Raw genomic sequence first — 144,179 nt, 5'->3', positions numbered from 1 at the left:
CAGAACAGTCAAATTTATAGAGATAGAAAGTAGAATGGTTCTTACCAAGGGCTGGGAAGAGTAAGAATTGGGGAGTTTAATGTTTCATGAGCACAATGTTTGAGTTTGGGTGATGAAAGTGTAGTTTTGAGATGAAGTGTAGTTTCACAACAATGACAATGTACTTAATACCACTATATTGTAAATTTAAAACTGCTGCTTCTTCCTGCTTCTTAAAGTTCCAATAAGAATCTTGGACAATCAGAAATCTTGAGGATAGAAGACAAGTGTTAAGTGTAAAATGGCAGGCACAGAATTAAAGCCTGGGATTTTGGATACTATGGGACCAGATCAGCTGCTAATCATTTAAGCATGTTTACAACACTGTTACAAATCTTCTGTTATATAGTGCTGAATCTAATCATAACTGATATAAAGGTAACAACAGGAAAAGAGGGTATGGATCACCATAAATTATGTCAAAACTCAATTTCCACTCTTTGGAGCTGTCAAGGACAAGGAAAATCAAAACTACCACATTTCAAGGAGACTACAGAGACATGGCAGCTAAGGAAATGTGACATTCTGGTTTGGACCCTGCAAGAAAAGGACATTTTGTGGCAAAACTAGTGAAATCCAAATAAAGTCTAGTTAGTAACACCCAGTTAACAATACAGTACTAATGTTAATGTCTTAATTTTGACAACTGTGCCATGATTCTGTAAGATGCTAACATTGGGAAAGTTGGGGGCAGTGTTTACAGGAGCTTTCTCTATCTCTGCAACTTTTCTGTACATCTAAAATTATCCAAAGTATTTTTTAAAACACAAAAAGTGGTTAAAATAATACCTTTTGTGTTATATTATTTTATCATAGTAAATAAAACCCCCAAAAGTGACAGACAGTTTTGGAATTACTGGAGTATAGACAAAATCTACATAGTACATATGGCAATCAGAATGTGTTTCAAGATACCTAATGATGCAGGAGTTCTTCACTTTCAGATAGGGAATTTCCTAAATACTAGACCTGCACAGCACTAAGTCAGTGGTTTTCCCAAAGGTTTTTTGGACCAGATAAGTTGTTCTTTGTTCGGACACAGAAACATCAATTCCAAAGAGCACCTGCACCCCTATGTTTATAGCAGCACTGTTTACAATAGCTAAGCTTTGGAAACAACCCAAATGCCCAAAAATAGATGACTGGATCAAGAAGATGTGGTACATATATACCATGGAATATTACTCAGCATTCAAAAAAGATAAACACATGCAATTTGCAGCAACATGGATGGCGCTGGAAGGGATCATGCTCAGCGAAATAAGCCAAAAAGAAAAAGAAAAATACCAGATGGTCTCACTCATAGCAGGAATCTAGAAAACTTAAATAAGGGACCAGGAAAATGAATAACTATAAGAAAGTGAAAATCAAAATCAACAAAAAACTATGAACCAGAGACACTTTTAGGGGGGCGGGGGCGGGAGGGGAGGGATTGGGGTCAGAATGGGGGGGCTGCAATTGTATGGGGAATATAACAATAAAATTTATTAAAAAAAAAAAGTTGTTCTTTGTTCACCAGCGTAGTCTCTGAAGTCTAAATTTTCAGTTCTTTTTTTTTTTATTTTAAAGATTTTCTTATTTATGCATAGAAAAGCTGGAGTACAGGCCAGAGGTGTGAGGGTGAGAGTATTCACCAGAGACAGAGTGGGAAGCAGAACAATCAGATCTACTGAAATATACTGCTGAGGGGAGCAGCGGGCAAGTCAGGAGAGGTCTGCTGCACTATGTGGGTGGCTCCCTGGCCAGGGATCGAACTCAAGCTGCAATGGCTGGTGATAGCTTCATAGGTTGCATCTTAACCCCTTGCGCCACCAGGGAGGCCCTAAATTTTCAGTTCTTATTTCCTATCAGAAGCTAACCTTAGGAACAAACTCAAGAACCACATAATCAAGCTTGCCTAGGAAAGGCTCTAAGAGATCAGAATTGGCTCGGATAGTCCTATGTCAAATCACAGAAGGGAATTTAATCATAATCATGGGAGCTCTATTGGGGCTGTGTTCAATGATTGTGACCATAACACAGGGCAGTAATTTTGGAACCAAGGCTGGAACTTCCCAGAGAAAATATAGGTGCATGGGTTTAACTGATCCTTTATACCTAAAACATTGCTGAAGCATCTTGTTGTTAGACAATTAACAAACTTCGAATCATCTGCTATGTATTAGTTTGTGTCTGAACATAGTTCAAGGTCAATATAGCAATTTTATAATGGTCAGGACCTAAGTTTTCTATTTTATTTTTCTGCTGTCCTGAAATGTGGTTCTCATCATTACAGACCAAGATGACTATTTTGGTCAGCAAAATAAAAGCACAAATCCAAACTTGCATACATCCCTCTACACCCATTATGGTACACTTACATGTAAGGTAGGGTGGGTGATGGAATCAATTCCAAGTGGTCCATATGCTTAGATAAAATTCAGGGGTTGTTTTATTGCAGGAAAAAGTTGTAACTCCCTCCTTGGAACATTCCATCCAATTGAAGTATTGGTGATTGTTTGCACTCTCCTTAATGGGTGGTTGCTCTGTATCTTGACTGTAAAATCTGGTAGGCTCTCTTTGTCTAAGACTGATCTTTTGGTTATAGATCTGTCTCATGCACTTACATCCTTGTGTGTTCACTCTTTGAATCAGATTGGTTATGCTTTGTGATTCTCAGTTATTGCCTAACCCTGTAAATCTGTCTTTATTCCTGAGCCTGACAGGACATAATATGGCTCATTTCATTGTCACACATGTTTCCCTGGAGATTAGTAGAATTAAGTACAATTTATGAACTATGCTATGTGTTTCACAATACCCTAAGTTGAATATTTTCTATATATCTGTTTAATAAGAAAATTATTACCCTTACTTTACCATGAGGTAGTAGAGACTGGAGAGATGTTAAGTAACTTTATCAAGGTAATTCATCAGCAAAAGTGGAATAGCATACTTCATGGGGCAGCTATTATAAATACAAAGCACTGCAATGGGAAAAAGGATGTTTGAAGAATTCATGGAATCCATGAAAAAATAAACTACCTCTGGTTGGAGTAGCCACAGATTAGGAAGTTATGGGACAAGAGAGACAGCAAAGAGTCTGATAGGTCTTGATAGGACTAGTGTATTAAGATTTTTTCCAGAGAACAGAACCAAGAGGATGTGGAGCGAGAGGGAGGTGGGGGGAGGTTGTTTTAAGAAGTGGTCTCACAGGATTGTGGTGACTGGGAAGTCAGAATTCTGCAGAACAGGCCAGCAGACTTGAGATTCAAGAAGTATTGATATTGCAGCACAAATTTGAAGGCAGCCTCAAGGCAGAATTCCCTCTTCCTAGAGGGGAAGCTCGGTCTTTTTCTCTTAGGTCTTTAACTGATTTGATAGGTCCACTCACATTATGGGGGGCCATCTGCTTTACTTAGAGACTGCTGATTTAAATAATAATCTGATGTAGGCATCTCTCCTGCCTGCCTGTGACTATGCAGTGCCTCTCTTTTTCTTTCTCCTTTTCCTAATAATCCTGTCCTTTTAAAATGTTAAAAAAAAATACCCAAAACTAATGTGATCTAAAAAAATGCCTTCACAGAGACTTCTAGACTGTTGCTTACCAAATATCTGGGTCTGTGGTCTAGCCATGTTGTTAAAATAAATTTGAATAGCTGGAAAGAGGACAGAGTTGGGTGAACTTTTAATGCTAGATGAATGGTTTGGCTTTATTAAATTATATAATATATATAGAGTATCTGAGACATGGCAGACACTCAAATTGTAATTTCCTTTATTTGCAGGGAGATTTGAAAGTTGTCGAGTAATTGAGTGGCGTGATTAAAACAATACTTACAGTTTTTTTAATGGTAATGGTATGATGTATTAAAAAGGAATAAGGGATATGAAATTAGGTATCTATAGCAATGGATCAGCCATTAGGGAATAGATTGATTATTGTGTGTCAGGTTTAAGTAAATGCTTTAGATACATGATTTCATTTAATACTCATACCCCCTGTATAGTGGGTACCATTTGATCAATCTTCACTGAGTCCTTCTCCACCCCCTACCACATCCATTCCATATGAACTTCCCCAAGATATTATAGTTGGTAAGTGGTAGAGCTAGAACTCAAACCCAAGTTTGATTCAAACCTGTCATTAATGAGTGTGGTAATAGGTGAAATAAAGAGAAAAGAATAGACTCCAATAACACTGTGGAACTAAAATATTTGATAAATAATTAGATGTCCTAGTGACAGAGACAAAGGTAGCTGCACAATTTTGAGTCCAGATGGGTTTTTAATGGGAGAAACCCTTGGACTTTCAAGAAAAATAAAGGGTAGTCAATATTAGCATCTGGTTTTAGAAGAGTCACAGATTTTTTTTTTGATTAATTGAATAAATATTTCATCTAATGATGTATTTGTGGCAGGTCTGGTTCTAGGCACTGGAGATCCATCAGTGCACAAAACAGGCTAGCACACTGTACCCACCATTTACAGTAAAGATGTAAATGTCAGTTTATGTTGATACTAAGTATTGTGGAGAAAAATTAACTGGGGATTAGAAATAGACCACTTAGGGTGGTCAGAAATAGACCACTTAGGGTGGTCAGAAAAGACTTCAAATGTCTTGTGATGATGTGAGATGTATGAGGGAAATGTGTGAATTTTAAGGTAGAATGTTTGTATGTAAGCAGTAATAAATAGCTAGTAGCTCTTGAGACCATTAAGACTAGAAGAGCTGGGCCTTCCTGGTAGCAAAGGGGTTTAACTTTTAGCACTATGAAGCTATTGGCAGCCGTTGTAGCACCGAGTTCAATCCCCAGCCAGAGAGCCCACCCACATGGTGCAGCAGACTTCTCCTGTATCTCCCACTACTAGCTCAGCTATGTATTTCAGTAGATATACCTGCTCTGCTCTCCACTCTGTCTCCTCTCACCCTCCGCACCTCTGGCCTGTACCCCAGTTCTTCTACATTAAAATAAATTAAAAAAAGGACAGGGAGGGCTGATGCTGCAGAGATTTGAGAAACATTTACAATAATGCCAATAAGGCAACTTTAAGAGAGTCTCTGGTGTGTGTGTGGGGTGTGGGAGTGTGTGTGTGTGCATGTGCACACCTCGCATAAATGTATATCCAGAGAATATTGAATCTTTAGCAAGATGAAGGTTCAGAGGGCAGGAAGAACTGAGAGAAAGGGGTATAGGATAGTTTTGTTATCAATTCCACTTCACTGGATTTTGTACCTTGATTCAGTCTTTGAAAGAGAATGAATCGACATAGTACTATTACTGTTATTTTTGGAAGTCTCCTACTAATTGTGGTATAACTCAGTTCTATTCATCATTAGTGTATTTGATCATTCGAATCACCACATAAAACATCTGACAGTTGACAGAACTTTGATTTGAAAAATCAGAAGGGCAATTGGTATTCTTTATTTTTTTTAGTTTCTTTTGTTTCAGGCTGCTTAACTAGTACTTATGAAAAAGGTGTTATAGACACTGTGATGAGCTATTCTATTCTTCCCATGAACACTAACCTCATTCTTGCTTAGATTCAGTACTTTTTTTTATGTATAAAACACTGGAATTAATTCTGTTTACTTTCAAGCCTCTAAATTCTTTTTTTTAAATTAACTTATTTATATATTTTGCATCATTCTTTATTTTTATATAATGTATGCTTTCTCCTCTCAGATGTGGGCCTCATAAAATTCCCATCACCAATTCACTTGTGCACCATCACCATAGTCCCTTGTGCTCTTCCCTCCCCTGTTTTGATTCCTCTCCCTCCTCTTCCCCTGCAGAATGTCTCTGATTTATAGTTGCATGTTAATTTTTTTTTATCATTTACTATAAATATTTTTTTCCTGATCTCTTATTTGGTCCCCATATATTCCTCCTGTAAGTGAAACAATCCACTATTTTTTCTTTTTCCTTCTGGCTTATTTCACTGAGCATAATCCCTTCCGGCTCTATCCATGTTGCTGCAAAGGGCCTCTAAATTCTTAATAGAAGTAAAGCTACCTTCCACTGGCTTTTCCACAGATTCTGAATTATAGTTAAAAGTGAGAGTCACATAAATGGGCCCTCTGTATGCAAATAACATATCCAAGATTTAGCTGCAGATATCTCCAGTTTTGCAGAGAAACATTTAACTATTCTAAATGCTTCAAGTCTGCACTGATGGGCTCAGCTTTACAGAACTCAAGGAAGTCAGAATGCCCCACAAATGTACTCCAGCTTGACGGTGATCTGGATTTGATTTTTCCTCATGTTCCAAGGTCAGCAACTCTCTCTTTTGGGTGCATCTCATCAACTATGATCACCCTTGTGCAAACTAACAGTTATAATTTGGTCAGCCCTCCTCTGCATCTCTTCACCCTATAAAGCACCCACCTTACACTCTTTCTTTTTTACAGCCCACACAAATTTTCTTTGACCGGAGAATGCTCCCCACTCCCACTCTTAACCTTCCCTTATGCTTACTCTGAATACATTTAGTGACTGAGAACATGCTTGCATATGACTGTCATCATCAGGAAATATCATCCTACATAATGGATTCCAATCTAAGATTTTTAAATGTAGAAGCTTCTGGTATCAAAAATATATTTGAACATCCTCTCTTCAATTATAATTACCTAAAATGAAAGGCATGAGTGAACTTACAATAGTAATAGCCACCACCGAGAGCTTATCATTTGCCAAGCACTAAATGTATTTTAACTTGGTTAATCCTTACAGATTCTATGGGGTAGGTGTTACTAGTATGGAGCAACTGAGTCTTAGACCATTAAATTAACGTACCTAAGGTCACAGAGCAGAAATTGGATTTAAATGTGTTTTATGTTTCCCCAGTACACATCAAGTCCCTACACTCCTCTACCTCTGCACCCCTTCACAACAAATACTTCATTTACATATAATAGCTCAGTCTCTTGTGTTTCCCTAAGGTGTGACAGCACCATTAGCATTTGGGTGGGGTAATTCAAGGCTTTATAGGGCAGTCTCACACTTTGTAGGATGTTTCATATCTTAGCTTCTGGCACTGAATGTAAGTGTTTCACTCTCAGGGATCCCCTCCACCACTGAGAAATCAAAAGTGACCTCATACATTTTCAAGGAGTTCCAAGTTAAATGTCTCTAATTGAAAATCACCGGGAGAAGAAAGATCTGTATAAAAGTACATACATACATACATACATACATACATATATACATACACACATAATCTATCTCACAACTTTTCTAAATGCTTCATAAGTTTTTATGAATTTATAATTTTTACAACTTTTATAACCTTGAAAACACAGAAATACAACTAGTAGGTAAAGAAAAGGATAAGGTTATAGGAATGAGGTAATTTTTTAGGGGTGTTTATAATACTCTTCTTTATTACCTGTGAATAAACAATTTTGAGCCTGAAAGATCTTGGATAGCTTGACATTCATTACTAAGCAAGATAAACTCTTATTTATTTACCCATCTGCCTAGCAAACTTTTTTCATAGTGCAAAGGTAAACTTGAGTTCAACCTGGGCCAAATCTCAAAGTCATGCATTTGGAAGTCATGATTTCCCCACTATGCTTACTTTATCAAACTTCAGACCATTAGCAAATGCCTGCTGTCCTTTTATAACCCTTCCTGAAGGAAACCATACAAGTAAAAATATTTACTGGAGCAAAAGTGAATTTTGGAGTTTTGTATTTTCTAAACCATAGTAAGTCCACTTTACTAGGCTTTGCACAATTGGAGATAAATCTCCAAGGTCATAACATAACTCAACCACCTTACAAGACTGATATGTAAACTTTTAACCCCATTTTTAAATGACTGCTTCCCAAAGGATATTATAAAAATTCTCTCAGCTATGTACTTCAGGAAAAATGTTAATTAATTATAAGATATATGTATCTTCTGTATAAAATAGATATGTTTGAATACATCACCCCCACTCTTTCTGACTCACTTATTCAAATAACTTTCTGGTCTTAAACAAAGTATTTTATAATCTTTTGCATTATCTTAGACATTGTCAATAACCACACAATTTTTACCCTCTATTCCCTATTATACTTACCCTCTATTACTTACTACATACCAGTTTTGCAACAAGCTGCCCGAACTTAAACAAAACAGTAGTAAGATACCTTGCTGTCAATGAGAACTTAAAATTTAGAACTTTTATTATTAGAACTATTTAACAATAGTGTAGAGATTCAAAATCAGAATTTCCCTTTGACAGCTGTGAAATGACAGACAAACCTACATACTCTGGTATGGCAAAGTGTTGAAATACATTTTATAATTTAGACAAAATGAAAGAACTCACAAAAATTTTTTTAGTAGTTTCTGAAAGTTCACTTTATTGAAATTGCCTTGAAGTACTTTTATACCTGAGAAAATAAGGCAGGGCATACTCTGAAAAATAGTTTATCCATAACATGAGTATACATTTACATTTTATTTAAAGAATTTACCATGCCAAACATTTTATTTGCCCTTTCCCCTTTCCTTGAGTAAGGGTTAGAGAAGGTTAAGAGTAATAGGGCTTGCTTGAACCTTCTGGGCCCAATTTATGAAGGATTACAGCAGCCCTCTGCAAATGGGATTTCTGGTGGCAAACTGCCAGGGGCGTTTGCTTAGCATGATCCACAGAAAGGAGCAAACTATTGGATCTGAGTAACTAATAGTTTTCAGAATTCTTTATGAAAGTGAAAATAGTACTTGTTAAAGTATAAAAAGGTCTTCTTGGATGCATTAGTGAGAAAAATGAAGAGCAACTTGAACTTAAATTTTTTAAAATCCACAACAGATTGATGGATTAAAGGGAGCTATGCATTTTATTACAGTTATTTTTGACAGATATTGAAAATATCTTTCCAATGTTGATATTCTTATATCTAAGCAATTCTCCTTCACAATTGAACCTGACTTTCAGCAGTGAAAATGTTGCCAATGAAATGATAATGCTGACAAAAGTACTATAGGTAAGAGAGGGATATATGGGGCCTCCCCGGTGGCGCAGCGGTTGAGCACTGGGTTGCGAAGCAGCCCGCAGCCTCTGCAGCGCCGGTCCAATCCCGGCCCCTGGGTGAGGGTCCCACATGGCGCGCAGACCTCTCCTGCCGCCCGCTGGCTCCCCTCAGCAGTGTATCATCAGTCTGCCTGTTCTGTTCCCAGCTCTGGCTCTGGTGAATTCTCTCACCCTCCCGCGCTTCTGACTGTACCCAGCGCTTGTATAAATAAATAAATTAATTTTAAAAAATTAAAAAAAAATCAAAATACCTGTAGAATTCCACTTTTTCTGTGTTTGCAGGTTTCTTACTTATTAAGAGGGTAGTTTCTTTTGTGACTTTTGCTTCACATTTTATTGATTTATATAATATTTAATAAATCAACATAATTACAAGTTCAACTTACATAAAAGAGTTTGGGGGAAAAAATCTAACTGACTCCACAAGCATGGAACTTGTAGTGGGAGCAGAAGTTCACATGTATATCGAAGGGTATCCTACTAGTTTTGAGACATATCCTGTGGGCATGTTTCAAAGAGAGAATGAGGAGCATCAGTTAATCTGGCAAATTATGTGGTTTCATGAGAGCTCCTCTGAGCTCATCCTCAATGATAGATAACAGCATTATAAGAGGTTGAGTTCTTTTATTCACTATTTCAGAACATGGGTCTTTGGACTAGTAGGTATTAAAAGAAGCTCTAGAAACTCTCACTTTATCCTCCCCATCTTGTTCTTATGAACAAATTCTTACATTTTGCTGATTGTCTCCGTATCATTTTCCTCTGTTTCTGAATTTCTGCATTATTTACATGCCAGGTATACCTGTTCCTACAGTCTCCACAGGGATTGGAGCCCTGTCCTCAAACACCTGTTCCCACTGATGGGTCAATAATAACTCCTGTCAGACTTGCCAAGCATTATGCCTCTGAATGAAGATCTAGGTTCTACTTCTATTCTACTTTGTGCACTAGCATTATGTTAATTGATGTTACTTGTGTCCATTTTCTTTTCAGAAAAGATAAGAACACGTAGCTGACAGATGCCTGGCAATAGTAAGGCATAGTGTAATAGTTGTCTTCCCATTTCCTTTAGGCCAACAACATTTGGTCTTTGCCTTCCTATCAAATTCCTGACTGAGAGAGCTCAATACTTAAAGGAGTGTTTGTTCAGTTTCTTAAAGGCTGACCATCTGCGAGCTGGGATTTTTCCCCATGAAGAGCCCAAATGATTTGCTGCTTGTCCATACTATCCTCTATTAGTCACTGAATGCATTTCCCTGGAGCATGTAGTTTGATCCTTAATTTCTCTGGTCAGCTTAGGCAGTCATCCATTTCCCATAGCTTCTTAGCATCCATCCTCTCCATCTTCTAATTTCCCTATAACTGTATAATTGATTTTGTCATATAATGTGTATTAGTATTTACGATTTACTAGTGTATTGGTTAGGATTCACCAGAGAAACAAAACATAGGAGATTGATTGATATGTCTGTCCATCCATCCATCCATTTATCTATCCTCTAGAACAGTAATTAGTGTTCAAATAATAGTTGTTGAATTATTACAAAAATTTATGTATAGGGATGTTCAATGCATCCTTATTTATAAAAATAAAACATCTGGAAATAAAATATCTAGTAATAACAGGAAAACAAATCATGATGCCTCCATGGAATAGAATATGCATTTATTAAAAGTCATATTTAAAAAATTATTTAGTGGTATAAAAATGTTCACATTATATTAAGTGGAAAAAAGGGTAGATAAGAATATATAAGAATACCCTAATCTTATTTAAAATATAAAGGATATATAATAAAATATTACCAGTGGCTGGCGCAAGGGGTTAAGACGCAGAATGATGAAGATATCCACTGCAGCACAAGTTCGATCCCTGGCCAGGGAGGTGGCCCACATGGCGCAGCAGACCTCTGCTGACTCACCCGTTGCTCCAGCAGTGTATTTCAGTCAACCCACCTGTTCTGTTCCCCACTCTGTCTCTGGTGAATTCTCTCACCCTCCTGTGCCTCTGGCCTGTACCCCACCTCTTGTATGCATAAATAAATAAATCTTAAAAAAATATTACCAGTTGCTATATCTCAGTAGTGAGATTAAAAGTGATTTGTTGTTATGGTTGTTGGGGCCTTCCTGGTGGCCTGGGAAGTGCTATTACAACTGCAGCCTGAGTTCAGTCCCTGGCCAGGGAGCTAACCCACATAGTGCAGCAGACCTCTCCTTTCTTCTCCGCTGCTCCCCTTAGCAGTGTATTTCAGTGGATCTGCCTGTTCTGCTCCCCACTCTGTCTCTGGTGAATACTCTCACCCCCACACCTCTGGCCTACACCCCAGTTTTTCTATGTGTAAATAAGTAAATCTTTATAAATAAAAGTGATTTTTTTGTTTTATCTTTTTGTATTTTGCATATAGCATCCCCTTTCCTCCCAGGACCAGTGTTTCAAAGCCAAATATCTTGCATATTTTTGACAAGATTGTTTAAAATGAAAAATTTAAAGGTAAAAATTGTAAAGTTTTCAAGAAAAAAAATTCTCTTCCCTTCTAGACTGAATGAATTTCTTACTTCAATTAGAGATTCAATTTGTACTTATTTTTTTGGCACTGACTATGTTCTTCCTGGTGTGATATGTCATTATTTTCTCTACTAGGCCTTGCACTTTCTGAAGTCAACATCATGTCTTGGTTATTATTTTCAGAGCCCATAACGACTGTCTCTACATTTCAATAACTGAAAGAAAACATACTTGAAATGTTTTAATAGTCAGGAACAGTAGTGTTAGTTGCTTAGGGAAACCATCAAGTTATGTAATTTTCTTATATTGATTTTATATCCTCCTGACTGCTTTGAAAACACTAGAGTTTCAAGCTGTATTAGAATGATGGCTAGAGTACACCCATTTTTAGGGTTTGGCCTACCTCCCTGTTGCCTTATTCACATACAGTTTACTAGTTGTTGCCACATTATATGAAAATGTTTTATTTGGGAGCATGGTGGTAGGTTGGGCGTGGTGGAAGGTTTCAGGCACTGACATATTCTGATAGTCTAGGCTGCTATAACAGGCCAAGGAGCAAATGGATCAAAACATACAATGATTCAAACACTTATCTTAAAGGTAGGTGTTCTTAGTTGGTAGGCAGCTTCCTCCACACATTTAAAGTGCCTGCACCTTCCCTGGTTAGAATATGTACAGTATTCCCCTCTTATCGGCAATTTTGCTTTGTGATTTCAGTTACCCATGGTCAGCTGTGGTCTGAAAATATGTACAATAAGATATTTTGAGAGACAGAGACCAAGACCACTTTCAGTAATTTAGTACAGTATAACTCTAATTGTTTTGAGCTGTTGCTCAAACGTATTGTGTGCAGTTTATAAATTAAAATTTATAATAGGGGGCCTCCCCTGGTGGTGCAGCCTCTGCAGCACCGGTTCAATCCCCGGTCACCAGGTAAGGGTACCACATGGCGCGCAGACCACTCCCGCTGCACCCTCTGCTCCTCCCCTCAGCAGTATACTTCATCTGTCTGCCCGTTCTGTTCCCCACTATGGCTCTGGTGAATTCTCTCACCCTCCTATGCTTCTGATTGTACCCAGTGCTTGTATAAATAAATAAATAAATAAATCTTTAAAAAAATTTATAATAGGTATGGATAGGAGAAAACAGCATATATAGGATTCAGTACTCTCTGGTGCTTTCAGATGTCCACTGGGGATCTTAAAACATATCCCTGCAAATAAGGGTGGGGAGTGGGTAGGTATAGTATTAAATCCTTACCCACAAATAAGACTTTAACATGTGTCAGCATTTCAAATCACATTTTACTGAAATTCAGTAAATGGAAAAAATTTCCTCTACAGAGCTGCACAATCTATCACTGCTTTTAAATCTTTACTCAGATGTTATTTTCTCAATGATTCTTTCTCTATTCACCATATTTAAAACTGCAGTCATCTCCCTCTGCAACTTTATGTTTCACTTTCCTGCTTTATTTTTCCTCCTTAGCATGTACAGTGAGCATACCATATAATTTACTTATTTATCTCTCCTACTAGAATGTAAACTTCACAAGGACAGGCATTTTCCTCCCTGTTTTAGTGACTGCTAAATTACCAGCTCCTAAAATGGAACCCCCTTCGACTGCTGGTGGAAATGCAAACTGGTCTAACCACTATGGGAAACTATGTGGAGGTTACTCAAATTACTAAAAATGGAGCTACCATATGACCCAGTGATTCCACTCTTAGGAATCTACCCAAAGGACACAAAAACATTAATTCGAAAGGAAACTAGCACACCTATGCTTATTTAAGCATATCTACAATAGCTAAGATATGGAAACAACTTAAATGCGCAAAAACAGATGACTGGATCAAAAAGATATAGTTGCAATTGTATGGGGAATATAAAAATAAAATTTATTATTTAAAAAAAAATAAAACATACAAAAAAAAAAAAAAGAACCCTATACTGAAAACCATGAAACATTCTGAGAAAATTTCAAGACAACCTAAATCAATGGAGACATATGCTATGTTCATGAATTGGATGACTTAATATTATTAGCATGTGAATTCTCCCTAAATTGGTCTATAAATTGAATATAATTTTTCATTCATAATACCAGGGTTTTTTTTGGTAGAAACTGACATCCTGATTATAAAAACTTATAATCAAAAACAGAAAAGATGTAGAATATCCAAAACAAATTTTGGAAAAGAAAAACAAAATTAGAAGTTTAAAATGAAATACTAATGAATTGTTACAGGAATGGATTGATAAAGCAAATATAATAGAATCAGTTGACTCCAGGGATAGAGACATGGGTGTTTGTTATAAAATTTGTTCAATTTTTCTGTATATTTGAAAATTTTCATAATAAAATGTTGGGGAAAATGTAAAAAAAAACAAAAAAAATTTGTGAGATGAACTCAAGGTTCTGGTTATGAGGCTATGCAAAACGTGAGGAAATGTCATGTTTTGTGAGTCCTTAAAAAAAAAAAAGAAGATATAGTATATATACACAATGGAATACTACTCAGCAATCAGAAAAGATAAACTCATGCCATTTGCAGCCACATGGGTGGAGTTAGAAGGGGTCATGCCCAGTGAAATAAGTCAGAAGGAAAAAGATAAATATCAGATGGCTTCACTTATAGGAGGAATATAGGTAAACCAAAGGGCCAAAAACAAACAAACAAACAAACAAACAAAAAGACAAATCTCACAGGCAAGCTATAAAGCTGAGGCATACAGTAGGGAAGGGGGACAGAGAGAAGTGAAAGCAGGGGAGGGAAGAGCACAGGGACTATGGTGATGATTCTCAGAAAATATAATAGTGGGAGATTTATGAGGACTACACCTGAGGGGAGAAATCAAATATTGTACAAAAATGAAGAACAATGTAAGAAAGTAAAAATTTAATTAAAAAAAATTCCCAGTTCTTGCACATAGTGGAGACTCAATAAATACCTGTTGAACAAGTGACTTAATAAACCTCACTAGTTTTTATTAGAATTTATAGTTACCAGTATTTTGATGCTATCTTTACATGACACAAATTGGATTTAGTGTCAAGTATCATAATTCTGCCTGCATCTACTTAGTTCACTAAGTCCTATTAAATCTATTACCTCAGTGTCTTTTATAGCCCTCTTCCCGTTGCCACTTCCCTCCACAGTGATTATTTGTTCCCTGGATTAATGCAGAAATCACTTAATGTTCTTCCCCACAGTTTTCCCATTCTAATCCATCTTCCCAATTGTTACTGAAATGATCATTCTAAAATGAAAATCTCATTATATCATTATCTTATCCAAAACCTTTGTCTATCACCCACAGATACAATTCAAAATTTCTTAGTTGGGCATATAAAATCCTTTATGGCGTGACCCAGTCTTAACTCCTACCACTTTTCCACTGTGCATCACCATACGACTTCTATCTGCTCAGTTATCACTTTTTTTTGGTGAGAATTAGCTGCCTGTCCTCAGTGCTCACATTTTAATGATGTTTAAGAGCTAATGGTGTTTAAGTACTTCATATTTTACTGACTCTAAGATGTTCATTTCTTTCTAAACATCTCTAAAATCAGATTCAGCTTACAGTAATGACATTATAACGCTCTCATGAGAAAGTAACTGTGATGTTGCTATCATACCCTATACATGTGCACACTTTGAGGTTATTTTCTGGTGGCACAACTAGACAATTGTAAACCTTAGTAGATTCTTCACTCAATCATTTAAAGAAAGCATATAAGCCTTGATTGTAGTTAGAAAACCTTTTATTAACACTTTCTCATTGGGTAAAGAAAGCACCAGCATCAAAACTCATAATATGGATGCCAATGGTCTGAAAGAATAGACAATAGTGGGGCTTTTTTTTTAAATTTTTTTTTTAATTTTTAAAGATTTATTTATTTATTTATTTATTTATTTATTTATTTATTTATTTATTTATTTATTTAAGCACTGGGTACAGTCAGAAGTGCGGGAGGGTGAGAAAATTCACCAGAGCCAGAGTGGGGAGCAGAGCAGGCAGAAGGACCGAAGTACACTGCTTAGGGGAGCAGCGGGCGGCAGGAGAGGTCTGGGCGCCATACGGGACCCTCCTCCAGTGGCCGGGGAGCAGGCGGGGATTGAACCAGCACTGCAGAGGCTGCGGGCAGCTTCGCAACCAAGCGTTCAACCGCTGCGCCACGGGGGAGGCTCAGTGGGGCATTTTTTTTTAAATTTTAGGGTTAGATTTTTGCTCCCCCATATGTGCACTGTTCTTCTGCTCACCCTCCACCAAACCACCCATCTTGTCTACCTCCTTCTCCCACTCCCTTTTCCTCCCCCATTTCCTCTGATAATCAGTAAATTATTTCACTAAGCCCAAGATTTATACCTGCTGTATTTTACCTCTGTATGTTTTTTGGTTATGTATATTCCACAGATGAGTGAAACCATCAATATTTGTCACGTTCTAACTTATTTTCATTTACAATAATTACTTCAAGGATCATCCATTTTGTTCCAAAAGACACTATTTTGTCTTTTCATATATAGCTGTGTAGTATTTTGTTGAGTATACATTATGCAATTTCTTTATCCCAGTCACCTATAAAATGGCACTTAACTTGATTCCATGACTTGGCAAGTGTTGCTATGAACACACAGGCAAGCATAAATCTTTTTGTATCAGTTTTCATACTTTCAGGATAAAAAACTAATAGAGGTATTGCTGGATTAAATGGAATTTCCATTTTTATTTTAAGAAATCTCCATACAGGCTGCACCAACTTGCATCCCACCAACAGTTGATGATAGTTCATTTTTCACCATATCCTTGCCAACATTTGTTGTTACTATTCTTTTTGATATGGGCCATTCTCACAAGGTGGGGTGGTATCTCACTGTGGTTTTGATTTGCATTTCCCTGATGATAAGTGATGTTGAACAATTTTTCACGTTTGTATGCCACCTGAATGTCTTCTTCAGAAATGTCTAGTTGTTTTGTCCTTTTTGATTTTTTTGTCATTTTGTATAAATAGATTTTGTATATTTTGTATAAATATTTTGTATATTTTGGAAGTTAGCTCCTTATTAGATGTGTGATATACAAATATTTTTTCCCATTCTGTAAGTTTTCCTTTGTTTTAGTGATGGTTTCTTTTGAGATGCAGAGCATTTTAGTTTGATGCACTCCCATTTGTTTATTTTTGCCATTGGAGTTGAGTTCTTTAATACATTCATATTTATCTCATAGATACATATGTCCTGTAATGTGAACCCTATGTTTTCTTTCAGTATTTTATAGTTTTGGTTTTTATAAACAAATCTTTAATTCATTTCCAACTAATTTTGTGTATGGAGTTAAGTATGGATGTAGTTTTATTTTTTATTGCATGTGGCTATCCATGTTTTCCAATACTATTTGTTAAAAGGCCTTTCTTTCTCCATTGTATGGCCGTGGTTCCTTTGTTAAAAGATTAACTGTCCTGGGGCCTCCCTGGTGGCGCAAGGGGTTAAGCACCACACTACGAAGCAATAAGCAGCCTCTGCAGCACTAGTTCGATCCCCAGCCGGCCAGGGAGAAACCCACATGGCGAGGCAGACCTCTCCTGTCTCACCCGCTGCTCCCCTCTGCAGTGTATTTCAGTCAGTCTGCCTGTTCTGTTCCCCGCTCTGTCTGGTGAATCCTCTCACCCCCTGCATCTCTGGCCTGTACCCCCAGCTCATGCTGGTTCTGGTTATATGCTCCGGCTTGGCTCATTGGATGGACCTGGCTCTCCTAATCTTTGCATCTAACCATGCTCTCCCCTACATTTCAACTTGCAAGCCTACTATGACAATCTGTTAAATCCACCGAGTGAAGTAAGAACCATAAATGGATTTCTATGCTATTCCATTGGTCTGAGTTTCTGTTCTTGTTCTAACAGAGTTTGAAGTCAGTAAGTATGGTAGCTCCATCTTACTGGATTGCTTTAGCTATTTGGACCTTTTGTAGTTCCATATAAATATTATGATTATTTAATTTTCTTGAAAAAAGTCATTAGGATCTTGATGGCTATTACAGTGAGTCTGTAAATTACTTTAGGTAATATGACCATTTTATGATGTTTATTTGTTCAATTCATGAGCATGGGGTATCTTTCCATTTCTTTGTGTCTTATTTCCTATAACACAGCCTTATAATTTTAACATATAGGTCCTTTACCTCCTTTGTTATGTTTACCCCCAGCCTTTTCATTCTTTCTGGTGTGATTGTAAATGGGTTTTATTTTCCTTCTGATACACTGTTGTATAAAGAAATGCAACTGATTTTTGTGTATTGATTTTATAGCCTGCCACTTTACTGTATTCATTTATTATTTCTACTAGTTTTTTTTTATAGAATCTTTTGGGTTCTTACCTTGTAGTACCATTTCATCTGAAAACAGTGAGAGTTTTATTTCTTGCCCAATTTGAGTATCTTTTATGTCTTTTCCTTGCCTAATTGTTTCCATTAGGACTTCCAATACTATGCTGAACAATAATGGTGACAGTCTTGTTCCTGATAGTAGTGGCTAGTGGCAAATTTTTGTAAAACATGTTGCATCACTAATGTTCCTGATTGGTGGAATTCAATACAGCATTTTTTTCTTTCAGTGGTCCCAAAACAATTTCATTTCTCAGAACCTGTGGTCTCAAATTGATAAAATATGGCATGTTCCTTTGAATTTTTTAGCAACAATCCTTGAATTCCTAATAGTGTATTCTCACTGTCTTCTGTCTCTCCATTAAACTCTGTAATGCCTACTACAGTTCCTGTCACATAATAGGTGCTCAATAAATAATATTTGAAAGAATTGAAATGTTCATGCTAGACAAATAGTTCTACTATGCTTCTAATTCTCAACCTGGATATGTCCATTTTCAGAACTGATCGTGAAGTATTTGAGACTTCAATTATTCCTGTGAAATGTTGCTCACTGGAAAGATCTTCTTTTAAATAATAGTCCCTAGTAATATTTTTTTCTGAGGATGTTATATTAGGATGAACAAAATTAATTCCTTATATATGTATTATGTAAACACATCCTACTGGATTGTTTCAAACCTAATTTTTATGTTTAGTATTACTTCATGAGTTTTTTTGATTAAGTTCTCAACCTCTCAACATCATTGACTATTGTGACATCAAAGAATAAAGTAGAGTCAAGGAAATGGTAAAACAGCCAAAAGAAACTTTTTTAAGTTACAGATGAAGAACATTAGGTTCATCTGATTATCCTGTTCAGATGGCATATCCAGATACCACAAGCCAAGTCACGGACACATAATCATTTTTAAACTGTGGTGCACTGCTTAATTGTTTTAAAATATTTTAAAAGTTCTCTGATTGTCTCCTACAGATGAATCAAATTCATCAGCTTTTAATTGTTAGAATAGTTCCATTTCAACAGTTTGGGCTATTGTTTAAGCCAGTCACCATTCTTTCAGAAGGTTTCATATGATTTATTCATACCCTTTTAAACTGGAACCATAACATTTAGGCAGAAGTTCCTTAAAAACAGCAGCATAAAGCAAGCTTTCTCCCAAATATCTCTTTTGACCAGAAAAATCTCCCCTAGCCCCTGACTGCAACAGCATAGAGTTTAGCACACACTACTCCAACTAGTTTTCCCTCTAGAATTGCAACAGCTCACTGTTTCAGTTGAGTATGACGAAATAGTTGGCTTGCATTTAGGGGCCACGTTTTAGAAAAATAAGCCTAGAATCAGGGATTGAGTGAAGAGTTTCATGTTTTCTATCTCATGCTAAAGCTCACTGAGAACATTGGTTATCCCTGGCACTATTTAGTTTCTCTTTTAATTTTTTGTCAAACATAGTTGAAGTCAAGCAATTTAAATTAGCATATGATACAAATCTAGTGTTATTGCTGTCATATTTATAGTTCTTTTCCTTTTAGTTTGCAGATTTATTTTAGGTGTTCTTCTAAGAAATGCAATAACTATGGGTGGTGGGTTATTTACTGAGTACTCTAGATGCTAGACAGAAACATTAGTCTTATACTTTAAGCATGTAATTCTTAATCATTATAAGATTCACTTTGAAAGCTTTTTAAAAATGAGGTGACATGGGGGCATTCTAGTTCTGGGGTTGGGGATATGGTACATTATTTTTTTAAAGATTTATTTATGCATACAGGGTACAGGCCAGGGGGGTGAGAAGATTCACCAGAGACAGAGTGGGAAACAGAACAGGCAGACTGGCTGAAGTACACTGCTGAGGGGAGCAGCGGGCAAGTCAGGAGAGGTCTGCTGCACCATGTGGGTAGCTCTCTGGCCGGCCAGGGATGGAATTCATGCTGCAGAGGCTGAGGATAGCTTCACAGTGCTGTGCTTAACCCCTTGCACCACCAGGGAGGCCTGGTACATTTATTATTTTTAAGCTCTATGGGTGATGCTGATGTGCACTTCCTGGGCCCAGCACCTACTTTACGCCATCAACAACTAATGGCTTAATTGTCAAACAGAATCACTAAAAATAAACTGGAACTATTTCACAGTTTGTCTAAGGATCACTTGTCAATGCTTCTTGGTTCTGTTGCTTATTGATTTGCTGCCTTTGTACATCCTGATTTCTTTCCTGTTTCTTAGACCTTCTCTTCTAGCAATTCTGTTTGTGAACTGGAAACAGGTCCTTTGATATCAGGTGCCACCATATGCACTGATTCTGGTTATATGCTCCAGCTTGGCTCATTGGATGGACCTGGCTCTCCTGATCTTTGCATCTAACCATGCTTTCCCATACATTTCAACTTATAAGCCTAGTATGACAATCTGTTAAATCCACTGAGTGAAGTAAGAACCATAAATGGCCCCACTGGAAATGATTTCAAATAACTAACATGCAAAGTCACCACAAATACATGTTCCTCTACTTCAGTAATCTGATTTGTATTTCAAAAACTGCTTTGTACTAAGTACCCCAACTGAAAACTTAGCCTAGAATACTGTCTAGAACTGATCTATCTTTCTTTACCTTATACTATTCTTCATGTATCTGGTGCTGAACTTCTGTTTCTCAGAACGCAGGTCACAATGCTATACTAACTTACTTTCTTCACTACATTTTTAATGTCTTTTTTATTGTTTTATATTTAAAGAACTGGTTTATTAGGAAAAGGGACAGAAGAATGAAGGACCCATTTTTAATGTCTTAAAGGACTTTTTCACTAGCTGCTTCCTCTTCCTTTACCCACACATCCAAACCCTACTGATCCTTTTAAGCAGTTTCTCAACTTTAGTAATGTAAAAGAATTTCTTATGTTTCTAGTGAATACATTTTTGAATAGGCACAAGACCCGGTATAGAAAACTGAAGACCAATTCTATGAAGATCTTTTGGTTTGCAAATTTTCACTTTGAAAAATTTTGTCTTTGCAATTGGTAAAAAAAAAACGAAACTGTATACTATCATCAAAATGAAAACACAAATTTTCAAGTATCAAAAGCAGTGAATCTTATCTCCAAGTCTGGGATCCCAGTTTGAGAAATAATGGTTTAAGGCACAGCTTAAACATAATGACTTTGGAAAATATTCATCACCCCAAGGTAGTACATTTCTCTTTTCTGAATTATTTAGTATCAAGTCACTTTCTGCTTTGTAGAACCTAATAATATTTATATTTTTCTAGAAAAGCCATAGCTCTTTGAAGTCAGGGACCATTTTGTTTTTTTAAATCCCTACTTTACCCAGCACACAGTAGGTCCTCAGCAAACACTGGATGTAAGATCTGTATATCATCTTATTTCATAATCCAAATCTCTTTAAAAAAAAAAATCTCACTTTTCCATAGTCCATACAAAATAGCCCTACTATAAATTAACAAAGTGATTGAAATAGGCCTACTATAAATTACAAAGTTTGTTTTACATATTAGGAAAAGTCCAAGCTACGAGACTCAAGATTTTAAAATGTCTCTTCTATGTTAAAGTTAATTAGAACAACTTCTGTAAATGATCAATAAGCAAATAATTAAGAATTCCAGGGTAAAGAATTAAAAAAACCCTGAAATGCAAGGCTAGTAGTAGAGTCCCTATAAATATTCACAGTCTCATAAGGCTTTTAAGTTCACAATTCAACTTGTAATTCATTTAGGCAATGCCTTCAGTTTTTCAACTAGCATATTTGAGTTAACTGTTTTCTTTGGCATATAGGACAGGTTTCATTACTTCAGGCATGATCACACAGGCATGTTTTAACCAAGAACGTCTTTCTCGCACACACACACACAGCATTTGGTACGAATCTGTGGCAGCATATGGTGAGAGAAAAGCACTGGCAGGGTTATGGGGGAACCCAATTCTGGGTCACCTGGGCAAGCTCAACTATATTTTTATTGGGTTTACTAAGCTTCCTTTCGGCTCTGAAACCGATATTGTGGGGCCCTTAACTACACACAGATTGAGAGACATTTCTCCAACGATGACCGGTTATTTTTCCCTGACGAGAAAACGGGCAACAAACTGTTTATCGATAGTTGGGAGTCTTCATCACGCCCTTTTAGGGCCGAGTTAGGAGAAGGAAGGTTTCTTCCCTTTTCGGTGGGTCTCCCATCGGTAGGATCCCCGACCTTCGGGTGCAGAAAACTGATCCTTGCTCGCTAGCCCCAAGGCCGCACGAGCCTCCCGGGGAGCCCGGCCCCCGTCCCCACTCCCCAGCCAGAGCGTTATGACTAGCAGAGATTAGTCCCAGGTCATAAACAACCTCTCACTTCCCCTCCCCCGCCCGGGTCCGCCCGCGCTGGGGCCGGCCCTCCGAGGCCCAAGGAGCCTCCGCCACTACCGCGGGCCCAGAGCCCTCCTCGCAGGGCGAGAGCGGGCCCGCTGCCTTCTCCCGGCCCGGGGTTTGATCACTACACATCTCCTCAGTCGGCCGCCGGGGAACGGGCTCGCTACGGCCACCTCAGAAGGGGAGCTGAGGCCAGCCTCCATTTCCCTTCCCCCGACCCCGATCACCTCCAACAGCCAAGGTGGGGGGGGGGGCAGCCCCGAAGCGCAGACTCACAGCCGCGGCCGCCCTGCGCGCGCCGACGCGGCCCCCACCCCCACCCCGCGGCCCGTCCACGCCCCTTCCCGGAGCCCGCCTCCGCGTCTGCCCGCCCGCCTGCTCGCCCCTCGCGCTCGCTCTCGCGCGCACCCGACGCCCCGCCTCCGCGCGTGCTCACTAACTGCTCCCGGAGGCAGCCCACAAGTTCCCCCCGCCCCTGAGCTGTTTGAATATGCTAATGACAGGCTAGGGGTTAGCCAATAGAATGGCGGGGCGGCGCGTCACGTGGCTAGAGGACGTGTCAGGGGGCGGAGCCTCCGCAGCCTCTGCCTGAGTTAAAACCGGAGTGTGAGAGAGAAAAGCGCTTCAGTAGCGAGAGGGGCTGAGAAAGTGGTGACACCGCCGGGGTGCGGAGGGAGTCCCTGAAACTTCTCCCAACAGCCCCAGGGCCAATCTCCCCTCAGCCCACTCCCCTCTTCGCCAGCTCCCAGGTCCCCACTCCCTGCACCGGGGGTGGGGTGGGGAGCCGGGCCCGCCTCCCGCTGGGACACACACAGGGGCCGGGAGCGGGGACGGGACCCCCGAGGCGGGGGGGGACGGACCGACAGACTGACGGCCGGGCGCCCGCCCCAGCGGGCAGGCAGGCAGGAGGAGGCGGAGGCGGGGGTACGACGGGGAGGACCGGGTCTGGGGAGTTTCCTCTCAACTATCGGGGGAGAAACTCCCCGCAGCCGGAGGAAAGACCAGACGGTGTTTTCCTCCCGGGGGCCGCGCTCCCCCGCCCCGCGTAGCGGCGGTCGCCGCCGCCACCGGCGCCTCCACCTCTACCATCTCTTTCTCCACCACCGCGGGCCCGGGGTCCCGGCCAGCACTATGCCCATCTTACTGTTCCTGATAGACACGTCTGCCTCTATGAACCAGCGCAGCCATCTGGGCACCACCTACCTGGACACGGCCAAAGGCGCGGTAGAGACCTTCATGAAGGTACCGACTGACCGAGCCCGGGCGGCGACCCCGGCCGGCGGCCCGCGGGCGGCGGGGGTGGGGGGGCAGCCGGGGGCGGCGAGGCGGAGGTGTCGGACCTGACTGCGGGAGCCGCCGGGCTCGGGGACCCCCTCCCCCACCGCGCGGGCGGGCGCTGCGAGCCGGCCTCGGCCCCGACCGGGGCTCCGGCCTCGGGCCGGGCGTGCGGGCCGATCTGTGTGTGGGGGGCGGCGTGGCGGGGGGCTGCTGCGTGTGCGGTACTGTGGGGGCGGCGGGGCCGCGGGCGCCCCTTCTCCGCCGGGTAACCTCGCCCGTGTGCTTCCCTCTCGCCCGCCCTGCTCCTTCTCCCGCGCCCCGCAGCTCCGCGCCCGGGACCCTGCCAGCCGAGGAGACAGGTATATGCTGGTCACTTTCGAAGAGCCGCCCTACGCTATCAAGGTAACAGCCCTCGCCCTCCGCCTCCCTCCCTCGCTTCCCCTTCCCTTCCCTTCCCTGTTCCTGCCTCGCTCGCCCTCCCCGCCCCCCCATTCACCCTTCATTATGCGCCCCTCCCCCACCCCGCCCGGGCGCCGAGGTCTCTTCCCCTGCGGGCTCCCGCCCCCTCCCCCGCGCCGGAGTGTCCCGGCGCGGCGCGGAGTCGCCGGCCACCTCCGTCCCCTCCCCGGCCCGACCCGGCGGCGGCGGCGGCAGCGGCGGCGGCGCTGCTGCGATCAACATGGCCGACATTTCCCCTCCGCGGCGTGAGCGGCAGCAATGAACTGTGGGGGATATTTATTCAAGTTAGCCCGAGTGACAGCCGGGCCCGGCCGCGCCGAGCCCCGGTTTGCATTAAAGGGGAATTGGCCCGGGACCCGGCGGCGGTCGCCCGGGCTGGCCGGCGAGCGGGGTCGGGACGGCGTGGTTTGGGCTTCGGGGTCTTCCCGCGAGGGCCTAGGGCCCGCGGGGCAGCTGTGGGGTAACTTCAGAAGTCCCGCTCACTTCTGCTTGCCTCCAGGACCTTTGCATCCATAATTTTAGCTATGGGGTTGGGGAGTAATTTTCTCAGTGAAGTTAGAGTGTTGAGGGTGTTAGTTAGCAAGGCTGGCGTGCAGGCAGGGTTATTTAGTCTTGGTCACCTTTGGAAGTTTCCTCAGCAGATGTACCGTATTAACATGTTAAGCAGACTATACTGTGAGATGAAGCAGCTACTTGGTGAACCACAGATTATAACGGCTGTCCGTGTGTACATAGCTTTATAAGTCGGGAAAAAAAAAAATCTACTTTTTTTTTTCCAGGCCGGATGGAAAGAAAACCATGCAACGTTTATGAATGAACTGAAAAACCTTCAGGCTGAAGGACTTACGACTCTTGGCCAATCCCTAAGGACAGCTTTTGATTTATTAAATTTAAATAGATTAGTAACTGGCATAGACAACTATGGGCAGGTAGGTTGAATATTAAGGTGGAAAAACAGTTGATTTTTCTTTTTGTGGAAAAACACAGTTTAGTCCAAAAACTGTGTGACAGTGATACAAATATACAACATTTCAGGTTGCCCCTAATACACCTAATACAAAAGTGAAACTTTGACCACATTGTATATGGTTTTACAGCCCTCTTTTTTCTCCTTGATTTAACTTGTATTCCAAAACGGAGTCTGAATTCTTTTCTATGAATTTGAGGTGAATCTGGCTTTAATCCCTTGGTGTTCACTCAGGACATAAAAAAGAAAACATCTTCTCTCACCACACTCAGATACTCTGATTACTGTTCCCACAGGCAAATGTGCAACTATTATAGTGACTTATGGACACTATTATTTCATGAGTAGTCTTCATTTCATTTCTATATTAGTAAACATGTTAGAAGAACTTTTGCGTTTTATCAGGGTTTAATTAAACCACATTGTATAACTACTCTGAAAGATAACAAGATTTTCATTGGAGTGCAGTAACTGAGTACATTAAGATATATTTCCGCTTTTGAAGCATATACAATAGTCGACTATGCAGAAAGAATTCTGAATTCATTCCTAAATTAAATGACTGACTCATAGGTGTCTTTTTATTTTCATAAACTCCAGACCCTTGGAAAAGAAGTTATTTGAAAATATGAAGCAATCTTTCCTTTTTCCCTTAACTCTCCCATGTTCTTTTATTATAACTTGTTTTTATCTATTGAAGATGAGGCTTTAAGTCACCTTATGGTTCACTATGGAATAATGTAAGATAGTCCTTTATATCTTTTTGAGATTGATGACTTGGAAAATAAAAGTTACTGAAAAAAGTATAATGTTACACATAACTAAAGGAATTAATTATACCCAAGGGTTTCAATTTTCTATCTCATAGTGCAAAGTACTATCACAATGCCACATTTAGGTATAGATTTTGATCTTTTCCCAAGTTCCATGACACAATTTCATGTTTCACAAATTTCAGGTAAATTCTTCCTGGGACTACAACTTTTATTTTTATAAAGGACCATAGTTGTTCCCTTGGTTTAGAAATGTTTGTGCTTTACATCTTTAAGATAATTATTCAGTGCCTAAACATCTTTGGAAATGGTTAAATTTAGTCCTGTAGCATTTAAAGTATATGTTGCAATTCAAGAGTTACTTTGTTTTCTATTTTTTACCAAATTGCACTTCCATTATTTAATTAAGTGTATTTTTTTTTTTACCCCATTAATCTTTTCATGTTTCCCTTCTCAATGCTGCTTTATTTTGCAATTTCTTAATCTAGGCAGATTTGCCTTGAACTTTTCAGTTTGTTTCAGTAAAACAATTCTTTTCCCTTTCATGTTCTTCTAATATATATATAGTGCTTAATAGTCTTTTATTGCTTAAGATTTTAATCCAAATGTCGAGTTTAAGACAATTTGACATTTGCCATTGTCTGTTTATCCTTATTTGATTGTCAGGTTATCAGTGTGAAGCAGAACTGCTAATTTCCTGGGTGTTTTTCTGCATCACATTTCATAACTGCAAATGGCATTTAGACATGTTTGCCTCCTAACACCTATTAACGATATTTCATAGGTTGCTTCCTTAGAAAAACTGATTGTCATGGAAAGGGTAAGGATATCTGTATTTTAACCTGTATTTTCCTTTTCCCAGTTGCCATCTTCCACCAGAGAACACTTAAGTACTTGTCTATAAAACTTACAAAAAGTTTGAGATTGAAGGTGGTCCTGCTGTGCGGTTGCCACTTTGACCAAGAGAAGAACCTGGAGATTAGGATATTTTTGCATATTAGGATTTATTAATGAACCAGGGGGAGGGATAATGCTCCTCAGTTATTTTGATGAATAAGCAGGGATACAAGGAGTAATATTAATGTTTATGTCCTAAACTGGCACATATAAATGACATTAGCATAAAAGTAATTTAGGAAACCACAATTTCTAAATGCAAATGATTGAGTAAATGTTTAATTAGAAGAAAGCCTCTTTACAGAATATATTTTTCATTATGAAACTTAATAATTTAAATGTATTTTCTGTACATAAAAGATAAATTATCAGGGGTTTTGGGTAGCTCAAATTTTAATAGTTCATGTATTTTCTACTAGATATACTTTTTCTGTATCTAATTTCTGTGAAATAACTTTATTCTGTAATCTCTGTTTTTACATAATTCTCCTTTCATGCTCTGTACTAGGATCTATGGAGCCCACATGCTCTAAATACTTGTATGTAATTTCAGTAGTTGAGGGAAATGTGACAAGGTGAACAAGATGAAAAACAGTGCATAGGGCATTTGAAAACCTTTGTTTCTAAATTTTCTTAAATTTTAAACATGGGTATTTATATCTTCGAATATATATATATATATATTCAAATAATATATGTAAGTGCCCTACATATGTTCTCCCCTCATACATGCACGTGTGATTTTTCCACAACCACGGATACTCCAAGGGTATTTTTAACTTTCTTGCATGTGTTAGTTTAGTTAGCATACCTACTAATAAAGCATCTTGGGCTATAAGTTAAAATACAGAATTTTCAGGGTATCAGTAGGGTTAAAGTAACTGAGAAAAAAAATGAACAATTCTTGGTGAATGTTTTCCTCAAGCACTTTGACTATCCCAATAGAATATGCATAGAAAAATCCTGTGCGTAGAAAATTCTTACATATAAATATTTAATTTTGATAATCAGTACATTTGCTGATATTTCTACAATCATGGAACAGTGTAGTTTCTAGTCAATCTTTTCCTTAGTTGTAGCAGCACCTTATTAAATCGTTTGTTGCAATTACATTTGATATATTTTTTTCATGTATTTACCAGAGTTTCATATAATGTTGATTTTTTTTGAGAGTCACTGAAAGTCTGAACCAACCTTAATATTTAAAGTCGGGATTGGTATAAAGTTTTAAATTGCTTATTAAAGTTTTATGTGTAGGTTAGTTTATTAGTTTATTTTCTCCTATTCTCAATATTGTGTTTTTTTTCAGTTAGGTTTCAGACTCAGCTACTAAATATTACTCTGACCTGCTATTTATCATTTTTGTCACTGAACTCACTCCACACCCCAACTATCCAGTATACTAGTGCTGACCTCAGTAAACACAATCCTTGATCAGTACCCTAAAAGAATATACAATATGTTTAATTTTTTGAGGATTTTCAGTACTAAATGTTTGCCTCATTGAAAAGTGGTGACTAGATAAGATCACATTGAATGAATCTTAACCAATTTTATTCATCAGGATTAAGTGCTATTTGTAACCTTTACCAGGTAATTCAGGTAGAGTTCTGATAATATTACTTTCTTCCCTTTACCCAAGCATTACATTAAGTACTCAGCAGGCGTAGGTACAACATACAAGCATCTCTCTCTCTCTCTCTCTCTCTCTCTCTCTCTCTCTCTTTTAAAGATTGATTTATTTATGCATACAAGAGCTGGAGTACAGGCCAGAGATGTAGGGGGGGTGAGCGGATTCACCAGAGACAGCAGGAAACAGAACAGGCAGACTGACTGACTGAAATACACTGCTGAGGGGAGCAGCGGGCGAGACAGGAGAGGTCTGCATCGACATGTGGGTTTTTCTCTGGCCGGCTGGGGATCGAACTCGTGCTGCTGAGCCTGCGGATTGCTTTATAGTGCGGTGCTTAACCCCTTGCGCCACCAGGGAGGCCCACAAGTGTCTCTTATAATGTTAGTGAAGTAATAAGATGAAGTAGTGAAAACTTGATTCCAGTTTGGGATTTTGCTTTCTCTTAAATTATCAGCAAATGTATTAACAATAGTTTGGTAATTGGTGACATACAAAAGTCTTCAAAAGTAAATAGGTTGTCATACTTGAACATACTGTGGTGCTGAATGTGAACTGGAAATGATGTTGGGTGGTATTTTGTAAATTTTTTTTAAGTCCCTGGACTTTTTTTCCCTAATTTTTAAACTGTAAGGAAAAAAAAAAACAACGAAAAACCCAAAGCATCAAATTCACCATCTTAATCATTTTCAAGTATGTAGTTAGTTCCATGCTGTTAAATATATTCACATTGTGCAACCAATGTCCAGAATTCTATGCCTATTAAACAGTAACTCTTCATTTTCCCCTTCCTCAGCTCCTAGCAACCACCATTATAATTTTTGTTTCTGAATTTGACTATTCTAGATACTTCCCATAAATGGAGTCGTACAGCACTCTTTTTGTGACTGACTTATTTCAATTAGCACACTGTCCTTAAGATTCATACATGTTCTAATAAGCTAGGACTTCATCCTTTTTAAGACTGAATGTTCTGTTGTACATACATACTGTATTTTGTACATATCACACTTGGGTTTTACCTCTTGGTACTATAACCATGAGTATGGTGTGAAAATAATATTTTTGAGATCCAGCTTTCAGTTCTTTTGGATATGTACCCTGAATTGGAATTGTTGGATCATGTGGAATTTCCATAGTTGTACTATTTTGTATTCCCACCAGCATTCTCACCAGCTCAAGAAATCTCATTTTTCTACGTCTTCAACACTTGTTTTCAGGTAGCCGTCCTGGTGGGATCTAAGGTGATGGCTTATTGGTTTCTTTGCATTTAACTAATTTCTGTGTTGAGCATCTCTTCATATATTGGTCAGTTATTTGTATAATGGCTTTGGAGAAGTGTCTATTCAAGTCCTTTGCTCGTTTTTAAAATCAAGGTTTTTTTAAGTAGAGTTATAGTAATTCTTTAAATATTATTAATCCCTTATCAGATATATGACTTATTTTCTCACCTTTGATGATTGCCTTTTCACTCTCTTGCTTGTGTGTTTTGACGCACAAAAGTTTTTAATTTTTGATGTAATTCAATTTTTCTTTGTGTGTGTGTGTGTGCTTTTGATATCTTAGCCAAGAAATAATTGCCAAATCCACTCCCCTGTGTTCTCCTTTAGGAAATTTAGGGTTTTACATTTATGTTTTTAATATACTTTGAGTTGATTTTTGTATATAGTATTGGATAAGAATCTAACTTCATTCTTTTGTTTGTGGACATCCAGTATTCCTAGCATCATTTGTTGAAGATCCTTTCTCTGAACTTCTAAGCCTCCTAAAGTTTCAATAATTACTGGCAAATAGGGGATTCTATAGTCAAATTTGTTTATTTTCTACATCCTGAATTATATAAATGAAGAGCAATGGCTAGGAATGTGAAACTTGGGATCCCAGTCTTGACCTTGACATTGAATTATTATGTAACACTGAACAAGTCACTTTACTACCCTGTAACTCTTCTTCATATTTCAAATTGCCAGTGATGAAGCCATTGTACCCTTAGACTTGATGAGTGGTGTACATGGAGCAGTTATTAAGGTGTAGTTTATTAAACAACTCATTAGACACAAAAATACTTGATTTCATCAATAAGTTTATTTGCCACTAGTTCCCTATTTTTCAGCTTTAACTTTGAAATTACAATTAAAAAATTCTAATGATAGTTAAAGCTGATTTTTATTGGTTTGAGATCTATTAGTAGCACATTATGTGTGGATCTTTTTCTTGGGTTTTGTGTTGGCTTCCTAGGGAAGCAGGTGTGAAAAGTAAATACTATGACTTGGCCATTTAGTAAGAATGGGATAAAGTACAGGAGTGATATTTAAACAATATATAGATTAGATGAAAACAGAACGCAAATAGTTCAGCAGATAAGTCAGAAAGTCATTCTTTTGCAGGAATACAAGTTAGAAAAGGAACCCTTAATAGACTTAAGCACATGCTTTAGGATTCTTTCAATAGGGGAGCTCCCCCTAGTGCGTTTAGGGTGAGATGTACACAAGTTTGATTTGTAAGGAACCTTTGAATCTCAGGTAAATGAAAGGACAAATTAATAAGATTTAACTGGGTTCAAAGCATAAGATGGATATGATTTATTTCCCAGTACGCATTAATTTTAAATGAAAATACTTCAAGACCCAGATTTTTTTGAAGGCATTATAAATTTTCTTCATAATTTCACCTAATTTGTTTTCTAAAATGTCAAAAAGTATCCTGTCACTCTTCCCAAAGAAAATGAAAAAACATACTAAGGACATCACATTCTTAATTAGAAATTATTGAAGAGAAATAAGTGCAAAAGGCAAAAATAATAGGTTCTACTAAAAGGGAACTTTATATTTCCTTCGTACTAGAGAATGCCAATAATTACATATTATGTAATATATAATTAAAAATTTAAATGCAAATTAAAAACTTATAACATTGGAATAAAAGAATTCTACTTAAGTATTTTGAATTAAGGTTGATTTTAGTCATAGTTTGCTGAAAGGATTGTTTAACTGTTCCTGTCATGGATTTGTCTAGAGAGATTATGTCATATTACGTAACTTAGTTTTTCTTAAATATTTAAGGATATATATGCACTCAAATTTATAATTGATACATGAAATTATCTTGGGCATTTTTTGCCTTTGGTTGGTCAGTGCTCACATGTATCAGCCTTCTCCTCCCTCCACTTAATAAGTAGTTATATAACATTTTTTGTTTAGTTTTATTATTAATCTATTTAAGGATGGTCACCAGACCATAAACAATCCTGGATTTTTTGCTTTTGCTTTATTCCCTCATCTCTCTTCTTCCCCCAAACCTTTTTATTTAAAATTTTTTTTTTTTTCCAGTTGAGGTATCATTGTTTTACAATACTTATGTTGTCCAAAGGTTTTCCAAAAGTATGGGATTATATCTCAGATGTATTTCACCACACTATACCCACTGTCCCGGCACCATAGTCCTCCACTATAGTCCATTGTATTCCCTTTCTCCTCCCCATCTTCAGATTTCTAGGGTTTGTTACTGGTTTGGTTTTGTCTGAACCTTTGTTTTGTTTCTCTGTCATTTGCATATAAATGAAGCCATCCAATATTTTTTTTTCTCCTGAGGTATTTGCTCAACATTATTCCTTTCCCCTCCAGTTCTATTCATGTCACAAATGGCAAGAGTTCATCCTTTTTTTTTTTTTTTAAATAGCTGAGTTGTATTTCATTGTGTGTATATAGCACATTTGTCTAATCCACTCCTCTGTCCTAGTGCATTGTTTCCATAACTTGGTTGTTGTAAATAGGGCTACCGTGAACATAAGATACATGTATTCCTTTGAAGTAATGTTTTTTTATTCAGGTAAGATACCTAGGAGTGGAGTTGATGAATCATATGGTTGATCTATTTTTAATACTTCGAGAAACCTCCTTATTGTTTTCCATAGGAGCTGGACCAGTTTATATTCCCATCAGTAGCGTAAGAGTTCTTTTTCTCCTGTATTCTCACCACTTGTCTCTGGTCTTTTGGATAAAGGGCCATTCTCTCAGGTGTGTCATTGTGGTGTGTCATTGTGATTTTGATTTGCTTTTCCCTGATAAATGATGATGTGCATTTTTTCATGCACCTCTTGGGCATCCGTATGTCTTGAGAAGTGTCTGTTGAGCCCTTCTTCCTATTTTTTGATGGAACACCCAACTTTTATATTGAATAACTTAAATACACAAATCCTAACTGTGAAGCCTAGTGAATCTTTACAGTCTTGAAAAAAAAAATTAAAAGTTGGATCTCCTAACAGAACTTTTCATTGACCTTAGGTGCTTTATTGTGGGGCCTTTGAGTGATGTTAGAATTTTGTCTTATTTTATAGATGAAGAAAACAAGGAATGTTCATAAAGGTTAAAATGCTTGATTCACATTTGTAAAATATTTCAGAAGATTGCAACTGGTTACGGAAAAGTTACACGGATTTTATTAGTAATTGTATATTATTTAAGGACAAATTTTATTTAAAGGCGTACCCACTAGGTCTGAGTTGCTTTTCTGTATGTCTAGTTCTCTAATGAAATGTGCATTCTTTCACTTTCTCTGTAAAAATCAGGTATTTTGTCAGTGCGTTACATTTAACCTCTCTTGAGACACTATTAAAACCACTGTTACATAAGAACATGAAGATGGACTATAATTGACAGGATTTTATGCCATTATTATTTTAAGGCCTAGATGCTAATATGCATAATGGCACTTTTGATTTTATAGTTCACAGTTTATTTTCTGACAGAGTTAGTTAATATAGAGCTATTAACCTAGGCAGTAAATTAGTTGACTTTTCTAACGTTGTATGCAGCCAGTGTTAGTATTATAATTACAGTTATAATTATAAAACATGTATGGTTTTGTAGTTAGTTAACTATCTTTTTTTTTTTGACATGGTAATTTTTAAAATCTCTAAGCATTGTGTTTTAAGAGAAAATCTAATTTGTTATATGAATTCCCACTCCATCCAGGAGTTCCTTGGCAAGTTGTGTAACCTCTCAGTCTCACTTTCCCCATTAGGAAAAAGGGATGAAAGAATGAATCCTTTAGGATCTGGTGAAGATTAAGTATATATTCTAATACAATTTATTTCTGTAAAAGATCTATTAACATTTTTGTGATTATTTGAATTCTAAAAATTAAGACTTTGAGTGCATAGTGTTCTTTCATCCTGCTTTTTTCAGAACAAGTAGTGTGCTGATAGGGAAAGAAATAACTTCACTCAAACTGACTGCATCTGACTTCCTCTTTCTAGCTTATGTTGTATTGACAAGTACCTTAACCTTACTGAGCTTCAAATTTCTCATCTATTAAATAACAACAATCTCAAACTTTAGAAAGGCTTAGAAGTAATTGCTAATTATCTAGCAAAATGTTTGTTGGCATGTAGTTGGAACTCAGATGATGATCATCATCCCCTGTATTATGGTTAAACTGTTAACATGAAAAAAGCTTTATAATCGAAAACCTTTGACAATAACGGAATAAAAGTTGTTTCATAACCCAACATACATTCATTATGAACAGCAAGAATTAGTTGTCCAATTGTTCCAGGTCAAATTAAGTTTCTTGCCATTGGGAACATAATGGTGTCCTGGGCTTTGAATGGTAGTCCTCTAGATTGCTGTGGAAATTTTTTCCCTTTGATTTTATAGAAGTCTTTCCCCCAAAAGCTCTCCTGTTTAAAAACAGTTTGATAACAAATAAGTACTTTAAAAAAACAAATAGATTTTGATTTTTAGACTAAGGTATTAAGCTTCTTGTAGGAAATTAAAATCTCATTCTATTTCTAAGACTTTGTAACTCTATGTTTTAGAATTCAAGTTGATGATAATTGGGATAGGTGGGAAGGGAGGATGTGTTGTCCAGAAGAAAGGTTAAATGTAAAATGTGTGGTCTGGTTTACTGTTTGTAATGTAGATTTTGTGGAGAAAATAACAATAGGAACGGGAAGGATTTTTTTATATGACGATAAAACACCTTTTTAAGGACATAGGTACTTTGAAATTTGATTATTGATATATTGATAGATGCATAGAGAAAGTATTTTAACTTAAAAATCTTATACTAAGCAGCTTATTTGTAAGCAAAGCACATATCAGCACAATGATAACAAATTTATTCTAGTCCCTATGTAATCTTGCCCTTTTTTTTTTTTTTTAAATCCGTGCCTTAAAAGGACATGACATTTTGACATTTTTCGTCCATTAGTTTTGCCCAAATAAGCTGGGGAACTAGTGGTGAAAGTTCTTGGAAGGATTATATCTAAAAATTTTATTATAGGCATGAAAACAATTTTGAGTAAGAAAAAGTAATTGTGGCTTTAGTTACTGTGTCATATAAATTGTAACTAGTAAATGACATAATTGTTGATGGCATGTTAAATTTTGCCTTTGTCTTAATATCTAATAACCTAGTTATTAAGAAATATCAGCAAAGTCTTCTAGTTATTCTGGAGTTTAACCCCTGGAAGCGTCCAATCAAGTATTCTGAAGGATTTAAAAGAATAGATTTTTTTATAACCACAGGAATTGAAGATGATTGATATGCAGTATTCTATGAAAGATTATGCTGCAAGCCACAGTGGGTGATATTACAAAGGCTCTGTCCACAAGATGGCGGGTACAGTACTTTTTGGGTCATCAGGAATGAGCAAACAATGTCTTTTGTCTTAAATAATGCCTTGATTTCTAATGGTTCCTCATCATTTATGTACTTTGGCAGGTAATAACTAATGTGGAATTTAAAATTTTTGTTGTGCAAGGTTAATTGTCAGTCCTATTTCTCAAACTGCAAGTTAGAAAGGAAGGTCAAGAAACTGCATCCAGAAAATTGTACCTAAGTAGATAGAGAAAGAGTAAAAAGGTCTTTATATCTAAATTTTATTGTTAAACCAAAATGGATAGTGTGTGTCCCAAATGGGATACTGAGTAAATCCTAATGTAAAAGAGCTCCTACTGTTCTTAGAACACCCATTTTGGTGAGTTACAGCAACATTTTAAAACATGTAACAACCTATGCAGTATGTGATCTCTTTTTTATCATGTTCATTTCTGAGGTAAAACTTTGGTGAATTTGGATGGGTAGTTAGGAAGACTTATAAAAATTTTAATAGACTTTTGAGTATAATGTGATTTATTTCTTATTTCCCAAAAATGTCATCTGTTTTGGGAAGGTATTTAACACAAACATCAGTGAATGTTTGAATTGGAATTACCCAGTTCATTTAATATGAAGATGTAGTAGGTTCTTTATTGAGAGTGTTAGTATTTCTTAACTAAAATTGTATTTCTGATACCCTCATACTCTTTTTAAGTCAGTATAAGCAGTATTTACCTGCTGCTACTTTTTAAGTATTGCAATTATTTGTTAAAGTAACCTTATTTAAACATTAGACTCCAGTTCAAATGTAAAACTCAAATTTTAAGAAATTATTAAATATTAATAATTTAGGTATAGAGTTTATGTTACTGTTTTTTTGATACAGTGGTTAGCCCTACCAATTATTGACTGTCCTTAACATTAATTTTTTTCAGTAGTCAAACTAGCAATTCTTTACTCCTTACAGTGAATATTGCTTACTAGTTATTGCTTACTAGTTATTACTTAGCTTATTATTTAAATCAAATTCCAGGACATTGCTCTTCAGTTACTAAAATAAATACATGAGGTTCCTTCCTACTTTTGTACGTCTAATTCCATCTGCTTTTAAGCTGTTATTTTTTAAACATAAAGACTTACATGGCAACATAAAAAGCTGTATTGATACACAGTAGTATAAAGAAATTATTTGAAAGTAAAATACATTCCTTGCCTTGTAATGTGGAATTTTAACTTTTTTGTATAGTTACAGACCTTAATGTTACTATAATACACTGGATTTTTATACTCTAGGATAGTATAGATATTAAGTACATGTAATTTTGAAGAATATTAGTTTTAAAAGTGTATTTAATAAATGCATATGGTTAAACAGTTCAAGAATTGTAGAAAGTTTTATAGTTGCTCAGAGACATTTTTTAGTGATACCCATGATTAATCAGTTTATAATATATTCTTCATAGATCTTTTGTGTGTAGATGGATATTTTAAATGCGGTAATTTCTTAAGAATATTAGAGTTTTTATATCAGAAGTCTCATGCCCTATCACTTGAGATCTTAATTTTACAAAACTAGTAATGTGAATTTGAAAACACGTAAAACTTAATTCTCTCCATGAAATACTGATTTATGTGTAAAGCCTATCGAGCTTTTATAGACCTATAATTATTATATTTTGTTTAAAATACATACATTTGTATATTTATCCCCATAATATAATGAACCTGCCCACCCTGTGGAAAAATAGGTAGCAGTATTAATGACAATGAATTATTAAACAGAAAATGTAACTGGCACATCAAACTATGATTTCATAGATACTCCTATAGTTTGAGGCTAAAAATTAAGAAAATGGAATGGACTAAAAGAAAAATTTAAGTATGTAATTATAGTACAGGTAATAAGCAGATAGTTGAAAAGATTCTGGTTGTCATGTATAAATGTCTGAAGTTAGAGCAATGTTGACATAAAGAATGCTATTTATTCAAGTTGACTTGTGTTGCAAAGTATTAAAAGCTTTTCTTGGTTCTAATAGTTATAGTAGTATTTACTATTATCAGTATTATGACTAATAAATCTTTGGCTGTGAATTGCATCCTAACATGTTTTTCAAAATAAGCTTTAAGTGGAAGGATATTTTGTTTAGTATTTTATATTTTCTTTATAGAATCTGAATTTTTACAGATTAAATAGTGAAGTGTCAGTAATAGTTCCTGCCAGTGAATATTAAGGTAGTTTGTCATTTTAAAGGAACACCCTGTAGTTACTACTTTATTTTCTGTGGTAATAGAGATAGTTAATGCAGACTTTAAATCATATTTTCACTTTTTATCTAGATTCCATAATGATATAAATAAATGGAAACTGAAGATCTTGAAAATTTTAACAGCAATTTTGCTTTATACTTTTCCAGTATATGCATGAGACCTTTAGTGATGTAATTATTTCTCAAGGCAGCCCTTTCCATCCTTCAGTATTTTTATTGTCACATTATTTACTTGAAAAGGAAGTTTTGTATTGAAATGGGTTTGGGCTATTTCTGGAAGCTTATTTTCTTCTTGGGTAATAATGCTTTTTCATCTTAGATCTGTAGGATGTTGTGCATCTTGTTGCTTTTGGCCAGTAGCTTTCCTTGCAGATAGCAATATAGCTGGGCCGTATTAGGTGTGTGGGTTAACTGAATATTCTGTTACAGGAGAACCAGAGAGCTGACTTTTGGTATGTTTTTCCTTTAACAGAATCTTTAAGCCATGGAAAAGTTTAGCATAGACAGGCACTTGACTATCCTTTCTGGATTGCTGGAGCATGGTGGCAGGAGGAGAAAACTTGAGCCCTTGGTCCTGCAGCAGGAGAGCAAGCCACTAAAATTTTGTTGCATGTTCAGGACTGCCTTCCTTTTGCTTCATTAAGCTAATAGTTAAGACCTCTGTAGGGGTACAATAAGATTTCTTAAACCCATTCCTCCACTACTTTTATTTATTTACTTAATTTTTTAAAGATTTATTTATTTATTTATACAAGCACTGGGTACAGTCAGAAGCGCGGGAGGGTGAGCGAATTCACAAGAGGCAGAGCGGAGAACAGAGCAGAGCAGGCAGACTGACGAAGTACACTGCTGAGGGGAGCAGCGGGGGACAGGAGAGGTCTTAGCGCCATGTGGGCCCCTCGCCCGGTTGCCGGGGATCGAAAAGGTGCTGCAGAGGCTGCGGGCAGCTTTGCAACCCAGCACTCAACTGCTGCCCCACCGCCACTGGGGAGGCCCCTCCACTACTTTTAAAGTTTATTGGGTAAAACTAAAAATTCTGATTCTGAGAACCATTTGGGGGAAATTAACTTTTACATTTTGGGAACTATTTTCTTTGCAAAATAACTAAATTTATTTTCAAAAGTATTTTCTTTGCAAAAATAACACAGACCTCTAGTGGATAAGACCTACTTAATTATATTGATTAAATTTTCTTAGAGATTTTATACCTTAAATTGTTTAACATCATTACATTGTTTTTTATCTTCTGTTGTTTTTAACTGAGGTAATACTGGGGTAAGGTATTAACAATAGTGCACCCACACAAACTCATCCATATTCCACCACCATAGACCATTGTGCTTCCTTCCCTCTTTGTCATTACATTAAGAGAGCTTAATTGAAATGAAATTTTTACTTTATATTATCTTTACCAAAACTTTTATTTGAGACTTGTTTTTAACATTTTTTTAAATATATATTTTTACATCATTCTTCATTTTTGTACAGTGTATGCTTTCTCCTCTCAGGTGTATTCCCTGTAAAATTCCCACCATCAGTTCACCAGTGCACCATCACCATAGTCCCTTGTGCTTTTCCCTCCCTTTCTTTGATCCCTCTCCCTCCTTCTGCCCTGCAGAATGTCTCTGATTTATAGTTGCCTGTTAATTTTGGTTTTTTATTTATTATCATTTGAGACTTTTGACCAATATTGAAATCAAGTTTCCTGACTGGAAAGGTTTCCATTATTCAATAGTTCTAGAGGTAGAATATTATACTTTGTTGACACTATTTTCTAATGACGTGTCTGGATTTCTTTATACCAAGAAATCACTGCTTTGAGAGTACAACATCTGAGATTATTCTGCTCATGGCAAAAGTAAACTTTTGGTCCCTCTACTGGCTGCCTATGTTGTAGCAGAGCTTAGTGTTTGTTTATTTTGAAGATCTTATGCTAAAGGCTATTTATAGCTTTATGACCAAAGTCAATTTTAAGAGAGATTCCACTATGGACAGTTCCCAAATTGAGTGGCTTCATAAACATACTTATTGAGAATAAAAATGTAAAACTTGCTCTTAAATATCAGAATTTGGGAATCGATAAAACTGTATACCTTAGCATCAAGATAGCTACTGACTTCGCTGCAGTGATTAAATTATAACTTTAATTTGGACTTTTGAGGTGTCAAATTATTTTGTGTAAAACATAAAAAAACCTTAATGATACTGGCAGACAACCAAAAACATGTTTATTGTTTTTGTCAAGAATGAATGTAGGAGAAGAACAGGGCATAACTTAGTACAAGAAAATGATTGGAGCAGTATTTTCTTGTGGTTGTTTTTAGTAGATGATTTAGAAATTCATACTTAAATAAATTTGTTAAAATGCCACCATTATATGTAGAGGTAAGAATAATTTTTCCTGATGGAATAAGAAATCTTTTTGCGTATCAGTTATATTAATTTAGTCTGTACATTTTATCAATATTCTTAACTTTCTTGGTATGATAGGACAGGAACTTAAACATATTAGTAGGATTAATTAAATAGGTGAAATGAAGATAGTTCTTTTTTTCCTTACCTTTTTCCTGCCTTACATCTTTATTTGAGTTTTCTGAAGTTTTAAAACCATTATAAAACTTACTGTTTGATCTTATATTCATATAAGTACACACACACACACACACACACACTTTTTGAAAATTGATTGAAGTTACAGAGTTCTCAGAATATACCAGTATTTCACAATGCTGGTATTGTTGCATTTTGTTCAGTGAATTTTTGTTGTGGGAAAGTGTATTGATTTAAATATAGGAAAAATGGTGGATAAGACATGCCAGGGTGTAGCAGGAAGTCAAGTAAAGGAATAGGCTCATTAATTTCACTGCAGATAGAGATATATTAAATAAAACCAACTGATTGTAGTAATATCATTTATTGTTGGGTAAATATAGCATAATCTATATTGGTGTAGAATGTATCCAAGAGAATTTAAATGTTAGTAATAGGATTTTTAGATGTTGCAGAAAAAGGAAATGTGATGTAGAAGGAATAAGATTCTTGGTTTGCCAGTCACCATCTGGGTGATTTTGGATTTTATCATTTAATCTTGAATTTTTACCTTTTTTAGGGCCAAATGAAATAAGTGATTTATTGTTATCAAGTACTTGGTTATTGTAGTAATTTCAGTCATAACTTCTGTGGTAAGTATTATGTCTAAGACTAGCAAAGTTTCAACTAAAAGTTTTGTTTTATTGCCCAGGAAAAAGTAACTTTGATTTTAGTGATTTTGAATTTATCTAAAATTTTAATAACTCAAAGGATTTTTGCTATCTTAACTTGATATTTGACATTATGGTCCTTAAGAAAGTATGTGTTAGTTTTGGGGTTGACATTGTTCATAAAACTCTAAAGGAATCATGGATTGTTGTTCTTTCATTTATTTTTTTTTGAAGATTTATTTTTATGTATTTATGCATACAAGAACTGGGGTATAGGCCAGAGGTACATGGGTAAGAGGATTTACCAGAGACAGAGTGGGGAGCAAAACAGCCGATTCACTGAAATACACTGCTGAGGGGAGCAGTAGGCCAGACAGGAGAGGTCTGTTATGCCATGTTGGTTAGTTCCTTGGCCAGGGATCGAACTCAAGCAGCAGTGGCTGGAGATAGCTTACTATCTCTGAGACTTTAACCCTTGCGCCACCAAGGAGGCCTTAGATTGTTGTTCTTTATAAATATGATCAATTCATTGGCCCCTGGAGAATACTCAGTGCACATAAACAGGTAGAATGGGTGGATGTCGGAAAATCCAATCTTGAATTAGTTTAAAATTTAGAAGGTGGTACAGAGACACTTCTATAAGTATTTAGTTCATGTTGTGCTAGCTTTAAAGATTGGAGGATTTGTTTTTGAAAGGCAGCGAGTGTTAACCAGTGTAGGTTTAGCTTAACTATGGAAACAAGATACAACAGGTTTAATAATTTTAGGACATGTTTTCCGCCAATTTATGAGTACAATGCTATTGGTAGAAGGTAGGAGAGGAGAGTTACTGTTAAATGTACAGAGATACATATAGTTATTATATATGAGAGTAGAGCTTATGTATCATGTGCTGAGCACAATTTGGGTAACTACTCAGTAAATGTTTGGATAATGGATAGTGAACACAAATAAATGGACAGTGGTTATCTGGATAGATATAAGAGGGAGGTGTGTACTCTTGTAACCTAGCAGATTCATGAGTTCTGTGTGTCGGGTTGGGAAAGCACTTATTTATATTAAGGTAAAGGTAACATATCTATATTTTTTGAAGTTTTTGATATTTAAATAATTATAAATGGATCCGTCAACTTGGGACAGGTTTGAGTAGCCTTTTAATCAGGGAATATTGACGTATTCCCAGTGCTTAAATATTTTGTGTTTAGTGCTGTGGAAGAAACATGACATAGTCCTTGCTGTCATAGTTTTCAAACACCTGAAATAATAGCATAAATATACATGATGGTGTATTTTAAAAAAAATTGTCATAAAAATGCATGTCAGAATTTACCATCTTTTTTTTTTTTTTTTTTTTTGTGGGACCCTCGACGGCAGCTGGGAATGAACCGGCGCCGCAGAGGCTGCGGGCAGCCTCGCAGCCCAGCGCTCAACTGCTGCGCCACCTGGGAGGCCCAGAATTTACCATCTTAACCACTTTTAAGTGTAGAGTTGGGTAGTGCGAAGTATATTCCTATTGTTGTATAATTATGGTATATATATTTAAAGCCATAATTTAAAAGAGAGAGTATCAGTGTTTTAGGGAAGTGATACTAAAAATGTATTCCATTAAACAACTCAAAATACAATTTTATTTGAAGAAAAGATCCACTTATCTATGTTTTATTTTAATTTGAAAACTACTACTATTAGAATTTAGAGAGGGAGAAAGTCCAGAAAAGAGGAAGGCACTAAGTGGACCTTAAAAATGATTAAGAATTAAATGGGCTATGGGCAGAGAGAAGGAAAAGCATTGTACTTGAGGGAATCAATCAAAATGCAAAGGTGGAATGAACAGTAGAATTTACTATTTATATTAGGGTTGCAATGATATGAGAGGCAACATGGTAAAATGTTTCCCAAAATGTCTTCTACTTACCATCATTGTTGTAAAGGAGGATGGTAAGGTAAATTTATGTTGTTGTTTTTTTTTTTTTTCCTACAGTGCCCCCCTAACATTGATTGTTACTATGCATTCAAAATCTTAGCATTTTTAGCCAACATATTTTAATTTTATTTTTACCAGAGGAAGCTTTCTCCATCTGGAACCATTGTTTCTTGGACACCAGCTTGAAAAATACCTATGCCATTTACAAGTTGTGTGACTTGATTACGGAATTTAATCTACCAGAATCTCTCCTCCTGCTACCCGCCCTCTTGTGATGATTAGGTTATGATTATAGTTACTATATATGAAAAGTATAAATTCATTCAACAAATGCTGAGTATGTATTGTAATATTCTAGGAGTTGTTTTATGTAAATATAAGGAAAAGGTTATATAACAATAGAATATTATATGCTTATAACCCTTCTACATCCTGTGGACATTAGCATCTCCTAGCCTGCAGTCTTGTAAGAAATGTGGAACCTTATTCTCTATCCCAGACCTACTGAATCGTGATCTGTATTTTATCAAACTCTCCTAGTGTTCATATGCATATAAAATTTGCCATATGCTGTTCTACATCACATTCAACAAAATCTCATTCTGTCCACACTGTTAGAACTACTTGAACACTGTTAGCAGCAGAATAGCAGATAAATTAATATCTTTGATTTCAAATACAAGATTTGCCTTTTGTACTTTAGTTGTAGTTTTATCATTTTTTTAACTTTTATTTAGTTTTTGTTTTTCCCTTTAAATATAACTTTATTTTTACTCTCCAGTAGACACCTTTTTAAGTTAAATTTGGTCTTATCTGTTGAACATACTTTAGGGAGTTATATACCATTGCATGATAACATGACTTCTAACCAATGAGTTTTAATTTTATGGATTTCCCCTCCTTTTAAAAAAATGTATTCTTTTTTGACGTACTATTTGGATACTCCCATACGGTATTGCTATGGCAATGTACCCATCACCAAATCACCCAGAGTTGCCCACCATGGTCCATTGTGTTTCCTTCCCTCTTTGTTCTTAACTCTCACCCCTACTCTCCAAATACTTTAGTTCTGTATTTAGCTTTCAAGGATTAGTTTTGAAGTTTTGTCTGAACCTCGTGTAGTTTACTCTTTGTCTTAAAGAGTTATATAGACTGTGCTTAATTTCTTAAATGGGAGTCATATGTAAAAGATAAAACATTTATCAGATGAGTCCCTCCAAAATGTCACATAGAATTGAGTGTAGTGCTTCAAGAGTAGCTTGGCCAAAAATTTGAATGGAAAAGATAGTTATTTCATCTTATATAGAGAGCATTTGAGAGCTCTGAGCAACTGTTCCATTGCCTCTGCTATTGTTTGTATACCCCACAACAAGCAATTTCCTTGAGGAAAAAAAAAAGCTTTAGAATTTTAATTGTTTATATTGGTTTATGGTTGAATTTTGCTAAGCTTACAAAAGCCTTAGTGTTTCCATGAAACTAGTTCTTAGAGTCCTTCCATCCACATACATCTAGATACTCGTTTAGACACTGACTATAGGTATCAATTACATTATTGGTAATGTTCACCTACTGTTTTACCTTTTGTTTTAAGAGTTTCTCAAAATATGCCTTTCTCTTTTAATTATATCTAAAATATGTTGAATTATTAGATGTTAACTATAGGGTCTCATGAAATTAAAAGCTTTTTGTTATATAGATATAAATGCTCACTGTAGAAATTAATACAAAAATGTATAAAGAAGGAAAAAAAATCCATCCTTTACCTAATCCCACTCATTCAGGAACTGTTTGTTTCCTTCTGAGTAATTTTTTAATCTACAGAAGGTGTGTGCTGTACATAAAATTTAACAAGATAGGAGAATTTATATACTATTCTGAGAATTGGCTTTTTTTAACTCAAAAATAAAGCTAAAGTATAGCCCTTACTAATGTGATCAATGTGTTTCTTGATTTTAGGGAAGAAACCCGTTTTTCTTGGAGCCAGCAATAATTATTACAATTACTGATGGGAGCAAGTTGACTACCACCAGTGGGGTCCAGGATGAGGTAAGTTATGTTTTATCAAAACAGTGGAAGCACATGCCTTTGCCTAATCTTTATTTGTATATGTATTGTAAGATACTGGATATCTTAGATTGGTTCCTTCTTGGATTATTTCATGCAGTCAAGAGTCCTCTGTTACCTAACACTCATTCACCTTCTCTGTAGCAGTGGTCTCCAAATTTTCTTGACTAGGAATCAGTTCTGTGAAAAAATTTTAAGCCTGTACCCATACTTCTATGTGTAATTTAGGTTGACAGTATCTGTTGATATAGCAAAGTTAGTAAAATTCTTACTTTCAGGTTTAAAAAAAGGAGATAGCATTCTATTTATTTCTTCCCTTATTTCAGTGGATTGTCACGTACACTCCACTGAGGAGCCCTGCAGATGAGTACAGCACAGTCATAAGGAGGTTAGAATTTGGAAAAGTTAAGGTTCTTGGACATTTTATTCTGTCATGTGCAGTATCAGTAATTCATAGCTAGCTTCATCTAGTCTATACTATCGATAGCATCCATTGTGCACAGCTGGATTTGTGTGATGTGATAGGGCAAAAAGAATATTTTTTTTTAACTTACTATAGTATTTTAACAGTTGTTGAATGTGTATTTGTTATGCTGGTTGTTTTTCTTTAAAATCTTGGTTTTCATTGTATTTACAAAGAGTTTGATTATTCAGTTATTTTGAGAACTACTTTCATTTGTGTAACATTGTGGAATGCAAATTGGACATGGAATAAGGACTTGTGGGTTTTAGTCTTTGTTCAACTACTTTTCTAGCAGTGAACTTTGTGCCGGTTACCTAATCTCCCTAAATCTTTATCCTTATCAGTGAAATAAAGATGTTACTTCTTGTCTTACCTCATAGGGTTATTGCAAGCCTGAGATAAAATCATGGATGTGAAAATGCTTGGTAGGTTGGAAAGAAAAGAATATAGTCTTGTTTTACTGTGAAGCATTAGAACCAGTAAAGAATTGTGATGACCTGATTTTGATTTGGGGAAAAGAGAGCCAGAATTGCTTTATTTAAGTAGTTATTTTACTTAAGTAGTTATTTTAAAGGGAATTTAGGATATAAATTTAGAGGTAGAACTGAAAAATTAGGTAGATTTATAATTAAAGAATTCATAATTAAATAATTAATTAAACTTGCAGTGGTCCATAGATAAACTTTTTGAGCTTTCTTGAACTTTGTTGACATGTATAACCAATTATGTTCTGCCTCTATCATGAACAGATGGATGTTGATTATATAAATGAAGAAGCAATACAAATATTGCTTAAGTTTAAATTTGAAACTCTTGATTTATATGTCCGACTTAACTTTTGTTTTGAAATATTCAAAGATTGAAGTATCAATAATCAAATCAGAAATAACTTTAATAGAATCCCAAATAATAACTTCTTTCTTTAGTTTTATTTTATATAAGATGAACGTGTTTAGAGGGTTTTTGTTTTATCCTTAATGATTTTGACTTGTAGTTAATGATGACTGTAAAGATACTCTGTTTTTTTATTGTGAAATATTCCTGCATTCCTGGATTATCCACTCAAGGTGCTCTGTCTTACTGCCTTTGTAGAAATACCTTTTGGAGGTACTATATATAATTTGTTCCCTTTTATCTGGATGTGTTTTGTTGCCAATATTTGTTTTGTAGGGCCTCTTCCAGCTTTTAAAAATATCTTGAAATATATGAATATTGGAATTGTTCACCTTTCTTCCATGGTCCTTGGCAAGGACATTGGAGATATGGGACTATTTACAATAAACTAAAACTGCCTTGCTTGTAATGTTGGGAAGACTTTCCTATGGGCAAAGATCTTAATTTTTAGGTCTGTTCATTTATATCTTGTGTGATAGGTTACATAACATGGTGAGCAGAATTTACATTAAAAAATGAATTTGTAGATACTGTTGTATTGAGTCTGGTAGTCATCAAGATCAAAATTGATTTTCTACTACTATTTCTTACTAAGTTTAAAGATTTATTTGTTTTATGGCAACAGTTTAATTCGGTTATGAATTTGGAACATAGGTCTGTGAGTTGTTTTAGTGTTCATTTGACCCTTTGCATGCTAGGCTCTTAATGTCCCAAGGAAACCCATCTTGTGAGGCAGAGATTGTACAAATATGTATGTTGTTGAAGTTTATGCTAAACTGTTGTGCAGTATTCATCTGTTCTAGCTTAACTAAATTTTGTGATTCATTTTAAGGAATTTTCTAATTGATGAAAAGCATAAATATGTTTTGTGTGTGTATGTGCACACATGCTACATATGATTTATATTGTTGTAATTTCTGCTTGGGAAGAATAGAATTTTGCCATAAACTCCCAATTCTTTAGGTTTGTAACCTTTGCCTTTGGCAAAATGTGATTGTATTGAAGGAACAAATGGGTCATCAGTGTCCATCTTAGGATATGTATATATAATTCTTGATTGGTATTGATGTGTGTGATCTCTTATTATTTATGGAGCTGTGCACTCTATCGACATAATATCTTTTTCAGAGTCATGTTATCTCATATGGTAGATTATTATATCTGTTCTATTGTCCTATTTTTCAGTAGTAAGTGTACCTGCTGCTTCAAAATAATTTTTCACAGCACATGGAGAATTAGAGCTCATCCAGTCTTTTATTTTACAAATGAAGGAGAATGAGATCCAGGGAGCAAAGTAATTTGCTTGTGGTTATAACATTTGTTATGATCAGAATCTTTACTAAATTGATCTAAATTCCAAAGACATCTGAACCCCTCCATCCTAGTGCTTTTATGTACTATCTATTTCATTCTGTTCTTTTTGTCTTAAAATTTACCTACTGTTTACCTGGCATCTTATTTGTCTACTTCTTGTTTCCTATATACTTGTGACGTACATACTCTATTCTCATGACGAAGGCGGTTCTAGGCAATGAGGATAACAAAAAATGAATAGATTGAACTTATGGTTCTTGAGTTAATAGTGTTTTGGGGGAGATCACCTATTAAATGGTTTTATGAATGATAAAAGAGAGGTACATGCTATGTGTATGGGAGCAGTGAATATGGAGGGTGAGGAAGGGTTATTAATATTACCCATCTTGTGTATATATCAAGTCCAATATAATACCAGTTTTTACAGCCATTTAAATTCTGATTAATTAAATTCAAGAATTTTTTTGCGTGGTTTGGTATTGTGTGGTTCAGCTTATATCTGAACTTGCTTATCAAGAAGCATAGTATAAAATTACTGTGAGCCTAGAAAATTGTTAATGGAAAACTATTGCCATGTTGTCTCTTGATCTGGCTAACTTTGTACAGGCTAGAATGACCCAACTTTTTATAACCCATCTGTCAAAATAATACAGGGATGTCATTTCCTTCTTGACAACTCATCACTTAGTGTGTTACTGACCAAAGTCTTGGGCTCTATGTGATATTTTACCTTTTTTCATGACTTGATCTATTTTGGCCTCATTTAACTGAAATCCAGGACATTGTCTGAGGTGTGTTTTCATCGTAATATTTTTGGATAATTTTAGGATTTTTGGTGTCTGCCTGTGTTGGAAGTATATTTTTTACTTTTTTTCTTTTTTCGTTTTTTGAGAAAACTGGTTGTTTGCAATATTTTCACTTATGAGGTGTGAGTTAGATGGGGCTTCGAATTCCAATACACAAGAAAATTCTATTGCTTACACATATCATAGTAATTTTAGTTGCTGATTTTGATATTTAGTACTTGGTGGTGAAATACTAGTACCATTCATCTTGTTCTATTACTGATATAATAAATAGGAGAATGATTTGGTAGAATCACCAAATTATAATTAGAACTATTGAGAAAAAAAATTCTGATTTATTTCCCTGCAAAGATCCTTCCTTGTGTTCTTTTACAGTGGAAAACTATTCTATGGGCTATTCCAGGAGCATGTAGCTTACTGTATTGCTCAATAATGCAGCCCAGAAGAAATTCTGCCAGTACCTTCTTAGGTGATGAATGACATTCCAAGACAGTGTAGCAGTTATTTTTCTCTAATGAAAGTGCTAGTAGTAATAATATTTTTCAAATATTGAGATTTCTATATACTGAAGGATCTTTCTGTTTCTCCCTCTATTGATGTTATAGTTGCCCTAGAGACTAACATTTTAGAAAAGCTATTTATGGCCCAAAAAACCTCTAGGTTTTGACTTTCATAGATTTCCTTACTTATGAATTTTCCCAGCTTTTTAAGATAAACTAGAACCACTATTTTTATAACTTGTTGGCTGATGTTTAGAAAGATCATGTGTTTGTGGTAAGAGAAGCTGCTATTCAAATGGCTATAGATTAGGGTCTTTCAATTATACAGTTTTCAAATTAATGCAGAAGTTTAAACAGTCTTTGAGATATGGATTGGTATTAGTGATTTTTATCTTTTATAAGGATAATTTTTATTTATTTTTTGAAGATTTATTTATTTGTGCGTACAAGAACTGGGTACAGGCCAGAGGTGCGGGCGGGGGGGGGGAACAGAATGGGCAGATTGACTGAAATATACTGTTGAGGGGAGCAGCAGGGCGAGTCAGGAGAGGTCTGCCGTGCCATGTGCGAAGCTCCCTGGCTGGAGATAAAACTCATGCTACAGTGGCTGTGAACAGCCTCATAGGTTGTGTCCCAACTCCCTGCGCCACCAGGGAGGCCCCCAAGGATAATTTTTAATTATGACTTACAATTACAGTTTGTATTTAGTTCTTCATGATCTGTAATAATTGAAAGATAATCCAGAATTTTTTGAAATCTTTCTGGTATCTGAAGTAGTTCAGAAACCACATCTACTCCTCCCTATGTTTTTATTTCATGCAAATCACTAAAACATGGGCCAAAAACTATCAAAACTACTTTGATCAGTAAAGGTTTTTGAACATATGAAGTAGTTTTTTTCCCAGTCTACTTAGAATTTTGGGGAAAGTTTTCTTTTTTCAAAAGATCTCTAAGAAATTTGAGAGATGATATTGAAGTATAATAGAATGTGTCAAACAGATCTGTGTTATAAATGCATTTCTGAGTTTTATGTTTATCATTTAGTTAGTGGTCTCTTACTACTAAGCAGCATCAATACTGGCTCCTGCCTTATTGACTGACTCAGTCACATGTTCTACACATGTACAACATTATTGTATTTGTTAGTCTGTATCAATTCAAATTTCTAAGGACATTTAATAAGAATGTGTTGGAAGTAGATCACTTGCATTTTGTTTTTTACATATAGTTTTGGTCCTGTTCTTGCAACTCTTGGATTTATTACTTCTGGAGAACTATAGATATGTATCCATCTGCGATTATTAGTATATTGAAAATACATAATTTTAATAAAAATGTGTAATGAAAAGGATGGTGATTAAATATTTCCATTTAATGTCTAAAGAAGTTTTTTACATTTTTTGTAGTCTCATTAAATATACCTCCTTTCAGGGTCATGTGGAAATTTTGGAAGTTCTTCTAGACAAACACTGCAATAGAATAATCAAAAAGGTGGTTGATCAGTCTTTAATGATTACTTTTAACCAACCCATTATCTAGCTCTAATATGAAAGATATATCAAAATAGTTTTTATTTAGTGGGTGAAGCACCCTTCACCTGTCAGAACCAACACATAGTAAGATACATTACACATGTAAGGAAAATTTTGTTTAACGAGGTATATTGCTTTGCTGAATCTAGCTGTTTCATATATAAACCATTCTGATATTTACAACAATAGTTTCAAGTTACTGCATCAGAATCACTCAGGATGCTTTATAAATTATACCTGCCTCAGCTCTAATTCTGGAAATCTTGGTTCAGTTGATCTTAACAGGGACCTGTTATTTGTGTTTTTGTAAGTGGCCCAGTAGATTTTGACATACAATCAGATTTGGAAAAGCCGTAGTTTTAGAATGTATTATATTTTTTAAAAAACCAACAAAAAATACTTATGAAAACAAGCAACTTTAATAAAACAAGTTAAAACTGTTTCACTTACGAGGCCAACAAAATATTTTTTTTAAGGTAATTAATTCTTGACCTTTGGAATTGTTAAACTCCAGAATGAGTCTCTAAGGCATATGGGCTAAACCTTCTGTGAATATTTATTGAGTTTGAAATGGTTTGGAATTGATATTGGATAACCCTGCAATATTAACTTTTGAGTCAGTAGTTATTGTTATAGTAGTGCTATATTGAGGTCGAATCATACTCTGAGATGGAGTAGATACAGAAGAGGCTAAGAAAAAGGGAATAATTAATTCATATCATTTGTTATGTGCTTGCTATTCTGGCCTTAGTTTTCACTAAGATGAGAGCAATTTCTAAATATTTAGTGATAGTAACATTTAATTTTTGCTTTCTGTAGAGTTGCTGCTAAAATACTCGAGCATAATGAATTATTTCAATTTTGAATTTGTGAAATATATTTTAGATTAATTCAGTAATAATTTTTCTTGTGTAGTAACTGCTTGTGCATGTGAATAAGGGCATCACCAGACATTTGTATGTAGTACTACTATATTCCAGGTACTGGGAACACACAGATGGAATTAAGCAAGGCTCTTGTCTTTAGAAAACATTGGCCCTTGAAGACAGTTAAATAAGCATTATAATATACTGAGATAAATCTCATGGTAGAAATAAACAGAAGGTTCCGAGGCAACATAAAGACAGGAATTAAGTTTTGAGTAATGATGAGTAAGGAATTGAGCCATGCATGACATGTAAGGAAGAGGCAATAGGATGTAAAAGTGAAATGTAAGTAGAGGCCAGATTGATACCATCGTAAGTAGATTGGACATCATTCTGTTAACATTTACAGATGAGATCTTGAAGATGTTAAGCTGTGAGTCATATGATCAGATTGCATTTTAGAAAATTTGCTTTCCCAGAAAGGTGAAAGAAGATAGATTGAAGGATGGTAAATTAGAAGAATTAGCAAGTTGTATTCAATAACCTAGGAAAAAATCAGGTGTGCTAAAACTAAGTTGGTGTTGAACAGGAAGGCAGAAATCTGAGAGATTTTTATAGGGATGCTAGGGCTAGGTAGATTTTTCAAAGACACTAAGGGAGGAACAAAAAGCAAAGTGTTTGAGAAAGGGGTTTTGAAACTAGGATCCAGCCAGGCTTGGACTTCAGAGGATCTGTGAATTCCCTGGAATCTTACTCAAGACAGTACATACGTGTGTTTGCACATTTTTCTGGCTTAGGGAGGTCTACATCTTTAATCATATTCTCAAACAAATAACACTGGTCTAGTATTAATTCAAGGTTCCAATTTGGGAGTTTAAATGGACATAGGTAGCGTAATTGAAATGAGGTATTGACAAATAGTAGAAAGGAATATGAAACAATTTTGTGATGTAAAGTATTGTTTTTTTTTAGGGTACAAAAGTTTTAGAAGAGTTATTTGCCAACTTTTAAAGCAATTAACCTCAAGCAGTCTATTTGCCTTTTAACATTAAGAAAAGTATTAAGAAAAGTATTTTGTATTTAAAAATAGAAATAAGCAGAATTTTATCTCTGGATTTAATTCTCTGGTGAGAATTTTTATTTTGAAAGAATAAATAAAACAGCATTAAGTCATCTTATTTAAAAATTCTTCTAAGTTGTTTTTAATTTAGGGCCACAGCGATGGGAGCATTTAAAATTGGTTATGTCAAGCAAGTGTGAACATAGAAATTCAAAATGCTAGGACAAGAACATTGTGTGTCTGGGGTACACCTTCCGTTCATCAGTGTGCTATTCAATAATAGGTTGATTTTAACCAGATTGGTAGTTTCCAGTTAAACCCAGATGAAATCAGCCTGATAGGTGTATTTCATGCCTCTTTAAGTCACATTACAATTTGACAGTTTGGAAAAATTGAGTACCTGGTCTCCTGAAGAGGCACACTCACATAAGAGTTAGGTTGCTAATTATCTATAAATACTTTCATTATACTTACTTAGCTGAATTGTAAAAAGAGTTATATAACTTCCACTTTAACCTATTCTTTTCAAATGTAGTAAGATAGAGTTAAAAGCTTTCAGATTTCTATATTAGTAGCAAACTTTGTGTAGTGATTGGAAATTAAATGAAACTATGATCTTTACATCCAGGCACAACTACATTTTGATCTAGACAAGGCTATTTTAGTATATTTTTCCCCACGCTCTGTCTTTTCAGATTGAATTACTGATTTTTTCCCCTTTTGTTTTGTTTGTTGTGGTTTTGATGTTTTTTTTCCTTTCAGCTAAAGGAGCAGCCCAGTGGTTTTCAAGAAGTGCCAAAGTGCACTGACTGTCTCATGATGACTGGTGCCTCAGGGAGGGTCATGATTCCTGGATACAGGATCGACCTGATCCTGGATGTCACTTCAAGCAGTCAGATCGTGGGGAAAGCCTTGTCTAATGGCTAGCCTTCCTCAAAAGTCTGATGCTAGTCATCTCGGAAGGCCTCACAAAAAACCTTAAAGGTGAGCAGAGTAGAGTGTAGTTCTCTCTGGGGGCTGTGACTATTTGTTGGAGAACATGATTCAGTATAGAATGACAACCTAAACCTGAACAATCCAGGTTTATTGTTAACTTTAGTTTATAAATTTTTGATGATGATGATCAGACCCCAGTTTTTGAGTTATTAGAAACTACCTTAGTTAAGATCTATAAAGGAGGAATTTATTATTTCCTGGGACCTTCAGATCCTTAAGTTAGTATTTGTTGTCTTAAATGGAAATAGTTGACTATTTATATCAAACCTAAGGAGCATTTGGTTATAAAATTATATTTTCTTAAGTATATATGAAAAAATTTAGGTATTGAGGTTAGTTATATATTTATCATATAACAATTATAAATTAGGCAATCGGCATTCAGCATTTGAAAGGTCAAATTTGAATTTCATTTGTCTGTTATTGTAATTTTTTATGAAAACATAGGCACCTCTGAAGCAGTTTGGATAAATAGGTAGCTTATATTTGTTGTTTTCAACTTGAAGAATATTAGTACTATCTGCATTATTTGAATAACATCTTTAACCCCATGAGAAGATTTTTCAGAGGTATTTTGAGCATTTTAGTTTGGGAAAAATTTACTTCTAGGCCTTTTTCTCTGTTTTGAACCACTAACAGAATCTAGTTTTTCCTACAGTAGTCATGATTGCTATATTTTCATGTAAACTCTAAAACTTGTCCTAAGACTTAATAGGTCTTTTTGATTGAGTCACCTATATTAATAAAAATAACATATGAACAAGCACCACCCCTAATGTATGTACATTAGTAAATTTAAAAATTTTATATGTCATTACTACAATAATATATAAGACATAAAGAAATAGAAATTTTGAAAGATAAGGCGATAAAGGTGTTACTAAATTTTCTTTAAGGACCAGATAATAAATATTTAGCCTTTTCTGCATTCATATGTTCTCTGTTGGAACTACTCAGTTTTGTCAGAGGATGTTTGTGGGTCATTTTCTATCTGACAAAATACATCGGAATACTATTTAGCAATAAAAAAGAATGAGCTACTGCTGACATAGTTGTAGATAGACGAACCTCAACAATATTTGTCTGTGTGGGGCAAAATTTTATTGTCTTTGTAGCCATAGGCAATATATTAAATGAATGAGTGTCACTGTCTTCAGTAAAATTTTATTTCTGAAAATAAGCTATGGACTGGATTTAGCTTGTGGACTATAGATAGATTGCTACGTCTTTTGGAGTATACCCTATTTTGTACACCACTGCCCGAGACCTTGAAGATGTGTCATACTACTTCTGTTTTGTCCTTTAAATGTCAGTTTTAGAGTGCAATTCATCTTCCTTAATGATACCATACAGAAGAAAACTAGAACTCACAATGTATTCAGTTTAATTGAACCCCAGTGAGGTTCACACACAAGATTAGATCATGAGTTTGTTAAAAGAGAAAGGTAAATAATTAAGATATGGTGTAAGAAGTAAAGTGCTTACAGCATTAGCTGCTGAAAATGTGATACTGGTGCTGGGAAATGATGTCTCATTGTGAAATTTGCATCTTTGCAAAGTCAAATTTGTTAAGTAGATGGGTTCAAAGGCATAAAGGTGTGATAAAAGAGTATGTCAGAGAACCTCATATACCTTAGTACTGGTAGCTGGCACAGGGTTCAAGAAAGAAGTGCAGGACTTGAGATTGGAGAGACTGGCATGGCTCACTATGTATGCTATTTCTAAGGAATGTGGACTTTGTCTTATAAGTTGGTAATAATTGAAGGAATTTTATTTAACTGAGAATAAAGTGGTTAGATTTGATTTTGGATAGTGGCAGTAGTGTGTGGAATAGACAAGGACTACCTATTTTTATTTTTGGTAACTTTTTCCCCCCTTTTAACTACTTATAAAGAGGATGCAATTGTTTGTGGGTCATTTTCCATCAGACAAAATACGTTGGAATACTATTTAGCAATAAAAAAGAATGAGCTACTGCTGACATAGTTGCAGATAGATGAACCTCAACAACATTAGAGCACATATTGTGTAAGTCTGTTAAAGATTTTCCATTAAGTAGATCAGTAATTACCTGAGGGTGGGCTGGGAATTGACTGTAAAAGATCACAAGGGATCTTTTCAGGGGTATTTGACATCTTCCAAAATTGGATAGTGGTGATGGTTTTACAACTTTGAATTTACTAAAAGAATTGAATTGAATACATTTAAAATCAGTACATTTTTCAGTAGGTAATTACACTTCAATAAAGTTTAAGAATCAGAAACACCTCAGAAATTCGTTGGAGTAAAACTTTGTTAGAGAGATTATTTCCAGTCAGTGCTGATTGTCAAGTGATTTACACTGAACAAATACTGATCTTCAGCTACTAAAACCAAATACATACATTTGAGATGTAATTGATATTTAATATTAGTTTCAGATATACAACAGAATGATTGGACATTTGTATGTATTGTGAAGTAATCACCACAATAAGTCTGCGACATCAATCAGTATACATAGTCACAAAAGATTTTTTTCTTGTGATAATTTTTAAGTTCTATTCTTTTAAAAATTTTCAAATATATAATATAATTAGCTACAGTCACCCAGTATACATTATGTCCCTTTTACTTATTTATTTTATAACTGTAAGTCTGCACCTGCTTGCTCCTTTCAGCCATTTTGCTCCCCCCTCCCCTCCTTACTTTTCCAATTGAGTTTTGATGCCACTTAGGCAGTCTTTCTCCTCTTATTTCCTGTATTGGGATTTCTGCTACCTAGCAGAGCATACAAAGCCCTTTATGCTTTGATTCCAACTTCTCCCATGGTTTATTACACTGCCACAGAGTGCTTCAGTCAACCCTGAACTGTCTGCATTGTTCCTTGAATGTATCACTCTCTTATCTTTACCATTGCCTGTTCCATAATTCTGGAATGCTTCCTATGTCTTCCCATGTTTCTCTCCCTAAAACCACCCTACTCTATTTGTTGAAGCACTGGTGGATTGCTGCTTCCTGTGAGGCATTTAGTAGCGCTTTCTCCTCTGTACTTCTAGAGTTTAGTTGTTACTGTTATGTAGTTTATCTGCTTTCTTACCACTGCCACTTGGTAAGTACTGACTTTGTCTTAGATTTTATGCTGGGCCTTGTAGGCCCTTTTAGTTTGCAAGCTTATATCCTTTAGTTTCAGGAATGTTGTTCTTTCTTTGACTTTTTTTGAATTTGAAATTCTCATGATTTTTTGCCTCTCCTGTCTGTTTTTTCTGGATATCAGACTTCTAAAATGATCTGTTGTCATCATTATGATCAGTCTTTTCTTTGTGACTTCTATCCTTGTCTTTGTTGTTCTCTGTAGCCTTGGCTTTTGCTTAGGTTTGCATATGTTTTAAGGTGAATTTCACATAATACAAAATTAATGATTTTAAAGTGAACAATTCAGTGGCATTTAGTACATCCTTTTCTTTTTAATAACCCCATCATACCTAGTAATAAATATTAAAGTGCTAATTTTTTAGTAGTGATTTATTTTTATTAATTGAAAATTTTTTTTTACATTATTGTAGTCCCTGTAGTTCTCCCATCACCATATCACTCATGAACCATCAGCATATTCCCTTGTGTTCTTCCCTCCCCTATTTTGACCCTCCCTCCTTTGCTATATGCCTCAGATTTATGGTCAGATTGCTAGTTTTGACTTGTTATTGACCTTTTGTTTGATTTCTCTGTACATATAATGATACCATCCAATATTTATGTTTTTCCTTCTGAATGTCTGCTAATTTTTGTAAGCTTTTTGCTTTGTTAAATCATCCATTATGTATGTGAACTTTGCATCTTTGCAAAGTCTTAAATTTGTTAAGTAGATGAGAACAAAGGCATAAAGGTGATAAAGCGATATTTACCTTTGTCATTCTAATTGCTTTACTACACATATTTGCTTGAACTTCCATTTTGCTATAAATGGTAACATTTCATCTTTCCTTTGATTGACTAGTATTCCATTGTGTTGATATACCGTATTTTAATACAATCCTCTATCATTGGGCACTTACTTTGTTTTCATGCCCTACCTATTGTAAATAATACTACAATAAACATTGTAGAGCATATAATTTTTTTGAATTATCCAAGCGAATCTGACTAATTGGGACTAAAGCGAGCTAGATCTTGGAGGTGCCAGCTTTCTGTTTACTAAGTCACAAAGACGTTTAGCATTGATTTGATTTGAATGTGTGCTTCCTTGCCTTAAATGCACAGAACGTGCCTGTTTACTTATTTTTTGCAGCAAAACAAAAAAACAAATTAACAGGCGTCTATTTGAACATTCACTTCAAGGTTTCTGAAAAGCTTCAGGCAAGATTTATTTAGGATATTGGTTCAGCTGCTGTGATTGGGCTTTAAGTAACAGTGCTTTTAAAAAAGTTTTTTCAGTCATATCAAAGACAAGTTGTTAGTGGTCTGGGAGGTAGGGTAGGATGGTTCTACTCCAAGCTGTTATTTAGGCCTCTAGATTCCTTCTACTTTGCTGCTCTTTGCTTTTATTTTATTTTATCAGAGTTCATCAACTAGAACTTGTCTACCTTTACTAGAAGATAATGTGGGAAATATAGTTTCTGTGAGGTAATCTTGTGTCTCACTAAAATTTAGGAAATTTAACTAGAAGGAAAAAAGATGAGATTTTGAGTAGCAGGTATCAGTTTCTGAAGCAAAAGTTATGGTACAAAAATTAATCATTTAAAAAGTTTTGGAGACTTCTTGTTATTATGACAGTTTAGATTTATCTTTTGTGTTTTTGCCTCAGACCTAGAAACGTAGGTTCTGTGGAATAGGAAATGGTGTGTGGAGAACATGACAGGTTTTAGAAGCAATCATTGGTATTAAATTGGTCATTGTAAAACATTCTTTTTTTCCTGAAAATAAAAAGTAAGTCACGAATTAGTGCTAGTACTTCCAATTCAAATTCAAGATAGGTATTTAAAATGTACTGGTTGAAGTATGTGTTCATGTCATAAAAAATTAGGTTTGATTTCTGACTTTGTAACTAATTAGAAATATAACCTAATTCTTCCTTATTCTAAGCTTCCTCATCTTTGAAATGGGAATAATAATAAATAATAACAACTATATTTCATGGTGGTTATAGTGATTAACTGAGATAAGTGCTCAAGAAATTTTGCCCTTTTTATTATTCTCTATCACAGTACAAAAAGGACAGACTCCCAATTCTTTAGGGCTCAGTTAAAACTTGTCCTTGAAGATAGTGTGGTGCCGTCAGGAAAGACTGAATCTTTGTGGGACGTTGAAGTTTAGTTAGAAAAATGTCAGTAAGAGATTCAGCTAGGGGTGTGATCTGTATTATTCAAGACTAGAACATATGATTCTGTTTTTACCTTTAAAAAAAAAGAAGCCTTTTATCCCCTATAGCATTCAGCATAGTGTATAATTACATAGTAATCCATGTGCTTATTTGGTTAATGACAGCCTGCCTTCCTGCCCTACTAGGGCAGGGACTATCCTTGTATTCCTTTTGTTTACCATTGTGTCTCCGCACTGCTTACCCAGTAATAATTCATACCCTGAATGAACTTTTACACGTTTACAAGTGCTGTGAAATTTAGCATTTGATTATATACGTATTTTCTTCTCTAGTTATTTCATAAGTGTTAGCTTACACCTAACTCATGACTACTAATTAAACTATTTTAAAAATCAATAACTTTTAATATGCTGCAGATTTTTGCCCATTGATAACATTAGTTCTTCCTAAACTTTTATTATTTACCGAGTGAATTAATGTTTTAATTTGCTGGTGCTCCAGTCTGCTTGGAACTGGTTTTTAGCCATATTGTGAAATAATGTGCTAAGTAATTTATTGTTAATAAAAATTTAAAGTACTTGAAGTATCTCTTGTAATGAAGCTGCCACTTGTTACATTGCCTTAAGTGGGCGAGAGCAGAATACATAGATTTTCCTCCTTATTTTTCTTTAAAGATTTATTTATTTATGCATACAAGAACTGGGGTCCAGGCCAGAGGTGCGGGGGTTGAGAGGATTCGCCAGAGACGGAATGGGGAACAGAACGGGCAGGCTGACTGAAATGCACTGCTGAGGGGAGCAGTGGGCAAGACAGGAGAGGTCTGTTGCTCCATGTGGGTAGCTCTCTGGCCAGCTGGGGATCAAACTCATGCTGCAGAGGCTGCAGATAGCTTCACAGTGCTGTGCTCAACCCCTTGCGCCACCATGGAAGCCCAGATTTTCCTCTTTAGGATTACCTCTTACTGGGGGTATTCCCAGTGCTCCCACTGACATGGATGGCGCTGGAAGGGATCATGCTCAGCGAAATAAGCCAAAAAGAAAAAGAAAAATACTGGATGGTCTCACTCATAGCAGGAATCCAGTGCTCCCACTGAAGTATGTATGCCTTCCTGTGCTCACCTTTTGTATCCAGTGGACAAGATTGAGACTGATTATGCCCTCCTGAATCTTTGGACAGGCACTCCTAGAAAGGAGGTAAAGCATGGTATAATATAAAGTACTAGTCAAATTAAATGGCGTATATATTCTAGAACCTTTTCTTCTTCCTTCTCCACCCCTTTTACCATTAATTATATAGTGCTCAGAATTTGCATTTGCTTATATTTCTTTTGTTGTTATTGTCACCTTTTGAAGCTATAACTTATATACAATAAAATACAGCAATTTCAAGTATAAAGCTTGAGTTTTGGCAAGTGTAAATGTTTGTGTTACTAACAGCACAATAATTATATAAAAAACAGTGATTTCAAGAAAGTTCTCTTATGCCCCTTGAAGTTGATTTCTATCACCTTCTCCAGGAAACTGTTGATCTGATTTTTGTTGGTATTGTTTGGCCTTTTCTAGAATTTCATGTAATCAGAGTGTTCCATTTCATGGAATCAGAGTGTAGTCTGTGTCTGGTATCTGTCATTTAGCATAATGCTTTTAAGATTCATTCTACATCATTGCATATGTCAGCAGTTTGCTCCTTTTTATTGTTGAATAGTACACCATTGTATGGCTATACTAGAATTTGCTTATCCATTAACAGAATATTTGGGTTTTTTCTTTTCTTTTCTTGGACCATTGTGAATAAAGCTACTATATACCCTGGTTGGTTACGTGTCTTTTTTGAGCATAGTTTTCATTTCTTGTTTTTTTTTTTTTTTTTTTTAAAGATTTATTTACTTATTTATACAAGAACCAGGGTACAGGCCAGATGTGCGGGAGGGTGAGAGGATTCACCAGAGACAGAGTGGGGAACAGAACAGGCAGACTGATGAAATACACTGCTGAGGGGAGCAACGGGTGCGACAGGAGAGGTCTGCCACACCATGTGGGACCCTTGCAGGCTGGCCAGGTTGGAACCCGCGCTGCAGAGGCTGTGGACAACTTCACCGTGCAGTGCTCAACTGCCTGCACCACCAGGAGAGGCCCAGTTTTCATTTCTTAAGTATATATCTAAGAGGGCAATATTGGTGCATATATTAAGTATATCTAACTTTATAGGAAGCTGCCAAGCAGTTTTAGACTACTATTTTACATTCCCACAGGGAATGTATCAGATTTCTAGTTGCTTTACATCTTTCAAAACATAAGTTTTTTCAATCTTTTAAATTTTAGACACTGTAGTGGGTATGTAGTAGTATCTCATTTTGGTTTTAGTTTTCATTCTCTGATGAATAATAATGTTGAATATCTTTTCATGTTCTTATTTACTACCTGTGTATCTGGTGAAATGAGTGTTCTGATATCTTGCTTGCTTTTTTACTGATATGCTTGGTTTATTTTTGAGTTATAAAAATCCTTTACATATTTTGAATACCATTTTTCAAATATGTTCTTCCAAACTATAGCTTGCATTTTCTTTTTTTGTACAGTGCCTTATGAAGAGCAAATGGTTTAAATTTATTTTTCCTTTTATAGTTCTTTCTATGCCCAATTTCAAAAATTTTTGCCTAACCCAGCGTTACTAATATCTTTGTCCTGTGTTTTTCTTCAGGTGTTTTATGGTGTGTGCTCTTACTTTTAGGGTCATGGTTCATTAAGCTATTTTATGTTTGGTAAGAAGATTGTTGAGGTTCATTTTCTGACATATGGTTAACTGATTGTATCAGTACCATTTGTTGATACTCCTTTCCCCATAGCATCTTTGTTGAAAGATGCTATTTGTCTATTTCAGTTCTTCCTATTCTGTTTTGTTTTGTCTGTGTCTATGGCCAGTATAATACTGTCTTAACTACTATAGCTTTATAAGTCTTGCAGTCAGTTTATCATGATATTTTTTCTTTTTCAAAATTGTTTTGTCTACTAGTAGGTTCTTTGAGTTTCTTTATAAATTTAAAATCAGCTTGTTAATTTTTATAAGAAAACCTGCTGAAATTGTGATTGGAATTACATTGAGTCCATAGTTAATTTGGGAAAACTGATATTTTACATAACAATCTTAAATTTTTTTAAGCTTTTTTTTTTCCTCTGTATGTTTGTAGTTTTCATTTTATAAGTCTTGCACATATATTTTGTTGCTGTTATAAATTTGTCTTTCAGTTTCTGATTGTTGCTGTTACATAGAAACATAATTGAATTTTGTGTTTTGACCTTGTATTCTGTGATGAATTTCCTAAATTCACTTATTATCTAGTAGTTTTTTTCTAGATCCCCTGAAATTTTTTGCATGGCAAAAGCCTTGTCCCTGATCTTGGGAGATGGGGTAGGGAATGACGTCTTTTACCATGTAAATGTAGGTTTTTTTGGTATATTCTTGTTATTAGGTTGTGGAAGTTCTCCTTTGGCCCCAGTTTACTAAAGTTTTTTGGTTTTTTTCCCCCCCATGAATAAATATTTTGTAAATGTTTTTATGCATGTGTTGAGATGATCATATAATTTTTCTTTTAAAATCTTGTTAATAAGGTGAATTACAATAATTTTTAATGTTAAACCAGCCATGGGTATACATATATATGAGTATATGTATAATATATAATTACATACACATGTCTCTGTTGGTTATGTATTTTATAGATAAGGAAATTGAACACGAACTTGGTGTTGTTAGTAAGTGGGCATAGGAACCCAGAAAGCAGCAATTTAAAATTATTTGCTATAAGGTCAAGCAGAAAAGCAAATTTCGGTAGGGGTGACAGTATTTTGCACAGCTTATGCATTAGACAGGATCCATATATGTAATAGGGATGTAGCAAAATGGTGAATATAGGCTGAAATTTTGGTTTTTCCCAAACCTGCAGTAACTTGGATAAATTTATCACAGTCTTTGTGGCAAGGTTTCCTTATCTTCCTCCCAGCACCAAAGAATAATTCTATATTTCCTTGAGTCCAAGAAATATTGTCCACTTACTCCCTACCCTCTTCAGCATTTCTGAAATCAGGAGAAATTTGTTAGTTTTCAGGTAGGAAGTAACCTTTGATGCACTTGTATCTGGTATTGCCTGTGTCTGTGAATATTTAGGCATGGGTGTGGATCATTTAGCTCTCACTTGGGCTGGCTGACTTATTTTGCTAGCACCTGATGTTAGGTGAGATTTTTATATTCTATTGAAAAGAGTGAAAATGTTTCAATTTAAGTAAGATGAGTATTTGGTTAATAATTACTTTTTATTAGGAGTGGTAGTAATAAAGCAAGAATTCCCTTCCCATTCTCACTTTCTTTCCACAGATTACTTACATTTTTAATTGTTGTGCTGGTTACTCTCATAGGTCTAATTTGTCAAAGTTTTGCTGTGAAACTTTCAAACTTATACCAAAGTAGGGTGTAAGAAAGAACCCATACCCAGTTTTAATGATTATCCATATTTTACTGGTGGTGTTTCATCTGTTCTGCCCCTACCTTCATACGTACTGTTTTGTTTTTTTTTACAGCAAATTTTAGACATCATATCATTTCACTCATAAATACGTCTGTGTCTTAAACATATAAAGACATCTAAATATATATTGAGATCTACATCTGAAATGTAGCTTAACAAATTTTAAATTATCAAGTTTTATTTACTTTTTTTTTTTAAAGATTTATTTTATTTATTTATAGAAGCACTGGGTACAGTCAGAAGCGCGGGAGGGTGAGAGAATTCACTAGAGCCAGAGCGGGGAACAGAACAGGCAGACTGACAAAATACACTGTGAGGGGAGCAACAGGCACGGCAGGAGAGGTCTGTCGTGCCATGTGGGACCCTCCCTGGCGCCAGGGAACGAACCGCCCTGCGGAGGCTGCAGGCAGCTTTGTAGCCCAGCGCTCAACCGCTGCGCCACCAGGGGAGGCCCACAAGTTTTATTTACTTTTAAAATTTAATTTTAAATTTATCTTTATAACATGATTTTTATAGGATCTAAAAAATATGTGCTATCCAGCCTTATCCTGTTTTCTTTACTTATCTTACAAGTATTTACAATTTTTTGAATCAATCTAGACACTGTTTATACATTACATCTTATTATAACATTGTAACCAAAAGCATTATGGAAGTTTAACATAAATTTAGATCCCTAATTGTTCATGAAAACTTTTTAGAGGAAACTATTACCTTATGGTTAATTAGCATTAAAACAAAAATACATGCAGTATATCCCCCAGTATGCCACATCTGTGGCAAATAAAGACACTTGAATATGCCTCATTTCTGTGATGAGTGGTAAACTTTGGAAACTATGAGATAGTATTATGACTGCTTTTATCAGTTATGAACTATTCCTGATAAATCAAACATCTCTCCAAGCAGCCTTTTGAAAAGAAGCATTGTATCATCTAGTGATTTAAAACTGAAATAAATAAAACATAAAAATATTTTAAGGTTAATTATATAGGAAATGCAAGTGAAATACTGACTAATATAGCTTGAAATTATACTATTCAAAGTAAAGGTACTGAAGAGGTCAAGATCATAAATACGTTATAAAATATGACTCTGATATTTTACTAAATTTCTAACTTAACAAAGTGAACTTAGAAGCACATTTACACCCAGTGTGGAGAAGACTTAGTTTCTTTGATACTCAAATTCTGTGAAACCATGCTATGGAGAAAGAAAGGGATGTGCAGCTGTGTTGCTAATTATTGTTGGGGAAATTATTATGTAGATACAATGTTAAATTTTGGGGAAGAAAAATCTGCTATCTCTTAGAATCTTAAGCTATAGGCAATAAATGTGTTGGAGGATTAGATAGGATGATTCAAGCAGGATCTCTAATTGAAATCCTGTTCCAGAATTCAGAAAATAAAGAATGTTAACTTGCTTTGTTATTTTAGGCAATATTTGATGTGAACAAGGAGTGTTTAAACATTTTTCTCCCCTTTGAATTATCAAGAAACGATTACTATTGTGTTTTTGTGGCTATTATCTAGAAGATAAGAACAATATAATGGGCTGTAGAAAGATTGTTGGTAACTCTCTGAGCTTGAGGCATTAAGTTTTCATAGGAAATAATTATTTCTAGAAAATACGCTCAAGTGATTCACAAAGTTATTACATTTTTACTTCTTAAGCTTCTTTACCAGTGTGTTTTAAATTACCTTCTGACCTAGTACTTTATATCAGCCTAAATGTTTTATGTTAGATTATGAATTGGGATATTATTTAACTGTGTAGTTATGTGTTAGAGTTGATAATTCTGTCCATCTTTTGAAAATCTTTTGGCATGTGTGTAAGCGCTCGCGCACGCGTGTGTCTGTGTGTGTGTGTGTGTGTTTGGAACTTAGTTTCATAGTTTCTTTTTAAGATCATGTTTCATGTATTACAGTACCTTGTTATTTTGAATATGTGAGATCATCACTGAAATAGAAGTCAAGAGAGCATCAGGTTCTTAGAACAAAAATGTTCTGTTTTTTCCTCTTTTTCTTTTTCACAGGTCCCTTGCTCTTTGCTTTCATTGATCTGATTCTTCTTTCCATTTTTATTTCTTTTGCCACCCATTATCCTGGTGCTTTTCTTAAAATATTGTATTAGCTCCATAACTTGTCTTGATTTACTTTAATCTGTCATACTGTGACAATAATTATTCCAAAACATCTCGTGGGTATTTTATTCCACCTTTTTGTTGCTTTCCATTGTCTGCTTGATTCCTAACACCTTTCACAACTTAGCCAGTCATCTTATTTATCCATCCACTCACTTATTCATTTATTATTTATATTGAGTTTCTTCTATAAGCTAGCCACTGTGCTAATCTCTGAAGATAAAATGGTGAGTAAAAACAAGCAGGAGCTTTGTCCCATGTGTCTATTTGAGAAGACAAACATTAATAAAAATATTACAGATGAGTTAAATTGCAATTATGGTATATCTTAAAGGGAGGAACATATGTTATGAGAACTTACAATAAGAGCACACTAGCTCTAGTCAAGGAGGTCACAGAAAGCTAAGATCAGAAGAGGTGAGTAGGATTTTTTATGCAAAAAGTTGGAAGCATGATCATATCAGGCAGAAGGACTAAAATGCACAAAGATTCTTTCCCCAAAGGCAGTATGGGGGGATTAAAGAGACTAGTATGACTTGGGGCATAAAAGAAGAAGGATCACTGTATAAAATGGAAAATAAAGTTGGGCTTGACCACACAGGGGCTTTGAGGCAATGATACTGTTGTTAGTAATGCAAAAACTAGGAAGCCATGTGAGGGTTTCATTGGCAGGTAGGAGGTGAAAGAGAGGGAAAACAGGTGGATGTTGGATGACCAGTTGGGCATTGTTGCATTAGTCCTGACAAAAGCTTGGCCAAGGAGGTTAGTGATGGTAGAAGAGATAGAAGGAAGCAATAGTTTCAAGAGAGATTAAATCAACTGACTTTGCTGATGTATATTATATGCATTTGGGGACTTAAGGAAGAGGGAGATGGTATCCTACCAAGCTATCAATAGATAGATGAACTTAAGAATTTCAGGAGGAGAAAATCAAACTGAACTTTGAGGTACCTTTCAACCAGTCAGGAGGCAATGTTGAGTAGGTAGAAGAAAATCTGGTGCTCAGAGGAAAGATCTTGGTGGACATAAAAATTTGTTTAATATTATCCACAATACTGTCCTCAATAATAATTGAAGGTGAAGTAGGTGGGCTGACATTTTAGAGTATCAGCTGCTTTAGGCTTAAGACTGAACCTTAAGGATCTATTGCACTTATTGGCTATTGGAGGTTAAGGGTTGTAGTGGAGCAGCCACAGAAGAGGAAGAAAATTGTAATATTTCAGTATTAAAGACAAATCTAAAAACTCCCCAGTAGACTTAATGACACTATTAGTTATCTATTTGTAGAAAGTCATGGCTTTGTTCATCTGGGATCTTATTAGTTGGAACATCTAAGATGGCCATATTTATATGTCTAGGATTTTGGTTTTCACTGTTCCCGGGGATCTTGGTTTCTTGTCCATGTGATTTTTTTCTGTGTTATCTCATGTCAGTCAGTAGTGTAAGTTTAGGTCTCTTTAAGGTCTCCTAAGGGACTGGCAGTGAAGTTGCGAGGTCTAGTAAGATTTAGCCTTGGAGTACTTTGACCCACACAGTTGTCAATTATAGCGACAGAATAAAAGATCATTGATTACCTATACAGGAGTTTTTAATAGAGTGAAAGACCAGGAAATGACTAGAAAATGAAGAAAAATTCCTTACCATTCCTGTTTTTTCTAACTTGACCCAAAATAAGCCACTAATTTCCTGAAGGCTTCCTGTTTCCTCACATGCTGTTTCCCTGAATATTATTCCTGTCTCCCTTATGTTAGATTATTATCCATTCTTAAAGGTTTTCTTAAAACCTTCAGTTTCTTTCCTTCCTTATACTTTAGCTTCCAGAAATTCTGAATTTAATTTAGTTTTTAATGCTAGTATTTTACATTTTTTAATGATTTTTTTTTTCAATTTAGGTAAAGTTGATTTATATCATTGTGTTTGTTTTAGGGATTATAGGCTCAAACCTGTGAGCATGTGTGTGTTCACAACATATCCACCACCATTGTCTCACTAATCCTCTACCATGCTGAATTGGGCCCCCCCCCTTTCCATCACTCTCACCCTGCCACCCTCCCTTTCTGATTGCCTCAGTTTTACAATCAGATGTCAAGGGTTGGGTATTGCTTTGATTTTGTCTGACCCTTTGTTTTGTTTGTTTATATTACACATATAAATGAAATGTCTTTCTCCTTTCACTTAGTGACTCATTTCACTTAGCATTATCCACCCTAGTTCTAACCATATTGTCGCAAATAGCAAATACTTATCTTTTTTTGTAAATAAGTGGTATTCTGTGTGTATATATCCTATATCTCCTTAATCCTGTGCTCTGTTGATGGGCATTTTGGTTATCTCCATAACTTGGTTATTATAAGTACTGCAGCAGTGAACATAGGTGTGTGTATGTCCCTTCAAATTAGTGTTTTTGCACTATTTTTTTGGTAGATACTCAGGAATGAATTACAAGGATTCCTTTTTCTCCTCATCTTCACTAAGACTTGTTTCATTTTTTTGATATGTGCCATTTTCAAACGTGTGAGATGGTATCTCCTTATGGTTTTGATTTGCATTTCCCTGATGATTAGTGATGATGAGCATCTTTTCTTTGGCCATATCTGTATCTTCTTTGGAGATGTGTCTATTTAGCTCTTCTGCTTGTTTTTTGATTGGGTTAATTTTTTTCCCTCTTTGTTGAGTTGCGTGAGTTCTATATTGTACGGGAGGCATTGGCCCTTTGTCAGTATTATGATGTGCAACTATTTTCTCCCATTCAGTTGGATGTCTTTTTGTTTCACTGATCATTTTTTTTTTTGCTGTGCAGAAACCTTTTAGTTTGGCATAATACCATTTGTTTATTTTTGCTTTTCCTTCTTTGGCCATTGGAGATGAATCCCCAGAGATATCTCTGAAGCCAATGTTGTGGGGTATCTTGCCTATTTTTCTTCATTGTATTTATAGTTTCAGGTCTTGTAGCCTATGTTTTTGATCATGATAATTTTCACTCTGCATATGCCTTCCATTCTGCAAAATGGAATAAGTCTTTGATTCTTCAAATTTCCTCCGATGCTACTTTATTTGAGATCCTTCCCTAATTTATCCCTCTGTAGCTTATTCCTTTGTACCTCATGCATACTTTTACTGTTGTACATATCATAGCATATTACAATTATTTATTTAAATGTTCTTGAAGATAGGCAATTATGACTAATGTGTTGCCTTTATTAAATAATACCTGAGTCATAGCTTGATTTGTGAGCCCCGTTCTTATTTTTTTAAAGACTTCCAATAATAAGAATTTTAAAATTATATATTAATAATGACATAATTATCTCTTTGATACTGTGATAAGTTCTTTGGTACTAGACTAGTATTAAGCTATAGAAAAGTGATGGTTTGCTGTGTGCGGTAATAAGTTCTTGCAAGAAATAATATATGGTCACATTCTGTATATCTGAATAAGGTAAGAATTTATGTGGTTAATTTTCTGAGTGCCTCAGTGGAAGTATGTACATATGTACATTCTCGCTATAAGCACTGAGCTAGATGAGGCAGTTGTTATGGCTTCGACATATGAAAATGGTTGTTTCTCCATTCCCTGCTCTTGGTGTTAGGCTGACTTTGCAGTTCATGTCTGCAAAGAGCCATGGAGATTAGGTAGTTACACACATAGCCAGCTGTTGAAGGTAATAGTAGTTGGTTTTGTACCCACTGCAAACATTATTGAAACTGGTGTGTTTGCACCGTTGTGTGTATATGTTTTGGGATTGGGGAAACATAATTCTTGTTTGCAGGACACAGAGCAGTGCTTCTGCTCTTATTATAATCCTCGTTCTGTCACCCTTACTCCTCTACTTTCCATAGATTGTGAACTACTTTCATTTCACAGGTAGAGTAGAGAATCCAATTTTTTTCTCCTCTCTCGACCTGGTAGGATTGGCAGCTAGGTAAATAGGTCATTAAAACTTAAGGTGGGAAATGTATTTTTTAAAGGGCATATAGCATATTTGAATTACTTCAGTAATAGAATGAGTTGGCACAACATCCAGGTGCAAGGGGAAACCTCCTTAAGCTTTGATACAGATCAATTCTGACTTTTATGGTGAACGCTGGTATGTTCATCATGCAGGAGCCAGTTAGGTTACGTATATCAACAGAAAACCATTTGGTTCGTGAATTTATGATGTTTTAAATTTTTTGTTTAATCTTCTTTCACTGTTTACTGACTTACCTGGTTTTGTTTTATGATTTGCCAGTTTAAAAATAAGTAATGATGTACGACAATCTTGGTTATCTGAGATTTTGTAATAGTTTCTATGAAAGGGAGCTTGCTAAAACATTATCTTAAATATTGTTTATTGGTCTTGTTATAACCTGTGTTATATCCTGATATGCCATGCTTAGGATACAGAGTCAGTGAGTAACTAAATAATTAAAAGTTAGTTGAGCCTTACTCTTTAGCAAAGTCACAGAGTAAGAAGCATAATCAAATGTAAAACAGTCAAATTATGGAAACTTATATAAAACACTTTTTATATTTTTCTTTTTTTTAATAATAAATTTTATTTTTATATTCTCCATACAATTGCAACCCCCCCATTCTGACCCCAATCCCTCCCCTCCCGCCACCCACCCCCCAAAAAGTGTCTCTGGTTCATAGTTTTTTGTTGATTTTGATTTTCACTTTCTTATAGTTATTCATTTTCCTGGTCCCTTATTTAAGTTTTCTAGATTCCTGCTATGAGTGAGACCATCCGGTATTTTTCTTTTTCTTTTTGGCTTATTTCGCTGAGCATGATCCCTTCCAGCGCCATCCATGTTGCTGCAAATTGCATGTGTTTATCTTTTTTGAATGCTGAGTAATATTCCATGGTATATATGTACCACATCTTCTTGATCCAGTCATCTATTTTTGGGCATTTGGGCTGTTTCCAAAGCTTAGCTATTGTAAACAGTGCTGCTATAAACATAGGGGTGCAGGTGTTCTTTGGAATTGATGTTTCTGTGTCCTTTGGGTAAATACCTAGGAGTGGAATTGCTGGATCATATGGAAGCTCTATGTTTAGTAGGTCAAGAAATCTCCACACAGCTCTCCATAGTGGTTGGACCAGTTTGCACTCCCACCAACAGTGCAGGAGAGTTCCTTTTTCTCCACAACCTCGCCAACATTTGTTGTTGCTAGTTTTTTTAATATGTGCCATTCTCACTGGTGTAAGATGGTATCTCATGGTAGTTTATATTTTTCTAAGTGTATAAATTTCAAATGTGTCTAATGCTAGACTATTCTCTACCTAATCTGCCCTTTGTTTTTTAGACCTCTAGAGAAATTATTTTTTTCTTAAACTCAGGGAATACTAAAAGGTAAAAGTGGCAATAAGCTAGATCTCCAAAGGAAAGATGGAAAAATAGGGCAGTCTTCCTAATTTAAATAGGAATTAACATTTCTTTCTCTGTTAGATACCCAAAAAAATGACATAAGATATCTAGAATGATATAATAAAATTAATCATTGAAAATAATAATTGAAAACGTCTGTTGTATTCAGTAAAAATAAAACATTGTTAGTATAAGCAGTAATTTTCTGTGCTTATTAGTCTATTGAACTGAAGTTTTGCCAAATGTAGTTTTTTAAAGACCCTAATAAAGACTACAGATGTCACAGTTGTGGGAAAATTGCTGCATTATTGAATTACACTTAATTTATCCAATTCTTAAAATTTGTAGTACTCCTAGATGCTCTAAACTTGATTATAACAGGGGTTATTTGAGGAAATATGTCTCCTGACATGCAATCTGACTTGTCTCTAAAATGGGAATAATAGTACCTATCCCATTGACTTGTTATAAACATTTGAAAAGCTCAGAAAATGCCCTTTGGTACGTAGTCCTCAAAATATGCTATAATTGTTTTGTTTTTGCTTATATTACACATGTACTTGAGAATTGGAAGAGAACAGCAAGAGGGAGAAGAGTGAGTTGCCTCTTTCCATTGGATAAAAGAGTAATTAGGGGGAAAGTGTAAGTTGGGCTTTGTAGAAATAAATCTGAAATTATTTATAAGATACACTAACTAGTGGCTTAAAATCACCAGATTGATTCAGGAATGGATGATTTAAAAATTTTTTTAAAAGTACCTTTTTATAATGAAACTTTTTTTTCCATTTTGTAGAACTAGTTTTTTCCTTATATTGCTATTTCACTTGAACTTTTAAAGTACAGATTTTGGTTTCTGTTAATGTAAGGCAGTAAATTACGGTGTTTTAAAAGTACAGAATCAGGGACTAGACTTCATGGGTTTATTTATTTTTTATTTTAAGATTTATTTTTTTGTTTATACAAGCACTGGGTACAGTCAGAAGCCTGGGAGGGTGAGAGAATTCACCAGAGCCAGAGCAGGGAGCAGAGCAGGCAGAAGGACCAAAGTACACTGTTGAGGGGAGCAGCGGGCGGCAGGAGAGGTCTGCGCGCCATGTGGGGCCCTCCTCTGATGGCCGAGGAGCAGCCGGGGATCAAACCGGCGCAGCAGAGCAGGCAGCTTTGCAACCCAGCGCTCAACCGCTGCACCACCGGGGAGGCCCAGACTTCATGGGTTTAAATTCTATCTCATTTCCTATGTACTTTCCCGCAAGCTAGTAAAAAGGTCTCTATGTCTCAAGTATTATTATTTGTAAATGGAAATTCTAATTGCTCCTTTCTCACTTGATTGTTTTGTGGGTTAAACAAATATATATAAAGGATATCAAACAATGTTTGCCATATTGCTATGTAATTGTTAATGATTTTTTTTGCAACATTAATTTAGACATTTAAATTGAGTATTCTCATACTAAAGTTTCCTGCAGTTAACGTCTCAGAAAACAACTTCAATAAAACAATTTTCAAGTATTTAGAATAAAAAAAACCCTTATTAATTGCTTGGTAGTCAGTATTGTGACTTTCTCCTTTTCTTCTTTATGTTTGTCCTTAAACACATGCTTAAAACAGATGTGATCCCTTTCCTCAGAATTCTTCAGTTAGTGAGACCATATTTTATTATGCATCTTTAAACCCCCAGAACCTAAATTATTCATATTTGGGAGTACATAAAAAATGAGTAAATGCATACAGGATTTTCAGGAAATATCTCTTTCTCTTGCATATATCTTAGTAGTTGATCAAGTAAAACTCTTTGTTAGAGTCTTTATAAATGTGAGCTTTGGGATTGGAAAATTATATATACCTTTTTTGAAGCATGTATTAAGATTTTATGCCTTTGTCTTTCTATAAAATAATGCCGTGTTATAAATGAGGTGTATATCTCGTAAATGGGAATAATTTGAATAATCAGTGGGTTTTTCTCCATATTAATATAATCTAGTATTCTCAGTAAGAATAGTGATATAAGAATTTCTGTCATATTTGCCTAATTTTGTTCTTTTTATTGTGGATTTTAAAAAATTTAGTAAATGAGTAGAATGTTGTAGTTAGTTAAGGTGCAGCTTCCTTTGTTCGCCTACTCAGTGTTCCTTCTCTTGCTCTTCTCCATCCCAGAAACAGTAAATACCATAGGTTTGATTCCAGTCATATTATCCTACTTTTATTACATGTATATGTTATGCATATGTAAAAGCACACTAAATAATTGTTTTAGCAGTGCATATAGATGACATTCTGTTCATGTCATTTTGCTGCCTTTTTTAATATCTAATACTGTTTTTAATCCTGAAATAGACTCATATTGTACAGCCAACCAATATAAGAAAAAGGTAATGTTTCAGAGCAGCATTTCCAGAAAAAAGATAGTATTTGCAACAAATGGTGCTATGTCAGTTGGGTATCATTTTGACAGAAAATGTACCTTTACTTTGACCTCATATCATATAACAAATTCAGTTCCAGATGTATTTCAGATTTAAATGTGGTAAAATAAAGTTTTTAGAAGAAAACATAGGACAGCTTTTTCATGGTTTTTGAGGACACAGAGTAGTAACCATGAGAGGATGAAAGGAAAAAAATGTTAAGATTAATCCTATTTATCAAAAGATACCACTGAAAATAAAAGCAGTATGAAGTAGGAGAAGATGTTTGTAATACTTACATCCCCAAAAGGAGTCATTTAAGAATATATTAATAATCTTTGAAATCAGTAAGAAAGACAGGGTAACTCAATTTTTTAAAAAGTTGGCATGAAACTTTGATAGGCACTTCCCAAAAGAGCATAGCATAAAGGTCAAGAAATGTATAAAAAAGTGTTCAGCTCCATTGCTCTCAGTGAAATTAGTGATACTCCTCTACACACACACACATCCCAGAATGACTAAAATGTAAAAAGACAGTCAATTGAGGGTTGGTAAAGGAGATACAGAGCAACTGGTATTCTTTTTTTTTTTAAATAAGTTTTATTTATTTATGCATACAGGAGCTAGGGTGCAGGCCAGAGATCCGGGGGCAGCGAGGCGGGGATGCAGGGTGGGGGTAGGGGTTGGTGAGAGGATTCACCAGAGACAGAGTGGGGAACAGAACAGGCAGATTGACTGACATACACTGCTGAGGGGAGCAGCGGGCGAGTCAGGAGAGGTCTGCTTTGCCATGTGGGTTGCTCTCAGGCCAGCAGGGGATGGAACTCGTGATGCAGAGGCTGCGGACCACTTCATAGTGTGGTGCTCACCCTCTTGCGCCACGAGGGAGGCCTACAACTGATATTCTAATATACACTGCTGATTGAAGTATAAAACTAGTGTAACCACTTTGGAAAACTGGCAATATCTGATAAAAGTAAATACATTCATACTTTATGAGCGAGCTATTCTACTATAGGTGTATACCGAACAGAAATGTATACATATGCTTTCCATAGAGAAAGGTATTGTAATTTCACTTGTGCCACTCATGGTATTCCCAAACTAGAGACAACCCAGATGCCTATCAACAGCAACAAAAAGATGAATAAATTGTTACATATTTGTGCAAATGCAAAAAAAATTGAAGTATGGCAGCAGTGATTTATACTTACATGCAACAGTATGGATGAACTACACCATTACATAATATTGAATGAAAGAATCATAAGCCAAAGAGACCATACTCTAATTCGTTTTTACAAAGTTCAAAATCAGGCAAAATTTATCAATTGGAGGAGTTATGGATTAGTAAGTTTCTGTTTCTTCATGTAAGTGATAGTTATGCAGACATTCAACTTATGAAAATTCATCAAGCTATGAATTCATAATTTATATTCTTTTATGTGTGCATGTATAAGATCTATTGAGATCTATTCTTGTTAGATTTTAAAGATCTAGGTTATTTGTTTCAAGTCTGGTTTTAGAGCACAGGTTTTTGTTTTATTGATTCCTATATTGGATTACTAGGTTGTTTCCAAATGTCTTCTGTTTCTACTAATACTTTAGGTAGTATTCTTTTAAAGACTTCTAGTGAAAATACTTGAGATTTTCTCTCAGATGTATAAGTAACGGTAATATTGTGGGTCCTAAGATATGTTCATCTTCAGCTTACTAAGCAATTTCAAATGGTTCTCCGAAATAGTTTTATGCAGGAGTATTGGAGAGTTCCCATTAATATATATACTTGTTATTATTTGGTATTGTCAAACTATTTTGCTAATGTGATGTAGGATGAATTAGTATCTCAATTTCATATAGTATTATGAGTTGAGCTTTTTTTTTTTTTTTTTTTTTTTAAGAATGTATGTAGGGCCTCCCCGGTGGCGCAGCGGTTGAGCACTGAGTTGCGAGCTGCCCGCAGCCTCTGCAGCGCCGGTTGGATCCCTGGCCGCTGGACGAGGGTCCCACATGGCGCGCAGACCTCTTCTGCCGCCTGCTGCTCCCCTCAGCAGTGTACTTCGGTCCTTCTGCCTGTTCTGCTCCCTGCTCTGGCTCTGGTGAATTCTCTCACCCTCCCGCACTTCTGACTGTACCCAGTGCTTGTATAAGTAACTAAATAAATCTTAAAAAAAAAAAAAAGATTTATTTTATGTATACAAGAGCTGGATGTGTGGGAGGAGGGTGAGAGGATTCACCAGAGACAGAGCCAGGAACAGAACAGGCAGACTGATGTGCCGCGGACCCGTACAACAGTAGACGATGAGGCCGTCTCAGGGTTGAGAGAAGAGCGCAGGGTGGTCAGGAAGTCGGCGAAAGAAATGACAAACAGATACACTTCAAGAGAGAGTGTAAATCTGAGTGCAACTTTATTTGAGTCTGTAGTCAGTATATATATGTTTTTTTAAAGGCATAGAATCGGTTATCAGTGAACTAAACCAGCTGGCTCATAGGTTTAGCTTATCATTGACAGGTCAGTGATCTATGTGATCTATCTATCTGTCTATCTATCTATCTATCTATCTATCTATCTATCTATCTATCTATCTATCTATCTATCTAAGTGATCTATCTTCAGACAGGTCAGTCCGAAGTTACATCTGGACCTAGCTACATTTTTGAGTAGACAGGCTATTAATTGTTTCTTTTGTTCTATGTAATTACTTTTTTGTTTTAATAACTAACTCACTACCACTAACTTATTTATTAATTAGCATGGGTGAATATACTTTTCATAAGATCAAAGCTAACAAAGCCAAGGACACAATCAGAGAAATCATAAAACTAACAATTCTATTATTACACAGTTTAGTAATGTTTCATTTGAATTAGCCTAGTTATTAAAGGTTCCAGGTGGTCAGCATTTCTTTTAATCATCTTTGTGGCGGCTTCTGGTAGTTGTTATCTCTTGGCAGGCATTTGGCTTCTCTGCATCTTAGGGAGTTTGCTGTTCTCCCCCTGCGCGCATGGTTCCTTGCCCATGCCGGACCTCAGGGACCATGGCAACAGCCATTAGCCCTGAAGATCACTGCAGGGGGAGGTGCAGCACTGATGAAATGACACTGCTGAGGGGAGCAGCGGGCGAGACAGGAGAGGTCTGCTCGCCATGTGGGTAGCTCCGAGGCCAGCGGGGATCGAACCGGCACTGCAGAGGCTGTGGACAGCTTCACAGCACTGCACTCAACCGCCTGTGCCACCAGGGAGGCCCCCATTTGAGTATTTTTATGTATGAGTCTGACTTATAGGCCACAAGAGTTTCCTCTGGGGTTTTCCCCCCCGTATTTCCGCTTTTGGGAATTATTCAATTCATACTTATTGTACATTTTTCCAATTTTTACGCTTTTTTTGATTTATATGCAGTTGGTCTTGATTCTCAATGTTTGTATATTCAGAAAGAATTCTTTTTGTGATTTGAAGACATTGCTAGAATTTCAACTTTAGACTTTAGAGTCTAAATCCCCTAGAATTCCCACCACCAATCATCACCTTAGCCTCGTGTGTACTTTCCCTCCCCTGTTCTGATCCCTCTCCCTCCCGCTTCCCTGCTGAATGTCTTCAATTTGTCTTATACCTGCTAGTTTTGTTTTTATTTTGTTTTTTTTCCTGATCCCTTGTTTGGTTCCCCTATATTCATCCTATAAGTGAGACCATCCAGTATTTTTTTTTTCCTTCTTATTTAACTGAGCATAATCCCTTCCCGATCCATCCATGTCACTGCAAATGCGTAAGTTTGTATTTTTTGACTGCTGACTAATATTCCATTGTGTTTATATACCACATCTTCTTGATCACCTTTTGGGCATTTGGGTTGTTTCCATATCTTAGCTACTGTTAATGGTGCTGCAGTAAATACAGATGTGCAGGTTTCATTTCAAATTTGTTTTTTTTGTCTTTTGGGTAGATTAATATAGAGATGAAATTACTGGATCATATGGTAGCTCCATTTTTTAGTAGTTTGAGGTTCCTCCACACAGCTTTCCATGGTGGTTAGACCATTTTTCAGCTTTAGACTTTAGATTTGGAATAACCTTCCTATGAATACTTTCTGTTGAGACTTTATCTTTTCTTGTCCCTGTTTTCCTGCCATTACTCCTTCCTACTTAATAGCTATAGGGGATTTTTTATTTCCTTTTTGAGTGAGAGAGGGGAGGTAGAGATATTCAGAAGGATAGGAAAATGAATAAATATTTGAGAACTTTATAAAATTGATATAGCTGTATGTAAAATATGCTTGTGACCCTTTTTGGGTTTGGGAGTTTTTTGCTTGAAGTATATTCTAGAGTTAGCATTGTACAGCCCAAGTTCATTCTGTCATTGCTTTTTGTTTCTGTTGTAGACACTCATTGTTACCTGATTATTCTATGTATATGTGATTATTATCTGATTAGATGTGTGTGTAGTATGGGGCCTGTCATTGTCCCATTCACTGCTTATATATGAGGTGTCTATGCAGTGCTGTCTTCGTTGTTTTCCTCTGGATTCTTTTTTTTTTTTTAGAGGCATGTTTTTCATTTATTTATTTGTTTGTTTTGTTTATACATGCACTGGGCACAGTCAGAAGCGCGGGAGGGTGAGAGAATCCACCAGAGCCAGAGCGGGGAGCAGAGCAGGCAGAAGGACCGAAGCACACTGCCGAGGGGAGCAGCGGGCGGCAGGAGAGGTCTGCGCGCCATGTGGGACCCTCCTCTGGTGGCCGGGGAGCAGGCGGGGATTGAACCGGCGCTGCAGAGGCTGCAGGCAGCTTCGCAGCCCAGCACTCAACCGCTGCGCCACCGGGGAGGCCCTCCTCTGGATTCTTGATATAGTCCCATGCTGCCATTACTTTTCAGAGTTACTGCATTTACAGTTGAAACCCTCTTTCCTCCAGTACCATCAATGTGTTGATGTTTCTGTGATCTTAGGGAGAAACCTGGTAAGTGTGCTTCCCAAGTACAAAGGTGATTTGGTCTCAGATAAAAGGAGATGATGAAAACAGTGCTTTCTTTATCTTCCAGCAGGATATAGTAATAGCAGCCAGGACTTGGGGGTTCCTAAGCTGTTTTGCAAGTATCACAGAGCCTTTCAGAATAGAGAACCCTCTTCAGAGAACATCCCAGCCCAGATTTTGTCAGTGTTTCTTATTTGTTTCCTCTTATTTCTGTTTCAAGTCAGTCAGAGCCAGAGGAAGACCTTGGCTGATCTTGATGAAGGAGTTTTACAGCATATTCTCTTGGCATTCTTTTGGAAGAGATATGTTAGGTTAGCACAGCTTCACTTAGAAACTCTTAGAATAGAAACTAATTTTTTTTAAATGGTTTGATGTAAGTCAGTGAAGAAACTTGAATGTTAAGTCAGTGTAGAATAACTTCAATTGCTAATTTATCAAGTTCAGAAATCTTGAGATTAGAAATAGAAAGGGTAAGTAATGCAGCTGTTTCACTTTGTGGTAAAAGTAATATAAACTCTGTTACTCTCAATAAATTGGAAAATGATCATTTTAAAGTCCTAGATTTTAAAGAAATATTTATATAGCTAATTTGTGTATCCAATATTTATATAGATAATAAGTCCCTGAGTATGTTGATCCTGGGATTTGTTTTTACTTTTACAAGATTTATGTGATGAAGGGATTTGTTTTGCTACGCAAAATTACCACACTTAAAATATCAGTAATTCCTACAACATTTCAGATTTTCCTGATTGTCTCAAAAATCTTTACTTTTCATTATTTTGTCTCTTATTCTGTAATAGTTTCACCAAACTTCCCAATTCTTTACTCTTATTTTTCATGCTACTGATTTATTGGAGAAGCCAGGTCATCTGTCCAATAGCTTGTCCCACATTTCTGGGATTTGACTGATTGTTCCCTTGTGGTGGTGGTTAAAAGTTGATCTTATATCCCCAGTAGTTCCTGTAAACTAAAGAAGGCTTAGATTCAGTTTCAACCTTTACCTTTTATTTCCATGTTACGACTTCCTATTGCATCTCATCATGAGACACATACTGTCAGGTTTTCCCACTCCGTGATGTTACAACAGATTGATATGTGGATTCTGTTGGGACCCTACTAGTTATTCTGTTGGTATAAAGGTCCCATTAGAATCACTTTAAAACTTACCTTCTGATTTAGAGGATCTGTTGGAGACTGGGAGACACATTAATAAAAAGGCATGCAAAAATTCCCAAACTTTCTACATTTACTCAAATGTGTTAAGAATCATTAACTTTTATTCCATTTAATATGTAATTAAGAGTGATAAAAATTTACATTTATACAAATGCTTTGAGAATGTTTTGTGTAAAATAAAGCATATTTAAGTTTATTATTAAGAACTGTAGATATGTTTGAGGCCACTGTGATCTAACAGAAAAAGAACTGACTCAGACCCAGGAGGCCAAATGACTTATTTTTTCTGAGACCCATTTTTTTTTAATCAGAAGAATAGGAGTTATAAAATATTTATCACAGGGTTCTTTTAATGATTAAATGAAATGGTTTGAAATCAGTGATTAGTTGAATCAAAATCTGAAAAACATTACAGTAATAGATTTTTTTCCAATTGATACTTTCTCAGTAAAGCTTAGGAAACCAATTAACAATATTTCTTGTGTGATTTTAGCTGTATCCGTATTAGACTTTTGTTCTTGGGCTTATTTCCTTGGTTTTAATATCAGTATGATTTATGTGGCCTTTTGGAAAAAAATGGTGTATGGAAATCTTACTGCTTTTTCTCCCCTACTTTCAGCTCCATTTACCTCTTAATTCTCCTTTGCCTGGAAGTGAATTGACCAAGGAACCTTTTCGTTGGGATCAGAGACTCTTTGCGTTAGTGTTGCGATTGCCTGGCACCATGTCAGTAGAATCAGAACAGTTGACAGGTGTACCTTTAGATGACTCTGCAATCACACCAATGTGTGAAGTGACAGGCGGTAAGTTTTTTGTTGGCAGTAATTTCAATGACTTAAAGCAGCATTTATCTGTATGAAATATGTGTTTCAAAAACTCTGTTTTATTTAATAAATTAATATTAAACATTAGACATGATAGTATTAAAACTGCGCTGATGAAGGTCTGTGATTTGAATGGGATGTGAATATTCTTGGATTTGATAATGAATAGTAATTTTTTTTATTCACAAAGAAAATGAAGGTATTTGAAGTTGTCCAATTTATTTTCTCATACACAAAGATTACCAGTGATTTAATGCTGTAGAATTATTTTCTGTGAAACATGTTTCTGTGGATGGATACACATTTGTATTCAGGAAATTTAGTTTTCAGCCTTTAAGTGTTAAGATCTTTTTTTTTTTTTTTTTTAACTTTAGAGTTTTTATTTAACAGATTGAAGAAGGGATTTGAGGCTGTAATTTAAACATTCTTGTATATGGAAATTCCTTACTAGAAATTATTTAATTTGAACTTGGAATTATGATAAAGTTATGGTTCCACATATACTATGTCTTTTGTCTTCTAAGATCAAGACTATTCAGTGTGTGAAATGCAGTGAGTATAGTCAGAGAGTCTCTAAAAATTCCTTAGACGTTATGTAGTAGTTAATATCTTTGTCTTTGGGCAGTAATGTACTAAAGCTATTTTATTCTTTGAAAGTAAATCTCCAGAGAGGTTTCCAAATTCACCCTTAGTAGTAGTTTTTCAAGGATCTAGTCACTTTAGTTGGTCAAGAAATGCTTTCCCCAATTATACTTCCTGAATTTCTCCTGATATAGTTTAGTGGCTTGCCTGTTTTAATGCTCTTACTAACAATAATGGGAAGCCACTCAAATGCCACTCATATTTTTATATATCTGAATAAATTTTCTTTTTCATTTTAAAAGAATGTTCAGTAAAGAAAGTTTTGAGGATAAAATATAAAGAAAATAGAACAGACAAGCTAATATCCACTATTCAAATATGATAACAAGTCCTATACATTTTTTAAATCTAATGTGTATGTACATTTATTTTTCCATTATAGACTACATGTTCACTAAGGGAAAGTTGGAAAAAAAATTTGCCTGTGTTGCTAAAATAATAGATGCTTTAAAAAATGTATAATTGTCATTGTAAGCATTTCTCATTGTTAATCAGGTAATTAATAAGGGCCCACTCAATGTAAAATAACTATTCTTTATACTGAGAATACAGCAGGAACAATAGAAAGCTTACATTTTTGGACTGTTGATTTAAAATCATGTTAAATGGGCCTCCCCGGTGGCGCAGCGGTTGAGCGCTGGGTTGCGAAGCTGCCTGCGGCCACTGCGGTGCCGGTTCGATCCCCGGCTGCTCCCCGGCCACCGGAGGAGGGTCCCACATGGCGCGCAGACCTCTCCTGCCGCCCGCTGCTCCCCTCAGCAGTGTACTTCAGTCCTTCTGCCTGCTCTGCTCCCCACTCTGGCTCTGGTGAATTCTCTCACCCTCCCGCGCTTCTGACTGTACCCAGTGCATGTATAAAACAAACAAACAAACATAAATAAATAAGACATGCCTCTAGAAAATTAAAAAAATAAATAAATAAAATCATGTTAAATGAATAAATTATTTAAGAGAGTTATGAAGAAAAAATAAAATTATAGCAAGTAACTTGAGGCAGAGAATGAGTAGCCTTAGGAAGTCTTCTGAGGAGGTAACATAAGTAGAAATCTGAAAAATGGAGTGTAAACTATATGAAGACCTAGGCAGAGGAAATAGTAAGGGAAGGAATATGCTCTATATATTTGTGAGTAAAAGGAAGGCTGATATGGTTGGAGCTAATATAGAAAGGAAAAGAGAGTAATATATGGATTTAGAGAGGTAGTCAGGGATCAAATATTGAAAAGCCTTTAGGCCATAATTCATATATTTTATTTTCCAAATGTGATGGGGAGCCATTGGAGGGCTTTTTATAGAAAGTGACATCTGGTTTCTGTTTCTAAGAAATTACTTCAGCTACTAGATGAAAATATACTATAAAATGGCAAGAATTGGAAGCAGGGAAACTAGTAAGAGGTTACAGTATTTCATTCTGAAGTGCTAGGTTTGGAGGAGGTGAGATTTGGTCCTATGCAAAAGAGAACCAAGGATGGGGTCAATGAGGGAAGAAGGAATCAAAGATGATTCCCAAATGATTAAGCTGCCCTGAACAACTGCAGGTAATGGGGCCTCCCCTGGTGGCGCAGCGGTTGAGCACTGGGTTGCGAGGCTGCTCGTAGCCTCTGCAGCGCCAGTTCGATCCCCGGCCACCGGCGAGGGTCCCAAAAAAAACAAAACAAAACAAAAAAACAACTGCAGGTAAATAACTGGAATATGCACTGAGGCAGGGAGAAGCAGGTTTGGGGAAAGTCTGGGGATGATAGCAACTTAAAAAAAAAAAAAAAAAAACCTAACCAAAAAAAAAAAACCATGCCTAGTAGAATTTGGTGGAAGTATCAAGGTCAAAAACCATTTCATAAGAATTATGACTTTTCTGCACTAAGTAAATTGAGTTTAACCTCCAGAAGGACTGCTTCTCAACTTAGAAATATTCTTTTGTTTCTTCTTGGTTTTATTAAAGGGCTAATACTAATAGATTGCTGTGAGACAGTGTTTCACTTTACTGCCTTCAGATTTACTAGTTTGATTTGTGTTTGTATATTCTATATTATCATAAGGGAGCCAGCTTCTTAACTTGAAGGTGTGTACTTGTCTCACAGATACAATGAATGATCCTAGAAACTTTGTTTTCACTACAAAGTGCCATACATTCCAAAGGGTGTGTTTTGACATAGAGACTAAAAGAAATATAGACTATAGACTTAACTTTGTAAAGGTAACAGAATTTGACATTTCTTTTTAACATTCAGAAAGATTAATAGATTTTTATTACATGCCCAGTGATTCAAGTTCATTCATTTTTTTCTTTAAATTTTCATAAAACATTTTTTTGTTGGTAATTTTATTTCATACAAGGATCATAAATCATTTACTTGTGCTTTTCTCATCAATTAATTGATGACACAGATAGGAGAAAGAATTGCCACCATTACACATTTAGATACTTTCATTTTTTAATGACATCTTGGGAATATGCTTAAATTTTGTGAAATAAAATAGCTTTTTATAGTTTTCTAAGTGTTTTTATTTTTTTAATTAAAAAAAAGATTTATTTATTTATACAAGCACTGGGTACAGTCAGAAGCGCGGGAGGGTGAGAGAATTCACCAGAGTGGAGAGCAGAGCAGGCGGACTGACGAAGTACACTGCTGAGGGGAGCAGTGGGCAGCAGGAGACGTCTGCGTGGGACCCTCACCCGGTGGCCGGGGATCAAACCGGCGCTGCAGAGACTGTGGGCAGCTTCATAGCCCAGCCTTCAACCCCTGTGCCACCAGGGAAGGCCCTAAATAGTGTTTTTAGATGATCAGTCTTTTTATGTATTGTTTTATTTATATGCTTAAATACATAAAACATGAGCAAAGTGTGCCCAGCGTAAAGATTCTAATACCCCATAAGAATTTGACTCTTGCCTATACTGTTGTACTAAGTTGGATAAATTAGTTAACATCTCTGTACTTTAGTTTTCTCATTTGTAAAATGGAGAAAGTAATGCATAAGATTGTTTCTGTGACAAAATAAAATTTAAGGCAATTAGAATAGTGCTGGAAAAAAAAAAAAGAATAGTGCTGGACACATAGATACTCAAAAATTGGTAGGTGTTTTTATGATTATAGCCATCATTATCATGTACAGGTAAGATGTTTGTTACATGATACTTGTTCTTCTAAGTATAGCTAACTCTGAGGACTTGAATCACTAATACCTCATGTTCTTTCTTCTGTGTAACCTTTAACAAATCATATGTTAAGTATAAATTAGTTAACTTGCTTGTCAAATCTAATGGTATATTTGTGTTTGGAAATAATAAGTTGAATTTGTAAAATAGGACTTTTTCGTGTAGAGCTTCTTGCAAATAGCACTGTAAGATAATTGAGTTTTAGTTTCAAGGCTTTCAGCATTGGTCTGGATCAGCACAAATAGTATTATATCATATCATAGAACTTACATATATGTAATTACAAGTTTTATAGCAGTCACATTAAAAAGAAAAAGGTGAAATTTATTTCAGTCTTTTTCTTTAAGTCAATATATAATATTTCAACATGAAATTTATACTGAAAATTGAGACACTTAACTTTTTTTAAAGTCTGTAAAATCTGCCATATATTTTATATTTACTGTGCGTTTCATTTGGGACTATCCCTGTGTCAATAGCCATATGTCGTCAGTGACTACAATATGGGACAGCACAAGTTGAGATACACTTGTTGGTAATTCCTCTTTAAGAGATTTTTCCCTACTGTTTTTTCTTAGTCACTAGCATTTTTAATGTTTTTTAACTAAAAATACTATGGGTTAAAAAGTACAAAAGGGAAATTCATTTAAAATCGCTATTTCCCGGGGCCTCCCCTGGTGGTGCAGTGGTTGAGCGCTGGGCTGTGAAGCTGCCCGCAGCCTCTGCAGTGCCCATTTGATCCCCGGTTCGATCCCCAGCCACAGGTGAGGGTCCCACATGGCGTGGCAGACCTCTCCTGCCGCGTCTGCTGTTCCCCTCAGCAGTGTATTTCGTCAGTCTGCCTATTCTGTTCCCTGTTCTGGCTCTGGTGAATTCTCTCACCCTCCCGCGCTTCTGGCTGTACCCAGTGCTCGTATAAATAAATAAATAAATCTTTTTAAAAAATTAAAAAAAAAAATCGATATTTCCCAAATATGTAAGGCAAATAAAATTCCGAAAAACACATGCTACCTTAGTAAATTACAAATACTTAAAAATGCAATAACTTCTGGCAGGCTAGTTAAATAATTTTGGGGTAGCTGCTATGGGCAGTTAGTAAATAGAGGTGTTGTGTATGTTTATAATATTGGCTTATGTAGTTTGATTTTTTAAAATTGTGGTTTGTCCAGTCTGAGATTTCTATTTTTCATATACCTATAATTGGAAGAAAAAATTTGTGTACAGAATAGAATTTTTGGTTGATTGAAATGACTTTTTATTTATTCTTACATAAGATAATGAAATGTCAAACTTTGCCATTGAACTTACATTAATAAATACTCTCAGAAATCACATTATGGTTCTTTTTTGATCGAGGTAAGAATTTCTACAACTAACTACTTTTTCTTTTTATCTTAGGCCGCTCTTACTCTGTGTGTTCTCCAAGAATGCTTAATCAGTGTCTGGAGTCCTTGGTGCAGAAAGTTCAAAGTGGGGTGGTAATAAACTTTGAAAAAGCAGGACCAGATCCTTCCCCTGTAGAAGGTATTATTACACTATTCTTGCATATTTTCTAAAGTTGCTCTATCAATGATTTGATTGAAACTGAAAAATTATGATGACCTGACTTTAAAATTAACAATGCCAAATAATTAAGATGATGAAATTACAATTGGAGAGAGGGAAGATTAAATAGAAAAGTCAAGGTAGTGGTTCTGTTTTCTTTTTCAGTGATTGTTCATAGCCTGAAATTTTATAAGAGCCAAAACCCATTTCAAGCATTTATGAACTAACAACCTCATATTTCCTTTTTACTATTGTAATGCCTCGCTCAAGTTACATGTTTCTCCCATGTCCCTTATTTCCCTTGCGTTTTCAATCCAGTGTGTTTATTTAATTTCTTAACTTCATTTTTTTCCTCAGGATCAAACTGGTCAGAACCAAATGGTTTGTGTGATTGCAAAAGTGAGGAACCAGCCTTTGTCATTGAAGATTAATTCTTTTCATTCCATCCAAACCCATCTGGCTTTATTCGCATATATTCTGTGATCATGAACTATTACATATTAGCCAGAGGGTAAAAGGTGTTAAACTAGAACCAGTAGACATTTGGGTCCCTCTGCATTGTATGATGTAGCTTGTATCAAGAGTTAGAAAGTTATTAATGATACTTGGCAGAGGTAATCCACTAGAGTGGGTAATTGGGAGAAGAAAAAGGTCATTACAGATGTGGAAAAAAACACAAAACAAAACCAGGTATCCTCAGAGGGAATTATAGAAAAAGAGCAGAAAGTGGTAAGATTATATAAATTGTATCAGGGTATTTGGATTAAAAAAAAACCCAAATATTTAATTCAATTGTTAGACATGAAATTACTTAAAATTGTCTTGTTTGACTTAGAATTAGACATTAAGTAAATGTTTAGTGTCTTGAACTGTTATTTTGCTAGAATTATTTTAAAGTGCATTGAATGTGAATTTGTATATTAAATTTTTTTGTTATTAGATTCTGTTATTGTTACTAGGTTTTGTTATTAGTTAAAATTTTTTAATACTCATTTAGCAATATTCGCATAGTATTTACAAGCCAACAGCAATGATGAAGAAGGCAAATGGGTGTTTGCCCTTACCATCTGGTGGGAAAAAGATATCATTCATTAAACAAGTATTTACCATAAAGTGTGCTTTACATGCTCTGACTAGACAAACAAAGGATGCTGTTGGACCTCCTTTTAACTATCGAACTCTTAGATGGAATTTGCAGACTTTACTCTCTAGTGAATTTTAATCTAGTCTAAATGTTAAGCAGGCATGATAGTATTCTGCCATTTAAGAACATCTAGAATTGAACAAGTATTAGGATATTTTTGTTAAATAATAATAGATATAATTTTAACTTTTTATATATTTCAAACCATTAATGATGTATCTTTTCTTTGTCATAATTTCTTTACTATAGATGGGCAGCCAGATATATCAAGGCCTTTTGGATCTCAACCTTGGCATAGCTGTCACAAACTCATATATGTCAGACCAAATCCTAAAACTGGGGTTCCTATAGGTCATTGGCCTGTTCCAGAATCTTTTTGGCCAGATCAGAATTCTCCAACACTAGTAAGTACCACAGATACTGTGACTTTGTAACACTAATCTTTTAGCTTCTTTTTAGACTAATTTTAAGTACTGCTATCAGTTAAAAATACGGCTAATACATGGAATTAGGTGTTAAGGTGCTATACTAAGCTATTCTTTGCTTTAGTATACTATATTGTTAATTATGAAATAATAGAAAAAAGTCATCTGTTTCCTTTAAAACTAATACTATTCATATGTTTTTATTATTGGCATCTGGGTACAGAATCATAGATATAATAAGTGTTTCTCCTTAGACTTTAAACATGATATAACATTAGGAGTTATTTCTGGGATACAATTTAGAATTTCACTGAAAACTTAGAAAATAATTTTTTTTTTTTTTTAAAGATTGATTTATTTATTTATACAAGCACTGGGTACAGTCAGAAGCGCGGGAGGGTGAGAATTCACCAGAGCCAGAGCGGGGAGCAGAACAGGCAGAAGGACCGAAGTACACTGCTGAGGGGAGCAGCGGGCAGCTGGAGAGGTCTGCGCGCCATGTGGGACCCTCCTCTGGTGTCTGGGGATCGAACCGGCGCTGCAGAGGCTGCAGGCAGCTTCGCAACCCAGTGCTCAACCGTTGCGCCACTGGGGAGGCCCTGGAAAATAATTTTGATAGTTTTCCTGTAATCTTTTAGGATGTAGTCAGAAATTCATGTTGCCTTTCATAATTTTAGTTATATTCAGTGTTTCAAGTCTGAAGGTTTAAGATAGAAAAGATTTTCTAGTCTTGTTTATATAAATTATTTTTAGAAACAGACTTTTTGAATGGCTGTCATGAATTATCAGTATTAACTATATAGTTCTTACAGTAATAGAGTAAATTTAGACAAATTAATGCTGATTCAGTCTTATTAATACCTTTTTTTTTTGAGTAGTCATTTTTCTAGTTTGAAGCCTATTTTATCCGATATAAGTATGGCTGTCTCTGCCTTCTTTTGGGGTCCATTTACTTGTATAATTGTGTTCCAACCCTTTACTTTAAATCTATGTTTATCTTTAGCAGTTAGGTATGTTTTTTGGAGACGGCAGAAGATTGGATCCAGCCTGCTACTCTGTCTTCTTTATTGATGAGTTTGGTTAATTTATGTTTATGGTGATTATTGATACATAGAAGCCTATAATTGTCATTGTGTCCATTGTTTTGTGGTTCTATTCATTACCTTGTTCTGTTTTTCCTGTTCATTCCTCTTTTGGTTTAGATTGTAAGGCTTCTTGTAATATTTCTTGGAGTGGGGGTTTAGTAGTAGTGGATTTCTGAAGATTTTGTTTGTCTGAGAAGGTCCCTATTTTTCCCTCATAGAGGAAGGAGAGCTTTTTGCAGGGCAAAGTTTTCTTGGCTGGCATTTTTGTCATGGAGTTAGTTGAATATCACTCCATTCTCTTCTTGCCCAGAGTGTTTCTTCTGAGAAATATGATGTCACCCTAATCAGTTTTCCTTTGTAGGTTATCTGTTTCTTTCCCCTTGTCAACTTCATTATTTTTTTCTTTGTAGTAGACTCTTGGAAGCTTTACCATCATGTGTCTTGCTGTAGTTTCCTCTCATTATGTTGATTTGGTATTCTTCTAGCTTTCTGTAAGTCTGTTTTCTTATCCTTCTTCATATTTGGGAAGTTCTCTTTGATTATTTCCCTGAATAGTAGCTCATTTCCTTTTTCTCTCTCCTCACCTTTTGGGATTCTTATATTTCTTTTCCTCATGGTGTCAAATAGTTTTTGCAGTATTTCTTCTTTTCCCTTCCTGCTTTTTCTCTTACATCTTCAAGTGTTTTCACCACGGCAATTCTGAAGTTTTTATCTGTCAGGAAGAGATAGTCTCTTGTGTCAGTGTTGGGTTCTGGAGGCTGATTTTCTTTTTGTGGTGTATTGTTCCCATGAGAGTTTGCTTAACCACTTGTATTTTTCTTTCTTCCCATTGTTTGCTTTTGGCTTTGTGGTATGTATAGCGCCCCCATACTGGTACTGGTGGACATGACTGCTGTGTTCTTGCTGGGGTGTGGATATGTCTGCCTAGTGCCTGGGCCTCTGTAGCTGGTGGTTAGAGGTAGGGACTGAGGACTCCACAGTTCCCTTCAACTGGACCACTGGTGAGGGGCAGGACTGCCAGTTGCTCCTCCTAGGGCAATGGGGGCCACTGGAATTGGAGGGTTCCCACAATTGCTACCTGGGCATGAGTCTGCCAGATGGCTTATGTTAGTGGGTAGCACTTTCATGCGTTCCTACACAATGTCAGGGAATGCTGGGTCCGGTGGGGGTTTCCTACCTGGGCATGCTTCTGCTCTGGTAGATGCTGGTATGAGCTATGATTTGCCCCAGGAGCCCCTGCCTGCCCAACCTCCACTACATAAAGTGGGATTCAGAGCCTCAGCCTGGGTTAGCCAAGAGTCCTATGTAGAAAGCTACACTGCCAGGCACAATCTAGGGCCCATTTCTTTGGGGGTGCCTGCAGGGGGTGAATGGGATGTACTTCTGTGTTGAACTGCTAGGTCTTTCTTGAGAAAGCAGAAAGAAAGAAAATATAGAGGAGAAGAAGAAACAAGAAAAAAATGAAAATAGAAAAAAAGGAGGAAAACAAGCCCCCCCCCCAAAAAAAAAAAAGGAAAGGAAAGGAGAGAAAAAGGGAGGAGAAAAAGGAGGAAAGGAAAAGAGAAAAAAAGAAAAATAATATAAAAGAGAGGACCGAAAAAAAAAAGAAAGAAAAGAATTAAAGTTCAGGGACTCTTGGCTCCCAAGGAGCCTAGTGGTTGCTGTTTTTGCCTAGTCTACCAGTGGGGAGATCGCAGTAAAACTGAGTAAGATGTTCCCAGGGTCTGCTATCTCCTTTGAAGTTGTGACTCAGGAAAAAGAAAAGAAAGAAAATAAAAGGAAGAGTAACAGAAGGTAAAAGAATTGTGAAAAAAAAAATAAAGACAAAACTTGCACCTTAGGGCTCTGTACCCTCTGAGGAGCTGCGACCAGTGTTGTGGCCCCGTTGTGGGATGCCAGAAGGCTGAGTGGTATGCACTTCTGAATTAATTGTTTAAGGCCCTCCCATATGCGGCTCAGGTGAGAAAGAAAAAAAAGTGGAAGTTTGCAGTTCAGGCTCTCTCTTTCTCCTGGGATGCCATGTGCAGGTGTTGGGGTCATGGTTTCTCACCTGGCGGGGAGGGGGTATCCAATAGTCTCTGAGGGTCTCCAATGTAAATGAGAATGTTGAGAGCCCCAGGCTGGGGCCCTGCTGGGATTTGGTGGCAGAGGCATCTGTGGCCAGTTAGGGTACCCTGCTCAGTGCTTCCAGGTACCTACAGGGAGTGGTATCTTTCTCCAGCATTTGATCTTCCTGGAGATGTCCTGATGTCCAGTTGGAAGAGTCTTGATTTTTCCAGGAGCTTGTAATAGTCCTTTATTTTTTTATAATTGTTTTTAGGAGAGAGATTGATTTTGGCCTGTATTTCACCATATTGTGGGCAGGGCTGTCAGTTTTTTCTAATCTGTGAGGACATTGTGAGATATCTTGTGGGAGAGCATAGCAGTAATTCTTTTTGGTACTACCTTTAGAAAATAAGAATTATATTTCAAAGATCATTAAGCAGTCTTTAGTAATGTTTCATGTAACTATCATTTTTGAATTAAAGTGAAGCCTTTTTGAGACCTTTCATATTTTGAGCTTATATTAACTGTTCAGATAACATAGCAGATAATACAGTAAATAATAGATTTTTTGGTGGAGGCCAGGTTCTAGAGGATTATCTTTTAACTTTTTCTCTTGGATCTCAGTATTTTCATCAAAAAAATATTTAGTCTGAGAAATGAAAGCATGAATTAGAATGTAAGGAGTGGAAGATAAATTTCTAGAGAGATGAGAATTTAGTATTGATGGAACAATAACTAGATACTAAGCAACTGCCATGTATATATGTTCTAAGTGGTTTAGAATTTGTTTTTTTCATCCATATCATTGTTACAGTGAAATGTGGATTAGAATAATAACCATCTAGGTTTTCAAAATAAGTTGTGTGGTTTGGGGTAGAAAAAATGAATTGGATGATAATGTGTCTGAGGGAGCTATAGAAGATTCAAATTAGTTCAGTAGACACTTGGATACATAAGAGACAGGAGAGAGATCTGGTACCAGCAATAGAGGATTTGGAGCCATCGGTGTATAGAATGAGACTAAGGGTTCTTTCTATGTGCTTTTCCAGTTTTGAGCCTTTCCCTGGGGTACTTACTCCTGTTGCTTATATACAGGTGCTTAACCTCTAGTAGTGAAGGTCAGTTGATATCTGGGTTTTGGCAATAGTGAGTAGCAGGTATTTCAGTGTCACAGCCTTACACTGCAAATAATAGCCTTGTCTATGAGGAGACACAGGTGGCCCAATCTGGTTCTTCCTCAGGGTTCTGGCTCCAGTTGTTCTGTATTTGTGCTCTTAGGCTCAAGTCAGTAATCATTACTCCACACCCCTTACTCCTTTATTTTCTCCAGTATTGCACCCTCTGTTCTGAATGCCAACTCTGCAACCTCTTATCTAGTACAGTACCTGGTCTCCCAAAACCAATGTGGGTATGTGCCCCTGTGTCAGTAACTGTATGGGGCCTCCATATGGCAGTCACTCCTGCCTCTCATAAGTTGTACTGCCCTGTGATCACTACAAACAATCCAGTTAAAGTTTTTCCTACCCCTTTCTACAGGACCACTGCTTCAGATATATGCTGTAGTTGTCCATTTACCTTTCAGGGATTATTGACTTTGCTGCAATTTCATTGTGGAATACACATAGGAGGCAAGCCTGGTGTCTTCACTCTGCTGCCATTTGTTGGACTCTCCAAATGTAATATCTAGACTTCTTTCTGCTTATACAATTCCAAATTATTTCTTTACAGCTCATATTTCCTTCACCAACCTTCATGTGATGAGGAAGGACACTATTAGGAAGGACACTATTACAGGGAAAATAGAGTAGCATGTCTTCTTTTTTTTCCTTTGAAGCATTGTTTTTTGTGCCTCTAGAATAGGTAGTCCAAAGCAGAGTGTATACACCACAGGGTTAACCAAAAGTCTACTAGCTTAAGGGAGGAAAACTCTAGAACTTCCATTTATATTTATTTCCTCCTATTTTTAAATATTCTTTTGGCATATATTTTATTATCTACCTATACATTAGTAATTTACACATAATTTATAAATAAATATTATATGTGCCCTAATATATAGCCAAAAACTTAACTAACCAAGGTTAGAAGCAATTTCTATACAATAGTATAAATTATACAGTTATATAGTAAAATTGCTACAAGTGAGGACTTATGGTTTCTATATATATTGTAAAAATTATTACTTATTTCAAAATTGTGTATTTAACTTCTATTAAATATCATTTTGAGACCTAAAGATAATTTTATTTTGTATAGAATTTTAACTGTTTCATCTTTTTCTGTGACCATTGTATAATTTAACCATTACATTTTCAAGGATTTTCTGTTCACTTTTTAACAATGTGAATGGTATTTGCAGTAGTAAATTAAACTCTCACCAGCAAAACTGAGAAACTGAGTAAATTTTGGTAGAGACAGACTGAAAATGAGTTTGTTTCTGGTATTTTGTGTAAGTAGTAATAGTAAGATTTTCTCCTCTAGCCACCTCGAACATCTCATCCTATAGTGAAGTTTTCCTGTACAGACTGTGAACCAATGGTTATTGACAAATTGCCTTTTGACAAATATGAGTTGGAACCTTCCCCACTGACTCAGTTTATCCTGGAAAGGAAATCTCCTCAAACATGTTGGCAGGTGAGCTGAGGAATTACATGATTTAAAAATTGAAATGAGATGTTTCTTAAAAAGTTAAATTGAGCCCCTCCCTGACCTGATTCTACTGGCCTGGGAGTCCCACTTTGTTTCTGTTCCTTTTCTCCTTAATAAACTTGCTTTCTCTAAATAAACAAAAAAAAGGTTAAATTGAGTTATTTGTTTATGTAACATTCTGCCAAAGTTATTAACACAGTCTTAACCACTCTTTTTAACAGGTATATGTGAGCAATAGTGCAAAATATAGCGAACTTGGTCATCCCTTTGGTTACTTGAAAGCCAGTACAGCATTGAACTGTGTCAACTTATTTGTGATGCCTTATAATTACCCAGTCCTCCTTCCCCTTTTAGGTAAGACAGTCTTGTCATATTCTCTTCTCTTTGACTCAGTATACATAGAAATATTCCTTAAAACAAACTTTTGGAACATCTCTGTAAATTTTGTCTTCTGGAAATTAATGAAAAAAAATTTAAGATTTATTTTATTTAGCATCCAAAAACTGGGGTATAGGCGATTAGGTGTGTGGTAGGGGAGGTGAGAGGATTCACCAGAGACAGAGTGGGGAGTAGAACAGGCGGGTTGACTGATACATTGCTGAGGGGAGCAGTGGGCTAGACAGGAGAGGTCTGCTGCACTGTGTGGGTTAGCTCCCTGCCCAGCGAACGTACTTGTGCTGCATTGGTTGCAGATAGCTTCATAGTGCTGAGACTTAACCCCTTGTGCCACCAGGGAGGCCCCAGTGAAAATGTTTTTAATACTCTAAAATATTGAACATGCCTAACAACCTGTTCATTTTTGTGGTAAATTAAGTCAGTGTCAAAACACCTTTGATTCTTATAAACATAATAAAAGTATTGTTTTAAAATTTTTAATTTTCTAATTTTTCTACTGGTTGCATTTCTTATAGAATGGGTAATGCCAACTTTACATTTGGTAGAAACATATTTGTATTTTGTAGAAGCATGTTCATAAGAGATCTAAGTGTATTGTCCAAGAATTTATGCTTTTTCATTTGACAGTTTTTCTTTTTAATGGGAAAATTTGTTTTAAAATTTTTAATTTTTTGAGGAGTACTATTGTAGAAGACTCTTCTTCAGGATGGAGTCATATCAGATTTAAAAGTTATAGCTAAAATATTAGTTGGTATATTTTATAGAAAACATTACATATGCTTTATTTCCTCAAATTTCTACCATGTCCTGGTCTAGATAGGGTATAGATTGTCCTTATGTTTTTTCTGATTCTATCTTTATTATTACATGTAATTTTAGATCACAATTGGCATCTTTTCATTTTTAAAATATTGCCGCTTTTAATTTTGTTAAAAATCTGTATCTGATGTTCTTCTCTTTTATAAATAAGAAAGCAGACATTAAAAATGGAACTTCTTTCATTGATTGATAGTTTGTTCACATTAAACATTTTTAGATGACTTGTTTAAAGTACATAAAGCAAAACCAACATTGAAGTGGAGACAGTCATTTGAAAGTTATTTGAAGACAATGCCTCCCTACTATCTTGGGGTAAGAATAATATTGTTAAAATAAAACTTGTTAATTAAAAAAATTTAATTATAGCTATTATAAACTTAATATTTCTGGCTATTATAAATGTGATGAAAATTGAATGTATGAATGACCAGTAGAGATTTATTGGGAAAGAAAAGTTTCAGGAATTTGCAGAATAATAATAATGATGATGATGATCACAGGAACATGTATAATGTTTTTCTTTTTACTGTCTCTATGTCTCATTCCCTATGTGTGTATATACATTTGTATGTATATTTACAAAACCTTTTACCATCTTAGGCACTTTATATGTATTAACCTCATTTAATTTATACTATTTAGTTTATAATAATCCTAAAAGATAGAAATGGTTGTTACTCTATTTTATAGATGAGGAAACTAAGTCATAGAAAGATTAGTCTGTTTAGGGAGTCTGAATTTAGGATTTAGGCTTTTAACCTCAATTGCTGTAGTACCCTTTTAAATTGCAGTTTTCTGACTGTGCAGTTGAGACCACAGGATCAGGAGGAGAGAAAAACAGTGGGGAGAAAAACAGTGGAAGATTGGGTGCATTGGTGGTGGGTGTGGTGTTGAGGACATGCCTCTGAGGAGGTGTGACCATCTATGCCTCTGAATCATATACAACGTGATAAGCCAGTGTTTCCATAATTTAAAAAAAAGAAAAATTGCAGTTTTTTAATTTTTTCTCTTTTATGTGCACAAGATGTTTTTATTTTATTCCCCAAATCTCCAGAAACATACTTTTAAGTAGATAAGTATATATTCTCCTAGACCCATATATTTTTAGAATCACAAAATTTGTATTTCCTTAAAACCTAGTGCATTATGGGAGATAAAATCAATAACATATTTAAATACATTGTTTTATTAAAAGTAATTTCTTAAGGAAAAGAACTACACTAAAAGCAGTTTTAAACATTACTCTCACTGTTAATACAGGAATATTACAGCATTTGACTTAACTAATCTTTTTAAATGGTCCCTAATAAGACATTAATTTCTTAAGCTTTAAAGATCGTATTTTATAGTTGAGAGAAATTAGTTTTGTGTGTCTAGCACATAGTGCCTGCCATGTCAGTGAGAGAAAAGGGAGAAACACTTTGAATATGAACAGCTACATATGTTTATTCATTTTTGTTTCATAGCAACCTAGAGGATTTAGTCAAAGCAATGTGGATATTAAATATTAGCTGGCATTGGATACCAGTTTGACACCAGCACTTACATACTTTCTTATATGTCAGTGAATGGTTCTCATCCTTTTTCTGACATTATCCTAATCACATATGCCAGAGATTCCTGCTAGTGATATTTTCCATTACACAAAGTGATTTTCAGTTAGTCTATCTTAACAATTGAAAATTATTTCACTGTACCACATCCATAGTAAATACTATATACTTTTTGCCTCATTTTTATTTTTCTTTAATAGTTTATCTGTTTTGTCAGCTCATTTAATGATAGTAATTATGATTAACACCTACTGATTGCCTACTGTGTTCCAGGTGCTTTTTTCAGTCCATTTCATGTATTAATTCATTTAATCCCATGATAACCCTATGAAGTATAGATCCTGTTACTATTTTACAAATGAGAAACTAAATCACAGTGGGGTTATATAACCTTGTCCAGAGTCAAAAAGCTAGTGAGTAATTGAGCCACAACCTACCCAGAGTTACCCAAATGGAGATGTTCTATCTTCCTTGACTCCTTTTCATTTTATATCTACCTCTGAAATGTGTCTTCTCCCCATTTCTTCCAAACTTACTGTTTCTTGTGATGCTAAGTAGTCCAGGAGTTCACTCTTTTTTGCTCTGGGTGGTTGGATTACAGACTTTAATCCTTTTGAAGTATTTCACACCTGTCTTCCATTGACAGAGATCATACTGAAATACAAATATGACTTTTACTTTCATTGAAGAAAAGGAGAATTTGGGGGAGAAGAAATTTTCAAAGTTGACTTAATGCATGTAGCCATGAATTTTTGACAATATTAAATTATTTTATATTTTCATATAGCCTTTGAAGAAAGCTGTTAGAATGATGGGAGCGCCTAACTTAATAGCAGACAGTATGGAATATGGACTTAGTTACAGTGTCATTTCATACCTCAAAAAACTGAGTCAACAGGTAATGTTGAAAGAAAGAGCAAGCCATCTAGTATTTTGAATGATTTTGACTAATTTCTTGATGGTTCTACGGGAGTTCCACTATATTAATACATTATGTCTTAAAAACATATGTAGCAACATAATTCTGTATTAAGTATGTGCTATGCTAAATTTTAAAATGTTAATCTCAAATAATTTCTGTTTTATGAAAATGGCTTCATTAACGTGACCCTAGACTTCCTTTATGTGATTATTATTTCACTTTTGAAAAATTTGTTAGAGTTCTTTTTCTTAAATGAAATTTCAGTTTCTTTTGCCTTATATTTTAAAATATCTAGATTTTTTTCTTTCAAAATGGGGGTTTCTTTTAAACAAATGATTGTATAAACACTGGGGCACAAGTCACATTGAAAGATACTATAATGACGCAGTATATTGTTTGCCAATTTACTCATGTAGTATGAAATACATTAATTTTTTATTACTTTTGTTATCTCCACCTTAACTGCTGATTAAAATGCAAATTGAAGAGTAAAAATACTGCTATTTTCTTTCCAGTGAAAAACTGCATTTCTATTTGCTGTAGTTCTTCATGTACTTGATGTAAACTATGCCACTTGTTTGTAGTTTATGGAAGATCAAAGCTATTTAGAGTATGTCAAGACTACTCTTGTTTATTTTTACTTCAGGCCAAAATAGAATCTGATCGAGTCATTGGATCTGTTGGCAAAAAAGTAGTACAGGAAACTGGAATTAAAGTCCGAAGCCGATCACATGGTTTATCAATGGCATATAGGAAAGATTTTCAACAACTGCTCCAGGGAATTTCAGAGGATGTTCCTCACAGACTGCTAGACCTTAATATGAAAGAGTACTCTGGGTTCCAAGTGGCATTGCTGAATAAGGTAATAGTTGAATGAATTTGGTACTGCTCTTGTTATATTCTTTTGTATTATTGAATAAATCAAATATTCTATTATCTGATAGTTAATTTGTCTAAACTTTAAGAAGTACTACTGTATATACCTTTAAAGAATAATTATCATTATAAAGTATCATTGAGTCATTGAATTTTAGAGTCACTGACTAACAAAATCTTGATAACTGGATGGAATTTAAGATTATTTGGTGAGCTTATCAGTTTTTCATCTTTTGGTTTTTAAAACAATATTATTAAGATTGCCTCTTTAGTTTTTTGTTTTTTTTTTTAAGATTTATTTATTTATGCATACAAGAGCTAGGGTACAGGCCAGCGGTGTTGGGTATGAGAGGATTTACCAGAGACAGAGTGAGAAATAGAACAGGCAGATTGACGGAAGTACACTGCTGAGGGGAGCAGCAGGCGAGGCAGGAGAGGTCTGTGTTGCTCCCTGGCTGGCTGGGGATTGAACTCGTGCTACAGAGGCTGTGGATTGCTTCATAGTGCGGTCTTAACCGCTTGCACCACCCGGGAGGCCCTAAGTCTTTACTTTTTAAGCTAACTAGTTAACTTCTATATTATATTTTCTTTTTTTTTTTTTTTTATAAATTTTATTGTTATATTCCCCATACAATTGCAGCCCCCCATTCTGACCCCAATCCCTCCCCTCCCGCCCCCGCCCCCCTAAAAGTGTCTCTGGTTCATAGTTTTTTGTTGATTTTGATTTTCACTTTCTTATAGTTATTCATTTTCCTGGTCCCTTATTTAAGTTTTCTAGATTCCTGCTATGAGTGAGACCATCCGGTATTTTTCTTTTTCTTTTTGGCTTATTTCGCTGAGCATGATCCCTTCCAGCGCCATCCATGTTGCAGCAAATTGCATGTGTTTATCTTTTTTGAATGCTGAGTAATATTCCATGGTATATATGTACCACATCTTCTTGATCCAGTCATCTATTTTTGGGCATTTGGGTTGTTTCCAAAGCTTAGCTATTGTAAACAGTGCTGCTATAAACATAGGGGAGCAGGTGTTCTTTGGAATTGATGTTTCTGTGTCCTTTGGGTAAATACCTAGGAGTGGAATTGCTGGATCATATGGAAGCTCTATGTTTACTAGGTCCAGAAATCTCCACACAGCTTTCCACAGTGGTTGGACCAGTTTGCACTCCCACCAACAGTGCAGAAGAGTTCCTTTTTCTCCACACCCTCGCCAACATTTGTTGTTGCTAGTTTTTTTAATATGTGCCATTCTCACTGGTGTAAGATGGTATCTCATGGTAGTTTTGATTTGCATTTCCCTGATGACAAGTGATGTTGAACATTTTTTCATATGCCTGTTGGCCATTTGCATTTCCTCTTCAGAGAAGTTTCTTTTAAGCTCTTCTGCCCATTTTTTGACTGGATTATTTTCTTTGTTGTTGTTGAGTCTCATCAGCTCTTTGCAGATTTTTGTGATCAGTCCTTTATCATTAGTGTTGGGTGCAAAAATGTTCTCCCAGTTGGTGGGGTTTCTCTTTGTTTTTGTTATTGTCTCTTTTGCTGTGCAAAAGCTCTTTAATTTGATGTAGTCCCAGCTGTTTATCTTTGCCTTCACTATCACTGCTTTGGGTGATGTGTCTGTAAAGATGTCTTTGATGTGCAAATCACGTAGTGTTTCGCCTATATTTCCTTCTATATATTTTATGGTTTCAGGTCTTATGTCTAGTTCTTTAATCCATTTTGAGTTGATTTTTGTGTATGGTGTGAGGTGGTGGTCAAGCTTCATTCCTTTGCATGTAGCGACCCAGTTTTCCCAGCACCATTTATTGAACAAACTTTCTTTGCTCCAATGCATATTCTTTGCTCCTTTGTCAAAGATTAGTTGACCATAAATCTGTGGGTTTGTTTCTGGATTTTCTATTCGATTCCATTGGTCTGTATGTCTGTTCTTGTTCCAATACCATGCAGTTTTGATGATTATGGCTTTGTAGTATAGTTTGAAGTCTGGGAGTCTGATGCCTCCATTCCCTTCTTTTTTTTTCAGGAGAGCTTTGGCTATTCGGGGTTTTTTGTGATTCCATATGAATTTCATCAATAATTGTTCTATTTCTTTGAAGAATGACATTGAAATTTTGATTGGAATAGCATTGAATCTGTATATTGCTTTTGGAAGGATGGCCATTTTAATAATGTTTATTCTTCCAATCCATGAGCAGGGGATGTCTCTCCATTTCTTTGTGTCTTCTTCTATTTCTTTTAACAGTGTTTTATAGTTTTCTTTGTATAGGTCCTTTACCGCTTTTGTTAGATTTATTCCCAAATATTTGATTTTTTTTGTTTCAATAACAAAAGGGATGGTCTTTTTCAAATCTAATCTGTAGAATAGACATTTTAGTCTCTTAGTACTATATTTGAAGTAAGTTTTGTCCTTGACTGTTTTTTAATAGGACTTGAAGCCACAGACATTTAGGAATGCATATGACATCCCGAGACGGAATCTTTTGGATCACTTAACAAGAATGAGATCTAATCTTTTGAAAACCACCCGCAGATTCCTTAAGGGACAGGATGAAGGTTAGATTTTGGTCTTAATGTTGATATTTTTTGTATGTGTGGAATTTTTCCTTTAAATTGAAAAAAACATAGTATGGTAATATAAACTTTAAAGAATTGTTACAATAATTCAGTACAGTAATTAAATTATTATAGCAAAAAAGTGAGTCATCCCTATTTCCCTGTATTTCTTTCTACTGTCACTATTGCCCAAAATTTAACTTGTGTTAATAGTTTAGTTTCTTATTTTCTTTTCTTAAATTCATATACACACACACAGTTGTTTTCTCGTGATATGATGGTTAACTCTGGATGGCTAGTACATGTCATAATATTTCCTTCAATTAATTCATGGCAACAAGTCAAGTCAAATGAGAATTTAACCTTTTGCCATCTCTGATATAAGCATCCCAACTACAGCTTTATGTAAAAAGAATTATCTATGTGGTTTCTCTTTTCTCTAAGTTCTGTTATAATTAAGTTCCATGTCTTTGGAATAGACTAGAAGAGACATTCCTTTGCGTGGTAAAGTTGTGCATATTGCTTATTCTGTGCAATGAGGTGATCTGCAATTTTTTTGTTTTATTTAAAAATTATTTAAAAATTAAAAAAAAATTTTATTATAAAAATTCTAAACACTATGTCATAGTATTTGTAGTAACAACAGTATATAATTAAAAAACACTGCCTAGAATAGTACCAGGTAGCATTCATATATAAGAAGGCATTATTTGATAACTACTTAGGGTATGGTTTTAGTGAGGTTAACGTTTGTTGCTCTATTCTGTTTGAAAAGATCAAGTGCACAGTGTTCCTATAGCACAAATGGGGAATTACCAGGAATACCTCAAGCAAGTACCTTCTCCATTGAGAGAACTTGACCCTGATCAGCCTCGAAGGTTGCATACATTTGGTAACCCCTTTAAACTGGATAAAAAGGTAAATTTGAAATGTTCATTATTTAGTTTGTGCTTGGCTCTGTGAATATAATATTTCTTAATTTAACTAAAGTAAGCTGAAACTAGTTTACTAGTAGTGTCTAATAAATGTCAATGTAGTTAAAATAGTTGTTTTAATGGAAACTGGAGTTGTACCATTTACATACTGTATATGTCAAGGGGAATTCCTTGTTTGTTACAGGGTATGATGATAGATGAAGCAGATGAATTTGTAGCTGGACCTCAGAACAAACATAAACGACCTGGAGAACCAAATATGCAAGGGATCCCTAAAAGACGCCGCTGTATGTCTCCATTACTAAGGGGAAGACAACAGAATCCAGTTGTGAACAACCATATTGGAGGAAAAGGACCACCTGTACCTTTGACTCAAGCACAGCCAGATCTTATTAAACCCCTTCCTCTTCATAAAAGTAAGAATTTTTTTAAAGCATTATTTACTGCTCTTTGGTTCATTGGGGAAGAACTTTTTTAGACTTTTTTTAGGGAAGATTACAGAAAAAAATTAACAAAGTACAAGGGTATCTAGAGAAGATATCTGTTTATTCTAAATTAACGTGTAGTCATTTTTGTATGTCTTAGTGAATGTTGAACATTTAATATATTCATTATGCTTTATTAGTAGTATCATGATCTTAAATGTCATTTATAAATCTTAAGTATTTCAGAATAACATTTTTTAAAAGAGAATTATCAATGTTCATTTCAGTTAAATTCAACAATAGCTATTAAATATATTTAAGCTATTTTGGACAATGCTAGGCAATGAGATATAGCAGTGAGCAAGACAATAGCGATCTCTCTCTTCATTTACAGTGAGTAAAGGAAGAAAGTCATTTAGATTTTCGTTGTAAGTGTGATGAAGTAAGTTGGAAGCAGTTGGCAAAAGGATTTAACTTAGGCACTTGACTGAGAAGGTCTTTTTTAAGCCAACACTTGAAGGATAGATGGGCATTAGTTAACTAAAACTATGCATTTACTTAATGCTCGAGTAGTAGTCTAAGAAGAATATATGCAAAGGTGTAAGGTAAATACAAGGGTGTTAGGGAGCCAGAGATTTTTAGTATAGCAAAGGTATAGGGAATGAAGTAAGAACTAAAAGGTAAATGGAGATAGATCATGGAGAGCTGTGAAAGCCATTGTAAAGATCCTATACTTCATTCTAAGGACAGTGAGAATCTATTGAAAAATTTTAAAGAGGTAGTGAGTTTATTTGATTAGCATTTTATGAAGACCAGACTGTGTAGAATATTATCAGGGAAGAACAGGAATGGACATAAGGAACCCTTCATTAATGGATTCATTAATTATACTTAGTGGAGAGAAAACATATACCTCTTGTTGGACTTCTGCAATACTGCCTCTGAAGTTGTCTTACCAGCACACCTCCAAAAAAAGTTAAACATCAATCCTATCAGCCCTCTAAAAAATGCAAGGGCCCAAGAAACATGTTAAATAACAAAATAAATACTACACTTAGCACAATCCAGATCATGGGAAATTCAACAGAACACAAGAATTGTGTGTGATTGGGGGCGGGTATATGTGTTTTTCCAGAAAAAATAATGCATGTTAAAGAGATACAGAATGATTTTATAAATTATAAGGTAGTTAAAACATATAAACCAACTTCAGTATACAGGCCTCATTTGAACCCTGAATTCAAATCAAAATTCAGCTGCTTTTTCACAAACAGAAGATACACGATAATTGCAGATTCTGGACACTGACTGGCCTATCTGATATTAATTATCATGGATGCACAGAAACCAGTAAGGAAACTCAGGGGAGAGTGATCCAGCAGTGGGGTTATGAGGAGAGGATGTATTTGAGATAGATAGGCAAAGAATTTGGTCATGACTAGATGTTGGAACCAGGGCAAAGGAGGAATTGGGCTTCTATCTTGAAAGACACTGGGTAGATAATGGTGTTAGGGACAGAATGGGAAGAAGAGATGATGAGTGAGTTTAGAAGTGCCTGTCAGATAGCCAACTTCTAGCTTAAGAAGGTGGGTATTCTGTTTGGAACTAAGGAGAAGAGGAGTAAGCTAAAGAGATAGGTATGGGAGGCAGCTTAACCCCCACTGGAGTGAATAAACTCCACTTAGAGGAAAAAATGAGAAGAAAAAAAGATCCTAAAACAGGGCCTTCAAAGTATCAAAGAGGAGAACTAAGGTTAAGTAAAAGAGATTGACAAGGAGGAACTTAAGAAACAAACAACAGGGACAAATTTAGTGTAATGGAAGCTAATAAAGGAAAAGAGAAATTGGTTGGTGGTCTCAAATACTTATTAAATGATCAGTTGAAAAGATTGGAAAAATACTGTTGGTTGTTACTATCTTAGCAAGAACAAGTTTGGGTGGAGTAAAGGGGATACAAGACTCAACAAGTGAAATGAGGAGTTAAAGATTGAGGAAACAGAAATAATAAGTGTAAACAACCAGATTGAGTATAAATGTGATGGCTAAATGAGAAAAGAGGTCATGGGATTGAAAATGGTGCTTTTGCTTTGTTTTTAAAATGATAGAGTTCCACATATTTAAATACTGGTTTGATAGAATCAGTTGACAGGGATGGATAAAGAAAGAAGCTGAGAGAAAGCATAGAGAGCACAAAATTAGAGAAAGCAGAAGGGAATGGTCCAGAGCCCAGTTGAAAGAGTGCTTCGTCCATAGAAGCAAAATGGTAGTATGTATAAATTTGATGATGGGAAACAGGAAGCTCTTTTTCCATGGCTTTGCTTTTCTTTCCTCTGCTGAAAGAGAAGATTGGGGAAGTGGGGAAAGCTTAAATGATCTTTCGTGGGATTGGGAGACAAGGTAAAAGATTGCTAGGATGTGCCAAGATCCAGGTACAGATGGTGATTGTGACCACTTTTCAGAGTTGAGTCATTTTTCTTCAGTAGTGTTCCTTATTCTAGATGCATGTCTAGAACAAGCAAATAGGTAAGATCATCAACTTTGGGGTTTTGCCTGGCAGGTATCATGGAGGATAATAGAATGAGATATTCTAAACACTGGTAAAAAGTGATACATTATGGGATATAAATTGGATTGATAAAGTATTTAGAAGAGTTCTGATTAATAGGAAGCAGGAAGTGGAGGAGTTGTTGAGATAAAAATCTGAGTTAAATGGCAACAGCAGGAATACTGCAAAGGTTATACCCCAAAGGATTTTACCCTGCTGTCTGTGAATCTGTGTCTGTCTTGAAAGGCAAACTTGTAGGTAAAAAAATTCTTTGGAAATGGAAATTAAGGTTTTGGGGAGGCCAAAGTTGTGGCAAGTGATCTGCTTAGATATTGAAGTACTATATAACACTCAATTTTAATGTGTATATCAATCATGTGGCGGTCTAGTTAAAATACAGATTATAATTCATTCAGTTTGGGAGGGGAGCTTAAAGTAAGCATTTCTAGCAAGCTTTCTGATGGTGCTAATGCTGCTTGTCCACAGACCACACTTATGTTAGTAACAAGATAGAGTGATGTTCTGAAGGGCATGGAATTGGGGGGGAAGCCTATGAGCCAGGTGCCAGACATCCAGGGCCATGGAGGTGTGTTGAGGAGAGAGGATGATTGGAGTGGTATATTTGAGCCCCAGTACAACAACTCAGGCAGGAGTTGTAGAAAATATTCACTTAAGTTTGAAAATTATGGAATAGGATTTAGGAGGGAGTCAGAAGTTCAAGGCATTTTTGTGGGAATGAGTTTACATTTTTAGACACTAAAAGCAGAAAGGAATTCAGTTTATGTCCTGGAGGTTTGGTAAGCAATCAGGGAATGCAGAATTCAGAAGCTTTCTTTGGGGAACAAGTGTAATGTTAAGTAACATGGTTGTAAGCTTTTGAGTCTAATAGCCTAATGAACTGAAGTGGGCAGTGGATCCCTTTGCATTACTCATATGAAGACTAGAGAGATGGTTATACGAAAAGGGTATACTGTGAAAAGACCTGTTTGGTAGTATGTTCCCTGCAGAATGTTAAAAAGTTTAAATATACTGTATTTAGCTTTCCCTCTAAATGGTAATAGGTGTATAAGGTAGAAGTAGTTGGAATGAACTAGGCCTCTCCAAGGAAAAAATTACCACAAAAATCTTGATTATATGTCTCTGAAACATTAAAAACTTACTTTCCCAATAAAATTTCATAGAATAAAATAGAGAGATAAAAGTCATTTGAAATTGGCTTTTATTTTTCCTTCCCCTGAAATCTAAAATTGTATGGATTTTGTAAATATTGTGACTATTTCACATTGAACTCCACCATATCTTTAGCACAGCAGAGAACCATATCACAGGGGATGAATTGTGATTTGCTGTAATAGTTGTTGTTTTCTCTACTGTGTGCTTAAAAATTATCTATCATGTACTTTGTCTTTGTTTTTAGTTTCAGAAGCCACTAATGATTCAACAATGGATGATGTCGTTGAAAATCATGTTGCAGACCAGCTTTCATCAGATATTACACCAAATGCTATGGATACTGAGTTTTCAGCATCATCTTCTGCCAGTTTACTGGAACGACCGACCAATCATACAGAGGCTCTTGGTCATGACCATTTAGGAACTAATGACCTCTCTGTTGGTGGATTTTTAGAAAATCATGAGGAGTCAAGGGATAAAGAACAATGTCCTGAAGAGAATATACCAGCATCTTCACTCAACAAAGGAAAGAAATTGATGCATTGCAGAAGTCATGAAGAGATCAACACTGAATTAAAAGCACAAATAATGAAAGAGATCCGAAAACCAGGAAGAAGTATGTATAATTAGAGACTAGTCTTAGATCTGATTTTTGTCTATGCTCAAAAACTTAGTCAAATTAACAGACAACGTAGATCTGATTCTAGATCAGTCTTAAAACACGTGTGAGTTGTGTGTGATTTCTTTATTCAGCTGACAAATACTTTATATCTGTTATTTCCAAACTACTGTGTCTAGTTTTAAGAGGAGGGACTGAGAGCAGAGAGGAATACACAGATAAATTACACATCGTTCCTTTCATGATGGGAACCAAAAGTTTTAAGTATTCTTCTAACTAGCAACTGGGATTTTACCATAGCAGCTAACCCCAAAAGACATAAATATTACGTGATTTCATGTCTGTAAAGTTCTTGGCATAGTGCTACCACTGTGTTTAAGACTTAAGCTATGACAGTGAGTAGGGATGCGTATAGGTTAAAAAACCTACGAGAGCTTTCTATTATATGAATACAAAAGTACATTGAGGGGTAAAATTGTAGCATTCATTCAGAGAATGTTGACAGATTAACTGTTAGAATAATGTAATGACCCGTGGGTCCAGACGTGGGTGGTAGAATTCAGTCCTTATGATTTAGAAAGGTAAGTCCTACATGGTAGTGCCTGATAGAGTTTTATGTGAAAATTTAAAGTTGAAACAATACTTTTAACCTGTTTTCTCCTCTCTACCTCCCCTAATGTTAGCCATAATTTATAATCATAAAAGTGGTTTTTTGTAAAGGCTACTTATTTTTCAGTGGCACTCCAAAAAAACTGTTTACTCATCCTTAACCTTTATGTTTGATACTTTTAATGGGAATTTTTATCATAAAAGTAGTGTTGATAAGTTATCTTTGTTGATGTGAAATGAAATGTATGTAATATAAATCTCTAATAAGTAGCAAAATTTTACGTAGAATGTTTTTTGTTTTCATCACTTCTTAATATAGTAAAATGTAATAGAAAAATACTGAATAAGAGTGCAAAGAAAAACCAGTTAATTTCTCTTTTTACTTCTCTTGTTTAAGAATATGAAAGGATCTTCACTTTATTGAAGCATGTGCAAGGCAGTTTACAAACAAGACTAATATTTTTACAAAATGTCATTAAAGAAGCATCAAGGTAAATAATCTGTTGCACATTATGAATTGATGTTGAAATGAGTTCCAAATTTATATAGTCAGTAATTTTAATAGTATTTATTTTGTACTTGTGTTGTTATCTATCTGTTATGTATATGACACACCATGAGTATATAAGTACTCCTCTTTTTTTAGTTTACTGAAAGAAGGTAACTTAAAAAAGCAGTCACACATAGAGTCTCCATTTCTTTCTACAAATTACTAGATACTGGCCTAGTTCTCATTTTATCTTACTCTGGCTTTTTGTTGTTTTTTAATATGTTACAGCCATTAATTTTTCTCCTTTGAATATTTGAACTACAGTTAACATTAATCAATGATTAGAAATAACCTTGAAAGGCAATATTTGAATGCAGTTTATTTGTACATTATGTGGGAAAACAAATTAAGGAACCAGAGTTGGACAGAAGAACCTTACTCTGATTGCTTCAGTAGCCTGGGATTATGTATTTTAGTGCAAGGAATGTGGATCAAGATTATAAATGGTATCAACAAAAGGCAATTATCTGGAAAGCATAGTTATGTGAGTTTAGTGAGTACAAAAGCACTTTTTACTTTTTTTCTTCAAGACTTACAGAATTTTTATATTTAAGGAAACTGAGGGTTTTTGTTTATTTATTTAATTTAAAAAAAAAGATTTATTTATTTATACAAGCACTTGGCTACAGTCAAAAGAACGGGAAGGTGAGAGAATTCACCAGAGCCAGAGTGGGGAGCAGAACAGGCAGAAGGACCAAAGTACACTGCTGAGGGGAGCAGCAGGCGTGGCAGGAGAGGTCTGTGGACCATGTGGGACCCTCCCGGCTGCCGGTGATCGAGCTGGCGCTGCAGAGGCTGTGGGCAGCTTCGCAGCCCAGCGCTCAACCATTGCTCCACCGGGGAGGCCCGAAACTTGGGGTTTTTAATCTCATCTGACCCTCCAAATGGAAATATACCCACTCTTTTCAGTTCTCTAGCTCATTCCAGGTACACATAAAAGCTTTTTTAAAAAAATCAGAGCAGTTAATTTGACTATTATTTGTTGAGTTCTAGAATATAGCCTACTTTGAAGGTTTAAGATAAGAACATAACTTTTCATTTTATTTTCAGTATTTAACCTGTTCTGCTTTTTATGTGTATTTTGTCAGCCCATAACTTCATCATGGAAATAAGCTATATTCCTGGTACCTGCACTCCACTTATGCCACCTTTTAAAGAGTTGTGGATATGCACATTAATTTATTAAGTAGAGATTAAAGAGGTATAGATTGGATTCTAAGACCCATCAACAGTGTTTATACTTATGTAAATGAATGCAATTTTATTCTACTATGTTACAAATTTTTTAAACTACTAGTTGATCTTTAACTGTGTGTTACCTCTTATGCTACAGATGTCTTTATCTTTGATTGGCTAGCTATCAAGTTGTAGTAGTAGAACACCATAGTTTTTGAACGCTATTGTCCACTTTTAATTTCTTCTTCCATTTTGGTGGGGGCTTATATCCATACTTTGTTCAACATTTTTAAAGAGCCTAAGAAGAAACTGTTGGAGTCTTTGCTTTGGGAGCCCAGATTTTGCTAGAGTATTTGTGACCTTTGTATATATTAGGTATTTCTTTTTCTTTTTTGGAAGGAAAAACTTTTGTTCTATTATTCCTGGATTACTTGTTTTAGGAACATACTCTAATACTGCTTTGATAAAGTTATTTGCTAATCTTTACATATCAAAGTTGTTGACTTCATTTTCATTTCAGTTCGGAAAATCTTCCAAAAGAGTTTATCTCTTTTCTAAAAACAGAATTATATTAATATATAACTATCCATTGAAAAGAAATTGAGAGTACTATTACTTATTTTCATACAGGTTTAAAAAACGAATGCTAATAGAACAACTGGAGAACTTCTTGGATGAAATTCATCGAAGAGCCAATCAGATCAACCATATTAATAGCAATTAAAAGAGAACAGAATGTGGCCACTTATTTCACTATCTTCTCCAAATACAAAGTAAATACAAGACTGTTGTGATCTTGCATTCATTTTTTGACATGCATTGTTGGCTATTTGAAATACTGAGATCAAGTCTACAGATTCCCATCATTTTACAGTGACCTTTACTTCATTTTGGTTTATTTTTGTAATGTGAAAAATATCACTCTAAAAAACATTTTTATTTAACAAACTAAAAATATTCCTCCAAATCTCTTGCTTGTCATTGACTCTTGCGTGTCAATTTCCCTCAGGTTCTATTTTCTTAAACCAACCTTTAAAATTGTCACCTCTGTTAAGGTTGAACTTTGCCAAAAAAAAAAACCAATAAAAAGAAGTTACTTTGTAATTTTTGGGGAAAAAAGCACATACATTAAAACTAGGTAATGTTTTGTATATACAGTTATTTTGGATATATTATTGTAAGTTGTACAAATGTATTTTGAAGAATATTTAAGAAAAGCACTTTTGTTATTCCATCAATAAATGCTCTATTTTACTCTTGTGTGGTTTAGGAAATAATCACATTTAAAATAATCATTTAAAACCACCTTAAGATAATGGAATTTTAAAGGCCTTGCTTTTTAAAGCATTGGAAAAATACACCACTTGAAATTCATATTTGTTAAACTTATCTGTAATTACATGTTACATAATCTGCATTGTCTTTTCGCTATATGTTCTTAGTTTTTGTTGGCCACACTATACTCTCACATCTGCCTAGGTAATGGAAAACGACAGAGTCTGTGGCAGAGAGACAACCAACTCTTAAAACTGTTTAAAAAGCAGACACCTTTGGACGTTACTGGTTTCCTTACTTTACTTCAGTTCCTTTTCCCTTCTCGTTAGGACTGTGGATGGCACAAAGTTGAAGCTCTTATTTAGGGAGTGGTAAGTTTGGGTACACCACATACTCTGAAATGTCTCTCCTTGAGCGGCTTGACGCCATGCTTACAAAAGGCCCACAACATATTGGGGGTTCAAAGGGGATCTCTTTATTCTGCTCTGCTAGTCTCATACTTACAAACTCTTCATTTTATTTAGAAACTAAATGGAAAGAAAAAGTATTTAAGATGACTTTGTTCATTTTGCTTTCCCGCTAAGTTACCCAGGAAAAGGAAAAACTGGCATCATTTATTTCCCGCCCTTAGCCCAAAATGGCCTCACATGTCCTAACTGAGGACCTACTTTACCATTCATAGATCACTGCTGTGCCTTGTAGTATTGAGGAGTGACCAGAAGAGAAGCGTAGATTATTTAGATGAAAAGAGGCAAATTGATTTATAAAATCATAATAAAATTGAAGTATGTTTAAGTTCATAATATTTAAAAAATCACATACCCTTTTTACAAGTTAGCATAACATTTTTTTAAATTTCAAGGGTATAACGAATGGTAACTTTTTGTGAAGAAAAGCATACATGGAGGTTGAAGGCATGCTCAAGATCTGTTAATGTAGTCTAGGGGATTTGATACTCTTCCAATGCTGAACAGACAAACCCTGTCAAGAAAAAGAATCATCTCATGTGATGTTATATAGTATTGTCATATGCAATTCTTTAAACCTTTTTTACCTCTACAAAATATCTTTAAGTAAAGCAGGATGTCATTTAATAGATGGAATTGTTAAGATAATTATTTACAGTTACATTGCTAAATTCAGTAAGAGCTACAAAAAATCCAGAATATATTGTCGGGTCTTAAATGATATATATTTAGATTTTGAGATGAATAGTCAAGAAAGAGATTCAGTCTAATCCAATATTTAACAGTTTTCCTTATCAGAATGTTCTTATTTCCATTTCACAGTTGCTCATGAGGCAATGCTGTTTTATACCCTTAACCTTTAATATATTTTTTTGCAGTGAACCCTGGGGGACTTGGGAAGAAGTAATTCATTCAGTTTCCTCTCTGTCCCTAATTTCTCTGCTTCCATACAATACACTATCATCCCAAAACCTACTCACCAAGTTTGAAACCCATTGAAACTCAAGTGTAACACCCTGTGTCTTGCAGGTTTTTTACATTTAGAAAAAAATGGGCATATTAGTGAGATACTGTAGCATTTTTATAAACAAAGGAGAAGGGGAGAGTCCTTTGAGGGGGAGATCATCATGTCTTTTAGGCACTTTAGATTAATGGATGACTTTAGGCTGGACAAATGTCCAACAATTTAATCTTGAGATAAGATTTTTTTCCTTAGTTTTCCTGTATGTCCCTTTTGTTAATTGATTAGGTCATTATTTTACCCTTATCAGTAAGATGTGTCATTTTGGTGTACTGAAGGTTGAGACTGGTTTCTACCTCTTCAATACCCCTGTCACCAGAAGAGTAACCACTTTGCCTTGTGCAATATGGGCAAGCACCTCCTGGAAAATGAGATAAATAAATTGATAAGGACTGTATTTACATACACTGGTTTTGGTTAGCCTTACATGTTCTGTATGCTAAGGCAGATCAGAAAACTCTTACTGAAATACTGGTGTGTCCTTAACTAATTCACAGATTTTATATCATATTTATGCAATTAAATTCCAGAAAAAATTATTCTCTTTCAACTGTCATCAGTATTGATGACAGCTTTTGGCATTGACCTTTCTGTTTAGTTCTGTCTCTGTTTCTTGAAGGAGAAGATTCCATCTTTCATTTTTGACATACATCCTTCCTAAGAGAGGGCTCTCTGTTGAAAGTTCTGTTCTAAAAGTGACATATTTAATAAATACGGGGTTGAGATAATGGTGAAATACTAGGAGGGTGTACTCTGTTGAAGGATTTTTCTCCCAAAATAATCTCAAACTAGATTATTTCCTAGTGAATGGTTATCGTCATCCTTTTTGTCAAGTGTTCCTTTGATTTCTAGCACGTTACAGCAGTATGCAAATGATTCTCAGATAAAATGATGTTGACAGTATTTCTTTAACAATTTGTGTAAAGCCTATGAGTAATTATCATTATTCTAACTTTTGACTTTTTTCTCTCCATAAATAAAAATAATGCCTGACATTTAGTTAAAGTAGATCCACTTTTGCTTGATTTTGTTAGTCTTGTTTCATCCTATCTCTTTTCAACACATTGTTTAGACTTGCCAACAACTCTTTACTGAGAATCTCTTTTTTAGCCTGATAAATAGTTTTCCAGGGGCATGGGTGAGGGGAGATTAGAAATAATTTCAATACTTAGTTCAATGTTAAATACTTAGTTAAATGTTGACCTTTAAAGGACTTAATGTTTGTCCTTTTATGCTAAGGCTGTGCCTGTACCGTTCTATCTTTGGATTAAGATGAGGTTCTGTGACTTCAAAGTACTAGGGCAAACATTTGGTATTTGTGTAACTTCAAGCTTGAAAAAGAACAGAAATTTAGGCATTCACTAGAACACCAGTGAGGGAACTACTTGGATACTCCAGTGGCCTAAAGAAACTTTTCTTACCCTAAAATGACAAGAAAGCTAGGCAACAACTGAAAAACAAGCCAAGGCTTAATCTGATGATACTTCCATCTCCCCAGAAATAGGAAACAATTAAAAACAAAACTGCTTCAATTATATATGAGCTGAGAGGAAGGAAAGGCAACAAGACATGGAGAATATTAGTAGCCTTTGTTGTTCATGAAATATCCCTCTTAGGATATACAGCACAGGAACTGAGATACTCCTGAGCCATCATAGAAACTAGCTAGCAGGAATGCTTGGTTTAGACTGCCATGAACAAATGAGCATTTGTTGTAAGAGAGATGCTCATAAATATTTAATTTATTTGTATCCTATTAAAAAAAAAATACCTGTGTTGGTTTCTCCCTAAAAATAGATGAATGGCCCATCTGCTTTAAAAATAGGAATCGGACAGTTTCAGTAACAATAGAGCTACAGGAAAGATCAGGAGAATCTCAGTGAATTTCTATTCATTTGGGGAAAGTCGTAAAATTGAGTGTCAAGTCAGTTACACCCTTGATTTTTGAAGAAATAAAAGTATCCCAATGCTATTTCATTGTTTAATGTTAAGACAGGATTCAAATAGGGAGATTTTTAAAAGATACCACTTAACCAACCCTGCATCTTATTTTCAAAATACTCCATGAAATAAATTTCTTGCTGAACATAATTTTCAAAACTATTCTTCCTTGTTTATGGGAATAATAGTACAAATCTTTTTCAAAATATGTGTGTACCTCCCTACATTTTTTGGAAACTTTTCTCTCCATTAACATTTCTTTTTAAAAATGCTACACCACATCTGGACTTGGAGTTTTTAGGAAGCAGGTTTAGGAATGACTGTTAAACTGGATAAATCTAACAAAAGTAGATACAGGAAAACTTGACTGAGAATTGCGAACATACCTGTGGCTGCAGATGTTTTGGTGCCTTCCTCAGAAACCTCAATCTCTGCTTTCTGGATTGTTTCAGAAACATAAAAGCCATCTTGGCCTAACCCCAGGAAATAATAAAAATGTGACTTATTTGCACTTTTTGATGCATCTTGAGAATCTGAGTATACCTTAAAGGGTATGCTTAGTTGTAATCTCTTGTGCTGCTTAATGTGTAGCTTGGGACAGAATTGTTTGGAAGATAATTAAGTTAAATGTTTTATACAAACTTTAAAACCTCAAATTTGGTAAATTAATCATCTCCAAATTGATTCAGAAATGTGAAATTTTTCAGTAATTTTCAAAAATAACTATATTTCTTTGGACGATATTTTAAAAATGTCAGTGGTCATAAGGATTGCTAGAGAATGTGTTACAGTGTGAATTCTGGAGCCCAGTAAACTGCATTTTCAGCAAGATGTGATTTCTCTTGAATGGCTTTTTGGGCTATATTTTAAGAGCCATTGTTAAAAGTCACAGGTCTGTACTGTGGACTTTAAAAGATATAATTCAGAGTATTAATAATGTCTAATACTGCATGATTGCTTTCTGTATACTTAGGCATACCAGTTATGCAATTAACTTGCCTCATGGGCTAAAATCTGCAAACAAAATGAGGCCACACACTCAATAAGGAATTCTGATAGTGTAGTGTCCATTTCCACCCCACCACTGCACACACAAACACTATCATCTTTGAAGAAGTGTATTCTACCTAACTCCAGCATGCCACTGGAAAGGGATCTATAGCATGAATATTAAAATAATAATTTTGAGGTACATGTATATTGAGAGAAGCTGCTTTGTATCATCTTCGGCTAAATTGTTTTTCGTTTTTCATGCATATAAAGGAGATGGCAAATGGATGTTGTGAGAGGATAAAACCAATCCATAATATAGAATATGGAACATTTTGTCCATCTTGTAAATAAGTTATACAGAAAATTATGAATTGAATGTTCATTTAATGTATTTTCTGGTATTAGTACTGAGGAACCCAGACAAGGGCCAAAGGAAGGGGAAAGTCAATAGAAATAGTCATCTAGTGTCACTTGTTATAAGCCAAGAAGAATCTAGCTTTATTTAACAGTTAAAAGAAACAAATTTCTCTAATAATTAAGCACCATTTCAACAAGCTGAAATACAGTACCAAAATTAGAATTTTGTAGATTAAGAATAGATCTATGATAGTCCTGAGAAGGTTTTACTAGTTTGTCACTTCATATCTGTGACAATACCTAATATGGTATCTGGACTTTTTAAATAAATGTTGATGGGATGTGAACAGACACACTACAAAACCTTTGATAGCTAAATATATTAAATGTATCTGTACTGAGTCCAGGCACCTTGGCACAGTGTGAGAAATAAGACCAGTTGGTATGAATGACTGTTTATTTCACTTTCTTGAGATTGCAACTGAAGAGTTTCACTTAGTTTTTCTCCTCAGACTACAGGAGTGTTCCAATAATTGACATTTTTGTGTTTGTACAGCTAAAAGCCAGCAACAACCTGTTATGTCTTAGAATCTGCATCTCTTAAATTTTATCTCTGGTAAGAGTTGACATTTCAGAAGACCAACAGTTGTGATCAAAATAAGAATTATAAGTCATCTGTGAGTTTGTGTCTTCTTGCTTGGTCTTGTAATACAGTGCCTATCTGTTTAATTTTGTTAAGTAGATAATGAAATTTTTTACAACTAATGAAATCCACAAGAAGAGGCCAATCATGGATTTTCCTGACTGTAGCTTTTGGTCTTAGGTTCATCCTTTATGGCAGTGTTATCAACTGCCATTGAGGGTTGCACAAACTATTTTCCCAAAATCTGTTCCCAAGATTGTTTGTAGGTGCTATCCTGTAAAAAGGGTTCCATGGTTAATTAAAATGGGAAGTGCAGGTTGAATAGTTTTGTGTTTTTGTTTTTAGTAGGGAACTGAGTTGCTAATTTGCTTAAGTTTGCAGTAAATCTCTACAGAAGGGCTCATACGTAGAGTTTAACTATGGGCCACTTATACCATCCTGTCTCCAACCTTAACAGATTAACATTCTGGGGAACATAAGGAAATGTTGTCTGTAGACCCATAGGGTAATAACATAGGATGTGTCTTTGACAAATTTCATCTAAATGATTGCTTACCCTTTGTTGGTGAAGACTATCCATGCTTTGTGTGTGGTTGGTCATCCTCTCAAAATGTTTAAGACATTGTGTAAGCATATAATTTGTTCTTTTAAAAGCAAGTGATGAGAAAGATAAACTAGAAGCAAATTCTGGCAATAACTTTTTAAAAGATACTAATTTTGCGAATAGTAATTATAATTGCAAAGACAAAAGATGCAGCTTTATGATAAACTGATGCACATATATAGGGACATTGCACATTTTGCAAATTGTGTGCTTATACAGAGAGAGAGAGAGCGAGAGCTAAAAAGACTATGAAACTAAGCTATGGCTAGTTGCTTTCTTCAGTTGATTTATGTATAGCTCAGTTGATTTATGTATATATTGGGGAATTATTACTACAATAAGATTAATCATCTATTGCCTTACATAGTTGTAATTTCTTTGTGTATTGAGAAATTATAAGATCTACTCAGTAACTTATTAATATGCAGCACAACATTAAGTAAAATCACAATGCTCAGAACTTTTCTTCTAATGGAAGTTTATACCTTCACTTCTTCCCTAGCAACTAACGATCTACTTTTTTCCTATGAGTTTGTTTTATTTAGATTCCACATATAAGTGAGATAACAGAATCTTTCTCTGACTTATTTCCCTTAGCATAATGATCTCAAGGTATTTTCATGTTGAAATGGCAGAATGTCCCTTTTTTATGACAGTGCTATATATATAGAGAGAGATGTATACAGTTAATATGTCACTTAATGATGGTGATATATTCTGAGAAATGTCTCATTAAGCAACTTTTGTCATGTGTGAGGAGGATGCTTACATAATCCTAAGTGGTATAGCCTACTACATACCCAGGTTATATATAGGGACCACTATCATATGCAGTCTGTTGTTGACCAAAACATCATTATGTGGAGTATAACTGTACACTCTTGATAATCATACAATGACAAATTTGCCTATACATTTCTCATATCTCCATTATTAAGGGACAAATGACAGTATGTATTTACCAGTACCAGTGATTTTTGTACATTCATAGGTTTTTACAGTGCTGATTCACATCTCTTTATTTCACCTTGAAGAATATCCTTTAGCATAATTTGTAAGGCAGGTCTAGTGGTGGTGAACTCCTCAGTATTTTATTAGTTTATGCAAATTTTGTTAGTTTGGTAAGGCCCTGCTTGCCTTTATTTCTGTAGGATAGCTTTGGCAGGTATAGTATTCTTAGTTGGCAGGGTTTTTTCTTTTGACATTTTGAATATATCATTCCACTATTGGCCTTAAAATCTCTGTTGAGAAATCCACTGATAGTCTTATAGTCATTCCCTTGTATGGATGAGTCATTTCTTCCTTCTTTCAAAATTCTGTCTTTGAGGTTTTATAATTATAATGTCTCTTAGTGTAGTTCTTTTAAGGCTTAAATTCCTTGGGCTTTTTGAATCTGGGATACCCATTTTTTCCTCCAAGTTTCAGAAGTTTTCAGCCATTATTGCTTTAATAGGCTTTCCATCCCTTTCTCGTCTTCTGGGATTCCGTCATATGTGTATTTTTTCTTTTGATGGGATCCACAACTCCTGTAAACTTTAATTTTTTCATTCCTTTTTTCTTTCTCTGGCAAAATATTTTCAAAAACATAGCGTCTATTTCATTGATTCTTTTCTCTGCTTGGTTGAGCCTGTTGAAGCTCTCTATTGAATCCTTTAATGCAGTATTGTATTCTGCAGTTTTAAAGTGTTTGGGTATTTTTAAAAAATGGTTTTTATTTCTTGGTGAACTTATTTTGTTCACACATTGTTTTCCTAATTTTGTCTGCGTGTCTTTGTACTCTACTGAGCTTCTTTTAAGAGTATTGTTTGTAAGTCTTTGTCAGATAGCTCATGCATCTCTGTTTCTTTATGATTAGTTACTGGACTTTTCTAAGTTTCTTTTTTGTGGTGTCCTGTTTACCTAACTCTTCATGATCCTTGATTCCTTGCCTTTATAGCTGTGCATTTCAGTAAATGATCTCCTCTTCCAAACTTTACAGATTTGCTTTAGCAGAGAAAAATCTTGACCAGTCAGCTGGCAGCATTTATGGACAGGTGTGGCTTGCTATTGGGGTCTCTACTTGGGCAAGGCTACTTATTGATTGTGCTCTGAGGATATGGGTCTGCTACTCATTGGATCATGCAGCTGAGTGGGCCTGTTGACTGGGCTCTGCATTGAGGTGTTGAGGCCACTGGGTGGGTTCCTTGTTTGGGCAGAACTTGACTGTGCTTCAGGTCAGGTAGAACTACTAACTGTGCTCTGCAACCACCTCCAGTTGGGCAAGGTAATAGGCCATGTTCCCTTGGCAGATTGATGCCACTGGTTAGATTCCATGAATGGAAGGCCTATGGGCTGAATTCCATAATTGCTCCTGGTCAGGTGGATCTCAGACTGTGCTTCCCATATGCATGTTGCTGCTGGCTGGACTCCCTGTTCAGAAAGGGTAACATTGTTCCAGGAAGTTGGGCAGGGCTGTAGGTTGGTTTCACTGCTGGGTGGGGCTTTTGGCTGGTTTCTGTGGCTTGGTGGTACGTACCATAGGGCAACTGAGCTCACTGGTGAGATAGGGCCACTGGCAGAGGCCACTGGCTTCTGCAGATCCTCAGTACTCTGGTTAGAATCTCTACTCACAGACTTCTATAAGCAGGAACTTGATGTGCAAAAGCTAGATCACAGATCCTTTTCTCACCCCCTTTATTTTTAGCTGATAGCCATGGATTTCCCCAGGGATCTCTGTGAGGTGAGACCCAAGTAGGCCTTCAGGAAGAGTAGTGTAACAGTGAACTGGATGTCCATCTTTGCTCTTCCCTGTGCCCTCCCCTCCAACACTGGAGAAGCCATAGATCCAGGAAGACATTCTTAGTGGTGTGGTGGAGTAAGGGTGATATCGGCAGAGTGCAGTGCTCCTCTTACCTTTCGTTGCTATTCTTCTTAGTCTCTGTGGTTCAAATGCATGTTTCAGCCTCACCCCTGGTGTCTTATCTTATGGTTAGTTGCTAATTGACCTTGGGAGGAGGACTGAAGTCAGGAGCAATCTGTAATTTTGATATGACCTATGCAGCTCTGACCAGTCTGATCTGGTGTGTCATAAGTTAGCTTTAGTAGGTAACCAAACAACTATGGGTGGTTTGCCCATTTAAGTCATAGTGATAGGGAGCGTCTTGCTGCTGCTGCTGCTGCTGCTGCTGCTACTCTACTACTTCTTCCTTGACCTCTCCCCTCCTCCTTTACTGTGATTTTGTACAATTTTTATAGCCTCCATTTCCTAAGTTACTTAGGTTGATACCTCTCTCCCCCCCACACTTTTTAGTGAGAGTGTATCACACATTTGTAATAAAGTTAGGTTGTTTTGACACATACTGCATTTAATTGTGGGATTCTTACAACTTTCTAAATCTTTTTTTTTTTAATTATCATGTACAAATCTTTACTCATTGTACTATAAATTGAGTTTTGAGAAATGAAGTATCATGTATTAACCACTGCAGTAGTATAAAGAATTGTTTTAATACCCCCCAAAAATCCTCCTCTACTTCACTTTACCACTTCTCCTCTGTCCCCAAATACCTGGCAACCACTGATTTTTTTTTTCTTTCACAAAGTTGTAGCACCAATGATCTTGTATTTCTTAATAAACCAGGATTAGAAGCAACCTACTTATAAAAGTCAAGAATAAGATAGCTTTTTCAAAGCTTCAAGTTTGTGCATGAGGGATATTTTTTGGATTAGGAAACATGGGTTTTTATCAAAGCCTGTTTAATCTTTGTGAAGTAATTCTCTCAAGAAGTGTATCTCTAGCAGTTCTTTTTGTGTAAGTGAATTGGAATTACTCTTGGACATTCCTGACATAGTGTCTAGGATTTCCAGGAAGAAAAATTACACCCTGGGTTAAGTTGGGTTTTGAAATGACAGTTATCAAGTTCTTCAGACAGCAAAAGAAGGAGTGATATTTTAAATGGGGAAGGATAATGTGAATCAAATGATTCTGGATTTTGGAACCAAATGGCAAGAAAAGACCAAATGTTCCCTAAGGTTGAGCTTCAATCAATAGATCAGAACTGCTTGGTAGCCCCTTGTTAGTTGTGGGAAGGATGGCCAGCTTTTTCTGATCACTTACTCTCTTGCAAATTCTTTGCTAAAGCTTTTTTATATGATAAAGAATTTCATTTCCAAAAGATGAGAGGTGGGTAATGACTACCCCATTTTAGGCTATTTCTTAGATTCAGTGTCCATGTCTCCAGAATCAGAGTGTTCTTGGGCATAGAAGGTGACTAGTCTCTTATGTTTAAATATAGGTATTGGAAAGCAACACTTTACTGGAAATCCTTAAGAACCAGACAGTAGTTTTTTTTTTTAGCCATTGTGGATCATGTAGTGTTCATCATAACTTCTCTGTCATAGCAGAAGGTGATTTGTAAATGAATGAGAGTAGCTGAGTATTGCTAAATTTTTACTTTGGTGACCCTTGCATCAGAGGAACAAATTCTTTGGGTGGGATTATAAGGCTGGTGTGTTTTATCAGAAGGAAATGTGAATGCAAGCTTCACACTTGGCATTTGCTAACTGCTTCATAATTAATAAGCTATATCCATGAGCCTATATTTCTGTTGATTTCAACAAAAATAAGTAGACTTGAATTGCATTATTTTAAAAAAGAGGTTAGGTGTCCAAAAAGGTACTGTTAAAACTACATTGCTTGTTAGATATTATCAGAGGAACTTATGGACCTCAGAAGTCTTTACCAATAAGCTGCTGCATTAAGCCCAGTGTTAGTTAAGCCCAGAGGACACGGGATTAATGGCATTCTAAGATGTACTTCTAGGACATAAAAGGATAGACATTTAAGATCTATAACAGCAAAATCATTAAGTCATAGGTTTAATTGAATGTCATGATATGGAAAAAAGGTCTTGAATGGCCTCAAAATTTTGGTCAGGATGATCAAAAACAAAAAAGAATAATATTGCCATCAACAATGAGGATACATGTCTGAGTCTCAGAGTTGCAAGAAGACACTGTAAATGGATTTCACAGGTTATTAAAGTTAGAGAGAGCACAAGTTCAGATATTTCATTCCAGTATTCCTCTTTCCTCTACAAGGTCAGATTATGCCTGTGTCATGAGGGAAATTTTCTGGTTGTGTCATTCAACCAAATCAACAATACTTACTGGATATCCTCTGTGCCAAGCATAGTTGGAAGTTCTATGCCCAAATTTGACTTGCTTCGTTAATCTTTTGTTTAGGCAATGAGCTTGTGGAATTTTTAAATATTCTAAATAGTTCCTTACACCTGTGTTTTATTTGATAACTGTCATTTAGTCTGTCTGTTATCATCTAACACCCAGGGCAAGACTTACCTTGTGGACCATAGTGCCATTTTTTTTCTGTGACTCCTTAAAAAAGAAGACTCTGAACAACACTTTAGGCAACCTTTATGTACTGTGAGATTTTAGCATTTAAATTATTAAGCTCATTAGGCAAGAAAAATGCCAAGGCCAATGAATATGCCTGCTCCAGTGTCATCTTTGTACAAATATGTATTACTATCTTAAGCAGAAATGAACCAGGGTCTTGGAATTGGCAATGGTCTCATGAAATGATTCTGGAACATATGGCTATGGTATTCCACTCTCTTAATATTAGATGCAAGTTTCCTGTCAGTTCATAGGCAAACACAGCTCCTACTGATACAGTAGCACGTCTACTATGGGCAAGAAATGTAATATGGATGCTGGGAAGGAGAATATTTTAGGGCAAGTTTATGGGCACATGGATGATTTGAGGGAAGGATGTTGGATGGATGATAAGTTTCAAGTTTATCTCCCTAGAACAGCACAGAGGGAGACAAGGAGGAAGGAAGAGGAGGTAGAAACAAAGGGTGTCTGTGCAGCTGGAATGACAGCAGGAGGTCAGGATGAAGAGACTTGATGTTGCACCAATGTCTCTGGCATGCTTTTTGTCATGAAGGCAAAGGGAGGGTGAATTGTATTGTGTCCCGTGGCCACTGACCTCATTTTGAGGGTGGTCTCTGAAAATGGTACTCAAAGGTCTCTCAGCAAACACCCCTTCACCATAAAGTCCACTCTAAATTTGATTGTTATCAGAAGCATCACATTCTTTTATAAAGTACTTTATTCTTTTAAACAATGAGTCTTTTAAACATTGAAGTCTCTTTAAAAACAATGAGAACTCCTTAATCAAAGGATGATAAAAGTGCCCCAAACACAATGTCAAAAGGTTTGGAAAAAGAACAGTTGTTACCTGACATTCCTTTCAAGTTAGCTTTGAGTGGATCAAAAAGGTCAGTGACTTCCCAAGAACTTAAAATGCTTTTTAAGTCAAAATGATCCTGGCTCCTAAATCTGAAAAACAAAAACAAACTATCAACTTTCACTTAACACTCTCTTCTAGTATACCTTCATACACACCACATGACATCCAAACCCCATAACTTCTAGGTCAGTGTTTTCCAGGTTCATTTCCAGCTTTATCTTTTAATATTCCTTCCAGAAACCTTTCTCATTGAGGGATTTGACCACACACTCTCTCCCACTTCTTCACCTTTGTTTCCGCTGTTCTCTCCAGGTCCCTTGCATCTCCCCTGATGGCCTCTGAATTACTATCCTTTCCGCAAGCCCAATTGTTCCCTCCTCTTCTCTGCAGCTGCTTAATGACTTTTGGTTCTTAAGGCCTCATTAACACTTTTACTTTTTTGATGTACAGAACATTCTGCTTCTTATTACTGTTATTTATGATACTATGAACTACTTGGGAAGAGAGGCTATCCCAGTCAACTTTCGATTGCTTAATAATAATAATAATATTTAATGAGGGTTTACCATGTGCTAGGCACTATAGCAAGTATTTTATGTGAATTATCTCATTTCATCTTCGTATAATTATGTTTCTATTATCCTCATTTACAGATGAGAAAACTGAGGCTCAAAGGGCTTACGAAACTTGCCCAAGTGGACGTAATGAATATGTGGTGGAGCTCTACTCAGACCAAGGCTGAAAGAGAGCGGAGCCTGTGCTCTCATTGTCCACTCTCTGCTACTTCCCATCTCTTGTGGCGTCTCACACACAGTAGGTGTAGAAAAGAAGTTATTGACTAATTAACAACAGTGTCTCTCTTAACATGTTTGTATTTGATAAGACATTTTTATGGTTGCTGTGTGCAGTGTATGTCTTTGAAGCACAGCAGGGAAGGAATGCAAATTAAAGTTTGAGTTTTCCTTGGAAGGCCTTAGAGCAGAAAGAATCAGTACCCAGCTTTGTAAAATTTCCCCAAGGGCAAGGTATTTGAAATTTTACCATTGAAGTATCCTTTGAAAGGACTGCTGACATTATTTTTCTTTGAAAACCAAAGTTCAAAATGGAACTTTCTCTTTACATCATGCAGAACTTATAGGAGAATTAAAATATTGGACAAACCATTTAACATCACAGGTCTCCGTTGCTATACAAGACAATGTGACCAATGTGTCAAACAGAAATATCAGATTTTCTCATAAAACTAGTCCAAATAGTTTTTTAGTGGCATATGCTTTCTCCAAGCATGCTGGTATTTCTCCAAAAAGTTTCATGAATGACCCTTCAGAAATTTTCTTAGGAAGCATCGTGGTTAAGAGCATGAATGTGGGGATTCTTCACTCAGGTTTGGGCCCTGGCTCAGTCTCATCCCTGCTGAGAAATCGAGACAAGTTACTTTGCCTGTTTTTACCTAGTTTCCTCATTTATCACATGAACATAGTAGTACTCCTTAGTTCGCAATTCTGTGAAGAGAAAGTGGACTCCTCCTCGTGAGGTTCAGAACAGTGCCCGGCACGCTGCAGGTGCTTCTGTGTTGCCTTTGTGGTTTTGTTGCTTTTCAGTATCATTGAGAAAGCACTAAGAGATGTTTGAAGTCAAGTATAGATTTGAAGATGGTGAGTAGATAAAGTTGGACATGTCATTTTTTTAGTAAGCTGAAAACAGCAGTAAAAGTGAGGTGTGACTATGAAGGAGAAGGGTGAGTTCCTTGAATGGCTATAAAGGCAAGTTCAGAAGAATTGCTACAAAAATATGAATTGGAAAAAAAAAAAAAAACACCCTTGACCAAACCAGACAGGAATATTACAAGAAAGAAAATGAGAGGCCAATATTCCTTAGGAATATAGATCAAAACTCCTAAATGAAATACCAACAAATTAAATCCAGCAATATATAAATCCCACCATGTACAAGAGGAATTTATCCCAGGTAAGCAAGGTGGTTTCAGCATATGAAAATCATTTGAGGGAAAGCACCACATTAATCAAGGATCATCTCAATAGATGCAGAAAAAAGCATTTGAAAAGACCCAACATCTTTTCATAAAAACAAACCACTCAACAAACTTGGGGTAGAGGGAGTTTCTTCAACTTGAAAAGGGGCATCTACAAAAAACCCAAAGCTAACATTATACTTTTTTTTAATATTAATTTTTTTTTATTTTTTCCATCGTTCATTTTTAAACAATATTTGCTTCCCTCCACCCCCTCAGGTGTGGTCCCCATAGAGTTTCCTTCACCAATGCACCCGTGCACCATCACCACAGTCCCCTGTGTTCCTCCCTCCCTCCCTCTGATCCCTCTCCTGCCTCCTCCTCCCCTGCAGGATGTCTCTGATTTATAATTGTCTGTTTTTGCTTTGTTGTGTTTTATACTGTTATTATTTTTTACACTGTGTCTTATTTCCTTCCCCTATATTCCTGCTATAAGTGAAACCATCCAATATTTTTCTTTTTCCTCTAGCTTATATCACTGAGCATAATTCCCTCTAGTTCCATCCACATTGCTGCGAATGGGGCCTCCCCGGTGGCGCAGCGGTTGAGCGTTGGGTTACGAAGCTGCCCGCGGCCTCTGCGGTGCCGGTTCGATCTCCGGCTGCTCCCCGGCCACGGGAGGAGGGTCCCGCATGGCACGCAGACCTTTCCCGCCGCCCGCTGCTCCCCTCAGCAGTGTACTTCGGTCCTTCTGCCTGCTCTGCTCCCCGCTCTGGCTCTGGTGAATTCTCTCACCTTCCCGCGCTTCTGACTGTACCCAGTGCATGTATAAACAAAACAAACAAACGAACAAAACAAAATAAATAAAACATGCCTCTATAAAAACAAAACAAAACAAAACAAAAAACACATTGCTGCGAATGGCATGTTTATCTTTTTTGATTGCTGAATAATATTCCATTGTGTATATGTACCACATCTTCTTGATCCAGTCATCTATTTTTGGGCATTTGGGTTGTTTCTAGGTTTTACCTATTGTAAATAGTGCTGCTATAAACATAGGGGTACAGGTGTTCTTTTGGATCAATGTTTTTGTGTACTTTGGATAGATCCCTAGCAGCGAAATTGCCGGATCATATGGTAGCTCCATTTTCAGTAGACTGAGTAACCTCCAGACAGCTTTCCACAGTGGTTGGACCAGTTTGCACTCCCACCAGCAATGTAGGAGAGTTCCTTTTTTACCACATCCTTGCCAACATTTGTTGTTGCTTGTTTTTTTTGATATGTGCCATTCTTACTGGTGTGAGGCGGTATCTCTATGTGGTTTTAATTTGCATTTCTGTGATTATAAGGGATGAGCTAACATTATACTTAATGATGAAAAACTCAATTTTCACCTCCCCAAAAGCTCAGGAATCAGACAAGAATGAACACTACTGCTATTTAACATTGTGCTAAAAAATGTGCAGATCAATTTTGCAGAGAAAGAAATAAAATGAATCCAGATTAGAAAAGACGTAAAGCCATCTTTAATCACAGAGAACTTGGTCTTACACATAGAAAATCCCAAGGAATCCACACACACATACACACACACAAATATTAGATCTAACAAATGAGTCCCTCCAGGTGGCAGGATACAAAATCGAAATACACAAATTAACTCTTTCTTTATACTCATAATGAACAATCTGACAATGACATCCATTTACAACAACATGATAAGGAGTAAGATACTTAGAAGTAAAGTTAGCACAAGAGTGGAAAACTTGTGCACTGAAAACTACAAAACATCGTTGAAAGAAAACTAAAGAAAGCCTAAATAAAATGTATTCATGAATTGGAACACAATATTGTTAGAAAGCAATATTCCCTAAATTCATCTATAGATATAACATAATCCTTTTGTGTCCTAGCCATCTTTTGACAGAAATTGATAGGTTGATCCTCAAATTCCTAAGGAAATGCATGGGACCCAGAATAGCTGAAACAATTTTGAAAACAAAAGATTTTCAGAGTTGAAAGATTCCCACTTCCTGTTTCCTAAACATACTAAAAAACTAGAGTAATAAGAGTGTGTGATACTGGTGTAAGTATAGACATTTATGCCTATAGAACAAAATTGAAAGTCCAGAAATAAAACCATATGTCGGGTCTCCCTGGTGACACAGGTGGTTGAGCACAGCACTGTGAAGCTGTCCACAGCCTCTGCAGTGAGGGCCAGCCAGGGAGATACCCACATGGCACGGCAGACTTCTCCTGTCTTGCCTGCTGCTCCCCTCAGCAGTGTATTTCAGTCAGTCTGCCTGTTCTGTTCCCCGCTCTGTCTCTGGTGAATCCTCTCACCCACCCTCCATCTCTGGCCTCTACCCCAGTTATTATATGCATAAATAAATAAATCTTAAAAAAAATACATCTATGGTCATTGATTTCAACAAGTATGCCAAGAAAATTCAAAGGGAAAAAGAATAATTTCTTCAATAAATGATACTGGGATACTGGGATAACTAAATAATCACACACAAAGTATAAGTTGCTACTCTACCTCATACCATATATAAAAAAATTAATACAAAATGGATCAGAGATCTAAATATGGGAACCAAAACTATAAAATCTTTAGAAAAAATATAGGCACAAATCTTTGTGACCTTGGCTAAATGTTTAAATAGCTAAGAGGAAATGCTTTCTTAACCATGATGTAAAAAAAAAGCACAAGAAGAGAAAAAATAGATTAAGTGAACTTCATCAAAATTAAAAACTTTTATGCTTCAAAGGATACTACCAAGAAAGAAAAAGTATCACCCACAAAATGGGAGAGAATATTTACAAATCATATCTACTAAGGGACTAGTTTCCAGAATACATTGAGTACTATTGTAACTCTACAGTGAAAGCAAACAATTAACCATTTTTTAAATGGCCAAAGGATTTGGATAGATATTGCTCCAAAAAAGGTGTATAAATGCCAATAAGATCATGAAAAGATTTTCAACATCATTAGTCCTTAGGGAAATGCAAATGAAAGTGACCATGAGCTATCACTTCACACCCACTCGACTCGGATGGTTAGAAGAAAAAAATTGGGGGCCTCCTCCCACAGCTGTTGTAACACCATTGAGATGCCAGACAGGTGCAGCCTTCTTGCCTTCAGTCAGAGCAGAAAAGCAAAGCTCAGAGGGGGGCATGCTGGAGGGCACAGAGGAGGGGCAGGCATCCTAGTGAGTATAACTAAGAATAATTAGTCAGTTCCTGAATGCAAGCTTTACAACCTCTCAACTTTCTTATCCAGAATTGAGAAAGCAGTTTCATGAAAAGGGATTGTAAAAATTGTAGTAGTAAAATATGCACAACATAAAATCCCCCATTTTAACTTGATAAGTATATAATGTATTAAGTGTATGATACAATGGCATTAAATACATTCACACTGTTGTCCAACCATCACCGCTATCTACTCCAGGGCCTTTTCATCTTTCCAAATGGAAACTCTGTACCATTAAACATTAAGAGAGATTTTAAAAGAAACAACAACAACAACAGAAATGGTGGGTGATAGTAAGTGCTGAAAAGAACACGGAGAAACTCACACATTGCTAGTGGTGTCACTTGGGAAGCTGTCTGTTAGTTCCTCAAAGTGTAAAATGCAAAGGTAACACATGACCCAGTATTTCCATTCCTAGATTTTCACCCAAGATAACAGAAAATATGTATCCACACAAAAATGTGCACATGAATGTTTGTAGAAGTCAAAAGTGGACACAAGAAAAAGTGTCTTGACCCCTAAGTGTCTATAAACTGATGAGTAGATAAATGAAATGCAGTATATCCACACACACGATGATATTTAAGTGAAGTGATGGATGTATTAGTCATTTCAATTGTGATACATATCATAATATTCATATATGAAATCATTATGGTGCACACATAAATATATAAAACTGTTACATAACAATTATACCTAACTATAGCTGGGAAAAAGGAAATTAAAGAAAAAGGAAGTGTATTCTATCCATACAATGGACTATTACACAGCCATAAAAAGAATGAAGTGCTGATATATGCTACAAGGATAAGCCTTGAAATCATTTTGCTAGTGAAAGAAGACACAAAAGGCCACTTACTGTATGATTTCATTTATGTAAAATGTCCAGAATAGACAAATATATGTAGAAAGAAAGTGGGTTAGTGATTGCCCAGCTCTTGTGGGGGGTGGGAGAGAGGAATGTGTAATGATGTGGGTATAGGTTTCTTTTGAATATTGATAATGTTCTAAATTAGCTAGTGGTGATGGTGATAGTTGCACAGCTTGGCCAATATGCTAAAATCCTCTGAATTGTATACTTTAAAAGAATAAATTGGGGCCTCCCCGGTGGCGCAGCGGTTGAGCGCTGGGTTGCGAAGCTCCCCGCGGCCTCTGCGACGCCGGTTCGATCCCCGGCTGCTCCCTGCCCACCGGAGGAGGGTCCCACATGGCGCGCAGACCTCTCCTGCCGCCCGCTGCTCCCCTCAGCAGTGTACTTCGGTCCTTCTGCCTGCTCTGCTCCCTGCTCTGGCTCTGGTGAATTCTCTCACCCTCCCGCATTTCTGACTGTACCCAGTGCATGTATAAACAAACAAACAAACAAATAAATAAAAAAATAAAATACGTGCCTCTTTAAAAAAAAAAAAATCTTAAAAAAAAAGAGAATAAATTGTATGGTATGTGAATTATACCTTAATTTTTTAAAAAAAGAAGAAAATATCCTTAGAAACACCACAAATAATGATAACCAGAAGCTCTGTGAAGGAAGGGCAAAACTCCTTTTGGATATGAGAGCTCATGGATTTTAAAAAACACAAATATCACTTCTAATATCAGAAAAATGCTCATGCTCAGCTTCCTACTATGTTGATCTAGTAACTCAGTGTTTTATTGATTAAACAAATACATATTTGATATATTGGTCTTTCTTGTGAGCATTGCATCACTACGGATGTAAATTACATTTTTAACACTCGTTGGTTTTCTTGATTATTCTTTTGGTATGTTAACGTCCTTAATGTAGAATAAAAGTCCCTATACATTTTGTTCTTTATCTGTATGTTTTCGTTCCAGTGCCTGAACTTATTTTTAACCTCTTGAGGAGCGCTGCGAAGACCTCTGGCTCCATGCTGCTGAGAACCTGGTCAGTGGAGGAGGCCAGGGCGTCTGAGAGAAGGAACATGAAGCATATACATGCTGAAAACGAGCCCTCAGACTGCATTCACCAGTGCATATTGGTCTACAGATTAGTTATAAATTTATTCTGATTTTAGATGTACTAGAAAAGCTAGTCACTTAAAGAAGTTGCATGAGAAATCCTTTTGTAAAGTAATGGTTTGCCAATAGCTTTTGCCTTTGAAAAACAAAATCTAGCACCATCATATACTCTGACAAACTGTGTGTGTATTAAGTTTTCCTAAAGAAGGGCTCATCTCTGTTCTGAAAGAATGAGAAACTTCAGTACTAAGACTTAAAGTCTTCAACTTTTATGCCTTAATTTGCCTTCTGATGAGAATTGTATCTGTATTTGCTCAATTGTATAAACTACCTTTTTTTTTTGGTTTTGAAAAAATGGCAATTGTGTAATCTTGGGATGTGTAAAACTTGGGCCACATTCCTTGAAGGTTGCTGCACTGTCCCTCTCTCCTGCTGGATAGCTGGCTGCCATGTGAAGCTGAAACGGGAGCTTGGGGGCTCCACTCTGGTCCAGAGAAGACAGAGTGTGTGTCTTTGACATGGGGCAGCACCAGGAGCAGACTTGTCTTGCTTCCCAGGTAAGGCAGCTCCAGCTCCCCCACCTGATGGCCTATAGGGTCCTGGAATTGACTTGGGGGTTCAGTAAATGGGGAGTCAGCTCTGTATAGCAGCCAAGGGAACATAACAATCCTGGACCCTGGAAAGCTCAGCTCACAGACCAAGAAACAACAAGTTTGATTAACAGACGGTCCACTTCACCCTCAGGAAGCAGTCTAAGGTCAAAGACTGTTGAGACACAGTCTCTGGTCACCCCTTCTGATCCTAAGACCTAGAATCCCTGTACAGGACCTGCAGTAGCTGGCCTGGGAACACGTGGGAGAAGCCATATACCCGGTCGGAAAGGGGCAGCTCCCTGGCATTGTGCACTCCACCCTGACCGGGATGAATGACCATCAGCAGGGTGGGCAGGCAGAAGAAAGGCACTTCAGGACCAGTGAGACTGAGTGTGGACAAGCTCCCGGGAGACTTTTCAATGGATGCTCAATCTTCTATCCTTTCTCAGCACCAGTGAAGTGGTTTTTATTAGGGGTGCTTGCCAAGGAAGATGGGGGTTCAAATGTTTTTGGTTTCACACAACCTCCTCTCTTTCCTAAATGCAGAGGGAAACAGCAAGCACGAAAGCATGAAATTGGGTTCCTGTTCCCCATCTGCTTCCTCAATGTCCTAAGAGCCTCCTGACTCCCTGGTCTTTCTCTATTCCACACAGCAGAGGGAACCAAGGAGACGCGGCCAGATCCTTTAAGGGATGGGACGAAGGAGCTCACTGTAGTTGACATCAGTCATCTGACACATCACACATCCTCGTCCTGGAGGACAAGGCCTTGGGTACAGGTGAAAGGCAGCAACTGGGTGTCTGTGGAGAATCTGCCACCAGGAGCTTTGGAAGGATGTGGTGCTCACAAATGCCAACTGTGCAGATGCTGTGCCACCTTGGGGCGCCCATGTGGAACCTCCCGAGACCTCACCTGCAAGCAAGGAGAGCTGGCACCTGAGCATATGCTCTGAGGGTGCAGAGAAGCCCTGAGCTTGGGTGTGTATGCGTAGTTAGTATGTATGAATTGTAACTAATGGGTGCTGAAGACCTTGCTTGTAGGTTCTGAACATTTTGGGCTGCCCTGCTCGTTCCCAGGAAGCATGAGGTGTGCACTGCTCAGACAGACCCCTGGGAGGGAGCAGGGCTGTGTATCAACTCTCCCATGTTGATACCCCACCACCCCCAAGGCCCCAGCTGCTTGGACTCATCCCTGACAGAGCCTTTGCTTAGACAACAACTTAGCAACTTTCCTGACAGCCTTTAAATTCCATGCATTACCAGAGAGAGGAGCAGGCTGACCACCCCTTAGGGGATGGTGTTTGCCCAATCCTTTATTTAATAAACACACACTTTGTGCTAGACTCTGCTTAAAGGCTTTAACACACCGTCACTAACTCCTCTCCAAAATTCTATTGTTATTCGCAGTCTTATAAATGCCAAGGCTTGGAGGGGTCGTGCAAGGTCACATGCTTGTGAGTGGCAAAACCACACCACCCACACAGTTGCTCAAGATAGAAACCTTGGATTTGAACCCAAGCCGCCTGGCCCAGCACCAGGCTCTTCGTGGCGCTTCACTGCTCCTCTTTCTTAGAGGATGATCCACCCTGCGGGTTGAGAGCAGTAACTGTGGTCTTGGGCCCCCTGCAGCACAATGAGACAGGGAATTAAGCATTTTAAATTAATTTGAAAAGATAATGTGAAACATTGGAGAGAATTAAAAGAGAGCTGGAAACCTCCATATCAATAGAGATCTTAATGTTTGCATTTTAACCCTATAGTCCTGTCCACACACATATTGTTCTCAGTTCAGTCATAAAGTGCAATCACTTGCTATTTTGCTTCTTAACACTGGTTTTAGAATATTCTCCCTGTTGTCTGTCTGAGCTTTGTAATTATCAAGGATGCTGGAGCCAGGCCGCCGGGGTTATCATCCTGACTCTGTGGACCCTGGGTGAGAGGCTTCACTCCTGTACCTCAGTTTCTCCATTTGTGAAATGGGACCTAGCACCTACATCTTAGGATGACTGTGGGGTGAACTGAGCTAAAAATATTGAGCAAGGAGATGAATGCTAGATAAAGCACTCAGTAAATATCAACAATCTTTCTTAGCTTTAATCATAATGATAACTGCATAATATGACTCATTCCTCATTGCTGGACAGGCAGGTTGTTTGTAAATCTTTTTCTTTGCTAACACCAGGAAAAACACCTTATTACATATAACTTCATCTCTTAAAATATTTCCTTAAACTAAATTCCTAAGAAATCACTTTTGGGGTACCTATTGCATTTTTCTGTCACAGGAAGGGTGGGTTTGAGAGGAAGAGGGATTAATTGTAGTGCAAGTTGAGTTCTGGGGGAACTTGACCTGGGAGGACAGTTGCTGGGGACAAAGCCCACAGGGCTCTGCTGGTTGCTGGCGTCTCTAAAGATGCCTTTTTTGCCTGTGTATGTGTGGGAAGTGGGACAGCAGTGTCGGTGGAGGTGGGGGAGGCTGAAAAAAAGGCCAAAGGTCAGATTTGCATGCCATAGAGCATGTCACTCAAGGGCAGGGCCTTCCAGGACCACAAACTTATGCAGCAATTGGGGGTGGACTCAGTGCGAATCTACAGGGCTTCGGGCAAGTAATGGCTGGGATTTGTCTTCACAGCCCTCGGACCCTATCCTCATCGAGGTGGATGGGTCTCTTACCTGTGGTCTCTTGGAGGCCCGCTCACTGACCTGGACGATGGTGCCATTGGGCTCACTGAGGTTGGCTGGCTGCAGGCTGTTATTGGCCCACGAAGAGATCTGCCTGACAAAGCAGGGGGAGCGCGGTGCTCCTTCTTGCACAAAAAAGGTGCAGGGAATCTCCATCTCGGTGCCTTGGCTGGAGTTGGGTAGCATGGCATAAACAATGTGCAAGAAATCTTTCACTCCTTGGTCTATGAAAAAGGTACTGGAATAAACTGACAATGAGTGTGAGTGAAGAGTCATTGCATTGAAAATAGGGCCCCAACATCTTCACTCTTATTTCATAAGGCTCATCTACCATATATATAATCAATTTGAAAAAGTCATAGATAGCTAAGCCACCCAGGAATTCATCTAGAAACACAGATTGAAAGTTGCTGATTAAACCATGTTGGATCATAAAGAAATTAAACTGTTTGGTTAAGTCAAACAGAAAGCTATTACCCGCATCCCAGAGGGTGTCCTGCCTGAAATGCTTGATTTAGTAATGCTGACCAGGGCTAGAGCAGGTCTGGTGTGCGGGCTATGGGGCTTCAAATATTTATGAAGCTAACTGATTTATGGGGAACGTCACAAGTAACAATGACAGAGTGTGGCCAGGATGTTAAACTGTTGATAAATCTTGCACAGAGCCTTAAATCCATTCTGTGACCACATGACACAAGCCCAAGTGACAGACATTTGGTTGCAGACTTTTTAATAAACTATGCTTTCAATTGGAGAAACACAGAGGGAGGTAAGAACACCTCCCATCCCCCACCCCCTAAGACCCAGCAGAAAGCTCAGTGTTATTCATGTCAGTGAGAACCAGCATGAAGGCTGAGGAGATAAAAAGCATTTGAGGGAGTCAAGAGTTGCCACCTTCTTGGATGGCAACAGGATTTCTCTTTACTATGTCATAGTGTTATAGGGCAGCCCCGATATTGAACGGATTGCCTGGCTGTGGGTCCTCACCTGCGCGCTTACAAGGGACTTATTAATACTCCACTACAGGCACACACAAAAGGTTAATAAAAGGTTTATTTGCAAGGGAAAAGGAAAGAAGGAAAATGTACAACTCAGGGAGAAAATAGGGAAATAAAGTCTTTAATGCGTCCTACCCGATCCGCCGAACTGGAAACCCAAAGTCACTCTCAGAGCTGGCCAGACACTGCTAGCTGGCGGAGAGCCAAAATGGGGGACCCCTCCAAAGCCCACGTGTCTGGCTTTATACCAACCTGGCTGCTTAACCCCACCCTCAGGTCCCAGCCACCTTCCCTTTGGTGGTGATGGGATTTGGAGTTCCCAGTGTCTTTGGCTTTGGCCTGGGGTGGGGGTGGAGTCCACAAAGCCTGTATGGAATTAGCTTTAGGACATCCTTTTCCCCCTAACAATTGGAGTTTGCTTTCTTCTCACAGTCAGTGGATTTCTGTTTCATGCCATTTTTTGTTACTGCAGCTTCTATTCTCTCCTAGATATCCATAACTGAAAGGAGGTCTCTGGCCCAATGGGGAGACAGGGCATAACTGAACACCCCAAATTTTTGCTCCTGGAATGAGCTGGCTGGGCCTGTCCAGCAGTCAGTTCCCCTTCCCATGCAGGCTGCCTGAGAACATGGCTTTCCTTTGTCCTCCTCCCCCTCCTTCCTGTTAACCCACCTGTGACATCTCCCCGAAAGGTGCATGATTTGCACCCTCTTCCTGCCCCATCCTGCCTGGCTGGCTTCCTCAGGACACCTACTGGCATGCATCCCTGACTTGCTTGGAGTCAGTCCTTTCCACATCACATCCTTCATGTCACAGAGGCCAGGCCAAGAGTCAGCTGCAGACCTCCGACTTGCCTGACCAAAGTCCTCTGGAGGGGCATGGGCACCCAGAATACACCCTGGGTAGGGCCCCCAGCCAGCAGGCTGAGATCTCAGTTGTGGGCAGATTTTACTTGCCCACAAAACTATCACTACCAAAGCTGCTTCTTAGAATCTTCAGCTATAAAAAAAAAATGAAGGCAAGACACGTGTGTCATGAATTACAGCCTAGCTGTGGGCTTGCCATTTATTTTAACGAGAAAAGAAATAAGTGAAAAAAAATACTTCTAATTAGATTTTCCTCTCCTGAGGAAGGTCATATGTATTTATAGACTCAGGTCCCTGAAAATGTTGACTTGTCTGCAGGGATGAAGCAAGACATTTCAGGGTGTTGTATGACCTTAGCTAGTACTGCTGAGCTCTGGTCTCTCACTTGACTTGGGCCAGGACCAGCAGGCTGTTAGCCAGACACTTTAAGGTAGGAGAGTAAATGGGCTCAAGAAATCTTCTCTCCACCTAGTTTATCCTTGCCCACTTGCAGGACCAGCTTTTGTGGGCGCTGTCAGAATATACGTCGCCAGAATAGCAGAGCATGAAGGCTGACTGTGCACATATCTCTGTGCTCAGTGCTCTACATTCGTGGTCACAGTTCATCCTCTCGACAACTTTGGGAATTAAATGCTATTAGGATCCCCATTTATAGAAGAGGGAACTGGGCTTCAGACAAATTAATAAACTTGTTGAATGTAACCGCTTTCAGGAGATGGTGCTTCACGGCCCTCCCTTCCTCCCACAGGTGAAGGACAGGTGGGTTGGGGTCTCTCTGCCAGGATAACCTGGTTCCTCTCTCAGAATGGGGATGAACTCAGGGCCACAGAACACAAAGCCTCCTATTACGCCTCACTGTGTGTGTCTCCAGGGTCCGTGTGCATGATGGGGCAAAGGTGACTGATAGGAGAGATGACAAGTGTCTCCCCCACAGTTCTTGACAGAGACTCCTGTCACTGCTGGTTTAATTCCTCTTGGCCTCTCCAAATGAAATAGCCAGCCATGGCTCTTGGGGAGGGGGATTTGGTGACTAGTAAAATGCTGAGTCAGAGGAGGCAGAAGGAAGGAAAACTTAAGGGCTGCCATAGATCAGGAATAAAGGAGGGAGGCGTGGAGGGTTTGAGGAGAGTGTCCCTGGGTGCAGAGTAAGAGGAAAGTACTAGAGGAAGAAATGATATTCTCATGAATCTTGCTGTAGATCCATCCTTTAACTCATTTAAGAAACCAGTGTGGTGATTACTTTCCTTTATAACATATTTGCTCCCTTATGATGAATGTGATGCTAAATCTAGTTGGTCCTGATTTGGTAAGGTTAATGTATATAAAATTTCAAATTGTAAGAGCCATCTTCACGATGCTTCTTAGTTGACTGAGAATTAAAAGAGGGTTATGTTTAGCCTGTTGTCCAAAAGTTTGGTTGAGCTAAGAGAGTAATGAGGATGCCTCTGGTAAATACTACAGAAAGCAAGGTATTAGATATTTCTGCAGCTGAAGGCTGAGAGTGGGGTTAGGAATTGTGGAAAGAATATAAGGTTTGGAGGCAGAGCGTTTGGAACTTGCCTGTTGGGTGAACTGAGTCTTGCCATATCATTAATCTCCCATTTGTAAAGTGGGGATTATTAACAGAGGCCTAACAATTGTTTGTGGTTTCTGTAAGATCAAATGACCTAATGCCTGTGAAAATAAAATCCATGGGTGTCGTCAGACAGAGTCATTTCCCAGGGGCGAGGCTAACCTCTATCTCTGAGGCTCCTAGTAGCATATTTGTACTTAATAGATATCTGTAAAGTGTTCTTTATTAATTTGCCTGAAACAGCAATGGAAATCCCTTGGTTGGAACTTGGGACATTGGGAAATTGTAAGTTTCATGTGGTGAAAGTGAAGGTACTCTTTGGGGATATCCTGGTCTCTGTTCTGAATCTCATGGTGCACTTATTTGACCACAGGTGGGGATTCTGGCAGCAATTCTGGGTGTCATGTATGGGCTGGACATGCAGTGAGAAGACAATGCTGATGTGCCCACTACAACCTGGGCAGATCTTTCTGTTGATTAAATGGGAACTATGTCCAAGATCCTGGAATGTGCTTTGATGCTGTTTCTGTTTAAACAATGCCTTATAAGTCCTTATTTCTTTGAAAGTAATAACAGTAGTGAAAGACTAGGCCAGAGCCTGTGGTGGGCACTGCAGGTTGTTTTAAACAGCACACACATGATTCTGAGTTACATTGGGGCAAACCAAAGTATGGGTGTAGTCTATTAAGTAGAACTCTGTAAGCAGCAGACTCCTATTCATAATAATTACCCATGGCTCTATAAGATAATGAAGCAGTTTATGAGTAAGAAAAGGAAGGTGGGGGCCTCCCTGGTGGCGCAAGGATTAAGACGCCACCTATGAAGCTATTTGCAGCCACTGCAGCATGAGTTCGATTTCCGGCCAGCCAGGGAGCTACCCACACGGCGCAGCAGACCTCTCCTGTCTCACCCGCTGCTCCCCTCAGCAGTGTATTTCAGTCATCTGCCTGTTCTATTCCCCGCTCTGTCTCTGGTGAATCCTCTCACCCTCCGCACCTCTGGCCTGTACCCCAGCACTTGTATGAATAAATAAATAGATCTTTAAAAAAAAAAAAAAGAAAAAGAAGGTGGGATTCCATTTCAGAGTTTGGCTACTGAACGTTCTTGACATTTAATAGCTCTTGAATGGGTTCTATGAAAACCCTGTTAATCATCATGTTTGGTTAACAGACATCATGATTATCCCTGGCAATGGAGAATGGATTGTAATATTTTCCTTTCTCTGCCATATATCTACACTTGCATTTTCTTACTTTTGCCCCAATCCTAACTTCTATGAGAATCAGTTTTAAGGCTGAAAGTCTTAGCCCTCTCTCATATTTCTACTTATTCTTCATAACCCACGTCAGATGTCATGTCTTCTGGGCCATATTCCTGATCTGCTAGTGGAATCACTCATTCCTTCCCTTGTACTAACTTATTTCAGATAAACATACTCACTGTGCTGTGTTAGAGTGTGTTTCCATGTGTATCATTCCCAGGGGACAAGCTGCTGGACTTCAGAGTTTTCCTTCTGTATCTGGATGCTGAGTTCTGGAGGCATGGCCCTGGCCCCGCAGCAGGAGTGTAAGAGGACTTGATGGGTTGCATTGGGTGGAATTTAATGTGGCTGGAGAAAAACTCCATGGACCACATGTATTTCTATGATAATTTTTCTGAGAAAAATCAAACTCAGCAACTAATATTTGTCTCCAGTTGTCCCCAGAGAGAAAACATAATTTCTCTCTATTGGCCTGCAGGATCAGGAGAATTGTGACAGGGAACAGCATGTGGATGGGTGGGGGACAGGAGGCACAACTGGTGCTTTATGGCCAGACATCTTGAATGCAAGGCCAGGTCCCCATGGAAGTCACAGTTTCCTCCAGGGGGGCAGGAGTGAAGGAGGAAGAGAATGAGGAGGAGAGGCCACAGGGAGGCTGAGAGGTTTCCCGTAGTTTAGAGGGGAGAGATGCAGGGTGAGGCGAGAGTTGGTCACCTGCCCCAAAGAACTGGAAAATCCTGGCTGTGTTTCAGGGCGTGGAAGTCTTGGTGACCTGCTCCCAGCTCCACCCTACCCCGGGCTGCGTTACTGCTCTGGGGTGTGTCTATACTAGAAATACTGTGAAGCCAACCTGTGAGATGGAAGACCTGAGCTTTAGCCCTCTTCTGTCACTTACGACGTGTGTGTCCTTGGACAGGCCTGGTCAGATCAGAGGCAAACCATTGTGTTGGAAAATAAATGTAGGTAACAGCTTATAACTGGGCCATGTGTATCATGATAGATAGACATAATGGTAGTAGTAATAATAAGTACTAATAATGCAATAACTAGTAATAATAGTAATAAATTATATGCTATGTTAAAAAGGACTGTATTTTCTTAGTTAATCATAACGACAGTATGACAAGGTAACTTGTTTTATTTCATACATAGAGATGATGAGATTTAGAGAGCTCAATGAATGATTTAAAAAAAATCATTCACACACACACACACAGGAAAGAAATAGGCTTGGATTCCAGTCCTGCTCTTCTGTAAGTAGTATGTAATATATTGATAATACATACACACACACACACACATATGCATTAAAATATTAATACTTAAGCTAATTGTACCTAGATTTCAGAATTCTTTTTTAAAAGTGTTTATTGGGGCCTCTCTGGTGGTGCAAGGGGTTAAGCACCGCACTATGAAGCAATCGCAGCCTCTGCAGTGTGAGTTCGATCCCCAGCTGGCCAGGGAGCTACCCACATGGTGCAGCAGACCTCTCCTATCTCGCCCGCTGCTCCCCTTAGCAGTGTATTTCAGTCAGTCTGCCTGTTCTGTTTCCCGCTCTGTCTCTGGTGAATCCTCTTACCCCCTACACCTCTAGCCTGTACCCCCGCTCTTGTATGCATAAATAAATAAATCTTTAAAAAAAGTGTTTATTGAAGTAACGTTGGTTTATAACACTGTATGTGATTTAAAGGCCACACCTCTGTAAATGTATGTTATCACACCACCCACCACCACGTCTCAGTAATCCTCCACTGCAGTCTACTAGGCTTGCTGTGACCCCTCCCTTTCTAGTGGCCTCAGTTCATGAATATCAGGATTCTTGTGATGTGAACAGTTCTCATAAAAGAACACTTTAGAGAGCAGAGATATACAAATATAGCTGCTACCACCAAAATGCCTCCTCCAAGCAGAGAGAGCAGAGCTGGCAGTGAATGCAGAGAGACAAAGCAAGAAGTGTTTTCAACAACTACGCTACACATAAAACCTACAGCAATTGTTGCTAATTGTCTAAATTTGGTATCAGGTGGAATTGATATGAGAGGCCCAGTCCAAAATTACTCCCTATGACAAGTTTGCAAATAAGGTTATTCAACTCAGTGGTATTTATTGATATTTCAGATAATGGCCCAAGATGGAAAAGCATCCTCTTTTCTCCACTTCTTCCTTTGCGCAGTCAAGCACAAATGCAGTCCTTGGATGACTAGGAACCAGAGGGGTAGGATGTGCGTATGTGGGGGTGTCTTTCTGTGTGTGCGTACTTGGAGGCGGAGGGTCTCAACCCAGGATCATTTGTGAAATGAGGAAGTCCCAGGGCTCTTGCAGCTCCTATCATCTCCTACAAGGTCACTCAGCAGTCAGATCTTCCCGCTGCAAGCTCCCCACAACCACATCCACGCCATGATTCACTGTGGCAGAGTGGCTAACTCACGGACTCTTGTATCATACAGTGGCATTTCCTTGCCTGGTTTGCTCTTGTGGGTCCCCAGCATTTATATGCTCCTCCTTTTAAATAAGTGGAGCTGAATCTGCTTTGAATCACGAGACAGCACAGGGCAGAAGCTGGCAATTGCTGTGTCTGCTGGCAATGTCTCTACAACTCAGTTCAAATTCCTGGAGCCTGAGGTCCTGCAGAAGGCCTGAAGGAGTGCAGCCTGGTCAGCAAATCCCAGACCAGAAACAGAGTCAGCCCTGAGGAAGGAGCCAGCCACATCTGTCAAGCCTTCCTAGGCTTGTGGCCTGGTTGTATCTGCAAGGAACCCCACATTGGGCCCTTTGTCACTTTGAGGAATTTCATTGATGACTCTGCAGTCAGGGCTTTTGTTGAGTACCAGGTACCTAATGCTTTTCCCCTCCTCCAGAGAAGAAAACAGCAAATCAGTCATTATACACTGGAAATTTTAAGCAAATGAAATTGTGCAAAAGAGAAGAAAACAATGCAAGATATGACACAATCACATAGAAGAGGGTGACTTGCCTTATTATCAATAAAAGTGAATGCACTAGTGTATTTACATGTAATAAAAGCACTATTAACAATCTTGTTCTTCACAGATAAATAAATCTAGTAATTTAATTTGAGAAAGAGACCATGTTGTCAATGAGTAAATGCAGATTTGGGAAAAGGACATATAGATTCCACCAACAGTCTGTCTTTGTGACCAATTCAGAATTTCACCCATTTCTATTAAGATCTTCTGCATTGTATTCGGTTCAAAATAGATGAGAGTTTATATTTTGTTGAAGATTAAAGAAAAGAAGACATTTGGGAATGGATGCAATTCTTAGTAATTATCAGTCAGGCACCTGTTAGGGTTAATATTTGAAAATGAATAAGACTGTTCTCACTATTACTTGCATCCCCATAATCAGTGCATGATTCACTTTAAAACAGTATTATTATTGCCACTCAAGCCTGGAAGAGTTTGCAGGTCTTAGGAGAGAGTATAGTTTCCCGTGAAATCTCCTCAGGTCTTTATTTTAGAAATAAGTGCATTTATGCATGCTTTAAACTCAGGTTGATGGTGGGGTAAATATGTGTAAATTATTCTGTAGCATCCATCCATCTGTTTTGTGTGTCTGTCCTTCCATCCAACAAATATCTCTTGCTTACCTGCTAGGTTCTGAGGCAGTGTAACTCACCTGTGAATGTGTCAGTGAACCAGCACCCCAAGATCAACTCATGGGCGCTACAGTCTTGTTTATTGAGTGTAGACTTTTGATGTTAATGTTGATGCTATTGGTTTTTAGAAGAAAGAGCGGACGGTGAGGAGGACCACAGTAACTTGCCACCCATCAATATTGTGAGTTCCCTGTAGCTGCAATTATTTGAACCTAAGCTGAGTCACCATATGCCAGTGTGGTAGTTAAGGAGATACTTGTAAGATTTCCCAAAGTGGAAAAATATAGGACAATATGACTTCTATAGGTTTTTGTTCCTAACTCTATTGTTTAAATTATTCTCACGGGAAAATGTCAGGAAAACAATGTCCAAGAAATATTTCCTAAATAGGATAAATATTTCAAAGTGTGAATGAATGAAAGATGAACTGCAACTGATTTCTTTTGTGAGATCAGAGATGAACCTGGGTAAATCGCTGTTTTGACTATTAAAGTAGAGACTATCATGCTGGCTGAGTACACCTCCATTCTTGGAGATCTTTATGCATAATTATAACAAAAAATAGTGAACATGATGTTCCAGGTTCTCTGTTACATACTTTCCATTCATGATTGCAATGAATCCTCACAGTAATTCTACAATATTCCTAAAAGGAATGTATTATTATCCTCATTTTAGAGATGAGTGAAGTAAGGCTTGAAGAACTTGAGATATTTGTCCAAGCTCCCAGAGTTAGAGCCTAAGCCAGGGTTTGAACCTAGAGCCACCATGACTCCTAGCTTCCTGCTCTTTGTCACAGTCTCAGTGGCATTTTCCAGGAGGCATTAGGGCTCTTGAAGTCCCTCTAGGCTGTGGGATTCTAACATTTGGTGGAGAGGCTAGGTTCTACTAGTTCATAATGTGTGTCCATTCAGCCCACATTCACCAGGGATGTTATGGTGAATGACCTTTAGAAAGACTACTATGAGATGCAATTATCTTTTAAATAATGATGAAAATTTTTTTCACAACTTGGTGTCATAAGGTTATAGACAAATCACTTTGAAAGCCAGAGGTCTGCCAAGTAAGTGTAATGGATAGAAACACTGCATTTTAATTCAATTAGAACATGATTGACACATAGACAATACCACTTTGTGGTGTGGGTTGCTTGTCTGGGGTTGTACATGACAGTCCTCAGTCATCTCTGCCACTGAAGAGCTTGTCATGGAAAGACTGCCCTTGACCAATGGAGGCATGGAAACCTAAGAAAGAAGTCCCAGGGCATTGCAGTATAGGTCAGAGGGCAACACAAGGGAAGCTAACACACAGGCACCGCATAATTAAACAAAATGGCAATTCCTTTAGCAGAAACCATGCAGGTGGGCCTTATCCATTCTTCCAGATAAGAGATGGAAAGGGCCAGCTCTGGACTTCCTGAGTCACAGCTGATGGATGGTGAAACCTGGCCCTCAAGTTCTTCTTAGGTACCCATACTTGGACTCAAAATAAGCAGCAGGATCTTTCTGTCTTTTAACACTTTCCAGTATAGCATAGTGGAGACAGTGTAAAGATCTGACTTCAAATAACTGCTTTTTACTAACTGTAGACCTTGGGTAAGTCACTGAATTGCCCTGAGCTTTAATTATCACTTCTGCAAAATTGACATTTCAGGATTTACCTCCCACTCTGAAAATTAAACGAGACAGCTTGTATAGAGCACCTGCAATGGCACTCGATAAATAGGAATAGCCAAAAACTTCAGAGTCTTGGACTATGCACCCTGTCCCCACCTCATCTTTAGAAGGACCACTGACATCACTTTCAAGCTCACAGGGGAGGGGGCTTTGAGCGTCACCATGTAATTGGCTAGGATGTGAATCCACGCTGTTTGATCCAAAAACATGTTAATCAATGTTTCATAGTAAAAGGTTGGAAATTTAACCAGGGAAAATAGATTTGAATTCACAGCTAATTTTTGTCTAATTTGTAAAAGGTAAGTCATTCAATGTTGTTGTGAGCTGGAGTACAGAAGGTTGACCTAATTCTGCTTGGCCCAGACCACATCTCCAGCAAGACCTCCCTTTTAATCTGTTTCCTTTTAGGAGTGTGCTCTTGAAAAATGCTTTGTGTACATGTATTTTAGATTTACATATATGATTTCATGTTCTATACTTCATGAACCCTAATGTTTTTCAATAAACACTATGTTTTTTAGAACCATCCACTTGGTACTATGTACACATCCGATCCCTCCTTCCAACTGCTGGGTAATATTCCATTGTATGCAATGACCATGTTTTCTTTTTTTTTTTTAAAGATATTTTAATTTTAATTTAATTTTAATTTTTTTTAAGATTTATTTATACAAGCACTGGGTACAGTCAGAAGCGTGGGAGGGTGAGAGAATTCACCAGAGCCAGAGTGGGGAGCAGAGCAGGCAGAAGGACCGAAGTACACTGCTGAGGGGAGCAGTGGGAGGCAGGAGAGGTCTGCGCGCCATGTGGGACCCTCCTCCGGTGGCCGGGGAGGGGAGCAGCCGGGGATCGAACCAGCGCTGCAGAGGCTGCGAGCAGCCTCGCAACCCAGTGCTCAACCGCTGCGCCACCAGGGAGGCCTGACCATGTTTTCTTAATTCATTCTCCCTGTGATGACTATCTAGGGAGAGTCCTTGCACAATCCTTCTACCTGTTCTCTTGTGTACCAGGTGGGACTTTCCTGTGAAAACACCCCAGAGAATTTTGGGATCATAAAATATGCATCTATTTAATTTAGCTACCTGACTCCAGAATAAGCTCTGTAAAATCAACTATTTACACCCCACAGGTGCGCATCCTACCAACACTTGGGACTTTCCTGCTCTCTTGCATTTCCAGTGCAAGACTGAATCTCGTTGTGTCCACTTGTATTTGGCTGATCACCAGAGTTTTTGAGCACCTCATCATATGCTTGTTATTTTGTGAGTTTTCTGTTCTGAAATTGCCTTTCTATCTTTAAGCCATTTTTCTGTATTGTGGGTTTTTCTTGTTGATTTGCAGTCTATCAATCCTGGCCAATTTCAGATGTTGTTGTTTCTTTGCATTATCTATGAACTATTTTCGTGACATCTTTTGTTGAAAACAATTCTTGGGCCTCCCCGGTGGTGCAGCACTTGAGCACTGGTCTGTGAGGCTGCCCGCAGCCTCTGCAGCGCCGGTTCGATCCCCGGCCTCAGCCGCTGGCGAGGGCCCCACATGGCTGCAGACCTCTCTTGTTGCCCGCTGCTCCCCTCAGCAGTGTACTTTGTCAGTCTGCCTGTTCTGTTCCCCGCTCTGGCTCTGGTGAATTCTCTCACCCTCCTGCACTTCTGACTGTACCCAGTGCTTTTATAAATAAATAAATAAATCTTTTTTTAAAAAAGAAAACAGTTCTTTAATTTTGATGATTCCAAATACAAATACCCTTAACAACCCCCCACCCTCCACACACCAAGTTCCCAAATTATTAACAAGTTGCATTGGTGTGATATATTTGTTAAAGTTGATACATTATTAACTAACCTAGTTGAAATTAAGATCTACTTTTTGTGTTGTATAGGTGTGACTTTCGTCATTTGTTTAATGTTATATATTCGTGCTTACAGTAACATTCAGAAAAATTTCATTGTCCTAAAAATCCTCTTTTGCTTATTCGTCACCCTCCCCCACCCCCCACACACGCACACACTCCACTAGATCATGGCAACCACTGATATTTTTCCTGTCTCCATAATTTTGCCTTTTCAAGAATGTCATATAGTTGGAATCATAGAGTATGTAGTTTTTTTCAGATTGTCTTATTTCACTTAGCAATATGCATTTAATTTCCTCCATGTCTTTTTATTGATAAATGATATATCAGTGTCTGGATGTACCACAGCTTATATATCCACTTACCTACTGAAGGACGTCTTGGTTGCTTCCAAGTTTTGGCAATGATAAAAAAGACTTGTAAACATCTGAGCTCAGGAGCCAAATTGCTGGATCATATGGTAAGACTGTTTAGCTTTGTAAGTTCAACTATCTTTCAAAGTGACTGTACCATTTTGCCCTCTCACCAGTAATGAAGGAGTGATCCTGTCGTTTCACATCCTCACCAGCATTTGGTGTTTTCATTGTGGCTGTTTTTTGTTTGGTGTTGAATTTTAAGCATCCTTTGTGTATTGGGTACAAGTTCCTAATCAGCTATGTTTTTCAAACATCTTTTCTCTACTCGTGATTGTCTTTCAAGTCTTACACTTCTTTTTAAATGAAAATGCATAAATTGCAAAACACTAAATGTTTGCAAAAATCAAAGGGCAGTAGATGATGCATCTAATGCAGGTTCCCGTGGTCTGGAAGGTTATAATGGAGAATAATCCCAAGATTAATTTAAAAAGACATCAAACTATGTTTGGATGTTCTGATTCTCTACATCTTATTTTCAGTGTTACGTTCTCATATAATTCCGTAAAATTAGCACTTTGACATTTGGATTAAAGATGTAGCAGAAAAAGGAGGG

At 36.8% G+C, this 144,179-nt stretch overlaps 2 protein-coding genes across 3 annotated transcripts; one reads left to right on the top strand and one right to left on the bottom strand.

Moving 5' to 3' along the window:
• Positions 1-23,435: 23,435 nt before the first annotated feature.
• Positions 23,436-108,257, top strand: INTS6 (integrator complex subunit 6; the record flags this gene model as incomplete). Of its 2 annotated transcripts, none has more annotated exons than XM_084235147.1 (18): positions 23,436-23,546; positions 23,907-23,984; positions 24,821-24,970; positions 44,259-44,348; positions 79,280-79,463; positions 84,676-84,801; positions 86,216-86,370; positions 92,004-92,156; positions 92,393-92,525; positions 93,604-93,698; positions 95,727-95,837; positions 96,508-96,723; positions 99,163-99,289; positions 100,065-100,207; positions 100,409-100,640; positions 104,611-104,982; positions 105,992-106,085; positions 107,951-108,257. In XM_084235147.1, 18 exons carry the CDS (start codon positions 23,436-23,438, stop codon positions 108,042-108,044), a joined length of 2,664 nt encoding a protein of 887 aa, XP_084091273.1. In that variant the 3' UTR covers positions 108,045-108,257. The 2 variants fall into 2 exon arrangements, with proteins under 2 accessions (XP_084091273.1, XP_084091272.1); XM_084235146.1 differs by having other exon boundaries at positions 23,808-23,984.
• Positions 108,258-109,420: 1,163 nt separating this feature from the next.
• On the bottom strand, positions 109,421-143,794 carry SERPINE3 (serpin family E member 3; the record flags this gene model as incomplete). Its single annotated transcript, XM_084234872.1, is given in 12 exon segments — positions 109,421-109,566; positions 109,569-109,576; positions 111,855-111,870; positions 111,874-111,913; positions 111,915-111,936; positions 112,411-112,497; positions 120,863-120,963; positions 128,575-128,730; positions 129,427-129,501; positions 129,503-129,596; positions 131,383-131,589; positions 143,737-143,794. Coding segments are annotated over 12 exon segments (915 nt in total). The 3' UTR covers positions 109,421-109,515.
• Positions 143,795-144,179: the final 385 nt, after the last annotated feature.

Source organism: Talpa europaea (genome assembly GCF_964194135.1).
Source record: "Talpa europaea genome assembly, chromosome: 6".
NCBI classification, from domain to species: domain Eukaryota; kingdom Metazoa; phylum Chordata; class Mammalia; order Eulipotyphla; family Talpidae; genus Talpa; species Talpa europaea.
The sequence above is the reverse complement of the archived record's forward strand: the minus strand, read 5'-3'. Positions and strand labels throughout refer to the sequence as shown.